At 40.8% G+C, this 144179-nt stretch overlaps 2 protein-coding genes across 5 annotated transcripts; one reads left to right on the top strand and one right to left on the bottom strand.

The window, feature by feature from the left end:
- The first annotated feature begins 43885 nt into the window (after window positions 1-43885).
- On the top strand, window positions 43886-103984 carry PRKCD (protein kinase C delta). 2 transcript variants are annotated; one of them, XM_021529129.3, is made up of 18 exons: window positions 43886-44025; window positions 78360-78494; window positions 82348-82547; window positions 83788-83848; window positions 92249-92405; window positions 93029-93060; window positions 93698-93783; window positions 94060-94189; window positions 94791-94891; window positions 96022-96118; window positions 96425-96552; window positions 97213-97386; window positions 97926-98017; window positions 99528-99590; window positions 100741-100879; window positions 101691-101879; window positions 102117-102245; window positions 103454-103984. In XM_021529129.3, exons 2-18 carry the CDS (start codon window positions 78380-78382, stop codon window positions 103610-103612), a joined length of 2052 nt encoding a protein of 683 aa, XP_021384804.1. In that variant the 5' UTR covers window positions 43886-44025; window positions 78360-78379; the 3' UTR covers window positions 103613-103984. The 2 variants fall into 2 exon arrangements, with proteins under 2 accessions (XP_021384804.1, XP_021384803.1); XM_021529128.3 differs by having other exon boundaries at window positions 96422-96552.
- Window positions 103985-106379: 2395 nt separating this feature from the next.
- LOC110469914 (6-phosphofructo-2-kinase/fructose-2,6-bisphosphatase 4) lies at window positions 106380-141709 on the bottom strand. Of its 3 annotated transcripts, XM_021529130.1 has the most exons (15): window positions 141557-141709; window positions 134292-134408; window positions 130571-130667; window positions 128163-128229; window positions 126960-127034; window positions 126052-126108; window positions 125594-125715; window positions 123743-123950; window positions 123068-123214; window positions 122363-122467; window positions 120691-120820; window positions 120271-120333; window positions 117130-117194; window positions 116614-116691; window positions 113725-113991 (listed from the first exon to the last, which is right to left on the bottom strand). In XM_021529130.1, exons 1-14 carry the CDS (start codon window positions 141660-141662, stop codon window positions 116629-116631), a joined length of 1422 nt encoding a protein of 473 aa, XP_021384805.1. In that variant the 5' UTR covers window positions 141663-141709; the 3' UTR covers window positions 113725-113991; window positions 116614-116628. The 3 variants fall into 3 exon arrangements, with proteins under 3 accessions (XP_021384807.1, XP_021384805.1, XP_021384808.1); XM_021529132.2 differs by lacking the exons at window positions 113725-113991; window positions 116614-116691 and adding an exon at window positions 106380-109171; XM_021529133.1 differs by lacking the exon at window positions 116614-116691.
- Window positions 141710-144179: the final 2470 nt, after the last annotated feature.

Below are 144179 nucleotides of genomic sequence, written 5' to 3'. Positions count from 1 at the left end.
AACCCCACTTCATGATGATTTCTGATGGAGACAATTTGTTATTACCATAAGAGCAAAGTAATGAAATCGTGAACCACTGCTCATACATTTACTGAATCCACTGCAAAAGCAAGGTGAGATATTAAGTGCAATTCTGTTGTGGGTTAGATTTTACAGAGACATTTAAATAATTAACAATTACAGCTGATAATATAAAACAGCAGGAACCATTAAAATCTATTTGTGTGAAAAGCAAGTTGGAGAATTCTTAAAATATAAACAAGATATTAAATTATTCCTCACAAATAATATGAAGCAAAATATAATAAGTCATGACATACCCAAAATGTTCAAAGGAAGGAAAGCAAAGAGACTAATTAAGGCTTGGGGGCAGTAGATGATGGTTATAAGCATATGAAGTGACAGCACAGTCCGAAAGAATTCATATACATAAAAATCAGTACTCCAACAGGAAATATCTTGCTTGATATAAAGGGAAAAGGATGAAAATCAGTTAACTAGATCGGGGTTTTTTCACACCTTCCTAGTTATTTTGCATCTTGCCATTAGACAGACAAATGTGATCACGTCACAAAAAAAGGCTGCTAATGAACAGCTAGTGAACTCTGGGGTTCTCAGATTAGTCAGGCGGAATGTTAGCAGACAGATTGGGTAGAAAGAGCTCCGATGCTACATTTTTTCAGGGGGAAAAAAGTGAAATGTGATTAAAAAAATTGGAGCAAATGATCACAAAAAACAAAGGAATGAATGGTCTTGTCCTTTGAATCTGCAACATCTGAGGAATTAGAAATGTGAAGAATAAACAGCAAGGAACTTTCTGGCACAGCTTAGTTATTATGCTGGAAAAAAGCAGGAAATAAACTAAAGCAGATGTAGCATTTTCTATTTAAAAATTCAAACCTGTTTTCCAACACTGTTGGAACTGTTTAGCTCTTTCTCTTCTGAGAAGAATATTCTTTAGACTGTATTTCACAAAGTCGTTTTTGAAATTGTAGGTGGTGATATAAAGCAAAGCAGAGTGAGCTTCTGAAATGAAGTGATAATTGGCCACTGTACTGAGGCAAACTCCTACCCAGTGCAGTGTGTTAGCTACCAGAACTTACCATCTCCATAAACACAATTTCAAGATTTAACAAAAGACACATTCAGTTGTTTTGCTGTCCTGTCAATGGAGCTAATGCAAGAAAAACTCTTACCAAGAAGTGATACCTGCAAAATGCAAAAAAAAAAAATACATTTCTGGAAAACAAAACAAGGGGGGGTGGGGGGGAAGTTAAAACTATGATTAAAAGGAAAGACAAAAAGTAGAAAAAGAGCTGTCTGGTTTTTCCACTTTCTTTGAGTTCTGTGCTGACACCAGAGGCACCAACCACGACATTGATCATTTACAGGATGAAGCACAGGATATTTTTGTCATGTCATTTTACACATAGTAAGGATTGTATGCTCATATGAAATGGGAAATGGTAACAGCTGAGAGTCCAGGCAGGGATTATTCATCCCTGTAGCCTTCCTCAGCATCAGCTGGAGGGACAACAGGCAGATGGACATTGGCTGGAGCAGTCAATACCCAGGGAACCCAAGTGAGTGCAGATCCTCTGGGTGGGTTCTGCCAATAGCTCCAAGAAGCTTCAATCAGCTGATCATGGTCATTGCCTGGGCTGCTCTAATCAATAAACATGATCCATAGCACAGGTGTTTGGTGTACTCCAGGGGTTCCCTACCCAAGACAGTTTGTCAAAGTGAAGTAGCTTTCTAGTGACAACTGCAGGAGATACAGGAATCAGTGCCTCCTGCCACAAGGGCTCCTTGGAAAACCTAGGAGTAACCTCTGTGGGGGTGATTTCAGTTATGAGTCCTTCCAGTGATAAATAATAATAACCATCTCTGCAGCTACACTGCTCTGCTTTCTTATTCATGTCAAGTAATAATGGACCACTGTAAAACATGGAGAGAAGCTCAACTACGTGAAATATGCACAAGTGTGAATTTAAAGAGGAAAACCTACAAAACAGTATGAATACCTGCCGTACTGCTGTAAGATCTCTGCTTAAATAAGGGCATGGTAAGTGCCTCTAAACATAAAAATTAACCAAGTGATCAAATTACTGAACATATATCTTATACAAAGTGCATATTCCTTCCCCACAGCCCCCACTCAAGAAGAGTTTCAAATTAAATTGCTACAAAAATTAAAATAATCATTCTGCTCACACCAAGGTCAAAATAGCAACTAACACATTTCATTTATAATGTGGCATTATCTGCTGGAGGCAGACTGACACAATCTGAAAGGGAATGATCTTAAGTTAGCATTCCTCATGTTCCTTTGCCACAGCCTGAGCTATCAGTGAAAGGATTCAGAGCTGACAAATTCCAGTGTTTCACTGAAAGGAGGTTTTCCATGTGAGCCATTGAGATCAGGCACCAGAGCTGGTCAGCTGCTGTGCTCCAAGGCTCAGCATGGGCCAAGAGGTATTAATGGGTGAGAAATATTACCCATGTGAGCAGATCACACACCACACTAACATTCATTAGAAATGTATTTCAGAAGTCCAAAGCTTTCAGTTTTGTAGCACCCATCACCCTGAGCTAGATTTTGCTCATGCCTGGTCCTCACCATGCTTAACATTTTAGATCACTGAAACAAATGTGAAACACTCTGTATGCCACAAGTCCTATTTTAGAACATTAAAACAAACCTGGGACACAATGTGCCTCAAGCACAAGGAGCAATGCCATGATTTTAATGGAAGAAAACATCACCATGGGTCCACCAAGTTATCCAGCAGTGTTAAATGCCTGTATTTGCAATGAAGCATGAATACAAAGCTGCTGCGTCTCCTTTGCGGCACTAAGCAGCACAGAAAGGGAATCTAATCCAAAGTGCTGAGGTAATGACCAAAACCAACTTAAAGTACCAGGGGAACTCCAAAGCTGCACACAATTGTTAGTTAAATTAACAGAGGTTAATTAAACAAGCAGGTTTCAACAGATGATCCAGTGTGGTACATTCACAAAGGATGGGAAAGAGCTGGACAATGAATACAGCAAGAGGAAAGCAACACTGCCTTTTAAAAGATTTAACTGCTCATACCATCAGCAAAAAGAAGCCATCAAAATTTGGCCACTCTCTCAGACACATTCCACTTCCTTTCATCTTGAGTGAGCTCTCCTCAGGCTCCCATGGAAAAACAGCTTTTTATTGGACAGGAATAAAAACAAATAAACTATGAAGCTAATATAAAATTCAGCTCCTCTTAAAATCTCAAAATAAGACCTGTTCCCTTCCTCCACCCGCTGAACCTTGCCAGACAAGAGCTAAGCAGTATTGGGTAATACCAAGCTTGAAGAATGAGCCTTTCAGAGGAGAATGTTTGTTCTTAATTCCCAAAACCATGTTAACAAGTTACTTTATCAAAATTAGAGAATAATAGATTAAAAAAAATAAACAGCCATCTCCTTGCAGCCAAATTGGGCCACACTCAAAAGTCGGTCTGGAGACTTCACACCTGAGTCACAAGCAAACTGGGAATTCACTTTATTTTTTTTATTGCACAATATGGAAATTATCTGTGCTGTACAGGTTAAATTATTCTCTCTCTTATTTTATACAACCGAGATTTAGAAATGAAAACTTGGGCTCAAAGTATACAGGATATGAGTGACTCTATTACAAACAGTACTTCATAGTAAAAAAAAAATGAGCTAAAGCAGCACCCATACACTCCTTGAAAAAAAAAATTAAAAATCAAGAGACAATATTATTCAGCATTGTTTGCTGCATATCACTACCCTCTGCAGAGATTTCTCTGTTCAGTCAGCCATCCACTTTCACAAGAGGACAACAGGTTATTCTCTTTCAGTTTCTCCAAAACAATAGCAGCAACAAATAAAGTTCTGTCCAAAGGATTTTAGAAATGCAGCAGTGCAGCTCTAAGGAAAAACCTGTCAGCAGCTAAGGATTACACACCTTTGCCCTGGGGATAGGAAAAAGTGCCAAAGCAACCCTTACAAAAAGAAAAAGATCCCCATTCTCAGATGTAGCTGTGCTTCCATTTGACAAATGGGCTGTAGGGGAGGGTGCTCCACCACTGATGTTTATTTCTAATTGTGGAAATGAAATGACTGACACCTGGTGAGGAATGAAGCCCAGAATGTCTCACTGCCCATCTGTGTTCATACTTACATCATGCTAAAAATCCTGAAGGACATGGCAGCCTTGTCCACATTGCTGTTATAATCCCCAAAATCCTGCAGTCAGCAAGGACAACCTAGCTGAGAAATTAATTCAGTCAAGTCAAATGCCTGTCCAAGCATAGATGCTGCCATATGGTTTTCCATGCGATACATCCATAGCTCAGAATTTCACCTGATGTACTTGAAGACACAAAGGAATAAACACAAGTATTTTCTCACTGATGCGCCTGCTGGATTCTGTCATTATAAGTGATATTATTGTCCTCAAACAACAACTCTTACCTTCTTATATAAACCTTTGCAAATGCATTTCTAACAGCAAAATCTGCCTCAGAGATCAAGCTCCCCATGAACTATTTCCTGTAAGGACACTCCCAGAAGCATCACTGGTCTGACTGCTCTGTGCATGGCACAGCAAGACTCTGGACCTGACCACTCCTTGCTGAGGATCTTTTCCGGCCCCTCAGGGCTCTGCAGCCTGTGCAGGTCACAACACTCTTTGTTCAAATCAGGCTAATGTCTCAGACCTCATTTACCACAGTTTCATGACTGCTTCTGTTATTTTTATATGATGATAAGGCAAAGTACACCTTTACACCCATCTAAGTGACAATCAGATGTGTATCTCCCGAAAATCAGATTCTAGTGTGAGTTGTTGAGCCGGAAGAAGAGAGCACACTGGAAACCATGGGGAAAGAATGATGACAGTGGGGTTTTCTTGGCTTTCAGGAAGCAAGGAGGATATTAGGAAGGAATGAAAACAGAAGTTGGGTAGAAAAACAATGCTGAGGGCACTCAATGGTGAAAAGAAGGTATTGGATATGTACTGTACTTTATAGTGAAAGTGTATTTAAAGCTGTGTTTACTCTGTAAAGAACATGGAAACTACCTAAGAGACAGATTCACATCTCATTTAAACCAACATCATTAAGACAGCTTCTGAAATGAACTGCAAAATATGTCAAGCTGGTACTAATGCAAAAATCCCCACATTCCAATAATCACTAAAACTCACAGTAGGTGATTTCATGAAGGATGAAGCAAGAGTACTTCATGTTGTCTAATCTCAGCTGCAGCCATCAAAAATTCTTCTCCTACAGTCGTGGTTTGCTGTGGGAGGATGTGGGGGCTGTAATTGTCCCACTGAGGGTTTCTGATGGATGATTGTATTTCAGATATCTGGACCTGTGATTCTGTAAGACTCACTTTGACTAATTATTACATTAAAAATAAAACAAAGCGTTCAGAAGCCTCTGGGGGGAAAAAATGAAAATGGCTGGTCCTAAAAAGATCTAAAAAGATGCACTCCAAAAAGAAGGCATAGTTTTTATTTTCTTCGTGTAATCTTAAATAAAATTAGATACCAAGTAAATACAGTGAATTTTACAGAAGTCCTGGATGCAGGGGCACTTACTATGACAATTAAGTGGAAAGTAGGTCCTCTATGATGGGAGGAATTCAGCAAGTTTGTTCCCTACATCACCTTTCTTACATGGATTTTCCGTAAGTTATTGAAGAATAACTGTCCCAAGACATTCACAGCAGCCCTTTGCCAGAGATTACAAACAAAGCAGCAAACCCAGACCCATACCTGCTGTGCAAAGTGTTTTACACAAACAGAAATGGGTTTGTTTTCACCTGAAGTTTTCAATGGGTTGGTCAGTACATGGTGAGGGGCAGAGCTCAGTTGCCAAGGGTTAAACAAACCCATCTACCAGAGCTCTTCTCTCTGAGCTCTTGGTCCAACTCAAGCACTTGGAGAAAAAACAGCAAATCCACAATAACCTAATCTTAATCTTGCTGTCATAATCTTTATTGCATTTAACTACCATATTTAACTACCATAAATTAAAAAAAAAAAACCAAAAAAAAAAAAAAAAAAAAAACCCAAACCATCTACCCAAATGACAGGACCAGAAACTGGTTTATGCTGTTAACTCCACAGACATCAATAAAGTTACTCCTCATTTTCAAGTAAAATCAGCCCCAAGCTGTTTAAAGTTGACACGATGTGCACAGCTGAGCACTTTGTGAAATAAACAGATCAATAACTGACCTGAAAATGATAATTAGGGGCAGAACTCTTACTTGCAGAGCTGTCCTATTGTCTCTTCCTTCAGTACCACAGAGCATGCTGACTACTTACTGTTTACACAAAACTTTCTACATTAAATGCTGAACTCTCAAATCCACCTACTTAACATATGCCATTTGTAGTATGCAAATACCAAGCTACTTAAGGTGCTGCTGTTTTTGCAGCAAGTGACATTTTCAAGGCATCCCCACAAGAGCAGAAAGATCACTTCAGCAGAACTTGGGGGTTACCACTGAGCAGATGAAAAAGCAGCAATGGTTTGCACTCAGAGACTGCTCTGTGCTTGTTGGGAATGGTATGTGAGACACAGGAAAATTTGTTGGTTTGAAAGAGTATTTAAAATACACACACCTGTGTTTTAAGGCTTCAAATGCTGATATTATACATTATACAGAACAGTGATAGGAATATTCTTAAAATCTAGGCCTCCACTCTACTGCTTCTCTTAACAGATGTTACCCTTACAAAACTGAAGCCAACAAGCTCTGGATTCAAATTCATACCAGTCAGTACCTGACCCATACACACACTGAGTTACTGGTTTGGTTTATTTTGTTCCAACTGCTTTCATAAGCATCAGGTAACTATTTGATGATGTTACATATGTCATACATATGTGTTCTTCCAAATTAAATCTGTAGAAATAAAAGCCAATTTTTTTTTTTTTTTTTTAGATTCAAGAGGAAATGAAGTTGCATTCTTGGCCTTCTTGGCTATAAGACTTGTCCTTTTTTGACATATTCATCAAGCAGTCAGTTAGCTCCAGATAATGCCATATGTTCAAAGTGAAAAAGTACTTCTTCCCCAAAGAGCAATGTTAGGACTACTGGGGCTGCAGAAGGCAGAAATATTTGACTCCCTGCCAGACTCTGAGCTCCCAGAACAGCACTAGTCATGGCTCTGAGAACTGAGCTCCACACCAGAGCAGCTCTTTATTTTTGTTAACTTGTTCACAGCTTCCCAGCTTTTCAAATCACACTATTATAAAATTTTAGCCTCCCCATCTTTCTTTGGCTACACCATTTCCCCTAGCAGAAGTGGCTTATAAATGATATTCATAGTTTTACTGCACATTTGTAGCATTCATTTAGTAGCATTAACTTGAGTATCAGCACCCAGGAACACTTATATTTAACAAATGAGCCAAGTTTTTACTTACAATTCATTAAGGCTTGGAGAAATTTCCATTTACATTTGCCATGAATTTAGGGATCCCAGACAGAAACCTTTAAACATATCTAATCTTTCAACCCAAGTTTGTGATCCATAAAGCTCCTTTTTAATCCAAAACATGTATTACCTTCAGCTGATATTCTGACATGTATTACCTTCAGCTGACATGCTAATTTCAGTCACCACAAGTACTTGAGGGGCATGGAATTGACTGAACAGCTCTAAATTGGGTAAGAATGTGGCTTTTTATCCTAAAGATAGAATATAGAATATTAGCTATAGAGAGAATATAGATATAGAGATAGAATATAACTCCTAAGTAGAAGCTCTGGTGTTGTAAAAAGATCCCAACATTGGTGGGCAAAAAAATTAAGGCTGATTTGCCTTGTCAACTAGGACTATCAATATGGCACTTGAGAGCTTTACCAAAGCACAGAATACACAAAATTACCCCCAGGCACACAGGAAACTCCTTTACTCTCAAGTTTCTCAAATGGCAAGGTGCCAGTAAATGGTACCATTGTGGAGCACTCTCTATTTGAGTGTTTTCTTGGTGTCATACACACACCCATCAAGCCTGGGATTAACTTTAATCCTGTTTAGGAGCAAAGATGAGACTCTTTTCAGTCTTGACTGGCAGTCTATGTACAGGCCACTGGACTGATGAACTCTAAATGCTCAGCACAGCTGATTCTATCACACTGCTCTCAAGTTACTCATCCTACCCCATAAAGCTTCTGTTTCCAGCTAAAAGCACATTTGTTATTAATTTTTCCAAGATGACTCCTGGTAGAAAACAACCTTTCTTTCTGTTTAGACTTTTAAATAAAAAACATCAAGCGAAAAATCCAAGACAGGAGATACAAATCTGATATTTTTGAGATATAAGTGAAACTGACACCTTCTAATTTAGTCCAAGGTAGAAAAATCTCCTAAATTCTATTAAATCACCTCAGCTCTATGCATCTTTAAATGTCTTTTGACATCCCTCATTTGATGGAATCCCATAAAACCCATGAAATTAGTACATCAGAAATAAAAAGGATGGCAAGAACTGTGGATAGGAATCTATTCCAAGAAAAATCTTTGGTGTTTAGATACTCTTGGCAGTGTCACAAAGATTAAAAACCCTGATACATACCCAGAAACCATTACAGCCTGTGGAAGTAGGGAAATTATACACAATCCACATCTCCGCTTGCCTGACCTCAAGGCTGCTGCTGCCATCTGGGTTTGACCTGAGGTTTGAGCCATGAAAAATCCCTTCAGCACCTTGCCTGCCTTCCTCAGAGCCTCTTAGAGTTCTTTTGGTATCCATGAAAAAGCATGGAAATCTTACATTTACTGTGGCAAGGAGTTTTTGGAGATGCTGAAAACATCCTTCCCTTTCTCTCCCTCATAACTGCTGATGATCTGTACAGATAAAGCCACACTGGAGAGCTGGCAAAAAAACTTCTCTTTGAGACTCAGCAAGGCCCCTCACCTGCATCAGTGCTTTGAGATGCTGCTTACAGTTCTACCTCTGCTTCATAGAAAATATTCTTCTTTTCCCTCCTAGGAACAATGTCAAAGGGCTTTGTGATAAACAAGTGTGGGTGGGAGCCTGAGGCTCTCCTCCTCACTCCCAAGATCCAGTCCAAACCAGAGCCAGCTCTCATGCAAAATTAAAAATATATTATTAAAATATTTTTGCAGGCTGCATCTGTTTTCAACACCCACAAACCTGCTCCTGCCCTGATACTGCTGCGTTTCATTTTTAGATAGAAATCACTCTAGGGAAGCAGGGCAGCAAGGTTAATGACAGCTTTGATTACTCAGGTTGAGTATGGATGGAATTAAGGAACTTTGTCTGCGTGTGATGGTGAGGTTTCTTTGTGTGTACTTTCACATCCAGCTTTAATTAACAAACAAGCTCAGCCTGTGGTAGTAGACACTACAAAGAGAAGTGTCACAGGAGCTTTAATGGCTCTTCCAAGACCTTGCAGCACCTTCAGAAAAAATTACTTGGTTTCTTGTTCTTACTGATGCTGTTGAATGTCTTTGGGAGGGCTGCAGGGTTTCTGTCCTGGGGTAACTTTGACATTAAACAGGCCTGGACTTCTAAATCTGTCCATGATCCAACTAAAACTTTGAAATTACAAATTTTGTTTCTGTAGCTCTACTTCTTAGACATGTTCCACTGAGTCTAAACATATCAGTCAATTTTTCCAGTTGCCCAGGCAGTGGTACAATTATTAGAAAGTTAATTTCAGAACACCATACTTAAATTATTTTTAAGAGTTATTGACCTATGCAAATGTACACTGCCAGCTTGGATTCCTTATGGGTATTGAATATAGTAAGTATTTTCTAAACCATGCTGACTGAATTTCATAGTCAGCCTGGACCTGGAAAAATGCCAAGAAGTGTTGTTAAAGTTGACAGGACATCAAAGTTTTCTATGACTTCTGCTATTTATGTAATTATGTGTCAGCCCTTTTGTTTTGGTGCTGCTCCTTTATTTACATAACAATTAAAATTGATGCTTCCTTAAGTGCAGTTTGAGAACATTGTAAAAAAAAAAAAAAAGTACATAAAATTCAGTCCAATAGTCCCTCTCACTAACAGTTCCTATGATTGCCGAAATAAAAAAGTTACAGCGGTCTGGACAGTTGTAATTAAAAAAATCTTTGATGTTTTTTGTCAAGAAAAGTAACAGAGTTTAAACAGGAGATGAAATGCAGCAGGAGGAAAACAGGATAAAGCTTATGTCATTATTCTAACAAAACATCCAAGTTTATGTATGCTTCCCACACAAACTCAGGAATGGGAAATTGATTTTTTCCTCCATCCTAGATATTTGAGACTGGCCTTTCTTCAGCTGGGAGGTTGGACTGGATCTCCCTACCAAGCTAATTATTCCTATTCTAGTCTCCTTCTCAGTGCACTCCAGAATGGCTGGAAACTGCAGGATAAGAAAGGATCTCATGACTAAAGCACCTTTCCCACAGTAAGGAGTCCTTTTGCCTATGATTCTGTAATCCAGCTTGGTTTATCACACCCAGATTCTACTACAGAAATGGGGTGAGAGCAGAAGCCACAGTGGCATAATTGTGCCATAGCAATTGTAGTGGGCAATCAACAGGGATCCTGCTTCCAGGGGTCATAAAACAAGGAATGTCAGCCTACAAAACCAGTCACAAGCTGGAAGTACTTGTGCCATGATTTAAACTGCTGCTTAAATTCCTAGACCAAGTTTCAGAGTGAAGATACACTTGCTGAGAAAAAGCTTCCTCTGCTCAGGATCAGGCTGTCAGAGAAATGGATGTGAGCAAACAGAGAGCAGGGGCCTGCCACAGGTAATGTGATTGAGTGGGTTTATCCATTTTGTTCATTAAGGGTGTTTTCCCACAGTGTTGAGGAATCTCAGCTCTGTCAACCCCCTTTTATAGTCTTTCCTTAAATTCTGAGGTCTTGATATTCACAAGGACCTCCAACACACATTCAGGATAACTACAGCTAAAGATAGAACAAAGCCAACAAGTAAGAGCAGTTTCACTGTTACCTAAATTAACAAAAGAAATACCTCACAGAAATACATTTCTTGTCTCTTTTTCCTCCTCATAGCAAGAGAAGGAAAAGTTTAGTTTATTCTCTTACTCTGGGTTTGCACAAGGGTAACTCCAGTAACATCAGTTGAGTTATTCTGGCATGAACCCAGCATAAGCAAAAGCAAAATTTAGTCCCTTGTTTGTTCTTTGTAAGGCGCCTGACCCTTAGAAGCATCAGCCTGTTTGGAAACAATCCCGTAGCCTTCAAGAGAGGAAGGCAAAAAAGATCTGACTTACATAAAAAATACAAGTATGCCAAGTAAAGTTGGTATTTCTTTTCATTTTACTGACTTAAAAAGATGCTGAAACAACACAAAAACCCCAAACCTATATATGGCCTAGCAAGAAAACACTCTTGGTCGTTGTATTCTACTGCTGAAAATGGTGCTCCATTACTTTGGGGCAAACTGCCTTTTTTTCTTTTTTCTTAAATAAAAACCATAGTTCTTGCCTGCTTCATTAAGGATTAAGAGTTTTGATAGCTATTTTAAATAGCTGGATTTTATGATAGGTAAGAAAACTTCTCTCTGAAATTTCTTGCAGCTTGGCTGTTGCAAGAATAGCAATGCCGTCATCTCAGTGTCATGGTAAGCCCAGCACAGACTGCATTACATATTTTGTAGTCTAAAAGTAGCACAAAGCTTGTTGGTTTTGAAGCAAGGACTCGAAGAAGGAGAGAGGGACAAGTGGACCTTCCTTTGTAAAGATTTCCCCCCATGGTGCCAATCTGCCTCAAATTCCTTTTCCAGTTTACTCTCTTGAGCAGATTTCTTTCTGAAACGAATAGGGAGAAGACAGTAATGGCACCAGTAATAGATGAAGCATAAATGATCCACAAAGCCTTCCTGTTTCTCCCTGGGGAGTGAGCTCATTGAAAAAGTTTGAATTTGCACTTACAGCCATAGTCCATTTGTGGGACTTGAGAACATCCGAGTTCAGTCACGCAGTGTAACACCAGAACTTTTTTCTTCCTCTTTTCTCAAAGAAAACAGGACTAATTTGGTCACTGTCATGGTTCTGACTGCAATCACTCATCTAACTGCTTATTTGAGCCTATTGAGTCATTTGGACCCAAACTTCCCAAGTTTCACAGTGTATGTGGGCTGTCTCTGGAATCCAGACACTGTCTCACATGTGGATCTCCAGTGGGAACTGAAACTGCAGAAATCAGTGACCTCAATTTAAAGAACAGTACCAGTTTCCTTCATCACCTCAACTGGTTTGTGTCTTTCTTTGTAGAGAAGAATTTACTGATATTTTGGCTAAAGTAATTCCTACAGAGACAGTAGAAACTCACTATTAGCAGAATCTAGGCTTTAAAAAATAGACATAAAAATTGATCTTTCAAAAAAGTGCAAGAAATACTTAGATTGAGAAAAACAGCACACTTGAACATATCAGACATCAGACATAGGCTTTAAAAAATAGACATAAAAATTGATCTTTCAAAAAAGTGCAAGAAATACTTAGATTGAGAAAAACAGCACACTTGAACATATCAGACACAGAGGAGAAAAAAGTGTTTTCTATTTTAATTTAGCTCACCACTATAAATTCTCCTCCTCAGACACTGACAAAGCTTTGTAGCTCCGGCTGCTCCATGGTTCAGAGATGCACAGAGCAGCCCTGGTACAGCACAGCATCTGCCACATTCCTGCCACACTGGAAATGCACCAACCTCGGGGGCCAGACAGCATCAACAAGCTTTTGGCAGAGAGTTATCCATACTGTGACAGTGACATCTCTATTGTGGACATCAAGGAACAAAGCTTTTGTAGAGTACTACTCAGTAAACACCAAAGTGCAGTCCAGCACTAATGAACTGGTTCTTGTCTCACTAGAGGGTTCTAAGCTACAATCACAAAAAAAAAAAAAAAGAAGTTAAGCTAATTTCTTCAAGGGAAGTTCATTAATGCTGTTACATTTCACTGACAAAAAGTCCCCAGCACTCTGCAGCACCATGGCTCTGCATTACACTTCATCTGTTATAATTTAATCAGAAAATGCAAAAGAAACAAGAAGATAATGGTCCATTTCAGTAGCTGCTCAAATGACTTGATAAACACTGGCATTTTTTATCAAGTTCCTCAGCACAGCTCTTGACTGCATTTATTGTGACCTTTCTCAGTTTTCTGCTGGCAGTATCTTCTAGCCTTGCAGTGACTCAAAAAAACTCACACCCTGATAAGGCATTCTTCCCTTATCCCACAACATCAATATTACTCAAGCCCCTGTAGCTGCCATATATGAGTGGTTTAGCATATGGTGATAAATTGAAGGCAATGAAACCAACAAGTCATTGTGTTTCTTCCTTTACAGTTATTTATGTGAGGTACTTTTAGATCCTTACAACAGTAAGCTCTACACAAACATGCTTTTTAATTATTGGAATTGAAGTATTTTTGAGACAGAAGTCTTAATTTTTTTCTCTGTCATACAACCTGAGCGTAGCACAAGATAGCCTCCCTCACGGAGGCAAAGCTGAGAGTAAGCAGATGAAACAAGTGTAAGATCATAACTGTGCTAGAAGAGGACCAGATACTTTATTAAATCAGCTGTCTCCTTCAGATTTGCACCTCTCCATGCTGCAGTTAAGGTTAGACTAGTCCATTTTCAGTCCTGAAAAATCCTATGTGCACACATGCTATTATGAAGGCAGAGACAGTCAACAGAAACACAGCTACATTAAAATATTAAATAGCTAAAAACATCCAAAGAAGCTGTAACTAAGTTACCAAACACAGGACATGTGCAGAGGCCACACCTCACCAAGATCAGACTGGGCCAGCTCAGTGCTCACACAGAAGTCAAATAGATGATTTTAAGGAGAGATGCATACTTGCTCCTAAAAAATCGTAGTCTTCCCAGTCTTTAGTCTTCCCAATTCTTTAGTTATGAATAAAATAAAGAAGTTACTGGAAGTTTTAACCAGCATTTGTACAGCCCCACAAGGATTGCTACAAAAACCATTATCTGAGAACAGCAACAACATGTAAAGCCTGTATGTTAAGGAAGGATGATTGTTCTCAGAAATAACTTATCTAGGGGCTAAACCAGATTATTTTCTGTGGCAGCAATTGGTGAAATCTTGCTAAAATGTTCCAATGTTCCAAAGTCTAACCAAAATAGACTAAGAACTATTGACAATACATCTAAAACTTGGTGATGCCACAGTCAAGCCACTACTCCTCACAGCATTAAAGAATGTGTAGTCTCACACAACCTTGCTCTAGTAAGACTATAAACCACTACATCTCTCAACCTTCTCTCTGCTTGGCTACACTTCTGTAGGGATTTTTTTGTTCCCTATCCTCCCCCCACTCCCCTATCAACCAAATGAAATATTTACTGTTGGAGGCATCAGAATAATTAATTAATATATTTGTGTAATTTCCAGAAACTGGAAGACTCACACAATGCTGCAGCAGAATTCATCAGAATTAGGTGTGACTGTAACCAAGCTGAAAGCTCAAAGCAGGTTGCAGATCCCCTCAGAAGTCTCCCCAAGTTGATGCTGGCTCTGTACAAAAAGGATCATTAAAATGAGGCTTTTACAAAGTTGATACAAAACTAAGCAAGAAAGAATAACATAAGAGCAGAATTAAATGCGCTTCTAAACAAGACCAACAGGTTTCTCCACACAATCCCCACACCCCCTGCCAGAAGGAGACAGAGACAAAAGACAATAAAAGCTTCAGGAAAGATTCTGATCTAAATTATTCCTGTATGCACAGCTTATAAGTTAATAGATCTATTTTTATACCTTTGAAAAGAGAAAAAACAGATGGAAGACTTAAACATTTTTACAAAATGCTAGGAGTAAATGGCTTTACTTTTCTTAATTGTATTTACATTATCTATATTTTTTTATCGCTCTCCAATCCTCAGAGATGTTAAATATAGGACTGAGTTAGTAGGTTCTAATTACAATTGTTTTGGATAATGTTTCACATTATCCAAACTTCACAGCATAAGAATTGTGCTTTCTGACTTCCAAGGCTTTACATGAGAAATGGGCAATATGCCATTGTTTTGTGTGCTTAAGTCCATTACAGTACAGGAAGAATTAGAATATGCAACTGAAAAGACAATGTGCATCTCTAATACATAGCTAAATAAAACTAGAGGTAACCCCACACTCAATGCCCACTTTCCAAAAACTGCTCTTTGCTCATCTGTTCTTGAAATCCAAGTCTTATTCACCAACTGGAGGAGAGATTTTGTTTTTCTCCACAGAACATAAACTCATGTAAAAAAGTTTTAATGCTTTAAACTTTTGTGCTGTGGCAATCCTAAAAATAAATAGTACATTTTGTAACAGCTTGTAGTCTTATGACAGAAGACGGAACTCACCAGGAGATTCAAAGCAGCATAATTTGAAATACTTTGCTTTTGTTCCAAACCAACACTTGTTCTTTTAAATCAATTCTTTGGGTTGTGAGGCTGAGTGTCATCCCTGCCAGCACCTTGGGTTGGAATATTCCAACATTCACAGGGGGTTCAAACTGGTGTTGGTGACTTTACCTCACCTTCACACACACTGATTTTCACAAGGCCTTGAATTAAAGTCAGGCCTTCTCTTTTCCCCTTGGCTGACAGAGAAAAACATTTCCTCATTCCAAGTAACCTTAGGGCAAGAGAGTAAAATTTGTCCTTCCTTTACCATGTGTGCTGTTCATGATGATCTAGAGATGTACAGTTGTCATTACACCATATATTGAGGGACCATGACAACTAATAGCACCTGAGAAAGCAGTTGCCTTTAAGGTTGGTATACTATCTAGCTCTTCAAGTCAAACTTGGTTTTTTTAATGTTTTACCATTACCAAACAGGCCACAATGTTTTTCCCCATGGATCTGTGATCCTCTCCTTCCCAGCTCTGCAGCAACTACTAACAGACCCTAACTTAAATGATGCTCTGGCATCTGCACTGGATCAGAAAGCAGAGATACAGATTTTCTGGCATTTTCTGGACATGGATGACTCCTCTGATTCAATTTAATTTCCATTAATTACTGTCTACTTCCCCACACTCATCTGCAGCTGAAACTGGAGAAGAAGCTTTCTACAATCTTTGAACAGCTGCATAACAATGCATTACCAATGGCTTATTCTCAGGCAGTTTATTTCACCAGTAACTTCATCAATACCTACTAAATGCACCTTACACCTACCCAGAACCTCTTTGGGCCTTGGACATTCTGTTTGTGTCCATCTGCCTTTTGTGAAACAATGAGCAGAGAGTGAAGCTGACACAAACAACCGATTGCCTCGAGACAAGGCAGCAGCCTGGCTTGGCCTGTAATTTGTATTCTTGCACTGTTACTGCAGGATGATTGCATAGCTATTTGCCATGCCATAAAAAGGTACAAGAGACCGAGCCCTGCCCTTCTTGGTCAGTGCTGAGCCTGTAATTTGTGGTGGAAACAATCCTGGGCCAGCAGGAGGGGTGTGATGGGCCGTGTTTAGGTGTTCCCCGTGTGCCAATAACGGGAGCGGATGGAAACGTCACCGTGCAGGGGACAAGAAGGAGAAGGGCTGCTGCCACAGCCTGGCTCTGGCAAATCTTCCAGCTCATTAATCCTGAGCTCTCAGCTCTGCTCTAAGGCTTGTTTTCTCCAGCTATTCTGCAGTTAAACACAGCCTTGCTGTGCCCTGCACCACAGCACCAGGGACTGTTCAATGTCACGGAGCCTGAGCTGCTCCAAGGGAAGGGAACTTCCAAGGCATTTAATTCAGCCTAACCATCAGCATAGTTATGAAACCTGTTCTTTAAGAAAAGTCTTTGTACTTGGCTGTCAGCTCTCTGAGTATTTCTAGGAACTAAGTCAAGAGGCTTCCCAAAGTAATAGAAAAGATAATGAAGCAATAGAAATAAGTAATGAGGAGCAATTTAAACATACCTAGAGATTATCCCTGTTTCAAGTAAATTAATGACCTTCCAATCACACATCTTTTTATTCATCCATGATTCTAACTTCTTTTTTTCTTTGCTATTCTATTTCTTCAAACCTGGAAAAATTAGTTGAAAGTGTTGGCAGCTGAAAGTAAATATAATTGCATGAAACTGCACATCAAGCCATCAAATATATGGGACAAATAGATATGTTAGTGCAGTTAAACCAAAGGTAAAAGAGTTCCATAAACTTCATTCTGTGTCTGTAGAGATCACTGAAGTAGATTTTACTCAGAAAATTGGGTTACAAGCTTTTTCCCAGCTCTCATATTAAACGCAACTATAACATGACCAAAAAATATTCAGAACTGAGGAGAGAGTATTTACTTTCTAATAAGTCCCTGTTTTCTATCATGTTATAATCAAAGGCATTGTCAGCAGTAACACAGGGCAGAATCCAGAAAACAGAACTTGGATTTTCTGTGCCCATAACCTTCATGGAAAATGGCTGATAGTCTCCGAGAGTCACAAGCCCTGTATTTTTGCTATGTTATTTCTTATTATCATCATTAGTGCATAAGGTCTGCTAAAGGAAAAAGAAAATTGCTGTGGAAGGAAGAGGGTGTCAGTACCATAAAGTGCAAGCAAGCAGTGTGTTTCAGGGCAGGAAAGGACAGGAGGGAGAGATGAGGGTAGTAAAGCTTATTCCATTTACATGGAAACACAAAACAAAATAAAGGGTGGGAAATTCTGGTCCATAGTGATCCCTTAAATGTTAGACTATGGTATATAAAGTACCAGTATAAATTCACATATGCTTATGGCCTAAATCAGAAGGTAAACTCTCCCAAAGTACTGGAGAGCAAAGTCAATACCCCAAGATGGGCTGATCAAGTTCCAAATGTTTGAGACTAGCTCTTCTGCTATGCAGGTGTTCAACTGTACTGAAGTTTGTTGCCTTTTTTTCAAAGAAGCACTTTGAACACAGCATTCACAATGTTCTCTTTGCTCCTTTTCAAAGTAAACTTTGTTTCCTCAGGCGGTTCACCTTTCAGGCTTTGTAGCCCTTAACTGCATTTTATGCAGAGACTGCTCTGTGATGCTCTCTGTGGTGAAACAACACGCATCACGACACGTTCTCACAATGTATAAAGAAATGCTGTGCTAATGCAACCCACTGATTAGTGCCTCCACAAACAGCAAGAGACTGTTCTCTAATGCTAAGGGGAAAGACAGGAAGAGAATAACTGTATGAGTGAACAACAGAGATCTTGCAGAAAGACATTAAGCCACTTCACAGTGCTCTTGAAATAGAAAATTCAGTCACAAAGACGACAAGACATGGCTTTTAGATACTCTGAAAACAAAAGGGATCTTTTGCTTGTGCACCTAGAGCTATTTGCTGTTCTACCTCCCTATCAGCTTCTCATCAAAGACTGCCTACACAAATGCTCTGATAACAATAGGATCACAGCAACAAGAGTATTCATTATTCCAGCTCAACAGGAAACCAAAGTATGATATTAAGCAGAAACTGCAGCCCAAGTTCTGCACTCAGAGTGTCTGGCTCAACACTGCAACAGCTTCAGGTACTCCTAGTTGACACCTTTGAAGGTGTACAAGTCAACCCATGTTCTCAAATTGGAATTTTTGCTAATAACTTGTATTTTATGGATCTGCATTGTCAGGCCAGCCAGGACAGGTCAGCTGGGAGACACAACCAGTAGAAAATATCTGTGTATGAAAAACACCACAGTGAAATAAATTGTGGCATACAAGAATTGAGTTAATCTGAAATCCCAAAACAACTTCATTTCCTATAGAAGGATCTTGGAAAGATTAGTCTGCAGAGAATAAGGAGTTAAGCCTTTATTAGTATTTCCAAAGTGGCCTTGGCAAGGGGCCTCCAGAAGAGGGTTTAATCTAGCCTCTGTCAATTAGCTTTTGCTCTGTCATAATAAACCACCTTCCACAACAAAAACTTTCCCTTCCTGACAACATAATACAGCTACAACTTATCCAGCAATAGATGAAATTATATTCACTACGAGCAGTTGAACTTTTCTCAGAATCCACTCCGCTGGGTGATTTAATTCCCTTAAATATTTATCTAATATTGAATGAGCAACACTTTGATTCTCCAGCAGCTCTGGAGATAGTTTTCCAGTGACTGCATGAAAATAAAGTAAAAGTCTTCTGTGTGAAATGGAAACTAAAACAATACTATAAAACCCTCAGTAAATTTTTGTGACATTAGCAGCAAAGTCCGTTTGAACTGGGTCACCTGTTGTGTCTGTGTATGGCAATGAAATAATACCAGAACTCCAGCTGTGCTGTAAAGCAGATCAGTAAAAAGATCAAGTGTTTGTTTTGCTTGGGTTTTTTTTTAAAGAAGCACACACAGTTTTTGTGGTGGTTTCAACAATCTGGGATACACCAACACCACACAAAGAACACAGGAATGGCTGCTGAACTGAGGGGAGGACAAGCAAGGGAACTGTCAGAGCAGCTCTGCCAACCAAACCAGTAGTTCATGAAACTACTCTTCTCAGCAAATCTGGTATTATTACATGAAATGTATAAATTAGATAATAACATTGTTCAAAATTATGAACATTAAATGTCGTCTCACTCAACATCTCCTTGGCTGTAGTAGGGAGCGTAAGTCTTTCCTTTTAGTTCCTAGAGAAGACTCTGAACTGGAATGGATTCTGCAGGTATGATGTCCTAGGTAATACAAAAAAGAGAAAATAAGGGGGGTTTTATTGTTTTTAACAGATAAAACCCCTTTCCAGCTGAAACTTTCTGATCTCGCCTCCACATCATTTGCCATGTGTAGAAATCTGATTTAAAGGGGTAAGAAGAACAAGCACAGCACAAAAAAAACCCTCATTTTATAATGCATCTTATGACCTCTGCTGCCCAAATCCACAGCCTCATCTGATCAGAAGGTAAACACCTTGCTATACCACATCTGAGTTTGTCAAAGTCAACATTCTCAGCAGAGAGTGGGATAAAAAGCACCAGCTCATTCCCACACTGTCACTAGACTTCTGGAAAAAACAGGCTCTGTCTTACACACCAACAAACCAGCCCCTGTGCACTTGGTATCATGGAAAGTTACCAACACTCCAGTAATTTCTTAATTCCTAGCTTTAAAATGCTCCAACTAACCATTGCACTAATTGTGTGGTCTGAGGGCCAAAAAGCATAATGCTTCCCCTTGGTTTTGCTTTTATCTCCATGTCTCCAGCTAATAGTGTTGTTGAATGTGGTTACTTACAATGGCACTTTATCTCAGAAAATTATAATTTAAAACCACAGTTGTGTTGTTCATGTTCTTCTCTCCTCTGGGATGGATTTCTGTGGAAAGCAGAACTGAAAACTGGTTTCATTTTGTTACTCAGAAAGGTTTGGAGCAAAGGAGAGTTTACAACACTCAAATAAAGACATTACTTTCTCTGAAAGTTGGGTTTGGCTCTGCTTGCATGTGTGTCCCTCAGATGAAACTAATTTCTATCCCTTCTTACTGTAGTAGGAGTTTTCAGTCTTGCCCTGCTCATATTTTGATAGCAAGAGGGTGCATTATTACAAAAGAATCTCTCAAAGAGATACAGGGTAGAGAAGAGGCCACCATGAATCCAAAAGATAATGATAGCACAGAAATATCTCTTCTAGGAAAGCTGAAATACAGGCCTTCAGCAGAGATTACAGGGAAAGTCTTCCTCTCACCTATAAAGAGCACGAAAAGTTTCAAATTTTTGTTGGAGCTACTTTGGAACAAGAGGAAAGGTAAGAGTAAGAGAGAAATTCTCGCACCCAGACTTAAGCTGTCAGAATGGAAATTAAGAGAAGAAATCAAAGAAAAAATACTCTGTGATAACATATGATTCACAAGCTTTAACAAACTCCCTCCAGAAATACTGTTAGGCAGAGTAAAAGCTCCCTTGTCTTCCTCTTTTCCATTTACACATCCCAAGATTTGCTGTGAAAGAAAACACCAATATTTTTCTCCAAATCTTTAGGGAGAAACAACCTCATGTTTTTACAGCTGCACTTGCCAGAATGCTGTTCCCACCAGTCCCTTGGCTCTTTCCTCAAATGTCCCATAGTTCAGATTCCTTCAAGAGTAACTGTCAAATCCTCATATTAGTCCCCAGGACACAGATACATAATCCCTGTCTTAAAAGACTTCAAAAGATTTTCCCATTTTGCAGTTGATAGAGCTCCTTCTGTATAACACTGCCAAAAAAGCCCAACACAGCACAGTGACCAAGCCAAAGCCATGAAGTTTTATCTGTTTGGTGGGTTTTTTGGTTTGTTTTTGGTTTTGTTTTGTTTTTTGTTTGGTTGGTTGGGTTGGGTTTTTTTTGTTTTTTGGTTTTTTCTATTTCAGGACCCAGAAGCTGTCAAAGGCATACACAGTGTGTTCAAAGCAGCAGTTGGGCACACGTGCCTCAAATTTAGAAGTTGCCCACCTGGATCTGTGTTGGGGGCTTTTAGAAGTTCCTTCACAAAGCCCAGAGCATCAGAACAAGGCTCAGCACCTGAGAGCTCTTTGTTCTCCTTGGCAACGTTAGCATGTTTGTCCTGTCAGTGCTCACAGAACAGCCTGTCAGTGTTCACCCCAGAAGACTGAACCTGACTGAAGAGACAAAACAGCCCAAGGCCAGGTATCTCCCTGTATCTTTTCCTTGATTCTGCCCACATAAGCAATCAAATCCAGTAAAAGGTTAAGAATAGGAATATAATGGGTAAAATTTAAGGGTGGGAGTAGGAATATTACAAGATGACAGCAAGTAAGACACATCTCTACTTCAGTTTTTTCCTCTTGTAGCTAACTCCAAAATTAAAGGATGGTGAAAAAATACCTGCTACCCCTGCACGTGAAGTTAACTAGGGTTAATCTATAATGCCTGCCTAACACACTGACACCTGTACAGACATGCTGACATCTAAAAAAGGCTTGTTCATTATGCTGACCTTCACTGTATAGATGTTGTGAAAAGTAATTAGTATTTTTCAGCAATTAGGACTACACACAATAATGCTATGCAAAAAACAATGAAGTTCTTCATCACAGGTCTGTTCTGTTGGTAATAAAAAACAGTTAAAAGCACTCAGCCTCCAGATCATGCTGAAGTCTTTTAGAAACTCTCACTGGCTAATATTTGACTTAGAAGTAAAAATTTAGGACTCAAAGCAGCCGTGTTTGCCTCTGCAGCATTGACCTGGACATGGGCATGGTTCAGTAGCACAGTGAACGGGATGTGCTGGCAGCCTCAAAGCAGGTGCCAGGCAGGAATACTGCTCCTGAGGCAGAGATCTTCCCTCAGTGCCCATCACAGGTACTGCAACCAAAATAGTGCCCTCGGTATTTATAGCCCCACAGAGCACAGAAGGGTTTAGTCGTCAGTGCGTGACATGGACACACCCCTCAAGGGCTGAAGGTGAAAAACTGTTCAGGACTCCTGACCCGGGTCTGCTGAGTGATGTACCTGCTCTGCACCTTTTATTAGCTCCAGGTTTGCCTGCAGTTATTTACCCAGTGACAGCTGAGCCTCCCCCTTAACAACATGCCTGGAGCAGAGCTAATGATTACATGATTAATCTGCATAACCCTTGACTCGAAACAACTCTTGTCAACTCTTGGCAAGAACAGTTGACTAAACTGCTTTTCCAGCCCCTCCAACACACAGCAAGTCACGCAAAATAAATTCTTAAGAGGCGGGAGGGCAAGGTCATTTGAGCCCTTTGTATCACTTGGTTCTAAGTGTATGTATATTCAAATCAACAGAAAATGCCTTTGCTTTCTTCAAAAAGAAAGTGAAACAAGCAAGTGATCTTTGCTTTAAATAAATGTCAGCAGGTAACATACCTGGCAAAACGCACCAAAATTAAACTTCAAATAGTAATGAAGCCTAAGTTTTATATGGAATCATTTACCAAACCAGATTTCAGCAGAATCAAAAGGCTTAAAAAATAAAAATAAAATCACCAGGAACCGAAAATCCCACCCAGTGGAATCCTTCAGCCCATTTTTAAGCTTTTCCATAAAACTCATGTGGGACTTCTCAGTTGACTGCATTCATCTGAGCTTTTCACTGTTCTTTTAAAGGGTACACCACAATAAGATTTCCAAGAAATCACAGCTGGTGTGTTCACAAATGAACAGTCAAAGCACACAAAGAGAAAGATTCCTTTTAATCCCCTGCATGAGATCTATTTCCTTCTTTGTTAGGGAAAAACACAGATCTCAGCTTTTGTAAAAATATACACACCATGCCTAAAAGTGATGGTATCAGAAATGCCACTGCTTAGCTGCAATTGACTGTGATTTCCAGTGCCCAAAAGCATCTTGAGCATAAGTACTCCACATCCCGTTTTGATTGCCTTGCCTGTTTCTGTACCCATGGATAAAGAACACTGAAGAGCAGCATAGGGAAAGGCAAGAAAAATTAAAAAAAAACTACAAATAAGAAAACAGAGTCATCACTTATTTCCCTAGAATAGTCACAATTTTCTTTTGCTTCTTATGCTGTAGAAAAAGTAGAACTACAGAAAGCAGCATGTAATTTGCAGCAATTACATTAGCAAAAAAACTTATTTCCAACCATCTCTTTACCCAACCTCTACTTCCACACAGTGGTACTGCAGAACAGCTTTAAACCAGGTCAGTAGAATGCAAAAGTACATGATACAACTGAGGATTGCCCCAAAACATGTTGATTACTTTCCTAAGCACTGCTTTCTTCAAAAGTCCCCAAGATAAAGATGTAGGATAGGGTGATACAACACTAGAAAGGCACATATTGGGTATAATAAATACATTTTCTGGCAATTCGCCTCATATGGAAAGAGAAACAGAGTAAGAATATAAATAGACAAAGCTCATTCTCTTCTGGAAATTAATTCTGATTTTATTTCTAAATGGCCAAACGGCTTAACTATGTGAATTTTTATTTTTACTGATGAGAGATGAAGCTGACACATCACTAACAAGGAAGGCTTAAAAATTCACTTTTAGGTGTTTATTTTCATAAATTATTTAGCCGGGTGGTTGTTGCACTGAATTTGCAAGAGTGCAGAAAGATAGAGACAATATTTAATTTTGAATCCCTTTATAGCCTGCACATACCAAAATTCATTCTATAAAAATTGATTAGTTTTAAACCAAGCATCTTCCTGATACTTAATTCTGATACACACATTTCAATTCTAGTTGCCATCCAAAAAAACCGAATTTTTATTTAGCAATGAACTCTCTTTGAACTCACAATGTCCAGAAAGATTTTCTGGCCATTGCTCCACTCAGAACAGTGTCAAAAGGGCACAGACTTAAAGAATCTTTTCCCACAAGGTGTGTCCCTTCCTGGGCTGTCATCTGACAGACACATGAAAAACACCCAGAGACCACAGAAGAGAATAGCTTAAGGGACAGAGGTGACAGCTGTACAAACATATTTTCAATGCCAGGTTTATGCAGGGCAGTGAAATTCTTAACCTCCTGAAACCATCATATATAAAGTCTCCCAAACTGTTTCCAAGAAAAATCAAAGGCATAGAGCTCCAAAATGTGACTTTACAGAAAAGTCAGACATCTTGTAAAACGAACAAGTCGGATTTTGCCTGTGGCAAATTTTACAGAAACCTCCCATCACTGCCTAAAAGTCTGGTTTGGTTTTGCTTTCTGAGTTTCTACCTCTTGGCTCTTGCTTGCAAATGCTCAGGCAGATCTCAGTTTTAGCCTTCAAATTACAAAGTGTCCATGGTGTGTTTGACACGGCTCCAGGACAGCGATGTCACACAGGCTGCCCCAAGCAGCACAATGTCCTGGCACCATCCTCTGCCAGGACACAGCCTGCCACTCCTCTCCTGCAGGGACTCAGAGCACAGAAAAGAAGAAAGATGTAACCTAGAGGGGTGAAGCTTTGCCTGGTGTACAAGGGAAAATCAATTCATTAGAATAAAACAGAAGGAATCAATTTAGTTCATAAATGGGGACTCCTTTTAGTACCTGGTACCTCCAAATAATAAAGAAATAGCTGAGGAGTTAGAACCAGGTGAGGCCAAAAAGGACCCTGATTTCCTTGTTTATCAGTGGTGTGTGTTACCATTTTGCCTACAGCAAGATTATTCTGGAAGCCAATTGCTTAAAGGGGTCATCAAGAAAGAGGAGGGATTTTTCACCCATCTGAATAGAAACCAACATCATCCTCTTTTATTTATTTTAGCTTAAAGAACTGCAGACTGTCTGTGAACTTGACTATAGGAACAGACCTGGAGCAAAAACTCCTGCTGCCTTCCACTGAAACCAGTCCAGGACAATCCACAGGTATTCAGTCAGTTTTACTGAGGGTGATGCAAACAAGAACATACAGAACAGCACTGAGCCACAACTCCGTGGCTCCACTGCTGGGTTTTCCTGATCTTGTTTTAAGCATTGCAATTCTTTTAGTGATGAAAAACATGAAGATTTGAACAGAAAGCAAGGTACACAGCTGAGCTTGTCAGGAATTCTTTGATGAAATAGCAAATAAGACTTTTAACCTGGTGTGGGAAAAAACTCTTCTGTCTGAATGATGGCCACTAGCGAGGGTCACTGCAGCACCACTGGGGTACCAACAGCAGCCTGAAACAGCCAGCAGCAGTGCCCAGAAAAGATATTTTCTTGTACAGTGCACAGGAAGCACAGGCATAAAGAAGCCTCACAGAGACCTGAGCAGTCTGAATTGCAAAGTTGTTTGGGCTGTGCCAGCCTGTGCTCAGGCACAAGGACGTGGCTGCAATGTGCACAGCCAGAGCACTCTGCACACAGGGGCAGCTGAGCAGCAGTGGGAGCAGAAACGCTGCAGGTGTGGAGCTGCTGCCCAGTGCCAGCATCCACCTGCACGACTTGTTCCTCACCTCAGGCCTCTGAATATTCCTCATTTCAGAACAAGCTCCATTAAATGTGGCATGACTGTTTCTCAGCTGAGAGGAAGCTTTAAGACTTGCAAGTTTTAACATTTGGCAAATCTTCCAGATTTCTCAGCTGGATGAATAAACAAAATGTAAATACCAACTTACCTGATATTAACAGGTGTTTTCCTGTAGTTGTCACATTGCTTGCATTGCTCCCGAGTCACAGTGTGAAAACCCCGTACCAGAAGAATCAGGTCAATGGGAGTATCCACATGAAACAAGGAACATTAATAAGAAAAAAAATATTTACATCTGAGTCAGCATTAACCAAACTGAACTACAGTTAGAAAAACAAGGAAGTTAGGAAACTCTCTCTGACAGGTATTTTGTTTGGGAATTTCCTCTTCCATATAACTTGAGATATTTTTAATCAGTTTTTGTTGCAGAAGCTGGTGAAAGAAACAATGATGGGAAATCAAATATTCCTCAAAATTAAGTATTATATTAATAGTATTAAATGACAGTGTCCTCTAAATCCAGTCTCTTGACTGTTGACATACAGAGTGATAAATTACTTTCACAATCATTTATTTGATACATAACAACGCCAGTATGCACATTATTATGTTATTTGCATGTTCACATTAATGCACTCTCAAGTTTATGGAAATTACAAAAAAAAATATTCTGCTGATTAAGAAAACTTACAGATAATATAAATTTAACTGCTCAAGTTATATTGACTTGCACCTTATAAGGTTTTCAATGTACTTTGAGGAAGACAGGGGCGTCTGTTTCACTCCTGCTGTAGAGGACAATTCATGGCCCTTTTAGCAGAAAAAATATAGCTGTAGAAATATTGAGGCTGGCAACAGAAGGATTCACCCCAGTCAAACCACAAGAAAGGAGAATCAGGACAGTAACACTGCTCAATTATCTGTGAGGAATGCTGGTATTTAACTTGCATGACTTTTATCCTATTTACTGTGAAACCATCAGAGGACTCTAATCCCAATTGCCATAACTGTATCTTTGCTTTAGTTGATGCTCATGCTTATCCTCTACACATTAGACTAAAATATGTGGTTTTTTCTCCACTCAGTGGTTCATTACTGTCTCAGAACTTGACCTCTTTACAGCCATAGTGGTTTTTAAAAGCAGTTGCTCTGCATTGTTGAAATCAAAGGATGGAACTGTCATAACACCACTAAAACTCCTCCATCACCTTCAGCACTTTAAATCTACATTTTGGTCTCTGCTGCACTGCACTGTACAGAGCTTTACCTCTACTTTCCTACATTAGGAAACCTCCATTTGGTCATGACATCTTGCTGCTAAGTTTTTATGGTAGTAATTAGAAGACATGTTCAATTTTATGACTGAGTTATTTTCATTAAAATTAAACATTTCTAACCAAATACGTTAATCCCTATTGAACAAGGGTGTCCATGCACAGGAACTGAAGAAAATGCAAAGCTTTCATGGCAATTTATCCAGATGGAATACAGAATATGTAGTTATTAAAATTAATCTGACTGAAGTTCACAGAGCATTCCTGCCAACCCTCAACACTGAAGGGAAGGAATAAATAATTTCCCTACTGACTTCTGTTTTAACAGGATATGGAAACCAGATGAAAACACTGCTTTTTACAATCACTGGGCTAATCAAACATTTCTGGCAGACTCTGTAGCAAGTGAAGGACTGTAAAAGAATATTTTAGTGTTCTTCAAAAAGTGTATGGTGAGAAGAAATGAGATTTTTCGTGACTCACTCACTAGATATTTGTATAACATTAAGCAAATTTTGTCTAGGCAACACTTAGGAAAAAGAAAGCTTTTGTTATTCCAAACCTTTATCTTTCAAATGGAAGTATGAGAAATATCCATCATTCACACTCAATTTATTCTTGAAGAATCCTAGAGCTGCATTTCCAGTAAAGTCTAAAGTAAGCACATGGACAAATCACAGGTAATGAAAAGAAAAAAGGAATTATAGATCCTTTTGAAAGCCTTTCCATGTAAAAGAGCCAATGATTTGCATTAGTGATGTCCAAGCCTGTGATGCTACAGCAGAATATTTGGAGTTTTAAAGAAAGAAAGAAATTACTGGAAGAAATTACTTCCTTGCCTGGAAGAAGCATTTCAAATATCCAGCCAGCAAAATCCATTAAAGAAGGGCCATAAAGGTACTCCCAGATAGTTCTGGCTTGAGCTGGATTTTCTCTGCCCTGGTCTGTAGATTTATCCCAAATATCTCTCTATACCATTATGAAGATATTGATGCAAACTTTACTTCTCACTTTCCTCCCTCACCCATTATGGTCAATCATCTGTTCTCTTATCAAAGGGCATCCTTCCCTTTTTATTTGTGTGAGCCTCTTCTAAGGAGATTTTCATCTCCAATTCCAGAAGCTGCAATATATTAACATGCCCACTCTGTGCCATTCATTATCTTCATTACTCAGCCACACATTCTACTTTCCTGCCCCCTTACAGTTGTCACATCTTTCCAAGTCACAGAATTTCAATTTACACAGGATTGGGTGAAAAGGGCTCCTTTCAGGCACAACTATAAGAAAGACAAAAAACAGCCAGAGATTTCTTCCTCCCAAAAACTTAGGTGTCAAATTCAAATGATCACAACAGAATGTCACAAAAACTTTCTAGCTAGCACATTTCAGGATAAATGTTGAGCCAAACACACTCCAAAAATTCAGAAAGTAAAGAACTCCGTGCTTTTCATACTTTTTTTTAGATAATTTTTTAATATTGATTTCTAATAATTTGAAAGGTAAAATTATCACCTGTGATGTTGTGCCTGTTTTGAGCAGAACTTTCAGTCACTTGACAAGAGCTAACTAGCACAGGGAAGAATCCCACAATAAAAACATGACCTGCCAAAAATCTGTAAAGCCTCACTAAGTTTGCATGTAACATCATTAAACATTCTGGGAGTTTTTCCCTTTGCTATTTCAAATGTATTTCTTTTGCTGACAGTAAGGCACAAACAGAAAATGAAAGAGTTGACATGCATGGTTGGGAAACTAAGTGCACTCTGCAAAGAACATAATAGGATTAGGAAAACAGTAGCATTTCTTGGTAAATAGGGAGCAAGGTGACTGTTTAGGAGGCTTGGGGTTACTTGATCTATTCAGGAAAGTGTCTTAGACAGCAGCAGCTGATCACAAGTGGAAGGCATGAGGCACAAGGGCACGTAAAACATGCCCAGAGTACAAGAAGGAACAATTCATTCCTTTCATCTCTTCTGTGCTCTACTCTAAGAGGAGATTAATATTCCAAAAACCATTGCAAACTGACTGAAGGAAAATATTTTATCCTATTCTCCGAAACTTTACTCAATAACTAAGGAAAAAAAATGGTAACAGAATCACCAAAAGTTCGGTAAAGAACACAGGACGAGGAAAGGAAGCACAATAATATGGATGCAAAAGGATTTTCACATTTAAATGAGATTCAGCCTCATGAATCATTAATATTTCCATCTCACAGGACAAGTTATCTCAACTACTTTGATGTACTTTAAATGGGAGATAAATACAATTCCTTCTATTACATTTTTGCTGTCAAAGACAATTTCTGTGACTGGTTTGGTTTTCTGTTGTTTGGGGTTTGGTGTTGTGTTGTTTGGGGGTTTTTTCCCCCCTGCAGTTACATTTTCAACAGCTACACAAAGCAGTTTTCCCTTCTCAGAAAACTGCAGAATTTTAAGCCTAATCAGTCCGTGAGACAAAGATAAGCATCTTCTGCTTCATGATGGAAATCAACCTGATTTTGCAATTGATGATTTGTAAAGCTGCACACCAAGTACAAACCTAACACCCTGGACAAGCACCAGCTCCTGACACAGTAAACAAACTTGGACAGTCATGGAACTGAACCATGTACTGTTTCCAATGGCCATACAACTTCCTTGTGGATAAAAGCACCAAATGGATTGCAATACATGCCTGAGCACTGTTGGTTTAGATAATTTTCCACAAAGCATCTCATTTTAGATGTTTGACTTATAATGCAAATAAACAACAACAGAAGGTCACTAAATGCAACCTTTTGCCTGAAAATGGTGCTTGCCCTTGTCAAGAACTACATTCCTTCAAATCCCCTGGGGACTCTCTGCATGAATGATTTTGCATCTGAAATTCCTTACCTGTATTCACCTACATCTGAGCTAACAAAACACTGAAGCTTAATAATTTACTCTAGATTCCAACACTTGGAAGTGAAGTTTGCAGCTGAGCTGGACGGTGACAGAGTGTACTGCTGCTCTTTATCCTGGTTTTCCCCAGTGCTGAAGGGATCTGTTCCTCACTGAGGAATGATGACCCTGAAAATTAAACCTAAGCACTAAATTTTAGCTCTTCACCCGAGTGCTCTGCAATGTTGTCAAAAATGGGGTTCAAACACTCTCATAGTGACGCTGACATCCCTTCCTTAAAGGTGTGCTTTCCAAACTCTCTCCTGTACCATGTAGCTGCTGGATTTCAAGCCTGGGAGCCCTGGTATTTTCAGGACCCCACCGAACAATGACTGAATTTCATCACAACTCTTTTTGGACCAGTAAGTGGTCCACGACATAGCTTGAAATTACCAAAGTTATAAGTGACAGATCATTTATTAGTAATAAGCTGAGGACAAAGCCATAGGAGTATAGAGATATGAGACCCCTGTCCATTCTCACACTCTACAGCACTTAACAAATTTCACTAAAAAAAAATTTCACATAAAAGCAGATTATAACAACTAAATCTATGCAATGCCTTTAATGAAAATATAAATCAGAAATGTTAAATTATTTTATGTTATATATGCAAATATTCGCCATATGTAGCAAGCTATTCTGAAAAGCAAGGTTATTGAAAACCAGACACAGCACATCCTGCATGCCTGGGCTCTATGGATGAACAGTTCCCAACAGCAACAGCCCCAAACTGGAGCAATTTCAGCCATCACAGAGCCAGGCATAGCTTCTTTATCTTTGCAGCTCATTCTGCTTGCCCTGCAGCTGAATTTAGCCTATTAATATATAACACTAAGGAAAGATTTCCTCTGGAGACAGCAATGCACTTAAAACAATAGGTAGCTGTATTATTTTCATCTTGCAGCAAAAGCAAGTGATCACATTACAGCTCTCCTGGTCTCCAAACACCTCATCCTTTAGAGCACATTCCATTTTAGTGGGATCACAGAGACAATTTCACTGAAATCAGGCACAATAGTGGTGCAAACCAGCACCTTCCTCATCTGCAGTGTTAAATAAAATATTAATCAGAATCTCAAAGAAAAACATGCTGCTTCTGAAAATATGAAGACCAGCTGGTAAGAAACCAGCACAAGAGTACCAGTTAAATTGTTACTTTGGTCAAGTTAATTAACAGTCTTAATGATCCTACCAAAGTCAGAATGTTGAGAAACATATATTCAGATCTATTTGTTTTAGACTGTGGGGAAAATATTCTTTTACAGAGAGGGTTGTGTCTTGATGAGGGTCTATTATGCACAACCAGTCCCCAGCGATTACAGTACAAACATTTCCTCTTAACATTTGAGCTGCACCATTATTCTGTCACTGATGTGACACTCTCCCTACAATCCCACCCCCCTCAACAATAAATAAAAGATAAAAACTCAGATAAAAACTCCCACCACCCTCACCAAACGGGACCACTTCCTCATTACTGTGGTAACGGCACGTTGAGCTGGAGAATCAAGATGAGATGAGCACAACCTTTTCAATCTATTCCCTGTGACAACTAAGAAAATCCTTTCTACCAGCTTATGCCAGGAAGATGACAATTAAACAGCAGCCACACACTTCAATCAGAATCATCAAGCAAAGCAAAGCAGTGCCCAGTTCAGAGATGCTCTGGCCTCAGGCAGGCAGCTTTCCTGCTTCTCTGGATCACACAAACTTTCAACACCTTGCAGAGTGAAAGTTGAAACTGGAGAAATGATGGACAGTTTTAAACACCCACACCTGAGAGTCATAACCATCATTCCTGCTCATTCACATGTACCAGGAAATAAGGCAGATTTTTAATAGAAATCTCCATAACATTGGGCTGCCTCTGTGCTGTAGGATATTAAGTTCTTAAAAATAATAATTTGAAGACTCTGGGAAGTAGATTTATTCATCTACATTAGTTTCTCTTCGCAGTAATACTATATTATAAATGTCACCTAAGTCTATCAGCTGTATTAACATTTACATCACGTATTTCAATATCATTTATTCATCCAGTTTCTGAGAAAAATGTACCTGCTACTGAAATTTGAGCCAAGACTTGTAGCCCACATGATATTCCCAAGATCTGAACAAAGCTCTGTATTCACAAAAAGCAAGAAATGCTAAATCATCTGGGATGACTCTTCATCATCACAAGACAAGTTAAGATGTAAAATTCTAATTGCATATTGTCAAGTGAAAAAAAAAAAAAAACCAAAAAAAACCAAGTTTTATCCCAGAGTTTCTTTAGGGGTTTTTTTGTTTGGTTTTTTTTTTTGTTTTGTTGGGGTTTTTTTTTGTTTTGTTGTTGGTTTTTTTTTTTGCTGTGGCCTTGGGGAGCTTTTGTTGAGCTTTTAAATATTTTTATTTTCCTGAACTATCTTCAGTGAAGTGTTTATAGAACCTGTCTTTCAATGAAGCTCGAAAGAAGAGCACATTTCCAGACAACAAATCCCTCTATCTGGAAGGACTCAATTTACTGAAGTTTTTTTAATTGCTTGAACTAAAATGCACATGAGTCACTTTGTCAAAACTAGAATTACTAGTATTAGAAAAGGGGATTAAAGTGATAATTATTCCTGATGCCCAAATAAGTGTCTCTCAATCTGCAGAGACATTTAAAAGCTGAAAGAGCTATCAGATTGTCCTGAGTAGAACAACACTGCACTAAAATTCCATTAATAATAGGAAATTTGTTCAAAGTGGCCCAAACCAACTGCTATTCATTAAAACCAACCCTGTCCTTTAATATGCCAATAACTTGGAATGTTTCTGGAATTTCTGCTTATCTATAATTGTAAAATAAACAGAAAAAAAGGAATTCTGAAAGCCTCTAACCATCACCACTGTTATTGGCTACAACAAACATGACTTCACCTCAAGAAGGACACGCAGCACTTCCTGCTCTGTGCAGACCCTGTGCTCTGAATTAAAACACACACAGGCTCAGTGCTCTGACAAATACAAATGTTTAAATGTGAACCACAAGTGCAACATATAGAGTCCACAGGGTACACCAGAATTCCCAAGAGCTACAGGCAGTGGCTTAGGCAAATACTTAGTCCCATGTTTTACAATAACATGCCAATTTTTTTATGTCTTGGCATTTGCTGCACATTGTCAGTCTTTTAAATTAATGTGAATTTAAGTAGGTGGAATATATAGTTCCAGGGAAATTCCATTATAACTTATCATAAATTAATCTTACCACCTACTACACCATCAAGTTCCTGTTGTGCCTACAGATTAGTTCACCCAAGTATTAAACTTGTTTCTTATTAAAGCATCTAAACTCTGAAATTGTACATTTTCCAGAACTTGAAAGGCACTCACAAGGAATGCACTTGACAAAAATCAGTCGTATTCTTGCGTTTTTAGCTCATGCTGACTGTACTCACATACATCTATTTTTATTAAGATATTTTGTCAGTTACTAATTATTTGTACATCTTCCCTGATTAAATAAAGAATTGATAATCCAAATCACAACTTTATGAAAAATAATTTAAATATAACAGTATTAGAAAATATGAAAAACAACTTGCATAAAGGATATATTTATATTCAAATAATATTCCCCAGAGCATACACAATTTCTTTTCTGAATATATTGACATTTCATCTTCAGTTTTGACACAGAGGGAAAAAAAAATAAACAAAAAAAAAAAAAAAAAAAAACCAACCTCCATAAACAAACCCAAAATCAAACAAACAGTGACAATCTGCATATGTTGAATAAAATTAAACTCACCCAGGCCTTGCTAGAGAGAACTCAGGATGGATTCCTTCATCCAGTTCAAAACAGTTCTCCCATTCTGGCACAATCTCAGACCTTTACTAACTGACTTCCAGACTAACATGGCAATGAAAATAATAAAAGCTTTTCTCTGCAGCCTTCACATCTCCTGACAGCTCGTAGGTGGAGGTTAAAGTAATGCAATGTGAAAAGGAGTCACACAGGCCCCTGGCCACCATTCTGGCAGCGTTCATCAGAGGCACTGTCTAGCAGGAATTCAGGAGTTAAATATTTTGGCTTTGACAGGAACATCTGTTTAAGCCATCTGCACATTTCCCTTGTGACCACTTGTCCACCACAAGCTGGGCTAAAGCTAAAGGTATTTTGTATGTCAAGAAATACCTGTCAAGAAGGAAAAAAGAAGAGCAAAAGGAAAAGACAAAGGAAAAAGATAAGAGGAACACAGAAGCATCCAAACAGTAACAGCAGAAGGAATGTCCAATAGAAGGATATTCTCAAGAAGACAAAACCAGCAGGAGAAGTCTCAGAGGAGAAAATGAGAAAGTAAAGAAGAGATTAATCCAAGCTGGAACATTTGGATCCATGTGCAAACACAGCCAGTTGAAAGCACATGACCCTGCCTGGGAGCAGACCCCAGGGTTTGAGTCTCCATTTGTTTGTTTTTTTCCTGGAAACTAAATAGGTTTCAATTCAGATTAGGATTACACTGAAGCTTTTTGCTGTGTTACTATAATTCCATAATTTACTGCAATATCACAAGGCCTATCAAAGTAGTCCTCCGTTTAAAAAGGGGAATTCTTGTTACACCCAATAAAAGAATTAGGATTCAAGTAATAAAATCTTTTCAATATGAGATACAAAGTAGATGTGATTGTTTCCTGATTTTTTTTTTTTTTTTAATTCAAGACTTAAATGTTTCTGAAAGGGAAGAGCATATCAAAATCCTTTCTTCCTCCAATCTCCACCCACAACTCAGTTCATCAGAAACACAAGCTGGAGCTGGATCCTGAAAACATTTACTAGCTAAGTCAAGTTTAGTGTTTACAGCTGGATCAATGAAATGCAGCAGTCAGTCCTTTGAGTAGCTCAGAGACCCACACACATTTAACTTCAAAGAAAGCACTGGAGGATATGTGAGTACATGCATGGCTCTAGTTTAGCACTCGCAAACATCAGACTTAAAACTCACATGTATTTGCAGGTGCTCAAAAAGTAATGGGCCAAATGCAACTTAACCTTTTGAGCTGCACGTGTGATTGAAACCCAGATTGATAAAATCATCATATGTTAGGCTCTTTCTTACACATCAGAACAATCATAACAGCTCCAGCTGCCTAAAAGAACAATTTTTGCTGCCCTCCTTTTGTGTTCTCCATTTATCCCATGTCTCTCAAGCACAGAAACCCATTATTAAGTCAGTGTTGTTCAATAAAAAGGCAGAAAATGGTCCATGGTTGTTTGGGGTTTGGATGTGTTTGTTTGATTTTTTTTTTCCCTGGAATACCTTGCTGATATTTCAAGAGTTAAATCAAAGCCTGAAGCATTCCAACAAGCATCAAAGCTGGCACAAGTGAGAACACGTAGGCAGGAAGACAGGAACAAGGAGATGCGGGTGATGTGGCTCCCTGTTTCAGCAGCTATAAGCTGTTAAGTCTGACCCCCCTGTGCTAAGAACCATGCAGATAGTGGGCAGATATTTAGCAGTTTTTCCTTTTGCTTTGCAGCCAACTAATTAAGTCTGACTTAAGATGGTAAAGTACCCACAACAGTAAACAGCACCTACACAAGGCAAGAATCGCCTCACCTTCACCTCCGAGTTCTGCCATACAGGAGACGTGCACACAGAAACAGCTCTGCTCAGACTTTGTCTGGTCTCAAATAAGTTGAATGGAACTTGTGATATGATAATCAAACTATTCAAGTCAATGTTGTAGTTAGAGGAATAAAATAGAGGGGATTTTTTCCACGCGAGACTTAAGGAGACATTCTAAGCATTTGCTTTAAGCAACAAATTTTTCCTGTAGTTAATGCAAAACAAAACCTCCATATGACGACTCAGAGCAGGAATCTAGATCAGGGGCTCCGAATTGCTGGTAGAAGAACCTTGCTTTCTGAAGAAGCCTAGGAAGGAACCATTTTAAAGACCTGTATGTTTAGGAAGTGTGTTCCCATAAATTCTGAAAAGGAAATTGCAAAATTACATTAGGTCTCTGATTCTGTGGTTTTTTTACAAAATACATAAAAAACTAAAACAGTACATCAAAACTTTGATCCCTAAAGGACAGTTGTAAATACAGGGATTTGACACAGACACATTCCTATTTAATTTTTTTTCTTTTTCACTACTATTAACACTACTTCTATAGAGTGTATTCATCTACATTTAAACAAAGTGTATAAAGCCCCCACTCAACCTGAGCTTGCCCTACTGCTATAAAGGACCTGCACAACAGGTATATTCTGAGGAGAAGGATATCATTAACAGAGAATAAACAATTGTTCTGAAGTCCTAAATTGCTCTACAATTTTTTCTGAACCTATACTTTTTCCTAAAAGCTTGAGCAGGTAAAAGACTTATTTAATGAGACCAAGAATGATTTCCCCTCTTCTACTCTGTGCCTACCTGGAAACAAAGTTTGGATAACCATAAGGGAACTATTACCTCTTCCTCCTCTGAATTATTTATATCACTGCTATCCTCTGCATTACCAGCTCATAAAAGCTTCCTCACAGTTCTAAACCTGCATGTAGAACACACTTTCCTACAGACAAAAGTGAAGAAATGTTAGAAATTTCCTCCAAACACAGTGTTAAAAATTTTGCTGAGTAAAAGTAGTTGGAAACATGGCAAACCTGTTCCTCTAAAAGTTTTTTTCTAATCTTCAAGCAAGTCAGAATCATTGGAAGAATGTGACCAATAAAAAAATACAGCATCTATTTGTCCTTAGCAATAGAATTTACTGTACTGACAGCATGAGAAAACAACTAGTTAATATTTGAACATCTGAATTGTTCTTCCATTTACCTTTCTGTCACAAAAAAAAAGAACCACAGGCACCTTTGTAATGATAAGAATGACGTGCAGTGAATCATATTTAATATAAGCCTGACTAAAAGAAACATTCTGTGGTGATCTCGAACACTAAGCCTATTAAAACTTCCTATACGTTCAGGTGTGTTGTAGATCATCCAGGCTTGAATGATCATATATATTCAGGTATGTTGTAGAATGTAAAATATGTAAACCATTAACTATCCAATTATATATAATGGCATATAAAGTTCATGAGATTTAATTATACGTTAAATAATTAGCTTACAAAAATAAAAGAGATCACAGACCAACTGGTTTACACTGCATGCATTTAAAAGTGGTTAAAAGACATATAGGGTCAGATCAATACTAACCAGAAATCTGGGTTTGACCCCATAAACAGTGTCCAAGTGTGGCAGAGCAAGGCGACACACTAGAATTCAGCAGACACAAGACACCATACCGGCATCAAGATCCAGCAACTCTACAGCCTCTTTTGAATAGAATTTTAACACCTTTAATTTTATTTTTTTTTAACAAGAAACATAACAAATTGCTGAGTAAAATTAATGTCCCAGTTGCAAAGAGGTAAAAACAGCTGAATTTACTCAAGAAATATGTCTGGCTCTAATATAGAGCCTTCAACAACATAACCCGTCTTCAAACATGTTTGCAATGTTCTGCTGCACATAGACTTTACAACTCTGTTAACACAGCTTTTTAGATTTATACTGCTAAGTCCTTGGGGAAATAACCAATTTTTAGCCTATTACTAAAAAGTAGAGTAAATATTCTCAGTGTCTTTATTATTTTACCAAATTTTAACAGCAACATCAAATCCTTCCTTCACCCTGCTACCAATAGCAGCAAACATGCACAAGAAATGGAAGTTTGGCTCACCCATTATTAGGCAAGGCCAAGGCAGAGCTATTTCCCACAAACACTATCTCTCATGCACTGCAGGGTGGGGAGGAGAGCTGTGTTGACATCTCTCCCTGAAGTCTCCTGACTCAACATCTGTTCCACAGCTCCAAACATCAACTTCACCAAACTCTCCCCTCGTGGTTCATCAGAACTGTGATGTGCCTGGGACAGGTGACCTCAGTCCTCCACCCTGCTCCTGTGCAAACACACACAGTCTGCAGTTTCATTATTGATGTTTGCTTTCATTTTAAATGTTTACTAGGATTGATTTTGAACACTATTTCATTTCACTGATACTGTGTTTGGCTTTAGATAGCAGCAATGCCTGTAGCAATAAAAACAAATCCTACTAAATGAGTATCATAACATAATAATGGTCTAAATAATATGTGCCCCAGTACAGGCAAGAAAATTGACTAAGATAGACAGCTTGCAAGACATGAAAACAAGCTTATTAATTATTACTTGAAGGGAAAATACCCAAGCCCACAGCCCAAGCAGAAAAGAATACATGACAATTAAATGGTAGTGGTACAAGGTGCCAAAAGTTGTTCATTTGCAGTGGCCAAACTGTTCTTTAAAATTATACAACTGGATTCAAATACTCCTCTATCCCCACACCAGATCACAATAGGAGATCTTTTTCTTTCTGCAAAGAAAGCCTTGTTCCAGTCACAGCATAGGACTGACCCATCTTATTGTTTGACAATATAAGCTGAAGCATTTTAAGACAAAAAAACACTCCATGTACCAATGCCATTGCAGTTTGCATTTTTGGATAAACATTTACCCTAATAAAAGGAACACCTTCTGACCATCTGGCAATATTCTGTAAAAATAGCACTGGCCCTTTGTCCTAGGGATGAGGTGGGTGGTGCATGTTCCTGCTCCTGCATCTGGCATATCCTGCTCCTTCACTGAGATGGGGATAAATCATGGCAGGGCAGAGAGTGAAGAACAGCCACACTCGCCTGCTCTCCCCCCACAGCCACACCTTGTGCCAGGTGAGTGACAGAGCAACAGCCTGAGCAGCAGGCCTTAACCTCCTCTTTTCATTCTTTAAAGGAGCACAGCAACTGTAGTCCCTGAAAATATCCACAAATGAGATAGGGTTAAAACCAAAACAAAGCCTGTGTGCATTATCTTAGCATCTTACCGTCTCATCAGACAACAGAATCTCTTCAACATCGGAGCTCTTGATACCTGACACCTTTGAGACATCACTCTTAAAGCAGGAGGCACCTGTGTTGCCTCAGGTGATTGCACTGTAGCTGAGGAAGTTCTTCATTCCTCCCAGGTGAGCAGCAAAAGCAGAAGGTACTACAAGCTGCTGTCATGTGATGGTCTAAATTCATTGACTTCACTGTCTCCAGCTTGTTCTTGTTGATTGATGAGACAACTTACAGCTGCAAATCAAAAGGGATTTAGGAAAAAAAAAGACAATGCCCCTGCTAGACTGAGAACACCACAGTGTGAATTGCGCCCTTCTATGCTGCCTCTATTCTTTGCACAGACAGAATATTAATCTCCTAAACCTTAAATTAAGACCAAAAATCATTTTTTTTTCAAAAGAGATGAAAAACCAACCAAGAAATCAGAAAACATTGCTTGTGTTCTTTCACAGCACGGTTTTCTCAGAGGAATATAAAACCAACTGTGAATAGGACTGTGGTGAGCAAGAAAATTGCTTCCTGCAATACATACACTTCCTTGTTCTCCCATCTATATTAACTAACAGCAAAAAAAAGCTGTCATAAGGGGAAGTAGAACACTTACATTGCTCAGAATCAACATTGGCAGCTGGCATGTTGAAACCAAATGTAAGGGGGTGTAGGCAGCAAACACCATAAAAACCTTTTTCTAATTTCAATTATTCTTAAAAACTAACTACAGTCTCCAATGTTCAAAATGCAGGGATCAGTCTCCTACCCTCAACAACAGAAGGCAGCATGGGGATATTTGTAAAACTTCAAGAGACTTTGTGTTCCTCTTATACGTAGCCCAGATTTTCAATCCTTTAGGAACTCCAAGATGACATGTGCATGTACCTTCTGGACAAACACAAAAAATAGGTTTTATTTAAGAAAGACAAAAAAAAAAATAAAAAGCCCAAGATTTTAATCCAATTACTTCCTCAAGGAAATAAGGCTTTAAAAGCACCAAACATAACAAGAATTGGCAATGCTCTAAGCAGGCATTTCAGCAAAACAGTCAGGAAACTATTCACTTGTCTGGTTTATAAATGAATCTTATATAAAAGTTCCTTCAAATGATCAGAACTTTGGAGTGGTCGGGATATAAGCATATCTCATTTTAATCTCAAATTCTTAAGGTTCTATTCTGATAACAAAAAAGCCTCTGCAGTAACTTAGTTACACAAACATGTTGAAATTCACATGATTGCATCTGACACCAGGATCTTCGCCAGCACAGCCACTAACTTCTACATCTCATACTCCAGGAAAAAAAAAAAAAAAAAAAATCATTCCACTTAAACTCTGCTAGGCACAGAATATTACTCATATTCAAGCTCTAAAACACAGCAAATGAAGCACAGAGATGATAATTTCTCCTAGGTGTAGTGCCTATCCACAGTCTCTCCCCTGCAGAGTGCTCTTGCCTGTTGCACAGGCACATGCAACATCCATACAAGCGAACCCTGACAAAGTAGGAAAAACACAACTCAGCTCCAAGTTTGAAAAAAATGGCAAGCAGACCAACTCAAAGAAAAAACTCTTCCTTAATCAGTATAAAAAACTGCAAAGATAAGCAGTAGAAATTAATGTATGTTGTTATCAAAAGAATCTTTAAAGTTACAAGGTCAGGAAAGGCAGCCTTATTCCTGTTTCACCTGGACATCAGCCCAAGTTTATGGCACCCAGGCCTTCACGTGACCAAATCAGTATCTGTCTCATTGCTAATCCATAAAGAGTTCATGCCCTTCACAGAGAAAAGCATGAAAACCTGGAGGAAAAGCCTGACAGAGAATACAAGCCTCTCATCTCAACCTTAAGGCAAAGCTGAAGACAATGAACAATGCTCAGAACACTTCAAAAAGTGAATCTACACAATAGACCACAGACCCGTGTAGAAGGTTATGGGTGGAAACTCCCACCACCACCAGACTCTTCACACCTCCCACCACTATCAGAAAAGAGGAAATGAGAGCCGGCATTTGGTGGTTAGGCTTGGGACTGAGAGACCAGTGAAGTCCTGCTACAAAGTGGGGCTGTGAAAAAAAAAATGGCAGCAACGGCCATGACTGTTTTCTGTTCTGAAATTACACTTTTGCAAAAGGCTTCATCTTTGCATAAATGAGGTATCTACCATCAGGATTAAAATCAGGTTTGTTTGCTGGAGGTAACAGATACTGTAGATATAGTCTTTCAGCTCACAATAGGTTATTACACACTTGTGAAAAGCAATTTTGCACCAGTCTGCCTCAGAAATCTTCAGAGAAGCAGTTCTTAACTTCCACTAGAAAATTTTTGTTTATATTTGCTGCAGAAAATTTTATCTCTAACTTTTGTTTCTAATGTGCATGTTCAAAGTCACATCACCCCTTACTGTCATCCTATCATATGGCAAAAATTAAGTGACCCCAGGTAAAGCAGGTTTTCTCTATGTGAAAATACAAGAGAAAATCCAGCTGTGGGAGGCCCTGGTAGTTCATCTTCTCCCCAGAGATCCCCTGGAACAAAGCAGTGATTTACCATGGGATTGGGAATTATTGGGATGTCTATCCAGCTACCAAAGAGATGACATGTTTTAACTCAGCTTGAGACTGTTTTCTTTTTTTGAAATATCCAAAGGCACATTTCAGGAAAATGGATCAGAGACAGTAATGCCCTTTTCCTTTCCAATAGTTACCCTGTAATCACTATGAAATCTAGTATTTCTTCCTATTTACTTAGAAGCTGACAGAGAGTACTGCTAAAGGATGTTCACTTAGAACTGATTTTCATCCCCCTCTCAAATCCACTGGACATAAAATGGCTTAATAAAGCCTTCTGAGCTGCATTAAAATCTATTCTGAGGAAAGACTCTCTCCAGCTGTAGGAGCATTTCCATGCATTAAGCACAGCTAAGTTGTATAGGAAAAATTACAGAAAATAGGCAGCAAGAAAGTCTCAGTACCAGGAAACACCTCAAATTTCTAAAGTCACATTAATAGCTGAGAAGACTCTCGCATTTCATTTCCTGTGGATCAAATTTTTACATCTTTACTCAGCCCTAATCCAACTTGAGCCCATTGTCTGAGCAAAGATGTGAGAGGCAAAGCTCTTTAGGTCTTGCAAAATTTTCCACAGTCCAAATGAGAAATGACTCTTTGTTTCAGAAAGACTTGGACAAAAGTAATGCTCTAAATAATTGAAATACAGCAGTAGTTAACTAATGGTCTGCTGCAACATTATATGGTCAGGTCACAAATGAAAATGGACTCTCTCTGACCATTTACATGCCATTAAATGCTCAAAGAGCATGAAGCTAAATAAAATAAATTTTAAAGCACTGTTTCCAAACTTCTCTGGACATATTGAAATGAGGAAAATTCCTCACTATAATTAGCTTCTGCTTTTTCTTCTCTCATTCAAACTAGTTTTAGTTTTGCTTTTATTACATGACATTCATTAACTGCTCAAGCATATAAAGCTTCTCCAGATTTCAGCATAACAGCAGCCTATATGATTTTAAATGAGGGTCCTCATACAATTTATTACAGCACTATAGCTAATCAGATTACATTCTCTCCCCAAACAGAGAAATATTATTAAATGTTCCAGCCAAAAACAACACCCCACACTTAATCATGCGTAAGAACATGTATCTGTACAAAATACTACATAGTTTAATTTGCAGCAGAAGTAGAAAGGAAATTACCTCAGATGACTCTGTTCCTTTGCTTTCACCCAAACTGTAATATATCTACTAGAGCTCTCAATTTTGAAAAATATTTCTTCAAATTAGACTCTTCAAGTATAAATTAACTATTGACTGATTTATATGCCTATTATAGCCTTTCCAAGATGATGTCAGACAGCACAAGCAAGGAACTTTGACATTACCTTATAACTGTCAAGTGAAATGTTCTGGAAAGAAGCTGGACATCACATGGGTGGAATTTGGCGTTTCAGAATGGACTCTGCAGCAATGTAACAGCTGGGTCACAGCCCCTGCAGTGGTGACATCCGCACTGCACACCAGGGGCTGGCACCTGCCCAGAGAAAAACCCAGTTACCACAGCACCACAGAAACACTGGGAATTTCATCACCGTTTTCAGCTAGAGCTGAATGAGGTCATTTAAGATGAAAACCTGAGAGCAATTCTACATGACCTGTGCGAGTTAAAAAGTGATGACAAAGGTCTGCCTTGAAGTATAAAGGTGTTTTCTCTGGTTCCTACACTTTACCCATTCCTGTGCTGCACCCCATCCCTAAAATACCTCATTTTAAAACAAACGCTTACAGCACTTGAAGAAACACCGAGCCCCATCACTCAGAGCAGAGCACGGACTGGGGTAGCCCCGGCTGGGACCCAAAATGACCCCGTGAAGGCCTCCAAGGCTGAGGTCTCTGAAGTGAGCTCGCTCAGGCGACGGCAGCGACCGCAGAGCTACGCGGTTCGGCCGTGGCTTCTAAGCCATTAAGGAATGTTTTAACCAAAACCGCAGTAAAGGCTGAGGACACCTGAGCACAGCTCAGCCCTGCAGACGGGCAGGGGCTCGCTCCGAGCTCCGGCACCTCAAACCCCGGTGCTTCCCCGAGTCCGGGTGACCAGCGGAACAACACCTCCCAAACCCCAACCACCACAAGAGCGCTGCCGCGGCCCCTCCCTCCCTCGGCACGGCACCGAGCCTCGGGCGGGGCTCCCCCTGAGGGCTCGGGCGCTGCCACACGCGGCCAGCGCCAGGGGAGAGGAGAGCAGGGGCAGCAGGGCGGGGACGAGCCGCGGGGAGCCCGGCAGGGACGGCCGGCGCCTGGCACGGCAGCTCGGGGCGGGGCGGCGGCAGGAGCAGGTGAGCGTGGCCGCAGCCGCGCCGGGGCGGGGCGGAGCGCGGGGCCGGGCCGGGCCGGGCCGTGCCGGGCACACTCTGCTGCCTCCCGCCCGCCGCTCCGCCCGCACTCCTTCGCTCTCGCTCTCTGTTTCCCGGGACAGCGCCCGAAACTCGGCGGTGGCCGCGGCTCCCGACGGCTCTCCGGACGCGGTGAGTGCCCGTACCTGCCCCCGGCGCGGCGCTGCCGCCGCCCGGCAGTTCCTGCCCCGCCTGGGGTGAAGGAGGAAGCGAGACGGGCTCCGGCTCCCTCCGGCCCGCCCGGCTTCCGTGGGGCGCCCGGCGCGCAGAGCGAGCGGGAGGAAGAGCGAGGGTGCCGGGGCTCAGCCGCCGTGCCCCGTGTGCCCCGGGCAGCGCCCCGGCGCCGGCTGGGGCGGGAGGCGGCGGGGCTGCGCCCCCGGCCCGGGGCTGCCTCCCCCGAGCCTCCATGCTGGGTGCGGGGATGGGGCTGCGCCCCCGGCCCGGGGCTGCCTCCCCCGAGCCTCCATGCTGGGTGCGGGGATGGGGCTGCGCCCCCGGCCCGGGGCTGCCTCCCCCGAGCCTCTATACTGGGTGTGGGGATGGGGCTGCGGCCCCGGCCCGCCCGAGCCCCCTCGGCCGCTGGGGAGCGGGGCGAGCCCGGGGGCTGCGGCGGGCACAGCGCTGTGCCCCGTGCGGGCGGGCGGCGAGACCCCGGGGTCCGTCCCTGACAGGAGCGTGGAGTCTCCTCCCGGCAGAAGTAACGACTTTGATACCACCAACTTTTTCTACCACCTGACTCTCTGTTCAGCCTCCGTGCTGCAGTGAGTTTGGGCAGATGAAATGCACAGTCTTTCGAATGGTCAGTTTCCAGCTGAATGGCGACAGACAGTAAGAAATGAAGGAGCAGGAATGCCTGATGCTTTTGTGTACGTACATGCCAGCCGTGCATCTATTAAAAAACAATTTTCAGTTCATTGCTAGAGAATTCCCCACTTGCATCAGAGCATGAAATATTAAAATAATTGGATTACAGCATTTTGTGGTTACATCTGACATTAGTTTACTTGCGGGCCCTGATTGTTGTTGCACCACTTCACTTCTAGATTGTCCAAGTAGCACTGAAGCAGAGAGCAGAGTGTAGATCTGGACCTAGGAGGTTTATGTGCAAGGATGACACTGCCCTGTATCCCATCCTTTCATATGTCCGAGGAGAGAACTGACTCTGCAGAGCAGATGGGTGTGGGAAAATCAGTTCTAGTACTAGATCTCTACCTAGTTTTAGAGACTTGTTTAAAGCCTGAACTGCCATGTTTAGTATCTCTACAAATAACCAGTATAAAAATCCTTGATACCCTTGCAGTGTGTTTTGTTCCTTTTAAATCTTTTTTGCTCCAGACTTGTACAGTCAACAGTCTATTAACAATGTAATAGCAACTTAACTCTTTAGCTTTCAGTCTGTCAAATAATGCCATGCAGCACTGTGCTAATCACATAGGAAGCTGTAAGCAACATAGATTTCTGAGCAGGAACACTATGAAGAACTGCTTCTTAAGTGGTTAAGCAGTAATTCATAAGCATTTTTTAAGTGTATATGCAGGGTTTCCTGTTTATTTTAGTTTTGAAAATGGCTGTGTTAAAAATGAGCTGTGTGTCTTTGGACTGATAGATTTCAGTCACCCCATGTCACTGCTGTGGAAACCTACAAATACTAAGGAAAGGAAACAAACCTGCAAAACATGGGTTTAGGGTTTTTTTTTTTAATGTTTCTGATCCTCATCTTAGATTTCATAATAAAATACAGGTGTGTGCTTTAATTTAAGAAATTATTAAATGCTGGCATTTTCAGTTTCTTTGACCCACACAGTTTTGCTATGTTTTGTAAAATTGAATACATCTAAGTTCTAAGGACATATGATTTTCAGAATGAAGTGCATTATTTTTGAAACTTCAGCTAAAAAATTCAAAGGTGCAATAGGATATTTCACTAGTTGTTATTATTTTCCTGCACTGCTAAACACAAAAGAACTTAGGGGCAGCGCAAAAGAATTTAGATTTGGGAATCCTTTGAGATTTTCATCCTGTATCTCATAATTCAGATTTAGGTATGAAGGAATTGCTGCCACTCAGTGGCTGACACAAACATACAGAAAAATATATTCAGTTACACAGATGTGATGTTCTCTGTGGGTAATGGGAAAGTTATAAGGTGATTCTACTCAGGCAATATGTGTGACATAATTAATCAGGAAGATGCTCGTATTGTTATCACCAGAAAAGAGCTCATTGTTAATTTCTTTGCCATTTTGTGCTTCATTAATTAAAACCCACCTTTTCATTAGACATAATCATACAGTAGGGTCCTGTTTTTTTAATTGAATGGAATAGTGAAATAGCATAATAATTTTTACTTTTTGGTCACACAACATAGATGAAAAGATACTCTGTACAGAAGGAATTATTTAGAAACTATTTCTAACTTATAACTTACATTTTCTAGGTACATTTCTTAAAAAGAAATCTTTAGAAGAATCCCTTAAAGATAACTTGGCTAATTGATGCTATATAGATCTAGGAAATAACAATAAATCTTGGAAAGATGCCGTCTGTTACTAAAGTAACTGATTTCCCAGGAAAAGCATAGAAGCTTTCAGGCTTCAGAGTTTATTTTGACGTCTAAAAGCCGCAGTCATTACAAGTAAAGTCCATTCAGAGTAAGTCCCATCCCTGGAAGTGTTCAGGGCCAGGCTGAACAGGACTTTAAGCAAGCTGCTCTAGTGGAAGGTGTCCCTGCCTGTGCCAAGGGGGTGGAACTGGGTGGTCTTTAAGGTCCCTACCAACCTTTACCAGCCCGTGATTCTGGTGAGTACTTTAGGGCCTAATAGCTTAAATTAACCGTCCATCCTTGTTCCCATTTGAAGGGCTGCACTGTCAGCCTGCCTCTGTGCCGAGGCACAAATCTGCCCTCTGCCCAGCCACAGCTGGAGCTCAGCTCTGCTGCTGCTCCCACAGAGAGGGGCCCCTTCCCCACCTCTCAGTGCCAGCTGTGCCTGGAGGTGGGGCTGTGGCCGGTGTGTGTGTGCCAAGGTGGCTCAGGGCAGCTGATCCCCAGGGAGCTGCAGTGGCCCAAGCCCCAGCATGGCCTGTGCACTGTAATTGCCTTACAGGGTTGGCCAGCACTGAGCTGAGAGGTGTGCCTGGACCCCAGCGTGGCCTGTGCACTGTAAATACCTTACAGGGTTGGCCAGCACTGAGCTGAGAGGTGTGCCTGGACCCCAGCGTGGCCTGTGCACTGTAAATACCTTACAGGGTTGGCCAGCACTGAGCTGAGAGGTGTGCCTGGACCGTGTTCATTGACACAGGTATTTCAGCTCCCCAGAGCTAACTCAGGTGTGTCTCTTCCTGATGCAGTCCCAGTGCATTGTGTGTCTGTAATCCACCATCTCCTTCACTGCATTTGCAAAGTATGTACTTCAAATACTGCAGAAAGAATGGAGGAGGAATGAATAGTCTGGGGATTGGACTGTTTGTTGCAGATGAGTCAGAGCTGAATGTGAAAGATGACAAGAAGGGATTTACCAGTGGAGTCTGGGGGCTGGCTGACCTCATTAGGAGCCAAATTCCTCTGTTAATCATCCACTGATGAGAAAGATTATGTGACTTTTTACTCTGAGGTTATCCTTGCATTTGAATGCATTATCTCCATTCTTATCAGGTTCTGTCCAACAGCTGCCTAAAAAGCAACAAAACAGTTTGTGTTCCAGTAGTTTTTTAACTACTGCTCTGTGACAGAACTCATCATCTTTCTCTGAGTGTGCCTTTATCTACATAATCCAAGTGCAGAATTTGTTTTCTGTAGAGCTCCATGTGGAACCAAAGGACAAGAAGCAGGAATAAGGAAAGGGGGAAAGCTGCACCCATTCAGAGCCACTTGGGTAGCACATTAAGAGTCATCATTCTGCATCCGCTTGGCTGCACTTTGCAAAGATGCAATTAACAGAAATGAGCCAGGGAAGGCTCTTTACAGCCTTGGTAAAATAATGCTGAAGTGCCCTTTTCTGTGTTCTCATTTCAAAGGCAGTTATTTCTACCCGAAAGAGTTTTTACACTTTCTTAAAGAGAAAGTGCCTCTTCAAGCCAGAGCTACCCGACAGGTTTTTACAGTATTTGAGTACTTTTGCAGAAACCTGCTCTGTAGGAAGCAATGGATTGCCTCTATCTCTGCAGGACCTCCTAGATGATCCATACTGCCTTTCTGCCTGGAAGCTGCACCAGTGTGCTGCTCCTGCACCAGGACACCAGGAAAGGTAGTGAAATGAGGGATCTGGCATGCAGGAGTGCTGGGAACTGCACAAATCTGACCTTGGGAGTCATGCAGGATTTATTTCTGGTCTGCTCTAGACTAGACTCTGTTATTACACATAACATTGCTACAGAGGAAAGAAATCTGACATGTATATCTGTGTGCTTCAAATAATTTTCTGTTGATTTTTTTTTTCTTCTGATTAAAATTTATGCAAGTGGGATATTATGTCTGATTTTTGGTGACAGCAAGGTGCCCTAACATCCATGAAGTTGTGTTTTGAACCTGTTGCTTTTTTCTAATTGGCAATAGACCTGACAGTTTGACTGAAAGATGGAAGTGATGCAGCATAGATTTATGTTGATAGCTGCAAATCCAAGAGGCAGGGCATAAAATAAATTCTTTGCAAATACTGCTCAAGACAAGAAAGTGCTTAAAACCACAGAATACTTTTTATGGTATCCTCTTACTGAAATTGATGTGTTTTCTGGCAATTGCTTTGCCATTGAGTGCAATGCTCTATCTGGAAATGTTTATTTAAGGATACTTAAGCATAGTTGGTATTCATGTGATAATAATCACCGTCCATAAAGTCTGGGAATGACTATCACAGATAACTTCATGGAACTGATCCATGTTAAGCTTTTAGCCTTGGATGATGCTTGCCTGACTTCTAAGGGAGGAGTGTGTGTACTTACCATCTCGTCACATTTAATCAGCCAACGATCAAAAAAATAAGCAGCAGTACCTCTCCATGCCTCAGAACAAGGTTATTCTGAATTCTGAGGTGCTACCTGCTTTTGAGAACAAAGCAGACAATTAATGTATGCACATACCCTGCTATTTCTGGTACTTCTGCTTAGAGCTGTGAGCAGGCTATGGTTGAGATGTAACCAAGTGGTTCCACTTTTACCCATTGGGAGTGGAGTCAGGAGAGCTCCTGGGAGACTAGATAACTGAATAATAGGGCAGGGTATCATTGCTGTGGACTCTGTGGCAGAGACCCTCCTGAAACAGGCTCTTCCCAGACCCCTTAGTGAGGGTGCCCTCTTGTCTGAAGAGGTACATGTGTGCTGACATCCTTTCCACCCCATAGGGCTCAGAGGAGTTATCTCAGTTAGCATCTTGTTTCTCACCTCCTGAATGGCTGAAAATCCCTAAAATGGGATGTACGTTTGCACATGAGTGGCTTTGATTTGTGTTTTGTTAATCCTTTGCAGCCTCATAAATTATTTAGGTATTTATGGACTTGGTTTAATCCTGGCTGCCTGCTATGGATACAACACATCTTAAAACATATGTCTTAAATCTAAACTTATTTTCCCACACCCCTGAGCTCTGATGTAATTCATGCTGCTGATCTGGAGCTGGAAGCCCAGACCTGTGTTGGTTTAGCTTTGCTGTTTATTTTGTGATAAATTTGTACTGATCAGATGACAGAGAAAACTGCATGGCTGTTTAGCACTCAAGTGTTGAGCTACTCTGAGTGTTTGATTTTATCTGCTCCTATCCCTATCAACACCTATTTAATAGAGATCTAATAAAATTCTGGTTTGTATACTTGACTCTATCATATTCTCTGGTTTCTCAAGGAAATGCAGTTTGAGCTTTGGCATGACTTTTCTGCCAAAGGAACTCTTCAAATCTGAGTGTTTGTCAGGATCACTTTGTTCATCATTTCAAGGATATTTAATTTACTTTAGTGCATTGAATGCATCAATATTCACTTTGAGGAACTATGAGGAACAGTTTAGAGGAAGAAGTTTTGGTTGTGATACCAGATTTTTCTTTCTGATAGTAAAACTTTTTTTTTTCAAGATTTAGATGCTTGAACATGTGGATGGATATTTGAAAATATGATCAAAACTGTCTTAAGAGCCAAACTTAAGGTTAAGCTTGTCTTCTGAAGTCTGCCTTTGTGTGGGAAATTCTGAGTACAAAGGTAGCTAAGCAATTGCTAACACATTGTTTGATGTGATTGTTTGAACTATGCTTTTCTAGGAGGCTGTATTTGATTCTTGCTTGAACAAAAGAGGGATCTTGTATTTCTTTCTTAAAAGAAACAGTCCCTGCTCTTCAAAAAGTCTTCTGTGCAGAAGTTTGGTAGGAAGATATGGTTCAGCCAGTAACAAGCAGTGCTCATCATGTGCTTTCAACTTCTATTCTCATGGAAAAGTAAGATAAATAGACATAGTGCAATAACATTGAAAGACTGTCATGTTTGAAATATGACACTGACTGCCCTGTACGTTTTATCTCAAGATGTTTATGATATGTTTTGGAATGCCTCCTGGTAACTGCATTTTGCTGGTGTGACTTTGTAACCAAAATGGGTACTTTGTACCTCACTGATTCCATTAAGGCCGGTTGAGAAACTACTTCACTTGCTGAGGAGCACAGTTGTATGTCTGAATATTTTACTGAAAAACTCTTGTGAAAGTAAGATTTATTCTTGCCTATTTAAAGAAAAGAAAAAGTATTTAATGTATATTTCTGTAAGAATGAGCACAGATGGCTGCCTTACAGCAAGCAGGTGCAGACAGATTCTATGATTTTGATAAGGAACGCTTTAACTAGACCTGAAACCCGTAGTCAAACAAGTATCTCTGCAGGTGAAGGAGTAGATTTGACTATAGATGCTTTCAGTATCGATGGATTTGGGTTTTTTAAAAGAATTTTTTTAATAGGCTGGTTCCTGCACTTGCTGATCAATGATGATGACATTTCTTCCCATGCAGCGTGCTGGTCTGTAATGCTGTGCTCACGCTGAGCTGTGAATTGCTCAACAAGAGTTCAGCTGTTTCCTTAAGTGTCTGATGACTGTGGCCTTTGCTGAACTCAGATAGTCTCACTAATGACTTGGGGGTGCTGATTGCCAAATATCCAGAGCAGATTAGTGTGTCAGGGAATTGTGAACCCTCTCAGGTTACATTTGCTTACATTCCTCAGTAGCTGACAGGAGCCCACAGTTGCGATTTCTGTTTGACAAGTTTACCTAAGAAACAGCATCCCAGGGGCAAGAGCTTCTTGCTGTGGACCTACACTTTCCCAGGTAACTTAAGAGCCAAAATTAATCCAGTTTTGCTATGGTCTGAATGCAGTGAGCTATTGGCACTGGAACATGTCTTCTCCCCTTCTCCCTGCACAAAAGGAGATGCCAACATCCCCATCTACCTCATTCCTTCAAACCTAGCATAAGTTAGGGAAGGACAGGTTAAACCAGGGGTCAGCAGACATCATCTGCCTAGGAAAAAAAATGTTGGGGAACTAGAGAGCAGGAGACACAGCTCAAAGCAGTATTACAGCTTTAGCAAGTATCATGGCCCCAGCTCTACCCAGTGAAAGAAGCAAGTCCAGTGATGTCATTGCACTGGGGATTCCTCACCTTTACATTAACAAAAGAGAATTGTCATGAGGGAACATTGCCAGGTATTTTTTTCCTGGTGGATTTTTTTTTTTTTTTTTTTTTTTTACATTAAGGCCATTTGAAGAAGCATATTATAATTGGACCAAGAATTTATAGATCTCTCTGTTAATTCCTGCCATGCTTGTATGAGGTTCTTGGGACTTCTTTTCTTCTCTGGTTTTCTTGGACCCTTACCATGAGGGAATCTGCAATCAATTTGTACCTCTCAGCTCATCTGTAATTGCAGGGGATGTATTCAGTTGCACATACACCTGAGAACATCTTAACTATTGAAGGCCCTCTGGAATCTGATTCTCCTGATTTTCCCCATGTATTTGGTCTCATTTCACCAGAGGCTGTTTTTTCTCTCCAGGAAGTCAGGGCGTGTCTGTCTCATTGCCTCAGTAGTCTCAGCTGTGATTTTTGCCTTTCCTGGCTGAGCCATGGCAGCCTGGGCACAGGTTTCCAGGGCTGCCTCTGCAGAGCAGTCAGTTCCAGGCAAGGGTGGGGTTTGTGGCACATGTGCAGCTGTTAAAGTGCTGGCACTGCACCTGCAGTGCAGGCTTGGTGTGCAAGCAACTCACATGGCTGACCTAGGGACACGCTGTAGGTGTATGTGTGGGTTCCTTTTATCCAAAATTAAAACCAGTTTTGTCCAAAGTAAGCTGCTCTGTTGCAGCCTGTATGGGTTTTTACTCAGCCTTTCCACATGGCTTCATTTCCCAAAAGATGAAGTTGTTGGATCTGCACCACAGACACCCCACGTCTCCATTGAAGGGAATGTGGGAGTTGCTGGCAAGGGAAAGCAAGAATGCTGAAACTGCCATTTGGGCAAGGAAGCTGATTGATTTCTGCTGTAAAGCAAGAGCAGGTGGGAAAGAGGAGAACCATGAGTGTGTAGATATGGACCTGGAGCATGGCAGGGGCAGCCCAGAGTGATGAGAAATGCCAGGCTCTGCAATGCTGCTCATCCATGTCACATCCTGGGCTGCCAGCCTTCCTTCTGCTCCAGCCTCAGGAACTCCTCCCCAAAACTTCTGTAATACAACCCAAATGCTCTCACCGGGTCAGGGTGGATAGAGGAAGTACAGCTCTAGTTCATTGCTGTATCCTGGTTTTTGTTTCAGTTTAATTTGCAAGCTTGCTGATTTCTTGCAGTGTCACTAAGAGTTTTCAAGGCAACCCCAGGGTTTTAATGTAATCTGTTCCAGTGTCTGTCAGATTGATTTTCTGACCTATTTTTGGTCTTGAAATTTGGAATTAATGTTGCTTTCCTTTTCCAGTGGGTGGCAGTTGAAGCATGGAGAAATGTTTATTTGCTTGAAAGTTTATATAGATATGGATTTAAGTGGAAGAAGCCAAAATAAGCCAGTTATTCCTTGTGTCTCCTTATGTTGAATTCTGTTCTTTTTGTCTTGCATCTTGTAGCTGGAGAAAAGAACAAAAACCTCTTGTGAGCAAAATCCGCTTTTAGTTTCAATCTCCTACTTTTTGTGTGTTGTTCTGAACTCATTTCCTTATTCTCTTACTGGTTAATAACTGTGAACCCAATCTTTCCATCTCTAGAACTCTGCATTGCATAAGCCTCCTTTCAAAACTTTGAAGCAGGGAGCTGCTGACTTCTTGCAGCAAAGTGTTCACCTTCCCAGAACTGTATTTTGATTCTGAATGTGACATGTAATAGCAGTTCTTTCTCCTGGTAAAAAGCTCGACTTGTCAAGAAGTCTTTAGTACTGATTATTTGAAATTTAATGTGTATTTTACCTTGTGGGGTAAAATACCTTGTCCTTGTGGGGCCAAATTTTAACTGGAAATTACTTTCATGCACATTTTTCATATGGAGTTAGTGCATATCTTATGGCTGAATTCAAGCATATGTTATTAAAATAAGTGGTGCTTGGAATCCAATGTGCTAGCTAAAATGCACATTAGTGCATGTAGTAAATAGTTCTGAGTAAAATATTAGTATGTCTTTATGGGAATATAATTTTTTTTTAATGTATAAAATACTGCAGTTCCAAGCACAGTAGAGGTTAAGTTTAATCTATTCATCTAAAATTGTAAGAAGTATTTATATCAGTGTTGAAATCAAATGTGAGGTTGGTATTTATTGTTGGATTGAGGAGCAGAATTTAATGTACTTTGCGAAGAACCAAATTTCTTTTTGTTTTCTCCAAAATACTCAAATCATGAAAGGACTTTTCCAGGATTTCCCAGTGCTTTATTTTGTGAATAACTACTTAATGTAGCATAAAAATCAGGGGAAGTCTTTTATTTTAGTGAGGTTTTTCCCCTAGGGATGAACTAGCTATTCATCTTCTACAATGTGTGATTAGAGCTAAATTAGCAATTATCTCCATCCTTTCCCTGAAGAAAATGAGCTCTTATATAGGTATTTAATGACTGAGTCAGCTTATCATAGCTAAGCCTTGTCTAAGCATATGTGCCAGTCCACTTGGAGTCTGCTCTTAAGTTGATGCAGTTAAATACAAAAGCTTGTGCAAACACAGTATTTCTAGATGTTTATAAACTCATTTGCCGCTTGTGGGGATACAAGTTCTGTTGCTTCTGTGGTTGATGGATGAAACTTGAAACTGATTTAGGACTCTAAATGGAAAAATATCCAGGAAGAAACCTTTGTTCCCCTTCTGGCCAAGTGAAATGATGAGGAATTAATTACCAGTGCAGCAACAAGTTGAGCTTTGTCTGGTTGATAACAAAACTGATTTTACTTAGCAGCAGTACTCTATGGCTGTATTACCCTAAAATGTAAAACTTCAAAGTAAAAAGTACTCTAAAAGTCATGACATAGCATGATCTCAGTTTTGTCAAAGGGACCCATTCAAACAGAAGATGACTCCATTGAAAGTCATGACTTGTTTTTGTTTTGGTTTGGTTTTTTGGTTTTTTTTGTTGTGTTTTTTTTTGTTTTTTTGGTTTTTTGTTACAAGACTATAATAACATCTGTGATTACTTCAATGCAAGTCATGTTTATTTTCAATTCCTTTATCTGTCGATTCCTGGAATATCATTTGCTGGAAAATAATGCTTCTGTAGATGGTGAGGAAAAGGCTCTAAATTATTTTAAAACTTTGATACACACATTGTGTGTGATGGCATGCTTGAAGTCTTTAAGACTTTATCCAACTGGCAGATCTTGTTCAGAGGGCTGTGGAACAGTTTTAGCATTATTCCTACTCTGGATTGCAAAAAACATCTACTTGTATTATGGTTTGGGTATTTTTTTTTCCTTTGCTTTTCATTTTTTTAAAATAAATCTGGTTTTCTTGCTGCTATTTCATTCTGCTTTCCAGTGAATAAGGCTGATCCTAATACTAAAAGAGTTTTGAGTGAGTCTCAAACAGAGGGATGTTTTCTTCCTTTGCTTTAAACAAACCATGTGGGTTACACGGCTCTGTTTTGAATTAACAGCTCTCTAAGCTGGGCTGACCACTTAAGGCTTCTCAGACACTGAGGATTCAAATACCTCAAAGGAAAGACAGCTATATCTAATGTTTCATCCTCTTAAAAGCACAAAAAAGGATGCCAGACTCATAGGTAAGGTGTCCCAGGCAGGGCAAGGTGGAAGAACCTATCCCTGTTCTGCTGTGTTTAGTTTTACTTTGGTTAGTAGGGGCACCCTGCTGCCTAATAAGAGTTAAAACTTTGCCTGTTTGTGTCTCTCTGATTTTGGTTTAATTCTTGTGGTCCTTTAGCTCTTATTTGGAGTTCTAGTGGGTGAAGTCAGAATAAATGGAGAGCAGCATGCATAGTGCTCTTCTGATCAGGGTCTTATTTTCCAAAGTCCACTTAATACCACTTTTTAATTGCTTAACCATTCAATATCCCACAGCAATTTGTTAGGAAAGTTACAAAAAAACCCCACTTTGCAGTCCATCAGTGTCTGCTGTGTAAGCCTTTTAAAGCCTGTGTATAAATACCCCAGTGTGGTTCCATCTGTTCTCTGTGCTCAAGGAGAGAGGCAATAGAGGGAAGCAGGGGCAGATGGGGGAAATGTTTGCAGCTGGATATGGGACTCTGCAGGAGTAAGACAGTGACAGTGCTGTTGTACTGGGGAGCAGAATTGTTCTGCTTCTGCTGGACCACTGGCAAGTTGAATAGTTTGGGTAATTGTTTGCTTGCTGCCTGCCCAGATCATGGGTAGTGAAACTTGTGTTCGTTCAGGGTTTTGGTTCTGGGGGTTTGGGTATTTGGTTGTGTGGTTTAGTTGTTTTTTTCAGGTTTTTTTTTTTGCCTGTTTTTCCTATTGCAGTAGCCCAAGAGTGGGTGCCTGGTTGGGACACCCCATCAAGTCCTGTCAGTGTCCTGTGGTTTGCTGCCTGCCCCGTCTCTTGACAGGCTGGGCACTGAGCTGTCCAGCTGGGACACAGCCCACAGCTCCCATCCAGCAGTGTAGGGCTGAGCTCAGCTGTGTGTGCTGCAAAGCAACGCCCACTGCTGTCCTTGCACAGCCCGAGCCCTTCCCTGGTGCAAACTGGAGAAATTTCCATCTAACTGACACTGCACAATATTGTATCAAAGCTGGAACAAAGATGAGGTTGATGTTCTGCCAGCATCCTAGGGAAAAGCAAGTACTCTTGAGACTTGTGAATTTTCCTGTGCATTCTTTGTGACTTTATGATTATAAAGTTTCCGAGAGATTTTTCTCCCTCAAAGTTAGGCTTTAAGTGTGTAAGTCACATATTTTGTGCCTGTGCAGGTGTGTTAATAAATGGGGGTAAAATAAATGGAGTAATTGAGAGGGTTTTGTCCTCTGGGAAAAGAAGCTGGAAAAGCTTTTTTGGTCCATTTCATCTTTCCAAAGATTCTGGCTGGACTCTCTCAGTATCACTTGGAGCTGTGTTCTGAAACTGACTGCTTCTCTCTGGAAACACTTGCACAAAACCGGGGTAGCAGTGTCATACTGTCCTCACATCTACCTGAGATTGCGGTTGGCTGGGCTTGAGAATCTTCACACTCAACTGTACAGAATTTCTCATTTTGAATCTTCTGAAAGCTTGATCTGATAAATTGCTGGAAGGACGTGTTCTGGGTATGAGTGAGCAGAATCTTTTCCTGTTGGAGACAAAGTGTGGTGAAATGGAAAACAGAAGCTATGGGAAGCCCCTGTTGTGTTTGATGCAGCCAGAAGCTGGAGTCTCAGGTTTTTGGTCAAAGTATGGGAGATGTCCTTTAAGCCTCTTGGGCTTTATGCAATGCAATGACTTCAAGTGTTACAGCATTTTTTTATTAAACTTTTCTCAATATTCCCATGCTATAGAGAATTAGCAGCCATGTAGTTTGTGTTCAGCTTGGCTTCGATAGTTGGAGGTGCAAAGGATTGGCTGAAGGACTTTGGCACCATTTTTCCACTAGTTGCATCTCCCCAGAAACTCAAACAGTAAAATTGCTCTTTTCTATTCAAATGTGTAGTGCTGTGTGACATCAGGTGCATATGGCATTCATCAATAATGAAAATGTTTAGCTGAGCAGTAATAGCATCTACAAATAAGTAGTAATGCAAATAAGTAATGAGTAATCCCTACCAAGCAACATATTAAGAGGAAGTAGGCTGCTTGCTTCTGTTCCTTTAATGTGGATCCTGGAATCCAGAGGTTGATTGTGTCTGACTGTGCATTTCATAAATACATTTCTAAGCTCATTCCCACATCATTTATACACTGAAGTTATCCAAGTTCTGAATTGGCCTTTTGGAGAACAGGGCTAGTGCTCTTTGTTTTCAGGCATTGCCAAATATTAAGAAAGAAATAAAAATGTGAGCTTTTACTTTGCAACAGTTTTCAGATGTTTGGTTGTGTGTTCTAATAGTGCAAATCAAAACTGCAATCTGTATGGGTGAGTAGAAAGGGCTGAAGTGGTAGCAGGGAGATGGCCATGGGCTGCTTGAGGTATCTCCACTGGTGGGAGATGCCCAGGGACCTGAGCAGGGACTGCAGATGAATTTGGTCCTGTTAGTCCTATCCAGTGTAACAGTGCTGGAGGAACCTGGCAGGGAAAGCAAAATGCTCATTTATTTACTTCAACCAGGAGCCAGAAACCTCTGTACTTCACCCTACCCAGAGCCTTGGCTTGCTGCAAAGACATCCAAGTTTATCTGTTGCTGTTAGACTTTGCTTTGCCTACACATCCTCAAATACTGCACAGCCCATCGTATCAGGAAGGAATCCCATAGTGACTGGAGTTACTTGGGCTCACCAGACTTTGAACAATGTCTGAGTAAAACCAGATTGGAAGCAGTACAACCAGTTTTCCTTTTGCTGTAGCTGTGTTTACAAAGATTTCAGTGTGGCCATAATTTACCTGGCTTGATAACACTATCATTGACAGAGAAATTAATGAATTCTTACATTCATACTTCATGCTTGCAAGATTGTGCTTCAAGAATGAAATTTCCCTGAGTTTAACCAGAAAACACATTTAATTAAAATGTTAATGAAGCTGATATATTTTTTCTTTCTGCTGCAATTGTTTTAACCAGTGCCATTGCGCCCATTAAGGGATGTGGGCTATGTGTGTCCTCCCCAAAACAAACACTGAAAAAAAGCCCTCATCCTTTGTTGATAAAGTGTGAAAATAGTAAAATGCAGTCTTAAGACTGCCTTAAGAAAGAGACAAATCAATTTCAGACCTCAAATGCAGTACTTTAAAACACATTTTGGCATTCTGGTGACATCAGTCTTAGTAGAGCATACTTCACAGAACTGAAACTCATCTTTCACTTTTCACTTTGTGTGCCTGTGCTCTACTTTCTTTTCCCCAACTTTTCTGTGCTTTGCTAAAAAGGCAGATCCAGTCCAATACTTTTTTTTCCTAAAAGGCGTGTTGTACAAAGAAGTTCTGCAGTGAAACCTTTTAAATCATGAAACTCCAACAGGATTTGATTTTCTGTTTCTCAGCTTGCTCTCTGCCTTGACCTTTGTTGTGTTTTAGGATACATAAGCAGCAGTCAAAAACTGATTTTAAGAAACTTTACTGGGTTACTTTGATTCTCTCTCTTAGTTTAATCCTTTCAGAGATGAATTGCAGTTCCCCTGGTGCTCCTAGGAAACGCTGAAGCGAGTCCATTTTTAAAACAAATAACAAATTCCAACAGTAATTCTAGCAGGAAGCAGTGGATGGCAATTTAATGAATTTCTGAGATCAGTCATTAAGCCATCTTTCTCTGTCCTTAATTTGTTATATGGAAACTGCTGGTTTTACATGTGTCCTGGTTTTGGAGAAAAAAAACAAATTTATGATCTCTGAAAATGTATACAGTGTTAGTGTCTAGTTTATTTAGAAATGGATGATAAAACTCCAGAGAAAAACATGTGATGTGGTAAAATGTATTTGCTCAAAATTAAGTGTCTCAGTCATCTTGTAAAGATATGGGAGTATTTGGAGCTTTTTCCCACTTTTTTTTTCTGAGCAAAATCCAGTGTGCTGCTGTCAAGTCCTCAGCAGTTTGCAATCAGATGTTCCCAGCATCTGTCAGATTAATTAGTGTGACTCTCTTCAACGCAGCAACTTGAAAGATTTTTTTTCCTTTTAATTGCTGAAGTTTGATACTAACCTTCCCAATGATTTGTTCAGTAGCAGGCAGTGCAGGGGAGTAGCACAGTGAGCTGGCATTCAGAAGTTGCTCATAGCTGCATGTTTTTCCCTTTCAAAATACTTTGTAAAGTCAACAGAAGGGTGAAAACTCTGTGAAATTCCGAGTAACTGTACAGTGATCAAACAATTCTGCAAATGTGTACTTTGAGTTTCTCCAAGTTCATGCTTGTTTTATTTGGTGAAATACTTTGAAAGAGTTGATATGACATTGGTGTGAAGTGTAAAGTTATACAAATAAAGTCATGTATTCCTATGAAACCCCACCTCTGGCAATGTATTAGGGCACAGAAGTTTTGGTTCTTTTACAGTAGCTGGTTTGTCCTTCCTAGTCAGATTTTCCCATGTTTGAAAGGGTCTTTGTTGCACTCTTTGGCTCCTCTTGCCATTGATACACAGGTCTGAGGTTTTCCTGTTCAGGGAGAATTTGGCTGCACTCACCGTGCTGCTTCTAGTAAAGCTCACAGAGCAGAGAGTTGTCTTGGAAAATGTAACAGATTGGGTTTTATTCAGCTGGTATATTTTGGACCTCTACCATGTTCTCATTTATCTCTCACTCACAGAAACACTCTAAAATGGCAACCATGTAATCTTTTTTAGATTATAAAGCCTTTGTTATGGCTCCAGACATTGATGCCTGACGCTTTACTGTGGGCTTTGATCCTGATTTTCTGGTTTGTGTTTTTGTTTGATTTGGAGATTTTTTTCCCCTGGTGCCTATAGAAACATTCAAAGTCCTGATTATTTTCAGGGACTAATATAACTTTTTATGGAATCATATTGAAAAAGGGCTTTGTTAGATTAGTGAAGCATTCATGTGCTTTTCTTCATTTGCAGAGTAGAGGTTTTTTTGCTAAACCCTAACTCTTCTCTATTAATATTTACTTTCTGCTTCCAAGCTAGCTCTTTGTGAACAAGGAAGAGATTCCTGGTGAAGCTTCATCTGGAGCATAAGGGTTCCTCTGTTGGCTGTTCCTTGACGTGGTTTTTGTCATTCATATTTGAGTTACTGTCTAAATTCAGGATATTTAGTTGTGATGAACTATAGCAGTTGCAAGAAGCTCTGTCTCCTTGTAGAGACCCACATGTAGTATTTTAAATAATTGTTCTTCATTCAGTGTTAGTGTTCAAGAGAGCAGGGATGAAGCAGTTCCATTTGGCTGATGCTCCATTTACAATGTGGAAAGCTTCTCTCTTGTGGCTCTGCCCAGTTTATCTGGAAAAGCAGAAGTTTTCAGGCTACAAGACTCATTTAGGTGGAGTCTTAGTTTTAGTGGTCAACTCTAATTTCCTGCCAGGTGCAAACACTTAGTCCTGGAGGACTTGGTCACTGTGGCTGAGATTTGCCATAGCCTGGGTCTTAAAAGTTGTAGGTTACCTAGAAGAAAACTCATCTGTCTAGGAAGTTACTACCAAAGAAAATTCAGGAAAAGGGGTTAATGGCAAGTATGCTAAGTATTTATTTTGTTCTTTATTATTTGAGTTAATAGAGTTTAACTCAGTACAGTGAAATTCTTGTGGTTAACTTTTAACTTGTACTAGAAACAGGTAGGAAGCACAGACTGGTGTGCTCGGCTTCCTAAGAAAGACAAACTTGGTGACTTTTTTGTGTGCATTACTCATCAACTAGCTTGTGTATTCAAGGAAAAATTCCAGATACTCCCCCAGTGATGTGACTGTTTCTGTCTTGCCTAAGTGTGGTTACGGCCCCTATCCAAGAGGTTTAGAAGGTAGAGTGAAATCTTTGCCAAGTATGAAACACAGGTATGACAGGCAAGTACTCTTGGCAGGCAATTTAGTTTATTATGCAGCTATTTGAAGGGGCAAGTTGCCAGCTTTCCACGTTAAAGGGAAGATAATTGCCTAACAAGGTCACTGGGAATAAGGAATACTGTGGGATAGAAATTTTGTCCTGTCCCTTGGTAGAACAGATAATTTTATTTCATTGCGTGCTGGAAGTACCCATGGGGCCTAAATCGTGCCAGTTCCAGACATTGTATGTCTACCATGTCTTCCACTGCCAGCCAGAAAAATGTGTTTATGAAATGTTGGAAAGTGCCCAAGTGAGGATTAATATGCAAACTAGAACTGAGGCTGGCTGTAGTAGTGTAGTACCTTCCCTAAATGTGTAAAGAGAGGAGGAAGTTGGGCTTTTTTTGTTTCTCTTTAATTTAGTAGGAATGGTGTCTTATTTTGGGGGGAGTTTTTCTGTTTATTAGCTTAATCTGCTCTGAAGATAGTGTCAGTAATTTTCTTGTTCACTGTGTTTGTGATTAGAATAAGTCTCATTTTTTGGGGGGTAATTTCACTGTGTCATTGAGGTGGAATTATTTGCATTTTAAAAGAGGGGAATTGTTATAGAAAAAGTTTCTTATCTGTTTAAAATACTAATCTCATATTTTAGAGATTGAGACAGCTATACCTGTGTCTTCAGAGTACATTCCAGGTGTTTTATAGCCATGTTCTAATAAAGAGCTGAAGGGTTTGTTTGGATGAAACTTAAAACTCCTCTGAGGCAGAAAACCTGCAATGTCTGTGAAACTTCAGTGTCATGATTAAAATTAGACATACTTGTAAGCAGCTTCAGAGGAGTTTGCTGGCAGTCATGACTGTAGTGCATGTCAGAGGCTGTTATTGCTGTTTGAGTGAGTCATTTGGGTAACAGAGGTCATAATTTAATTTGTAGTTGTGTACCTAAGTACACAGAGCACGGGAACCACCTGTTAACTACTGCATTTTAATATATTTTTACTGTCTATCATTCTAAAATGTATTTCCAAAGGGAGAGGAGCAATCTGAAAGAGGTATGTGCTTATAGAGGTTAAACTGTATTTATTTAGAGAGAGCTTTATCTTTCTGATGCCACACTGAAATATTTATATGATCCTCAAATAATGCATGTGAAACAGACACAATGAACTGTTGGTCAACTTCCAGAAAAGTTGCTCAGTGTTTTCTCAGAAGGCATCATCCTTCAACTTCCTGGTAAAAGAGTAACCATTGTTTGGAAATAATACAGTGATCCATCTAATGAGTATCCATAGCTCAGCACCTGATGGAGGATTTAAAATAAAAGTGAATAGCTGCTTTTCTGCTGTTGGTGCTTTGTACCTTCTGAAACAAAAAGTGCCTGCCTGCCCTCACAATTAGATGATGAGAAAAACAAAAACTAAAAAGACCTTGACCAAAGTCTTAAAATGTTCTGGGGACTCTGCCTGCCTCTGCAGCCCAGGACCAGCCCTCTCCTTCATCTCCCCCCATGCAGCAGGGATGGGCCATCACTCCAGTCCCCAAGCTTAGGGGTGATACTGATTGGTTTTGCTGGGCCTGCTGAGGAGCTGGAGTCCATCAAGGCTGGTTTATCCATCATTTCTGGTCCTGGCAGATGCCTTCTCCTAAGACACATACTGATTTAGGAGCTCAGCTGAACTTGTGGTCCCTGGAAAGCATGGGGACAAGGACATTGCCACCCAAAGGAGTGTGTTCCAAACACTCACACATGAGTGAGTTTATTCCCTTAAAATGTGGAGTGCTTCATTCCCAAGTTGCAGCACAAGTGGTTTTTTCCCCCAAGTACTTAATTCCTATTTTCAAGGTTCAGGAATTTCCAGTATCATAACAGTGCACCCATGGTGTTAATGCTTTTTGGGTTTTACTGTGTTTTTTAGTAAACTCTGTATTCCCATGTACTCTCCCATAGTTTGTTTGAGCAGGAATGTTTGTCTGTATACTATGCCAAAAAGAGGGGTTAAAATTCTCCAGAATTTATAGGAGCTAACTGAGGAATTATGAGAGGAAACACATTCTTCAAAATATACTTAATTAGGGGTTGTCACTTGAAAAAATTGTAAGCAGACTCAAATCTCTGATAATCCAGAACTATGTATCTATAATCTGTTTGTTTGCTTGAGAAGGAAAAATCGTTTCTATTGTATCCCAAAATCCATCAAAGTCTCCCCAGGATGATTAAAACACAGGTGAAAGCTAGCAACAAAAGTAAAAATGTTCAAGTTCCTCTCCATCTTTCCCTCCCACCTGTTGCCTATTTTTAATCCCATGCTAGATACAGTCGACAGGCAATGATCTAAACTCTCTTAACAATTTGGCTTTCAAACATGTTTGAGTTGCTTGTTCCAGATCTAGATCTCTCATTTTTGCTCTGCGGGTTGGCTCTTACTGACTTCTCTCTGCACACTGTGTGGTCCAGAACATTTATTTCACCTGCTGGATATCTATGGGAAAACAATCTTGAGTTCTTCAGGAGCTCTGGTTATCTCTATTTGTTCATCTTAAGTTATAGTTTGCATTGCTTGTACTGTTGGCTCTCAATGTCATGTGTGAGTCTCTCTCCTGTTAGATGCTTAAGCATTATTTATGGAGTGTTTGTAAACTTACCAGCAGAGTGTCTGGGAATGTTTGGTGTGTTCCCATGGAGCTGACTGTATTTTGACAGCTGGTAAATGCCACAAACAGTACCAACTTGGGACCTTGTCTGCTTTTATGGTTACTAACACCCCTCCCTGTAGCAGCAGAAGTTACCAATTGCTTCTCTGCAGTCTAATCTCTCCCTGTTGTTTATGTTTGGATGTGAAAATGAGGTTTCAGTCATTGTTTGTAGTGAGTCCAATGAATGCTGAAACCTGAAAGAATGCTGCTCTTTTCTACTTGAGAGGTGCCTCCTGAAACTGAGACCAGCTGGGCCTTGGCCCTAGGAGGAAGAACAAAGAACATGGACTGTAGTGTTCCTCGAGGTAAAGGATTTTTTGGTTTTGAAGTGTTGTGAGACTTTTGTCAAAATGATTCCTCACTTGTGCGTAAGGGAATGAATAAAAGAATGAGTATGTTGTAAGGCTGGTCTGGTCATTGGTCTGTCTTTGTGAGTACCCCCTAGTCAGGTGGGTGAGTAGATAACATTAAATTCTTGCTAATGATGGGTAAAAAACCAGAAAGAGAATCAAGTAGAACAAATTTAGTCTTTCTATTTTAAGTTCTCTTTTTTCACTTCCCTGGGCATTTCCATTCTCCATCATTCCTTGTATTCAGCTTAGTTTACTTATTATTTATTATAGGGGAAGCCAGGGGGTTTTCAGGGTAACAGTTTTGTAGGAAGAATAGGTTTCACTTAACACGGTGTAGGGGTATCAACTGAGAACTTGTAATTTAAGGTGCTGCTGACATCTACACCAAGCCTGGCTGGTAGTCTTCTTATCCCAAACTAAAATGCAGTTATGTTCCCCTGCCCTTCAGCTCTTTAATGGATTGTCCTTGAGGCTGATTCAAACATCCCACTTTTTCAAAGGCCCTTAAAAGGATAAAACTTTAGAAAAAAAAATTCTTACAATTTTAAAAAGGTATATCTCAGGTGGATAGATAGTGTGCAAACTTCTTGAGATAACCTTTGGTATTAAGTTTGGTAAATTTGTTTCAGATTGAAAAAAGGTTGTTGAAAGGGAGCTTTAGGAAGTGTAGTGCTTTCATGAGTATTTGTAATGGCAGATTACCTGTCTGTGCAGTTCTGAGCTGTGTCCTTACTCAGCATTCTGGCTCCTTGGTTTATGAGTAAGCACGGAAGTTGGGAGTTTCCACAAGAATTATTCATAGCAAGGAGGAATCCTAAGAGGCTCGTCCCTGTCTGATCATGGAAGCAAATTAATTAACCTGTTTGCATAATGTGTCTTTCCAAAATTACAGACAGACTCTTGATTCTCTTTGCTGTAGGAGATGGGAAGGAAAGTTCTGAATATAAATTCAGTCACTTGTTGCGTCAGAAATGTGTTGAATTGCTGTTAGGAGCCTGTAAGCGGCCATGCTGACACCTTGCTGAAAGTATAATATTGACTCTTCCTGTTGAGTGTTTTTGAAGGCAATGGTTAAAAGACTTTTGAGACTTTAGATGATAATCCTTAGCTATGATAAGGTAGCCAAGCCTGTCAGTAACTAATTTTACAGCATCACTTTCTGGTAGGTAGGTCATGATAGGAAAAGGGAACAGAGGAAGAGAAGTCAGCAGTAAATGGGTCACAAACCCAAACCTTGATTTTTGACTCTCTCATGCCAAGATCTAAAATGTAATGCTGTGTTCCACTGAGCTCCATACAACTGCCTGGAGTAACTTTTTCTCTGTGTAGCTCATGTAACTTCACTAGGAGATGCTGGAAGAGTTCAAACTGTGCCTTTTAAAGTTGTTACTGAAAATTGTTTAGAGATTCTAACCATTCTCTGTTTGGAGAACAGAAATTAATGTTTTCATTGTAGAGTATCCTGAAAGTTTGTTTGGAATTAAGCAAGAGCCACAAAATATTTACTGACAAGAAAAACCAAACTGAATGGTGTTTTCTCTTCTGTAGGCAGAGTTTATTGTACTTGCTTGTCCTAAAATTTAACATGGTGTTGGAAGGTAGTTACAAACAATGGAAACAGCTCTATCCCACTACTGTGTAAGTCTCCTAAACTGCTTTTGGATTATGCAATAGCACAGATTGATGCTTAAAGTGCTTCTGTTTTGATTTTGTGTTCAAAGATTGAAAGTAAAACTTTATAATTGCTCAGATCTGCATTTGGGAAGGGTGAAGAATCTATTTTTTGGTCAGGCCTACACTATGTATCGCTGTTCCAGAACTGTACTAAATACCTGTAGTATTTGTTACTTGTTATATCTGAGTTTTTCAGAGGTAGCAACATGAAATTTTTAACAGAATAACTGTAGAATTAAACTCTTGTAACTCCTAATGCCCCAATTTAAAAGTATTGTGATGTTTACCTACACTGCACTGAGCCTTGTAGCTCACACTAAGCATTTTGAAAGAGGTCGGTGTACAAATCCTCTTTGCTGTGATATCAATTCCATGCATTAAGGTAGGTTAATAAGAATATGATTAGCACATTTTTTTAAAAAGGAACTATTTTCAATTTGTCTTAATTCTCTATTCCAGATGGGTGTTTTCGGCCTTCCACTATAAATGAATGCTATTGCTAGAAAATTGTTACTTGCAATAACAGGAAAGAATCTATCTTCACCATTTTTTTTCTATTTATTCTTTGAGAAGCTCTTGTTTTATTTTCTAGGTACTCTTTTACCTTGTAAGTAATGGTAGGGCAGATGCAGGCCTTGCTCTGGAGGTTTCTGTGTAATTTTTGAGGGTCATGTCTGAAGTCAGCAACACACAGTTTCTTCTCCATTTTCCTTTGCAACTCTTCCTCTGGAAAAGAAAACGAAAGCAACTTGAATAGTTTTGTATTATTTACTTGAGATGTGTAAGTTGTTACTTAAAATACCGTATTTTTTTATACTCAGCTATAATCTGTAATCCTAACAAAATAAGGCAAATAGTTCTACCACTGAGCAAATACTGCATGTCATACACTATTTCCAGTAATACTGGAAACTTTCCTCAGTTTCACACAAGATATGGGAGTTAAATTTTGCCTTTTGATGAGCAAGCTGCTCTAAGTAGTTTTATATGGTAGTCAAGAGTGTATCAAACCTTACTATATTCAATTGACATATGTTGGAAATCAATATGGTTTTATGCAATATTTTCCTCTTAACATTTTAAAATTAAAAAAAGCCCTACTGCTTCGGTGGAACGAAATGTTAATGAGAGGAGATAATTATGAAAATTACTCTCCTTCCTCAGGATATCCGATCTTTGTGCGTGTGATCCATATTTGCACATCTCACCTGATGCAGTTCCTTAGTGCACATCTAAGATGAAGGTGGGGTGCTAACAGCTACAAGAGAATCATGAGGTTCTTTTCTCCTTTGATATCTCCTCAGATGAATTTTAAGTGATTTTCTGTCAGAAATAGGTTTCATAACCTCATTTTCAGAGGTGGATTTTGTTTTAGACCAGTTAAAATGTTTATGCTCTATTTGGAAAACTGCATTGGGGTCAAGGAGATACATCGTAGGAGCATAAAAATTATATTTACTAGACCACCTTTTAAATTAAGCATTTTCCAAAGACAAGCAAATACATTTCTCAATATAGCTGGTTTTCAGGTCTGAGTAAATATCTTAATTTTTAATAGTCCCACAGGAGCAGAGTGGGGTTGTCTATTCAAGACTGGAAAAGTAGCTGTCTGCAGCTCTTTCCCACAAAGCTGTCATTCATTGGGCTGAAGTTGATCTAACTTCTGTTTACACAGTATTGGGGACTCTCAAATTATCCAAGATGTGAACTAACTTATTGTAAGAAGTGGGTTATGGGCATCTTTTTACCTCTTCTTGATTGTGTGAATTGCTTCTCAGTCCTGGTCACAAAACGTGTCTGTGGGTTCAGCAGTAATTGCTAATATGGAAAAAACATCATTTACACCAGGATTTATGTACTTAGTGGTGTAGTAGAAGCAAATATCCAGATCTGTGGGGAAAAGCCATCATCCTGTGGCCTGGGGAGTGCTGAGTACTGTAAACCACAAGGCAGAAAGGAATCTTTTTGGGCTAATTTGTGTTGGGTTTGCTGTAAACATCAGGAGAGCTCCTGGCCAGCACTAACTATTCATTCTTTTGCTGCTTCGTGGAAGTGAAAGGTATTTCAGATAGACAAAATGCCAGGGTGATTATAATTAAGCAAGCTGCATAGTAAACAGCATGAAAGAGCCTCTTGGCATTGGAGAAGGGAAAGAATCAAGGCAGTGTGGATGGCACTAATTCACAGAGGAAAGATCTGGAGGCAGGACTGGGCAGACCATTAAGGGTTAGATCTACTCAAACAAATGACACCATGTGGAAAGAGAATTTCCCACTCAGCTGCCTGGGGATGAGCAATCTTTCCATGCCAGGAGCATTTGGAAGTTCTGGAAGGTTCCTGTGGGCCTCGCTCTGTGACCTCCCTGTCCCCTTTAAAGCACTGGAAGGGTTGGGAAGAGCATTGTGCCATGGTGTGTGCTACTGCCTCAGGAGCCGTGGGGCTTTACAGCCCTCTGGTTTTCCTCCTGAGTTCTTCTGTGCCAGTAGCACCTATGCCCCATCCCTTTTAACTGAATGATCTCACAGAAAAACTCCCCTGCCTGCTGTCACCCCCAGTATCCCAGCGTGGTTGGAAAGCAGACCATTAGGGCATGTCATTTCTATCAAAAAAGTTGCTATAAAAGTTATTGTAAAGAAGCATTTCTATGGCGGAAGAAACCTGTGCAGAAAAAAAAAAAAAAAAAAAACAAACAAACAAACAAACAAAAAAAACCACAAACAAACTCAGAAATAATTGGAAGGTGCAGGGAAAGTGACCAAGACTTTAACTCATTTATCCATTTAGTGATGGAGAAAGTGAAAGGCCATAATGAGCCAGGAAAGCTTGTCTGTAGGAAAATCATTGAACACTCTGTTGCTTTTGTGGATTAACTGGGACACGAGTACAACTGTAATCAAAGAGCTTGTCTTTAGTTGCCTTTTTTACCCTGGTAAGTCAGTTGCACAAATCTTCCTGAAAGTATTTTTTTAGACAAGTAATGAAGTCTGTGTCTTGTTTACCAACATGTTCATCAGTGCAACGACCCAATAAAGTAACAAAGTAGGTGCTGACTTGCAGTGTTGCGAAGTGAAGCCCTTGGGTATTTGGTTTGTGTTTCTCTCTGTGTGTAGGGCTTTGCATAGGAAAAGCAAAATGCTTCTTCTTAACTGTTTCTCCAGTTTTTAGCAGGATGAGCACTGGAGGGGCAGCTGGAATAAGCCACAGCAAACAATACACACTTAATAATTTGATTTGCACTGTCCAGAAATGGGAGTCCTTCAGGCAGTAGGAATAACATTTCTGGAAGGTGCCCAGAGGATGTTCCTGACAGCACCCAGTCCACACAACTCTTTATGCTCTCCAAACCTAAAATCGTTGAGCATGTCCTGACATGGTTGTCCATACAAACAAGGTTCTGGCATATCAGAAACTCCAGGGATTTTTGTTTAGCTTTTTCTTTCTTACTTACTGTCTTGTGTTCCAGACATTTCAATGCTTAAAGGTTTTCTTGCCCCATGATGGTACAAAAATGATATATTCTTTTCATTTACTGAAAAATCATTCAATATGGCTGTTAGCAGACATGAATCCTAAGTGTTTAGATCCATCAGAGTGTGGAGTTTATATGTTTTAACCACAAAATTCAGTAAAAGGTTAAAAAAATAAATGCTTGCTCTTAACATCTTATCAGGAGGATTAAAAAAAGAAAGAAAATTAAAACGGTATTAAATTGTATATCTCACCCTGAGTTTACAACTTGTTATGCAAACTTTGTGCTACCTTTAAGTAACCCAAATTTCTCTTAAGACCTCTTTACGCTTAAATTCAACTTGCTGTTAATGAGTTGTGTCTGATTTTCGTATGTTTGGGAATGCCAGGTCTGCTGTAGAGCTTTATATGCTCATTTCTTCCAGAAGGTGATTCAAAGGGGAGGGGACAGTTAAAAATAATTTGTGGTTGTATTTTCTTATTTCTTTTTGCAAGTTGGAAGGCTGAACCTTGAAATTACAGTAGGAGCAATGCTGTATTAATTAAAAATAAGTTTTGGTTATGTTTGCTTCTTTCCAGTTTCTCCTTATCAACCCCTATGGCTGTTTACTATTTAGCATCAAACTGTACATCCTCAGTGGAATAGAGCTGTGCTTATTTTCTCTCTTCATTGCAAAAGAGATCACAGAATCACAGGTAGTGATGCATGTATGTTTTCACTGTTTATTTTCAGTTTATAAACCATAGCAAAAGGCCTTGATTAAGTTGACTAAGATTGGTTATTTACATTTATTTTTTGGTTTTTTTGGCTTTCACATTCCCAGTAATGAAACAACCAGAACAAAAGAATAAAAGGATGATTTCTACCTGCCCTGAGCAGCCACTGAGTACCAGGAAATAGCAAGAAGAGTATTGTGCCCAGAAAGGCAGACCCAGTCCATCTTAGAAACACAGAATAGTATGGGTGGGAAGGGACCCTCAAGGTCATCTCAAAAAAAAACCAACCAAACAACCCAAATAATGCCAGATGCAGTCAGGAGGGTGGACTGGATCTATTCCTACAACTCCATACACAGTTAATGAACAAAATTTTTGGTTCATAACACTTGCACCCTTTTAGTTTAAAAGCCTTGATCATATCCATGGGCTGAATTGTGTTCCCCCTGATGAGGTTATCTGAGCAGCAGCTTTCCAGCGTGTATGAATGATGATACAGTTCTCTCAGCTAATGAATATTCTCGTTTTCCAGATACTTCGAGGATTAGGTCATAAGTGCTGGCAGTAGGATAAATTCTTGACTTGGAGGCTTGTACACTTGGAGAGGCACTTAGACTCCATAATCTGCTGGTGTTTTCAAAAGAGCAAACTAAAGTTGTTTTCTTAGTGCAGTGTTTTAGAAGGCATTTTTTATAATTCTGTTGAATGTCCCATTTCTTTATTTCCATTTTTTCCCTCTTCATGGTTCATGTATACTCATTAACCCAGTACATGTAAATTAAGACAGATTAAAAATTCCTTTTTATCTTAAACTGTAATTGACTTACTATCTTTATGGTATTTGGCTTTTTCAGTGTGAAAGGAATTCAGTGGAAAATACAAAAAAATCTACCCAAACATAAAACTCCCCAGTGTTTTGAAGAGAAAGGCAGTGTTTTCTGTTTGGTTTAAAAATATGTTGGCATTATCTATAATTCTTTCTGGGGAATACATTTCAATTTCCAGGAAGCTTATAATTGAGCAGAAGAATTACAACATTATGGAAGGGTTTGGGTTGGAAGGGACCTTAAAGCTCACGCAGTTCCACTCCCTGTCATGGCAGGGACACCTTCCACTATCCCAGGTTGCTCTGAGCCTTGTCCAGCCTGGCCCTGGACACTCCCAGGGATGGGACAGCCACAGTCTCCCTGGACAGCCTATGGCAGGGCCTCACCAGCCTCAGAGCTGAGAATTCCTTTCTAATATCCAAGCTAACCCTGCCCTCTGGCAGTGGGCAGCCATTCCCCCTGTCCTGTCCTTCCAGGCCCTTGTCCAAAGTCCCTCTTCAACTCTCTTAGAGTCCCTTTATGCACTGGAAGGGCAGAAAATCTTGGATGTTATAATGGATCCTAGATAAAAGTATTCATCAGGAATGAACTGGAGGATGGGCTTGGTGTCTGTCTCCTCTGTTAGGGGAGAAATACGCTGCTGGAGCATGGCTGAATGTGGGTCTCTGTCCACCTGATCATGGTGGTACCTGACCAGTTACTGTACACTGGATTTTCTTCAGCTATTTCCCTTTAGTTTGGTCCTTCTGAAAGCTGTGAGTAGCTCAGCTGTCCTCATGTACTGGTTGTTACAAAAAAGTCTATGAAGCCTTTTGCAGAATGGCTTGCTTCCTTTGGAGAACTCATATTCACATGATAAACTTGATGTGCAATTTTGCAATTCACTTGTGCTGGCTTATAAGCTGCTGGATTTCTATACCATTGTTGGGGAAGTGGGAGCTAATCGAGGGCTCAGATTCAGCTCCTTCAGTGCCCTCCTTAATGACACAGAGCCAGACCTGGTGTAGAGCTTGGCTACAGGCCATTATTATAGAAAAGTGTAACTTCATCCCTTTCACAGAATAGTTTTCCTCTCATGTGGAAGGGATTGTGTTACTTAATTGAAGGGAAAAAAACCTCAGCCTCTACTTATTCCCCTTGTCAAAGAAAAAAAAAAAGCTTCCTAATTAGACTTAAATTATGCATTGCATAGAGGAAAGCTATGGTTTGCCTCCTATCAAAATATTTTGGACATGCTCTCATTTCATAGTGTGAGGTGGTATTAATGAATGGTTCGTTCACCTGGAGCCTCATAAGGGTCTGTCCAGCCAGCCCCATTGTATTAATCCCTCCAAAATATTGTTTCAGCTGTACTCAACCAATGATACCAGCTTGTGCTATCAGAAATAATTAACAAAGTCTTTGGGCTTCAGGCAGCCTTTCCTCTCCTGTGTGTTTCCAATGTGTGATGTTTGGGTTTGAAATTCATGAATGGGATTCATTTGTACTTTTGGTTCAAGCCTGATTTTGGCAGTGGTGACAAGCAGAGGCCTATAGTGTTTCCTGGTTAGTCCTGTGTGTTCACAGAGGAAGGAGAACTCGGGACTCTAAAAAGAAATATTTAAATGACTATTTCTTATGCACTTATAAAGAATAAACAAATGACAGTACTTCCCTCTTCTCCCCACCAAGTGGTGGTTATGGAATATTGGAAAAGCCAGTTGTTGCTCCAAGTGTTCTCTGTTTCCAAAAAAAGGATACTTGGTGTAAAATGCTGGTTTTATCTTGCAGCATATGCTGCGTGACAGCCTGGCCTGCTGCCCATTTCAGAGTCCACAATTTCTTCCACTTTCTAATCTTTGAGTGTAAAATCCAGATTTTTCATCCTCAATGCACTTGAAACCACTTTAAGAACAGTCAGTTCTTGTTACTGAGCTTATCATGTTATCCTGTTCCCAAATAAACTGGGCTCTGTGTCTTCCTTAAAGCTCCCAAAACTGGGTCTGCTTTACCTCCTGCTTGCCTCCAATCTGCATCCCCCCTCAATCTGCATCCCCTTGAGCTTCCAGTTGTGCTGTCAAGATTGAAAGAGTTTCCCTGTTTAGACAAATATTTCTGGTGCTCATATTTTGAAAAGCTTCTTGTTGTAATGATAAGGGAATTTTTTTATTTTTGCCTTGAAGGGTGTTGAGGAAATACCAGCAATTTAGACAGCAGCCATAAATTTGGGCAGTTTGGGGACTGTCTGAGCAAAAGAAGTGTGGAAAGTTGGAAAAATCTGTGCTTCTGGCCAAGGGGGATGAAACCAAGGAACATCTCTTGCTACATGGCTTATCTGGATGGATTCTTCTCCAGACTCTTGTAACACAGTGATAGATTTTATTATGCAATGGTTTCTGTTTCTGGAACTTGGCCTAACCCAGCAAAAGCAGAAGTATCTGAAAGAAAATACACTTGGGGGAGGAGGGAAGGAAATGGTAACTACACTTCTTCCAAGTTAAGCTTAGGAACCTGAGCCACTCTACTTGTACTATTTAAAAAGGAAAAACAAAAGACCATATAAACCCCAAAACTTGCATCATTTACATTTGAATTCAATGTATGAACTGTCATTTTGAAATTGTAAACCAGAAAAAAAATCATTTGCAGTAAATTTAACAGAAAGTAAATAGAACTGTGAGTTAAATTTCTGTTCTCTTTTCTTTTCATAGAGTTGTGTAATTATTTTAAAACATTTTATGAAGATACACTGTTTTAGAACTATTACTACAGAAATTCTACTTGATTGAGTTGTTTGACTGTTTTAAAAGTGGTCTTTTTATCCTTGTCTTTCTGAAGATAACTGCAATTATTACATATTACCAGATGCATATATTTTGCTTTCATCACAATTCTAATTTCTAAATTAAACCATTCATAGGAGATAGCTGTACCTTAATGGCTAAACCTAAATGACAACTGGCTAAGCCTAAATAAAAGCATGAGTGATGCTGCTGCAGGAACAGTATTTTTGGAGAATTCTTTTTTTTTTTTGCAGGGACCTACATGCAGCATGTTAGTTTAGCTGTGTTTTGTGGAGAGCACTTCTGAGGCTGCTTCTCTGTGGATTTTAAGCTTTCAGAACAGCACCTGAGCATAATGGGTTTTTTGCTATCCCTGGTGGCTGTGGGAGTTCAGCATCATGATATAAAGTGATTTGAGGTTGGATATAAGAATGTTTTTTAGAGTTTATTTGGGTAGCAGTACTGCCTGGGGAAGTCCAGCTGATAAAAGTTGCTGCTATGTATCTTTTTGACAAGGTTCATAACGGCAAATATAATAAGCCTCTTGTAAACTGACTTCATTTTTAGCCTGACTTTACTGACAGAGCATCAAATAAAGGCCAGGTCTTGCAGAACAGAACCTGCAAAAATTCTCTCTAGACTAATCCTAGGTGTGCAGTGTAGACAGTAGTTAGCACCATATTCCTTTGGTTCAGTGAATTGTCCCACAGCACAGATACTGGTTTTCTCTCTTGGACCATCAGCTGAAAGCATCTAAGTGCAGAGAGTGTGAGTTGTCACACATGGGAACAATAAAAACAGGTGGAGGATGCTAATCCCTCTTTTAGCATCTTCATTTGCAGGCTGCCTTGTGTGATTGCCATGCATGCAGCACAGCCACCTTTGCAGGCTGTACACAAAGACCACAGAGAACCTTGTTCCTGTGCTTGGAAGTGCTGTAGGGACAATAAATTGGACAGTAATTTGGTGCTATCTTTCTTGTCCCTTGCTAGAATACAGGACAGGAACTCCTTGTGTAAAAAAAGTTGGATATAATCTATATTTTTACATCCTAAAGAAAAAGTTACTGCTTCATCTTTTCAGGGAAGAATGACATTGGTTATATCTGAGTGGTGCTGTTGGTGGTTCCCAGAGCAGCCGTGTGGCCCTGGAAGCAACCTCAGCAAGGATCTAAGCAGGAATCAGGCATTTCATGGCACCCAGAGCATTTCTGTGAGACAGCATGGAACAGCTGTGATGCCTTGCAGCTTTACATCTATCTGCAAAATGTTTCACAGAGTAAAACAAGGAAATCAGAAGCACAAACCTGCAGGGGAGTTTTCTCAGTTGTATTTCTCTTGGATCCATGGTCCTTATCAGTGATGGAACAGCCTGGCTTTGTTTGGGCCCATTGGCTTTCAGTCTCTTCAGTGCTCTGTTGTCAGCCAGTGTCAGCATTTCCTCCAGATCATCCACTGCTTTTCCTCCAGATCATCCACTGCTTTGATGTGCCTTCCCGCTTTGTGTAAAAGTTACAACCATGTCTTTGTTTCTGGGCTGTGTTAGGGCTGGCTTGTCCTCACTGTTTATAACAAGACAGAATTACAGCAACAAAGGAACCCTGGCAAGCGCTGCCTTCCCCCCAGCCCCTGAGAACAGGGCACTGTTGGAAGGAGAAACACTGCAGATTTGTCCCTTTGGTCTCTGTGAACAAGGTTTTTAATCTAATGTGGATTTTGTGCCAGCAAATCTTGATAAAGTTCTCCTTGAAATATTTTAATATTTTAATTCGCTTTGAAGACTTTTTTAAAACTGCATGTTACAAACACATCAGTGGGAAAATTGAGCACTTGTTCATCTGGCAGGTGTTGACATTGATGATGTGAAGATGTTTCCAGCTTCTTCCTTTCTCTCTGTAGTTGATAATAACATTGTTGATTTTCTTTCCATATTAAATAATCAAAACCAGTGAATTTTAAAGCTCAGTGGAAAGTACAGTGTATTTTGCAGAATCTGTCCCTGATAGCATAGGACATAGGTTTAGTTTGGATTAGAGAAGGTCAGGGATGCTTGACAAAATGAATGTTGTGCAAGACAGCATCTGATGGTGTGCTATAAACCACTGTGGCCACCACCAGGTATTTCATATAGAGTAATGTTACTGGGATGTTTTTCCCTTAGTTTTTTGTTTTGTTTTGTTTTTTCAGATTGTACTTTGAAACTGTTTGAGATATTAAACCTGTCATTTAGACTGGGAGTATTCTTGGAGCTCACATCTCAGTTTTTCCACCATTTGGTTTGGATAAAATCTTGCCCTTCAGGGAAAAGAGTTTGGCTTTAACACTTCATAGCTGCAATGCAGATTATATGAGTAGATTTTACAGTCTCCCTCAATTCAAAGCTGGTGTTTTGCAGCAGTTTCAGTTCTTGACAGCCTTTAAAACAGGAGTCAGCACTTGTGCTGTCACTTCTGTGACAGACACAGAGACTGGAGGTGGACTCTTGTCTAAACTGCAACAAGCAAAGCCTGTGTGCTGCTTTCAGTGTCTTTCCTTCTCAAATGTGTTCTCACATGAGTGTGTACTCAGTAGGGATTTGAGAAACTTTGTTGATTTAAAATTAGTCTCTTTCACTGAGTTTCACTGCCAAAAGCAGTTTTAGTGGGGTATGGTTTTGTTTACAGCAGTGCAGCTGATCCTTGTCAGCTATCTCACAGTACATCTCGGCATAGGAAAGGATCCGAAAGTGTATATGAGGAACAAATCCAAACCCTCCTTTCTCACTTAACCTCTCTCTGTCACAATATACTCTACAATGTATAGTGAAGAGTTTGCATGCAGGCATTTATGATCTCTACATCTGTGAAAAAATCATATAATGTGTAGGAGTGGAGAAACTTGGCAAGGGCAGGCAGCTGCTGAGTTTGTTTGGGTTCTTTTTAAGCTCTTGTTATATGTAAAAGCAAACAGTTATCTTCTGGTTTCCACTGTGACCTTGGACTTTGAACATCATCAGAAACTCTGGGATATTGATGTATTCTTCTAACTGCTTAATTGCTTGTGTATGGCATTTCTGTGTGAGAAGTGAGCAGTGGAGATGCACTGAAGCTGAGTACAACAAATAACCACAACCAAAACTATGAAGCAGAGGTGAAAATATGGCATCCAAATGTATTTGGTCATTGGAAATGAGAAAGGTTGTGGGATTACTCAAAATGTGTATGCATTGTACCTGTTTTTATTGTATCTGATAACTTGGAGATAAAAAACTACGTTGTAAATCTTTGTATTCTGTCTCGGGACTAACATTGGCCTGAGTCATGTGGGCTGAGTAAAATCAGTGCAATTGTTAGTTTGGCTTTGTCAGTGCTTTCCAATTTTTTTTTCATATAGTAACAAGCTTACTGGAAATTGTGACTTCTTGCTGGGCTGTCCCTTAGAGCAGAATTCTCCTGTGATTCTGTTAAAGAAACCTTCCAGTGGGAGCTGTATGTTAACCTGCCCAGATTGTTTCTACCTGTGGCCTCACTGAGTCTTTGGGCTGTTTCCCAGAGGTGAACAAGGCTGAAATCTGGTTTCTTTTACATCCATGTAGTGTAGTAATGATATGTGATCTGCTGCTGGCAAGTCCTGTAGCTGATCATTGGGGTGTAGTTCTGAACAGAGTGAGCACAGGGTCTCCTGAGCAGCTAAAATATGTTCCTCATTAAAACTCTTGATAAGCACTGTGCTTAAGTTGTGTTTGTGAAAGTGAGCTGTCAGATGGTATTTGTTAATTTTTACAAAAGCTGTCTATTTTTCTTTCTTTATGAGGTCACCTCAGTCTCCACTCTCATTAAATGGTGCCCCAAGCTGCAATAAGCAGTGGAGTAGTGTGGGAGGGTTATTGCTTTATTGTGAGTCTGTGTGAATGAGAATTATAGTAGTGGCTTTCTGTTCTTCAGGGGGATAAGCAGTGGAGCCAAGTAGTCCTAAACTTGCTTTCTAACTCTTGTTTTACTCCACAGAAAGAAAGTGAGGAAACAGTTTAAAAAAAAAAAAAAAAAAAAAAAAAAACACCAAAAAACTAGCTCAATAAAAGATAGTCATAAAATTTTTCCACTTATTGAAAATGGTCCCCACATGGGTAGAGTGTGAGATGTGCAAATGATGCTAAATGCTGTCTTGCTGCAGAGACTTGATTTCAGTCTTTTCTCTAAATGACTGTAAGGGCCTTTTTGGAGATAGAAGAGAAATGTTAATTGTTTCTCAGATCGATGTCTTTACATGAAAAAATGCCAGCATGTGCAAGATTGCTTGAAATGTTCTTCCTAGTGCTGCTTGAGTAAGCTGGTTGACAATCTACAGTCAAAAGGCCAGCTCAGCCCATTTTCAAGTCTTAATTTCTTTTCTACCATCTCTTCCTGTTACCTTGTTACCTCTTTCCTCCTAATCCCTCCTTCCTTGCATCACTCATTCTCCAAATGCACTAGCATTGCTTTTCTCTCAAATGACTCTTTTCTCTTAGCCTTTGAAGAAATCCTTTTTGTGTCACAAAACAATGTGACATACAGGACAAACTCCATGGCTAAAAGTGCTGTGAGTCATAAATTGAAATCTGCTCTAAATTCAAGAACTCTTAAGAATGGGGGAAGACTGTATTGAAACACCTGTTTGCTGACTTAGAAATCACAGGTGTTTTGAATTCTTGTAATTAACTCCTGACACTTTAAAACAGGTGACACAGTAGCTCTGGAGCTCTCCCTGCCTGTCCCTGTTCTCTTTGCCTGGCATGATGTGCAGGTTTGGAGGCTCACAGGTTGGGTCACTAGCTCTGGATGCTTCCTAGGATTTGTGAACTGCCACCTGAAAGCAGTACAGGAATAGAAGCCGTGTGATTGTAGCTTCAATAGAAGCTCTGATGTCTGTTGAGAAATGTCACTTCATTACATGTCTCAGAGCAGGTGTTTTACTCTGTGATTTTTATTTCTTTCTTTCCACCTAGGTTGTGTATCACCCTGAGCAATGGCCCCCTTCCTACGGATATCTTTCAACTCCTTTGAGCTGGGACCTGTGCAGAACCAAGGAGAGCAAGTGCAGCCTTTCTGTGCTATCAAGATGAAGGAATCTCTGACTACAGGTGAGCTTACAAATGGGGATGCTTTTCTGAATATCAGTAAGTTTTTGAGCAATACTGTCATCCTCCTTAATATGTAGTATTGCAGTGAGTCCTTCCCTTCCTGTCATGCCAAGCACTTCAGTGTGAGCTTTTCCTTTGGAATGGAAGAAATGATGGCTGTTTTCTCTACCCCCACCTTAAAGCAAGGTTTCTTTGTTAGTACTCAGGACTGGAAGCTGGACTGCAGCAGGTTTGAGGGAGCTATCCTCAAGTACAGAGCAGCAAATGCTCCTTGTTGGCTTGGAGGACGAGAGATGCAGTTTGTTACTGTTGTAGTAACTGAGGTACTTCGGTTGAATTGTTTGCTTGAAATGACTCCCACCAAAGGTCCTCTTAGCACAGAAACACAGAATGAGCTGTGCTGGAAGGGATCCTCAATGATCACTGAGTCCAGCTCCTGGCCCTGCACGGGATCATCCCCAAAAGTCCCACACTGTGCCTGAGAGCTCTGTCCAAACACTCCTGGGGCTCTGTCACCCTTGGGGCTGTTCCCCTTCCCTGGGGAACCTCTTCAGTGCCCCACCACCCTCTGGGAGGAACCTTTTTCTAATAGGCAACCTGAACCTGCCCTGACACAACTTCAGGCCATTCCCTCGGGTCCTGTCACTGTCACCTAAGAGCAGAGATCAGTGTCTGCCCCTCACAAGGAAGTTGTAACTGCACTGAGGTCTCCTCTCAGTCTTCAACTCAACAGACCAAGTGACTCAGCAGGCTCTTAGCCTTCAGAGACCTTATCTTTACAGAAACTGGTCCAAAGGTTTATAATATCTTGTGACATTTGGCTAGAATACACCACTGCAGCCAAACAGGATGAGAGGGAATTGCTGTATTGGGTAGACTGCAGCTCTAATTCTGTACTATGGCTGTAGAGATTCACAAAACATCAAAGAATGCAGAAAAGGGTGAAGTTCTTCTTCCTTACAACATGATTGGTCTTTTCCCTTACAGCTGAGGGTAAAAGTTGTATTTAAACTTGAAATACTAAGCATGGTGTCTTTTCCACAAAGTGTTGTCATCCAGCAAATGTATTAATCTCCAAAGAAGCAGTTTCCTAATCTGGGAGAATGAAATGGTGTTGAAGGTGTAGCAGTTGCCAGAATATGTGGAGAAATAAAAGTAATTTAAATAAATCACTGGGTTTTTTCCAGCCATTTGCTTTTGAAAAATAGAATTGTCCCAATATTTCCCAGTCTTTGCTTGGGTGTGTCTAAAAAAAGAGAGAAGAGAGGCAACTGCTTGGAGAGGTGAGTAGTTGGAGTAATCAGGAAAATAATCTGATGCTCCTGTTGTCAGTTTGACAAGATCTGGAACAGCTTTTTGTTGGATTTGAATGCTGAAATACAATTGGGAAAAAAGTTATTGTAAAGGAAGAAGAAAATCATAGGGCTTAATGATTAGGCATGGAGCCAGTTTGCAAACATGGGATGTGTTTTGAAGTCAGGAGTGTGAGCAGAGAAGCCAAGGAGGCCTGAACACAGCAGAGGCAGGAACAGTGTTCTTGAAGTCCTTTGCTGACCCTTCAGTGTTCATTTGCAGACAGGGATTATGACCCATGACAAACTTTGAATAGCATGATTTTAATTAGAGAAGCAGCGTGGCCAGGCTGGAAGCCGTTTCCAGTAACTGAGACACCTTCTCTATGTTTGGTGTAGGGTAAAAATATATAGAGGTGACTGATCAAAGCAGATATGAATTGGGACATAGGACTAAGGAGGAGAGAGGCTGTGGACAGACTGCAATCATTCTTTCCCCTTTTAAGAATCTTGCAAAGAGCATTACCAACTCTTTACAAACTGCTGCTGTTTCTGCAAACCCTGAATTACTGTCAAAGGTTCTGCAAATATGCAGTGTCTCCTGTTGCCAAGGATGCCTCCTGAATTGTGCCTTTTTGATGAAGGGGTCTGGCTTTAGCAATCCAAAAAGCAGGCCAGTGTAAAAGCCTTGCTGTGCAGACAGCCTGGTTCCTATCCCCCTCCCCACCTTTATTGTCTGTCCTAATAATCTCTATATAAATGTGTAGATGTGGCACTTGGGGACATGGTGTAATGATGGCCTTGGTGGTGCTGGGTTAATGGTTGGACTTGAGATTTTAAAGGTCTTTTTCAACCTAAACAATTCAGTGATTCTGTGACAATATTTTCAAGTTTTTTTCATAGAACTAGGCTCTGGAAGTAGGTTTGCACTGTGAAGGGCTTGAGCCTTCTGTCTACACAGTTCCTCAAATTCCAGATAAAAGCTTTTGACTGAGTAGAGGAGGAACGCTCAAGTTTGCTTTGCAATGGAGAGGTCCTCAGGTGGCTGTTTCTGAGCATTTTGGAATCCCCTTTGGCAAGTGGCTTAGGGCTGTGTCTGAGCTGTGACACCCAGTGCTGCTGCTGGCAGGCATTCCCTAATAAAGCAGTGCAAGGACACCATTCCCTGTGCTTGTCTGCAGATCTCAGCACAGCTGAGTGGAGTGTCCAGCAAGCTCTTCATGAATGAACACTGACTTTGCCTTGAGATTCCAGCAGGATTTTAAAATATAAAGCATCTAAGAGACCACACTGCAGCTTCCTGGGGAAGGGTCCAACTAATCTGCTTTACTACTGCCTTGATATCATAACAGCAAATGGATCATTCAGAGCTGGAGAGGCACTTGAAAAGCACTTCTATTGAAAAAAAAAAATTATAAGTAACAGAAATTGTGTAGAATGTAGAAAATTGTATTCCATTTCCTGGGCACAAATGGAGAATAATTGACTTGACAGCAAATCAGAAGGAAACTGGAAGGTGGCTCTGTGTGCCAGAGTCACAGTGAAGAGCTGGATGTGGTTTCTCAGGAGGCATCATCACTTTGGATATGTTGGTGAGACTTAGAAACTCAGATCTAGAAATATGCTAATGCTTGTGATAGATTGTGCAGTTACTGGCTATTTTCTGTGCCTGAGATATGGACAGGAGGAAATCCATTTAATGGGTAGCAGGAGAGACTGAAGCTGTGTATTAGGTTCATAGAATACCAGGCTGGAAGGGACTTCAAGGAGCATCCAGCCTTTCTTGGCAAAAAGGAAAAAAAATCCATCTAATAAGAATAGTACAGCAATGTAAAACTCCTAACAAAGGAGTGTGCTGAGATGATTTTAATGGAAACCAAAAAAAATTTTAAAAAAAAGAAGGGGACAAAAGGACATTTTTTGAGGTAATTTTAGCTTTTTTGTTATTCCTTACCTACACAAGGTCTTCATGGACTGCAGAGGACAGATAAGCCATGAAATCTCCTTTAAAAAGCAGCAGCCATGGTAGAGTACAATGCCAAGGAGAGTGACTTATGAATACAAGTGAAATGTTGGGATAACTTGGAAGTAGATTAATGAAATGTGAAGCCTTTCATCTCTCAGACTCTGGTTTCAATTTAAACTGGGTCAATGTGAGGTTTATCTTAATTTATCTTATAGCAGTAGGTATTCATGATGATCACATGGCACTTCATGGAGATTTATACTAGGATGGAGCCGTGCAGGTGTTCCCTGGCACGTTGTGACTGACTAACCCAGCTCAAGTTCCACATCAGGGTTTGTCCCTCCTGCTCTCTAGCTCCGTGTTAACCCCTTCACTGCCTCTGCATGTTCATCAGGGTGGGCTTTGCCTTCCATGTCATGAACTTTGAACTGAATATTTAAACCTGGGTGCAACAACAGTAAAAGAAGCAGTAAGTCTGCTAGTAGTTTCAGTACAAGTATAGTATTCCCTCTTTTATTTTGTTGAGTTTCAATGCTAGATCTATATACATTTTACAATTTCTGTTCTTTCTTTTTTTTGTGTACGTGGCTTTCAGAGAGAGGAAAAACTCTGGTTCAGAAGAAACCCACCATGTACCCCGAATGGAAATCGACTTTTGACGCCCACATTTACGAGGGCCGGGTGATCCAGATTGTGCTGATGAAAGCAGCAGAAGAGCCACTGTCTGAGGTGACTGTGGGTGTGTCAGTGCTGGCAGAACGGTGCAAGAAAGGCAATGGCAAAGCAGAGTTCTGGGTAAGGAAAAAGATTAATTCCTCTAAATTGCTGACCTAGTTTTGTTTCTTTCAAGCTGAATGAATGCCTTGTGCCTTTTAGGCTTACAGATTTTCCTAGGTCAGTAGAATCGCTCCAGTTTGTATTCACCTGTTACACTTGGGGCTTTTTTTTCACTTTGATTTCTAAGACAAGAAAATGATTCAAAAGAGTAGAAGCTAATAGTGATCAGTTTTAGCCAGTTCAGTGGTCTCAAACCCTCTGCTTATTATCCACAGAACAGGTACCACATTGATATAATCAGTGTTAAACTTCTCTACAGCCTGTCATGGCTTGGACAGAGCATCATGGCCAGCAAAGAGACCACTTAGCATAGCCTGTAAGTTTATTTTTGTGTGTGGAGAGACAGACTGGCATTAGGAGCTGTAACTGAGGTCTTGGCCTTCTGTAAACTTTGCTGGGCAAATGTTCTGAGTGTCACACACTGCCTTAGAGATGAACTCACTCATTATCCCAGTAGGATGATGGGATTTCTTGGGATATGTTCATCTAATGTAACTGTGGTTTGGTTTTGTCTGGGGCCTGGATTTCTCATCCCAAGTTGTATTTAGTGTAACCCAGGGGTACTTTGCTCTGTGCTGAAGTGAAGATTAAGTCACTCTTACATGGTTAAGTGTTTCTTATCTTTTATGAAGGGAGCAGTTTAAGAATTAGTGGCTACACTCTTAGCACAGGAACTGACCTCAGCTGTTGCCTTAAAAGGCACTTATTTTTTTGCTGGTCTGTAGCATTTGCCACAGAAACCATGTGTAACAGTTTTGAGGAGCAAAGGAAAATAAATTTTGATTATATCACTTTTTTTCATTGCCAGCAACAGCATTTGATAATACTATGGTTTGTACTCTCAATAAACACATAAAGGATTGTATAGACTTCTTTTAAAACAGTGTTCCTGTGCAGATTGCGTTTACTCACAGTAATAACAGAAGCCAACAAAGTTCTTGGGAGAAGTGGGAAAGGGATGTGGACAGTGTGAACTCTGACCATGCTGAACTCCTGGGGACACATCAAAGCAATGCAGCACATGAGGAAAAGCAGGAGCATAAAAGCCCCTGACTCAGCTGCAATAGTGAGATATGGGAGAGGACTGCAATCAAATAGTTATTGAATAGTCTGTTTTGATACACTAGAAAGAGCTGTTTAAATTCCTGAGAGATGCAGTCAGCCACACACTTCACTGTTGCTATCTTTCTTTCCACAGCTAGACCTTCAGCCTCAGGGGAAGGTGCTGATGGCTGTGCAGTATTTCCTGGAAGATGCAGGTATTGTCATTGTTTATTTTCAGTCAGTTATGTGAAAAAAGGGTTTGGTTTTTTGGGTGGGTTTTTTTGCAGCACACAGGATGTAGATTCCAGAAAAAAATCACATGGTGTACTGAGTAGAATCTTATTAATTAATTGTATTAATTTGCTTTCCAGGTGTTTGTTTGGGTTGTTTTTTTTTGTTGTTCTATGCACTCATGGCAGGATTTGTTAATTTCTAAATGCTATTGCATTTAGGCACTTTCAGATCTTTAATATGTCTAGTCTCATGTTTTGATGTGATAGAAAATATATTATCTGTTCCTTTTTGGGTGCAAAAAAAGTTAAATCTCTTGCTCTAGCTTATGTGGGAAAATTTTTTATGGATTGGAGCATTGGGTGTGAGTTTCCTGGGATTCAGACATCCTATTCACTAATTACAGAAACTGATTGTAGGAATGAGTGAATGGTTTTGTATAAAAATGCAAATCCAATCAATGATCTGATGTACCAGTTTAAAAAGTGCACAGCCTGTCTGTTTCAGAAACCTACACAGGCTCTTTGGAAATGAACTAGGAGGGAAGCTTCAAGTACAGTAATAAACCCAAGATAAGCCCAAATTTTGGCATGGATTTGTGTATCTGGGAGTCCTTTTCTAAAGAAAATGCCATAAACCTCACAATGTGCTCAGCTTGTAGTTAAGACTTTGCCATACTAGAAGTCATGAAGTCTTATTTTTTGGAATAATATTGTAATTATAATTTACCTGGTCTGCCAGATTAGCCTACCAGTCTTATAAGTTTTAATAGTATGTGTTAATAAATGACTGAAAATACTAAACAGGAAAATTTGAAGCATGGGTGGTTTTTTCCCCCCACAGATTTATAGAAAGAGCACAATTCTCTCTAGAATAAGTTTATTGAGAAGGTACCATACTTTTTTGTACCTTCTGTGCAGAAGATACTGAAGATAGAATGTGATGTGCATAGGTTACATTTCAGAGGTGATGTTTTATCTTTGTGATGACAAAAACCCCAGTCTATATGCTTGTTGCTTTAGTGTCTATGGAAAGCCAACACTTTAAATCAAAATTTAAAAAAAAATACTGGGACTTTAAAGAGTCTCTGAGTGGGAGCTTTTCTCAGGTTTGCATTTAAACTGGTATGAGCAAAGGCTCATATTAGGAAATATTTATCTTGGGCTTTGTCATAGTTCCCTGTGCAAGGCTGTTTCATGGGGCAATGGTACTCTGATCAGACATATTTAATGTGATATACAGAAATCCATTTCTCCGGGACACCCAGAAGTTTCTCAAGCAAACCTGTACAAACCCAGTTTCTGTATTTTCAGTTGTTTATTTAATGAGGCTGAAGCATATTTCCTCCTCTCCACGCAGACATATGGAAAAGCAGAGATGGCATAAGTGAAACCCTTCCATAATTTATTATTAGCTGTTAGCAGGAAGGTAATACTTGTGTGCTGAAAGTACTATATTCATTTTACTCAGTAATCAAAATAACTTAAAAATAGATTCAATGTTCTTGCAATTCTTTTCATTGCCTGTGTTAGGGATTGCAGATGGTGGTGGATGAAGCCTAAATACCAAACAGATCAATAAGTCATGCATTTATATTCTAATTGGCAAGTTAATATTCACATCTTACTGCACTTTTTTGACCTTCTACTTTGCAATGAGTTCCTATTTACCTTCTCCTGTATATGAAATTAGTCACCAATACATTTTTGGTAACTGAACCACAGAGGTGGTGGAAGTCACCTTTCAAGACTTTTATGCATCTACATTTTGTGAAGGAAAGTCACTCAATCTGATATTTTAATGTGAATATCAATACATTTTGACAAACTACTCCTCCTCAAGGTTGCAAACCTCCCTTATGTCAGTGTGTAATGCTGTTAAATAGGCAAACACTGATTTTTGGCTCATCACTGCACTGCTGTAAATGTTCTCTTCTGTTAAATCAGCATTGCCAGTGTGAGAGCAGAGAGGTTTGCTGGTGCATTGCAAGGATGTTTGTGTCAGCCTGCATTCCTCACCCTGCTGAACCCCTCAGTCAATAGCTGAAGCTCAGGACAGTTCACATTCCTTTCTATGCACTTGTCACTTTGTTCTCCCTCTGACCTGCCTTTGCATACTGAACTCTATGGTAGCTAAAATACTAAAAAAGGCTTGCTCTGAAACTGGTATTTCAGTTGTTCCTTGGTTTATTCAAAGTATTCCCTGGTTTATTCTGTTGCTGCCATTTGTATCTTTGAGTTATAGGTGCTACCTTATGTTTGAAAACCTCCAAGCAGTTCACAAAAGTGACTGATTCTTTCTTTGGTTTGTTTTGCAAACTGAAGCTGCTGTTTTTCAAACCTTTCTTCTAAGTAGCAAACGTTCTGCTACCTTTAGAGGAAACTGCCTTCCTCTGCTGCAGTGGTGCAGAGCAGGGAATGTTATTGCTACATTAACAGATATATTCCTAGAAAAAAAGAAATCACAAAATAAGCTGGTATTAATGGTTCTTCCATGGTAGACTACACTGAGACTTTTCATGTGCATATTCTTTTTCCAGATTGAGGCCTGACCAGTTAATTTAGGGCTGCATATGAAAAGTCTTAGCAATCTTAAAGGCTTTTTTCTTCCTATACCCTATAAAATGGGGACTGCAGAGCCCTGACTTAGAGCTGTCAAAGAACTTATTTGTCTTCTGTCTTGTGATTTGAATATGAGCTTGTGCTGGAAATTCAAAAGCTTTTCTTCTGGTGTGTGAAATGTGAGAACAGGGTGTTAACCTCAATTTTAATTTTGAAATTTGTTTTCTTTCTACCACTTCTTCTCTTGTTGTAGTATTGAAACTAGGCTATAATTCTGCAAAGCAGCTTTCGTTTTAATAGGTGGGAGTTGAACTAAGTTTAATGCTTTGCTTGATCTTTGTTTATTCAAATGTGGTTAATGACCTCCTCGAGTAAGAAAACGCAGAGCCTCACTCTCCTGTGTCTTGTGCAGCATTAGCAGCTTTGGGCTTGTGTCTTGGGCTTGAATTCTGAATTGCTCTTTTGCTGACTACAGCTTCCTGCAGAAAGGGGCAGTGAATTTTTTTCTTAAAATGCCATTAGAAGTATCAGAAGGTGAGTAATTTACATGCAGACTTTTGATATCTCAATTCTATGAATGCTGGGAGAGAGAGCTGAAGATTTTGAATCTGTTGCTCTCTGTGTGTTGAGTGTTGGGGAAGCATAAGACCTTCAGCATTTTTCTGAGTTATCTGTGAAAAATTTCCCATTTGCCATTTCAGTCTGGATATTGTATGGGCCTAAAGTAAGAGTTGAAGAAAGTATCTCTACAAATGAGGTGCGTTGTGGAAGGATGGTCACATTTTTAATAAATAATAGTGTTGAGGGCTGAAGAGCCAGAACTGAACCTTATAGTTGTACATGGGGATGTTGGTATGATTTAATCATTTAACTGAGAAAAAGCCATTTCTAGAAATTTGACTAATGTGGAGGTTATTCAGTGGCACCTCACATCCCCTTTAATCTGCACCAGAAGTGCAATAGCATGAATTGAACAAAAAACATCTGCAGGCTTTACCTTCTGATATTCATTCCGCTCAGAGAATCAGACAGTTGCAGATGTAGTGATTTCATGGATAGCAGGTTGGTGTGTCCGTGGTTCCTAAGGTAGCTAACATGTTGTGTGGAGCACAGAAAATCTGATATAGTTTGTACCTTCAGTAGAAGTTTGAGATGCTTGAGATCTGTAGCTGTATATTGAGATGCTGTATCTGTTGGTTTGACTGTGTAATTTGAAAAAGAGAGAAGACCCATTTTCCAGTTTAGTCCAGTTTATTCCGGTTTTATTATCACAAATGAGATACCAGAGGTCTCTGCAGAAGCATTTAGCAAAACACTGAACTGTAAAACAAGAGCTCTGTACACTGAGCATGGGCTGTGTTCACACTGCAGCTCTGTGTGGGTGGGAGCACCACAAAGGCTGGAGTGTGTTTGGTTTTGGGGATTTTTAAGCCTGGATTGAAAAGCAGGGCTTGTTACAGCTGGTGTTTTGTTTTACACTTCTCTGCCTAGGAAAGGTTACACTCACACACTGAAGTAGCTTCAGAGCAGCAGCAGCAGCTCAGGGCCATGGCAGGACTTCATCCTGGATTTGTCCAAGGCCAGGCTGGATGGGGCTCTGAGCAACCTGGTCTAGTGCAAGTTACCTCTGCCTGTGGCAGCCATTGCAACTGAATGCTCCAACCCAAACCTCTGATCCTCTTTGGAGGGGTAGCAGAAAAATCAGAGTGATTTGACATAGCAAGTTCATCTCACAGAACTGTGGGCTTTGGGGAAACTTCTACTTCTGTAAATGGTTTCTTGGGATTTTTGGGTTTGGTTGGGTTGGGGTTTTTTTAACAGGTGATCTTTAAATCAATCTTCTCTAGGACCAGGTTAAAGAGCAGTTTGCCTCTGAGAAAGTCCATACTGGGAAAGTCTCTTAGTCAGGAACAAGCTTTCCCTTTTAATGATTGCTCTGAGAGATTAATATTTTTCTTGACCTGAAGGTGCGCTTAAGTTTCAAACAAAGCCAAGTGCAAGACTGCAGAACAGCAGAAGGAGACAGACACTGAACAGAAATGTTAGTGGGATTTGTAATTAATTATAAAGTTTCAGACAAATCTCAGCCTGAGCAACCAGCTCAGAAAATTCCTTTCCTGTCCCTGTTTGAAGTCCTGGTTCCCAGACTCTGACAGTAGCACTGTTCACTTTCCTCTTCACAAACAGCACCGTGAAATAAGCAGGCTAAAATGAAACATGAACTCTGAAGAGGGTAAATATTTCTTTCAATTCCTTCTTTTAAGAAAAATGAGGAGGGTTATCCTGAGGTTGTTTTCCTTTGTCGTTGGACTTTTGAGGTTCAGTTGAGAAAATGTGACATCTCACCTTGAGGTTTGTTACAGCTCAGCAGAGCCCCAGCACTGTTATTGTAGTAAATGTTTTCCAGGCTTGTTGGGTGTTGTGTTAGTGGCTGTGGGGACTGTGAAATGTTCAGCAGGACAGGCACTGCAGCTGAACAGAAAGTGCAGGGGGTGTTTCCAGCACTCTGTGGGGCTGCACTCCCAATTCCCAGCCCTGCCTTGTGGCTTCTTTGTGAATGTTCAGCACAGAGGAGTTCTGGGCGTGTCAGATCAGCTGCAAGTTTTGAGAAGGGACCTTGGAATACATGAACCTGTCAGTGATAAATATTAACCACAGCTCTCAACAGAGGAAATAGATTATGTTTAATGGTGTATGCTGTGTGCAGAATGATTCATGTCAATCCAGGCTGCAGAGGTCACCTGGGTTGCTGATTCAGCTGTTCTGTACCTGCTCTTTTTGACCATGTGCTGGTTCATAATAAGCATTTCATTTATGGAAATGGTTTGCTTGGAGGGGGAAGCAAAGTTTTTCCCTTCGTGTTTCTCCATCCCCCTCATCTCCACCCCGCATCCATATAGTTGTTGTGAAAGTTACTTCCCTGCAACTGTTGATTGTCTCTGCATCTCTGAAATTAGGCCTTTATTCTCCAGTTAACTCCATGTTTGGCTGAGCTGCTTAAAACTTTTCTGGAGCAATACTCATTAAAGGCAATTTACACATTAAAGATAACTTGTTAAACATGCCCATAGTAAATCCAAATTATGCCATAATTTCAGAGCTACCTCAAATCCTGATGAACCTTACTCACAGCTGCTCTACAAACCCCTCAGCTGCTTCTGAGCCAGACAATGTCTTCAGCTATTCTTTGTTATATTGGTTGGTTTTGACAAATGTATCTAACAAGGCAGCTGGTTGTAAAGTCTGTGTGTCCTCACATGCAGATTTTGAGGTTTTGCTGTACTAAGGATTCTTCCCCATTAAAGTACACCTAGGGAAAATGTGCAAAATAAAAATAAAAAAAAAAAGAGGAAGAAAACCCCAAAGTGATTAGTTTAGATAATTACCCTCTCAAAGAAATAAGCGTCAGTCTCACGTATTTCTTTTAAGTTTGATGTCAGGGCTTCAGACAGAGAGGAAACACTGGTGTTTCCCATAAATTAATCAAGTTTTGTCAGAGACTTCTGCACACAGTATCAGCAATACTAAATTTCTCCAAGTATTTTGTCATGAGGTGTTTGTTCCTCACTAAACACTTGGTTTGCTTGTTATGGACTTTAGAAAGGCTTTTGTCTGGTAATTTGCTGCATCACAGGTGATCTCCTCAGAAAACTGCCATAAAGCAAAAGGCCTTTCTCTGCTTCCTCCCTGTTACTGATTAAATCTCCCTTACCAAGACACCCTTTACTGCACCAGACAATGTGCAGTACTGCTGCCTCTCAAGCACCTTGTTTCCCTTGCACCACACCAGTGTGGTTTCCCTGAAGCATTTTTGCAGCAGTGGGTGAGGTCTGTGTGTTTGCTCAGCAGGATTAAACAGAGATAGCAGTTTGCAGACTGCCACAAGCTGAAGTGCAGCAGCTGATGAGTTTGTGTTGGGTGAATTCAGCAGCCTCTTTGAACAAGGCAAGGAATCCTGTTCCTGTAGGGGCAGGGGTGACTCAGGGACTGTCACAGTGCACACTGGACAGTCCTTTCAGGGGCTGTCAGGATGGGTATTTCTCTGAACCAGGTGGCAAATTTGTCAGAAAAGTACATTAATACCTAGTGGCAAACCTGGAGACCTTTTTTAAACTTTCTTTTCTCTAATATGCTTAACCTTTCCTCAATAGCTGAGTTGATGATGCCGTTTCTTTTCTAAGACAGCAGATGCTGCTGCAGTGTGGCTGCTGCTGGCTGTGACAGGTAAATTAGTTTAGGACACTCAGAAAGGTGTCACATGTCAGATTGTATTCCAGGTTCAGCAGTCTGTTGGAATAGCAGTGGTGGCAGCCAGCTAAAACAAATGACAAAAACCAAGTGCATCTAGCAGCCAGAAAAACAGAGCTCCTGGGTAACTTTGTAGTAAGCTCAGGCATTGCAGTGAGTGTGACTTGGCAAAGGACACAAATCTGCTTCTGTCAGTGCTGAAAGAAAGGCTCCCCCTGATAGTGATAAAAGGCAGCAATGCAACAAAGCTAATTTGGAAAGCCATTATATTGATGATGGGAGAAATGCTCCTCTGGCTTTTCCCTTACTCCATGGCTGTGGAAATTCCCAGCCTGCAAACAGCAAGATGCTGTTGCCCTCAGCTTTACAGCACTTTGGACATGTGAATTATGTCCACATTTCTTCAGCTGGGACCCACAAACTGGTGGCTACAGCTGATGGAATTAGCAGTTGATCAGCTCTTCGTTTCCAGCTCAAGCCTTTATCTTTTCCTGCTGGATGGGATTGTCCCTCAACAGCTCCTTTTGGTTGACAAGAAATGTGTTCTCAGGTTAAATCAGTTACCCAGTCTCTTGATATACCTGCATTAGGTTACCTCTGCTCCAAACCCCAATGACTTCAAAAATGCCTAATTAAATAATTAAATGTCTCATTAACTAGTTAAATAGTCTGAGTTTGTGTCTCAGTCTTACAGCCATAAATTGCATTTTTGTAAAAGAAACTGATAAGCTTCCTTGGAAATAAGTGAAAATAACCATAACCACCAGTGAGGACCTGTATGAGCCAGCTGGAATTAGAGCCTGAGAATTTGTTTGGTTTTATTTCTTGGCTTAATGCTGCATGTGATTTCTATGTGATCCAGTATTAGATGCTACAGTAGATGGGAGCAGGTAATATTGTTATAATACTGAATAATTTGATTCCATGGGGGCTAGAAGGGGAAAGGAATGAGACTGGGATTCGTGGAAAGATAAAACATGAATGTTATAAGACATCAAAATGTAAATGTCTGACTGAAAATCTCATTTGTCCTTGCTGCCTAATGATCCTGGAGGCTGGAAGAAAGTCGTCTTCCAGTAGGATGGTCCTGTGGTCACCCAGAAGGTCCTGCAGCAACTCATCTGAATTTCTGCTGTAGTCCTGATTCAGGAGGGCATGTGGAGCAGAGCATGGAAAGGCTTCTGATGACCTTCCTGCTTCTAATAAAATACTTACTCATATTAAACTTAAATCATAGAACAGAAGTCATAGATTTATTTTTTTTTTTTCAAGGAACAACAGTGGTTGCCACTTCTCTTTCAAAACTGTGCTCCATCCCTGCTCTGTGCTCTAGTTCTTCAGCTGAAAGCTTTTTCTGTGTGGGCAGGAGTGGGAAGCACTTGCACAGAACACAGGGACACGTGGAAACAGTGTGTGCACCTGTACCACCCCTGATGGACTGAAAGGATGCAGGTGTCAAATGAACAGAAACACGAGTCAGAAACAGGAAAACAAACTCAACATTTGGGAGAAGCAAATATTAACCTTTCTAATACCTGGAAGTATTAAAAGTGTGTCTTTTTGTGTCCCCCTCAGACTGCAGACAGTCGATGAGGGAAGAGGAGGGGACAGTAACTATCAACAGGAGAGGAGCTATCAAGCAAGCCAAAATCCACTACATCAAAAGTCATGAATTTATTGCCACCTTCTTTGGACAACCTACATTTTGCTCTGTCTGCAGAGACTTTGTATGGTAAGAAAGAAAATCTAAGCTTCTTCCAGCTCCAAGGGCCAAATTACTGCAAAATTTGCTTCAGATATACGCAGATAAAGCATGACAAATAAATTTGTGTTGGGAAATTGAAGTTACATACTCAATAAGGGCATTTTTATACCTAAGAACCATAGTTGTCTTTCACACTGAGAAGTAGAGCTTGAACATTTTTGCCACTGAAATAATAGGCAGAAACTCCATTAGCATCAAGTGATATCTGGCCATGGTCATCAGCAGCTCTGCCACAGGAGAACAAGAGGGGTGGGTCTGAGAAAACAATGGCCAGACTGAGATGTGAAGTGACTGATGGCAGCCTAGAGACCCACAGAGAAGTTGGATTCCTTTCATAGTAAGGCTGGTTTTGTCCTACGTTAGGTTGGGTGGATTTTCCATGTGATTGAAAATTTGTTGTTTCTGGGTTTTCCTCCTCATTTGCTGGTCTATCAAATACAGGACTTTATCTTCTAAACAATGACAGAGGATTCGATTACCAGAATTTAGACCAATTTATTAATTGGTTGTTTGACATGATGAAAATAAAAACCAGACATCTTTTATGCCAGAAAATGTACTGATTTCCTTTTTTATAATTTGTTTTTCAGGGGACTCAACAAGCAGGGATACAAATGTAGACGTGAGTTGTTTTTTTTGGTTTTTTTTAATCTTATACTGCTTTCCACATGAATCTGGAGATCTTGAAAAAATTCTGTAAATATGCATGGTACAATGCATCATCACTATGGGTAGTAGTAGAAGTTAAATATCAATTTTGCACAAGAACCAGAGGAACCTGTGATTCCTACCTGGGGTTTCAGATCAAGATTTAGACTTAGCTATTCTACTGGGAAGTGTGTAATGCAATTGAAAAGTTGCACTCATTAATGACAGCAGTTTTTTGTGGAACCTCTTCTAAAGTGAATTACAGCTATTGAGGGGCTTTACAAGCTGGATTGAAAATCACCTTTGACTTGGCATACATCTGTGCATTGCTCCAAGCAGGGAGGAGCTATCAAAGGGCAAAACTCAAAAGCATTATATTGTCCTTCTGTTATCAAATGCTGGGGGCATTACTGATTTCATTTAGAAATAAAGTTTAACCTTCTATCAAGGTTAAAAAATATTATTATCTTGATAGAAAATAAACTTTTGGTACATATAGTATGATGTAAAAAGAGTGTGATTTTCACATTCTGCCATTAAATGCAAACACCTCATCCCATGTATTTATTATCTGAATGAATCCTTTTTTTTCTCTTGTGCATGTCTTGAAGAATGCAATGCTGCTATTCATAAGAAATGCATTGATAAAATTATTGGGAGGTGTACTGGTACTGCAGCCAACAGCAGGGACACAATGGTAAGAGCCGAAGCAATATATTTAGAGTGTAATTATGTAATTAAACATTGCTGAACTAAGAAAACCTTGTACAGAAACTGACAGCTCCACTTGGGAGATGCTTGCCTGTACAAACCAAGGTTCTGTCTTTGCTTAAAGCTGTGTAAAGTTCTGTAAGGGGCAGGGGGCAAAGCTTCCAAGGAAGCAAAGCAGCTGAAAGCTCGGTGAGGGTGGGTGCTGTGTGAGGCCAGAGGCAGGTCCCTGCGGGGAGGGAGCTGAGGTTGTCCCTGTGCTCAGTTCCAGAAGGAGCGCTTCAACATCGACATGCCCCACCGCTTCCGCGTCTACAACTACATGAGCCCCACCTTCTGCGACCACTGTGGCAGCCTGCTCTGGGGGCTGGTCAAGCAAGGGCTCAAGTGTGAAGGTGAGGAGGAGGAGGGAGCTGGCAGCTCTCAGTGCTTTTCCAGTGTTCCCCCACTGGGACTGCTGGTGGTGCACACTGTGCCTTTCCACGCGAGTCGTGTAGGGTGGATTCGTCTCGTCCATATGGGGTTAAAAAGCTTTTGTACAAAGGAGACAGAAGCACTGGGCTCGTGGGACAGCTTAGCCTAGGTGAGCTGCTGAAGGAGTCAGGAAACACTGCAGAGGTGTAATCTTGAGCATTATCAAAATTACTGCTTTGGGAATAGCTGAAATTTGGAGACTGACTCAACGTAGCATCTCAAAGTGCATTCAAAGCGTTTACTGCAAATACTGCTTTTATAATTCTCCCACAAAAAAGCAGTATTATCCTTATTGTCACAGGTTTTGAGAATAAAGTAATGATGATTAGAGGCTTTTCCCTTGTGAAACCTTTTTTTAGCCTTCATTGTGTTAAAGGATAGAAACTGCAATTTTGGTAGCAATGGCAGGTCCATGTCCAGTCTAGTCTTAAAAAAAGGTTTCTGAACTGCACAGAACAGCCCTGTTTGTTGTAATGTCAGTATTTTCCTGATGCTTGATAACAATCCTTACATTTCTTCTAGAATGTGGGATGAACGTGCATCATAAGTGCCAGAAGAAGGTGGCAAACTTATGTGGAATAAACCAGAAGTTGCTAGCTGAAGCTTTAAATCAAGTTAGCCAGGTAAGCTTTATTGCCATTTCTCAGGTAATTACTTGTTTTCAGAGCATTTGGGGGTTTCCACATCGTCTTTTATTGGAAACTGTATTTGGAAAAAACACCTTTGTCTTTTTTAATTTGACACTTACAGAGACTAACAAAGATATCAATAGCCTGAAACTGAAATAGGGAAGGGGTATGCTACTCTAAACAATTTTTTAAAAGGTGTGTGGCTCCCTGAAATCCAATTTTGTTCTTCTGCAGTGCCAAGATTATTCTGTTCCTTTCTGTTCAATGGGTTAATCAGTGGAATGCTGAAAATCTGTTTTTACACACTTCAACTTTAAAATTCCACTTGAATGATAAAATTAAATGAATAAGGAGAACTGTACCAGATAGTCTCATTTTTAATTCATATATATATATACAAACAGAAAAACACTGAATTAATGCTGGCCCCATAGCTTGCATCATTCATCTCCTGCTGCAGCACAATTCTTTTGTGGCCAGCTTCTGCAAATAAAGATTCAGACACAAGCTCTGAAATAAAACAGGAAAATATATCACAAAAGCCAACAGTGCTTCCTTTGAGATGTGTATTCCTAAGCTTTCCCAGGATATTTACTTTGAAAACAGTGAAAGCTGTTGTGGCAGCGCTCTCATGACACAGGAGCTCAATCTTTTCATTACTGAAATTTGATCTCAGGGATCTCCCATATGTAAACGTTGTTTCCCTGTGCTAAGGACAGATGTCACATCCAGAAAGGACTTCAGCAGGTCAGTAAAACAGTGATTCCCTTCTCCTCTTTCACATGAACAGACATCCAAGGGGACATTTTCCCACAGTTCACATCCTTTCCACTGTGGTTGAAACCATTATACCTTGAATAATTTCACAATGAAAATGGAACATAGACTGTTCAGGAATTTCAGTGACTTATTTTCTTGCAGTGAAGGAAATAAAGCAAATGACTGATGTGAAGCTGCATAGGAGGTGACTAAATAGTCTGTGAACCAAACTTCTTGAAAAAAGATTCTGGGAGTTAATAATTAAAAAGAAATGTTTATGCTGCCATCATGTTACATTTAAAGCTATTACTCTATTTTTAAAGTAACAGTGCTAATATAAATTCAAATGTTCCCCTTCTCCCCAGAAATCTACACGAAGGTCTGATTCTGGATCTGTAGAAAGTGTTGGTATTTATCAAGATTTTGATAAGAAACATAAAGCTCCTGGAGGAGACACAACAGGTAAGGGAACAAACAATGTTTCAATACAGCCACTTACCTACCAGATAGTTTAAGAAGTTATTAATTAATTGTGTTAGACAATTTTTTTAATAAGTCCTGTTAAGAAAAGCAGCATGTCTTCCTTCTTCTTTTCTCTTGGCCACATGAAAAGCTTACACAGGACTTGTCCCTTATGTTTGGGTTCACCTGTAATTCCAGCAGCAGATGCATTGAAATGCTGTGTCAGTACCTCATTCTTACCCAGGGCTCTGAGTCCTGCAGGGTTCCTGCATCCCCTGAATTTTCCCTCCCTGTTTTGCTCAGCAGATAACAGCGAGTACGATAAGCTCTGGGAGGTAAACACAACCAAACCAGTGCCAAGAGCTGCAAGGAGAAAATTCAACATAGACAGCTTTGTCTTCCACAAGGTGCTGGGGAAAGGAAGCTTTGGAAAGGTAAGTGACAAACTGAGAGTTCAGGTGTCTGCCTGGCTTGATCTGCAATGTGACTTTTTTTTTTCCTTTAACCAGACAGGTCTCACAGCTTTTTGGGTCAGTAATCTTCTAAAAGAATTGTATGTAGACATCTTTGTCAAAGACACTGGAAATTCATCAGCTGCATCTTGTGTAAACCCCAAAGTGATTCATTGTGCCCAGCAGTTTGTCAGTGTTTAGTACTGAGGCAGAGGAATTGCCCTTTAATGCACATACCCAGTGCAAATGGATGTTTTAGTTCTGTTCCCTCCACATAGAAACAGCCTCACAACGCCCCAGTGCAGTGGCAGGGGATGTGTGGGAGAGCAGTGTGACCTCCACGGGCTCTGCCCTGCTGCCTCTGAAACTGCAGCTCTAGTGACAGACCAGGCTTGCATGGCTGCTGCTCACACACTCCCAAGGCATTGACAGAAAAACTGCCTGTGGTACATGGTCCTTGAACCCCATCTCCTCATCTGTGTCCAGCAGCTGCAGCTTCCCAAACCTCCCTCATCTTTCCCATGCAAATGCGTTTTATAATTGTCAGTGCACCTGCTATGAACACCTTTGGCTTTCCCTCACTGATAAATCAGCACCAGTCTTTCCTACACGTGCTGTACTCTCATCTTTTATCTTTTGTAGGTTCTGCTTGCAGAGCTGAAAGGGAAGAACGAATTCTTTGCTATCAAAGCTCTGAAAAAGGACGTGGTGCTAATTGATGATGATGTGGAATGTACTATGGTGGAAAAGAGGGTCCTGGCCCTTGCCTGGGAAAATCCATTTCTCACACATCTTTACTGCACATTTCAGACAAAGGTAAGAAAAATTTAAATGGTGACAGCAGCACAACAGATTGAACCTTTAATGGATGCTGATACCAGCAGTCAAATTAAAGTAATTTAGTAATGCAAGAATTAAACATCCTTTTCCTGCACTCTGTGCAATTCATGGGCCTAGTGGAAAGTAAATATGAGTATGCCCAAACATACCTTGATGAAGACAGAATAAAATCAGAAAAACATCTATGCAGTCTGGAATAAGGAGTTTAATTTAAGTCCTTAATCTGAGCTTTACCCTTGGTGAGGGGAAAAGGATGACTGTCACAGATTGAAATCAGTAGGTCTGTTTCAGTGAGTATTAAGCCTAGAGACCCACAGAATACAGGATCAGGTATTTATATTTACTACAAGACCAGGCCACTCAACTCTGTTGGAGCCTCACAGGGATGCATGAAACTAAAAATCCTTCAGGAGAAGAGGGAGGTGGCTGCTTGGTCCCCTGGAGAGGTACATTTCTACTTCATTTATGGTTGGATAGCATCAGTAATTGTTCCATTCCCTGGTTATCTGCTAAAGGATCATTTGTTCTTCGTGATGGAGTTCCTGAATGGGGGAGACCTGATGTTCCACATCCAAGACAAGGGGCGGTTCGACCTCTACAGAGCAACGTGAGTCCTCAGCCCTTCCTTCCCCACCTCCCTTCATTCCTCACCCCATTTCATCTCTGGGTTTATGGCTTCTGGTTCTGTGCCCCCCCCCACTTACCTGCAGTCAAGTTTCAGTGGCTGATGTTTGAAAATATGTTTCTAGGCACTGGTTGAATACAATGAAGTTCACTTAATGATGTGTGGAGTTGGGCTTTTTGAATTTACAGTGTGATCTTGTACTTTATGGGGTGCTTGTTCCTGAAGGTGCAAAATAAATTGCAACATGAGCCAACATGAAAAGCAAAAGGCACAGCTTCAGTGTACTTTAGGACAGTATTCTGATGGAAAAAATTGGAAAACAGCATAGGGAGAAAAGTTAAACACTTATTTACTGCTGTTGCTAAATTGAGAGGATAATACAATAAAACCCATATATTCCATGAGATGCTGATTAAATGGGTAAGCACTTTGTTTAATAAGTGCACTTGTGTTAGTTATCTATGACTTAAGTTTTCAGCTCCAGTGATCTTTAAAGGATGCAAAAATACTGTATTATTGTTACCTCAGCTATCATTTTTAGATTGAGGTTGGTTTCTGCTTCTGTCATCCAAACCCATGGGTGTTGTAATGCCATCATTGAAGGGGTGGCATGTAAGCCTTAAAAAGTAACAGTGCAGAGTACTGGACCTGTCTGTAAGCTCCAGGAAAATTACTTCTGTTACTGGCACTGTGCTAAGAATTGCTGAGTGGATGGGATCACAAGAAGTCTGGGATCAACAGCAGCCAGTGGTACAGGTCAGCTCCCTTCCCACTCTCCCCAGCAAAAATGTGGACAAAGTCCCTCCATCTTACCTGCATGCCAGGAAACATCTGTGCATCTGGCATTCTCTCTGGTTATATTCTGTGCTCTTTGTTTTGGACCAACATTCATCTGCTATACAGAAATTGAAATAGTTTTGTATTTTTCCAATTTAAAAAAAAGTGTGCTTTTAGGGGCAGAGGGAAGCATTCTTTCAGATCTTCCTTCATGTCCCTTAGATATCACTCTTTCCTTTGAGGAGAGTGCCCCTGAAGTGATGGCATTTTCAGTGTGTCTGTTGTGGCCAGGCAGGTGCAGAGGGAGACGGGTGAGGCCCAATTCTAACCTTGCCATTGGTGCCCAGTCCCTCCTGCAGCAATCCTGGAGGGCTGAGCTCCCAGTAGCTTTTCAAAAGACACGTGCCTATCCCTAAAACCACACAAAGAGTTATCAAGGAGGAGGACAGGGACGGTGTTCCCTGAGGAAGTGGGATGAAGCCTCACAGCAATTGCTGCTGTCCCCTCTGCTGTTTGGTGTTGGACACTGCCGATGTGTGGTGAAGGGATCACCTTGCAGGTTACAGCATCTGGCTGCAGAAACACACAGACACTGGCATTTAAAGATGTGTACAGTGCTTCTCACTCCATGAAAAGATGCCCACAGCATTATTTTGGCTACCTGCACTGACTGTTTTAACCGAGCAAAGATTAAAGTATGTTTTGGTCTTTTCAGGTTTTATGGAGCTGAAATTTTATGTGGGCTCCAGTTTCTTCACAGCAAAGGCATTATTTACAGGTGAGTACCAGCGAGCTCCAGGCTGGGACCTGGGAATTGTCCTAGCACTTCACGCATCTTTGAATTCCTGACTGATGTAACAAACACAAGCTGTCTGTCAGAGATCTGATGTAGTTCCAAGGCCATTAACATGCCTGAGATTAATCTTTATTTGTGTGGTTTTTTCCTCGGCAACTGGAATGATGGCATGGGATTTTTGTTACACAAAAGGAGTTTTGTTTCAGTTATTTTCAAACACTGCCTTCAAATCATGAGTCCATTTAGTGTGGAGGTGAGGGAGGGGCTCCTTGAGCAAACCACCAAGGTGAAAGTTCCCTGCTTGTGACTTCTTGTGAAACCACAACATTGATGCTTCTGCCTCACCAGGTTGAAGCATCAAGGGCCAAATCCTGATCTACTGCTGGTACTGGGAACTTCAGTTACCCGGGAGAAAAGACTGCCCTGTTCTTATGTGAAATTCCCTGCTCTATTTCAGGGAGGGAGAGGGCTGTTCAGTTCTCTTCAGCCTGCCCTCCTTGGTATGTGCATTTGCAGCCAGATGGACAAAAATGCAGCATGGTCAAAGGGAGGGAATGTAGCTTTTGGAAACTGCTGGGAAAAAAAGCTCGCTCTTGGTTGAATAGTGTTGTTCTGAGAAAAGACATGAATTGGACCCTGCACAGGCACTGCCACAACCCATGAGCGTGTGCTGTAACCAGAAGCAAGTCACAGGTAGTGTTAAGAGTTGGGCAGGTTTCAAACAATCAAATTTCTGCCAAAGGCTCTCAGAATCCAGCACAATCCTCCTTTTGAGCCCTGGAGCAGCACTGCTGTGTCAGCTGCTGGGGCATTAACTCTCACCATCTTCCAGCATCAGCAGAAGCTCTGGTTGTGCTTCTGTATCTGAAAGCAAATGTGGAGGATTATACAGTCACATTCTATATCTGCACCTCAGCCTCTTCTTTTCTTTGACAAGAGAGAATTCTTCCCTTGTCCCTCATGCCTTTAAAGCACAGAAGTACCATTCTGGATGGATTGTGTTGATGGATGATTATTTTTCTGGAAAAGCTTTTGTGTGTGCAGTTAGAGAGGTATTTACCAGTGAACAAACTGTGTGCATCTGATTACAAAAACTACTTAAAGTACAACATTTTAAAAACACTTTTTGCAGAGACCTAAAACTGGACAATGTGATGCTTGATAAAGAAGGCCACATCAAAATAGCTGATTTTGGAATGTGCAAAGAAAACGTTGTTGGTGACAACAAGGCGAGCACTTTCTGTGGGACACCTGACTACATCGCTCCCGAGGTCAGTATGGCACAGACACTGCTGGATTAGTGCCCTGATGGCACAAGAGCTGCTGGGATTCACCACGTTTGTGAAAAGAAAAGGTCCAAGTCTAATTAGAGGCAAAAATTAGAGCAAAAAATTGTATCTGTTTTTTTTTATAGAAGCTACTTGAGATTTTAAAATATTCTGTAGCTGTAGTTTAAAAAAAATGTGGGTTTGGAAAGTTAAACTGCTCAGGTCAAGAGATGGGAGTTAGGTGTAGCCAGCACATCCATGAGGCTCCTGCAGAATGAATCTATATGTGCACTGCAGATGGAGAAGAGAATTGAGCCTGTGCAAACAACCAAAATTCAAAACAAAAGGAGCTTTTAAGGGGACTCTCAGAGAGTTTAATTCTCTGGATTTTTTTTTTAAAAACCTCATTTGTGAAGCAGCTCAACTAAGGTATTTTGCTTTTAAAGCTATAAATTATGTCAAAGACTTCTGTAGGAATCTACTTTGCATCACTATTTGCTTCTCCCTTCATCTTGTAAAGAAACTAGAGAGGATGTTTTTTTAAGTCTGTGGTTATTTAAAGTTAAGGGAGAAAATTTCTGAATGAGAGTAAAGACCTGTCTGTGGAGCTGGCCACATTCCCACAAACAGCAGCCTAGGGTAAAACCACAGCTCAGCATCACTGTCCACAATTTCCCAGAGAGATGGATTTTTATTTTTCCCTGAAGTGCTCTAGTCATTAAAGATTGTCTCTTGAAATACCTCTTGAAAAATCTGGGTTTTGGGATATATTGCTGCTTCTTGCCCCTTACCTGCACTCTCCTGTGGGCCCAAGATCCTGCAGGGTTTGCGGTACACGTTCTCTGTGGACTGGTGGTCCTTTGGGGTGCTGCTGTACGAGATGCTGATCGGCCAGTCCCCCTTCCATGGGGACGATGAAGATGAGCTGTTCGAGTCGATCCGAGTGGACACCCCTCACTACCCACGCTGGATCACCAAGGAATCAAAGGATATCTTAGAAAAGGTAGGACTGATGATCCTTGGGGTCCTGGTACTGTCTCTGTGCAGGCAGAGACAAATCTCCTATTAAGAGAGTTGTTATCAACAAATTGCTCTTACAAAGGGAAAGCCAGGGCAGATTAATTCCTAATGCTCTGTTTGCTGTCAGCACCCTTAGTTGTTTGAGCACCATACCTGTAACTCTTCCATTGCCATGTACCTTTGGAGCAGCTCTTTACTGGGTGTCTGTCTTCTCCTGCAGCTCTTTGAAAGGGATCCAGCAAAACGACTTGGGGTCACTGGGAATATCAGAGACCATCCTTTCTTCAAAACAATCAACTGGACAGCACTAGAGAAGAGGGAGGTGGACCCTCCCTTCAGGCCAAAAGTGGTAAGTGGGCTGTTCTTTGTTCTTAGTAAACAGCAGCCCAGGGGTAAGGGGTGAATTCTGTACCTGCACAAAGGATCCCACTGTCATCTCCTCCTCACATCTTACAAATGAGAAAGTTATGTATCTGTAAGCCTGCTGTTCTTGGATGGTTCAGTTATACACAGGTGCACTGTACTCCTCTGACTGCCCTGAGATCTTCCTGTTAAGACTGTCTTCCTATTGCTCCCAAGGAGCTTTATGGATGAAATATTCAGGAAAACCAATAGTTTGATCTCCATTCCTCCCCTGCACTGGAATGTTTACAGCTCCTCACAGCACTTTGCTTTTCTAAAATACAACATGGGAGGAGCAGCAGTAGCTCCAGGCTGCTCAGCTGCTACCTACTGCAGGCACTCTGTGGAAGAATTAAAACTCTGCTGCTTCAAATTCACTCAGCATCTCCAAGGGGGCAAGAAGCAGCATTCTCTAAGCTACTGAACTTGGAATTTATGTACATGTCTGATGTGACCTGAAAAAGCACCTCCAGAACAGACTGTAACTCAATCTGTATCACAGTGGGATGAGGCTGCTTCAGCTCATATGGTTAAAAACCCAAACCAGTGTTTCTCCAGCCTGTTCCTAGAACAGGCAGCAGTGTCTTTAAAACAGTGTCTCCTCTATGGAGGACAGCTGTCCCCTTCAAACACACAAGGTTTTGTGTTGCTTGTTCCCCGAGAAGGGGGAAATCTTTGGTGATTAAGAGTGTAGAACAGTTTGTAGTTACATGAATATTTATTAAACACAAAACAGCTGCTACAGGGCATTGCTTTATTCTCTGAACAAGTACAGCCTGTATAATGTTCTCAGGAATTTAAACATTTTGGTTAAGGGCAAGAAATGTTGATCAGATGTGTAAGTTAACGCTGCATTGCTTTTGTCAACAGATAATCTTTGGATAATAACCCAGTGTTATCCCAAATCCAGGTTTCTTCTGCAAAGCAACCTGGGATTTGGGTTTTCTGTTGGTTTCCAATGAACAATAAGAAAGTGCCCAGTTACAGTCTTAATAGTCTTGTTAAAATAGGTTAAAATGAGATTTTTTTTCTCTAAAGCAGGGGAAGGAGGGAGGGAGCTAAAAGACTTTTAACTTCACAACATTTTGTATTTAATTAATTTCTTCTTGAAGAAATATAAAGTTTGTCTCAAACTGTCTTCCCTCTCTAATACAGAAATCAGCAAATGACTACAACAACTTTGACAGAGAATTTCTGAGTGAGAAGCCAAAATTGTCTTACAGTGACAAAAACCTGATTGAATCCATGGATCAGTCTGCATTTGATGGATTTTCTTTTATTAACCCAAAATTTGAACAGATCTTGAACAAGTAAGTCTCTGAACAGCTGGACTTTAAAGCAGGGTTACAGACTCCCAAGTGTTAATGCATTCCAACGACGTCGATACTTCAGAATAATACACAGTAGTGTGATGAATTATGTTCAACTCCTGATTTATTGGCAGTGTTTTTATGCATGGTTGGGTTTAAGGTATGTGAATCATGTGCATTATTTTCTCTGTTTGGGAAAATGTAAATTCTATTTGGTACTTGAATATAGTTATGTTATATATATATATATATATACACATGTGTGCTGTATATTTTGCTCGAGAGAAAACATTGGGGGACAGAAGATGTCTTTTTAAAATGTGTTTGAGCCCTTGGTTCTTTTATTCGTCTTCAATTAAAAGAAAATTTAATCTAACTTTCGCTCATGGCTCTTATGATTTTTAACAATATACAACTTAACTCCAGTGGTCTTTAAAGCACAGTGAAAAAATAATGCTTGGTCATCCCTGATCACTTACGTAAAATATTTGTTCTTGTGAATTAAACAAAAGGAAGTGTCAGGAGAAAGCAGATATTCCTAGTGTAACACCAGCTGCTGTGGTAAGCAGCTCAGGGCTGCTTTTGCTGAATAAATAAATCTATTCCAAGGCAGTCCAAGCATGAGACAAAAAGGCCTCAGCACCCCAGAGCAGCCCCATCCTGCCTGGAAATGTGGGGTTCTGTCACTAAATGCCACTTTCCTGCTAGCAGCCACAACATTCACAGCAGGACAGAACCCAGGTAATGACTGTAGAGTTACTTGCCTGCTCCGCTTGAGGAATTATTCTGTTTAACTGCCAAACACAAATTCTTCTTCCAGTTTTATTTGCTTGTTTGTAACACAGCAGCTGTGGCTCCTCCTGCTTGCTGTTAGAAGGGCACAAAACCAGATCCTGCTGTCTTGCAACACCTACTTCTGAATTTTTATTTTTAGCCCTTAGAGAGAAAGAAAATCTAATATAATTACTTGCAAAGCTCCTTCCAAATGCTTTACCTTGCAGTCAGCTCATAAAATTCAGGCTGAAGGTTTCTTTCTTTCTCAGGAGCTTTCTGTATCTTTTAAAACTATTGCAAATGATTTGATTTTTCTCAACACTAAGCAGGCAGAAAAAATGTAGCTGTGTCAGTTCATCCAAGAGTTATGGAATGCTACAGAACTCTTAGGAGCACCCTGGAGCTTCTGGGTAATTTCAGACTGTTAATCCTGCTGAAAGAGCAGCAGAAAGCTGTAATACTTTGTAGAGATTAAAAAAAAATACACTACTGCCTTTGTTCAGCTCCTGAAGAACAGCTCTAGCTTATTGTTACAACTCAAGTAATGCCAGCATGACTTGGATGCCATCTGAGCCTGCAGCAGATCGAGGCTGGAAGGGGCAGAACACAGCTGGCACTTCCAAACAGCCAGGGCTGGCCTGCATAACAACCCCAGTCCAAGGGGAACCAGCACTGCCCTGCAAGGTGCTGCAGGGAGAGCAGGAACCTGGGCTTTTCCCCTTCACATAACCTACAGAGGCACTCCTGCTTTGCCATTTGTCACCAGAAAGTGACTCTGCTTTCCAAGGTGAGTGCTGTGCTGTTACACCTGAGCAGGAACGCATTTCTAGGTAAGGAGTTCCAAATGTGGGTGTCAGCAGCAGTGGGCATCTGCACACAAAGAGACTGTTATGAACTATAAGTAGTAGTAAATATTCCTTGTGGGAATGCTGGCTCCCTGTACTCACCTGCTTTGCTCTGGAGTAACGAGTGCCAGATCTGCTCAGGAGGCTTCACACAGCCAACTCTTCCAGCTGGCATCCGCCTGATGTACCAGGAGCATCTCCTGCTGCCACAGCTGTGCCCGACTGCACTCGTGCCATGGGGGCACACATCCCTTTCCTCTGCACAGCAGCTACTCCACCCCTCCTCCAGCCCCTGTCCTGCACCACTGTTACAGCACAGGCACAAAAGCTCCACAGCCTGGGGAGCTTCTCCACCTCCCCTGCAGAACTGCTGCAGCCCAGGGCCACCTGTGAGCACCATCTGGCTTCACTCACCCATCGGCTCTGGGTCATCCTCATACTACAGAAGTTTCAGCTATTCAAGGATTTTGTCCAGAAAACAGCCTAAAAGCTCTAAAACAAAGAAAGAAGTTACCTGCTCCCCAAACAGAAATACACAGTGGAGTTAAAAAGCAATTAATACACTCCTCCCACCTAGCAGAGAGACAAGTGGTTACCACCTGGGGGGCTGCAATCAGCAAGACATGAAAATGTGAGTACATCATTCTAAAAGCACAAAGCAGTAATTAATTTTGTTCCTGTCATTTTGAAGGATAAGTACCCCTGCAAATGTAATGCCCTCCAGCTCCCCTCTGCATACATACTTGTACTGACAGGCAGCATTTGGCTGTTGGGTTTCAGCTTTCTCAAAACACCAGCAGCATGTTCAAGACAATGTAAGAACAGTGTAGCTCTGAGAGGGTGGAGCAGATCTTAATCCCAGTGACCAGGTAAAGCTAATAAAGTCTTACCTTTCCTCTCCATCATGTGCAAATCCTGGCATGCATTTATTTAACCAGTTCTTCCAACTTCTTCTCTATTATTGAGCTTCCTACTTAAATCATAGTTACTTGTCACAGTAAAGCAACCACAAGGTGAATTAATGTAATCCTTAAATTTCTATCTAAACTCCCTAAACCCAGCTTGTGGGAGCTGTGGAACCCTGCTGAGGCTCAGGAACACTCACCTGGCACTTCAGCCACTGGGAGGGGACATGGAAAGAAACACACATCATTGCCCCTGGTAGCATTTGATCTTTATTACTGGGATAAAAGGTCAAATGATTACATTTGTCTGAAAGATCACAACGAAGGCCAACGATGTAAGAAAGGACAGTTTAATCCCAGTCAAGAGACTGCATCTGAGCCAGGCACACACGGAACAGAGGCAGTCAAATAGTACAAACACAGAAGGTCAGGACAAGGGTTTTCCCCTCCCCATCAGTGACTGTTCTGTCAGGAGTGGGGACACACGCTTACAGAAAGTGACAATTAACTGCAACTCTTAACTGTGCCTTCCCAGAGCAGCAGTTAGGGTTACACCCTGGGGGAACCCACCACTCCAAATCTACATTCAGCTCAAATCTACATTCATCATCTACACCTGCTCTCTCCAGTCGGTCAGATGCAGTCACTGATTTAGTACCTTCCTACTGTAGAACCAACAACTTCATTTTTTTTTTCTCTTCAAGTATCAGCACAATAGTTTATTTACACTTCTATACAACTCTTTTTACTGAACACCCATTGTAGTAAAACACTCATCACAGTATATTTGAAAGCAGGCTATAAAAATACCTACTCTACATAGAACATGTAGCCTGGAGGATGTTACAGCACCTCTGACAGATCAGAGAGGTAAAACAAAGGGGGGGAGGAGACACTTCAAGCTGTGCTCACCAGCAAAAAGAAGCAACTCTGGGCTCAGCTCTCACTGGGGAAAACATTTCTACCCAAAATTCTTCAGACAGGTCTGAGCTCGTAATCTGCCAGTAAAATCCCACTTTTCTAATGCAGCCTTCTGGGATTTTTACAGATAAATCCTGACATTCTCAGTGTAAAAACTGCTTAACCACCCCTCCTGTCCCAGCAGAGGAGCGAGGGCTGCCTGGGGCACAGCCTGGCTTTCTCACACCACAGTGGGAGGGGGAATTGCTCCTTCAGTTGTGCCACAAAGGTGGCCTTGTTAACCACACATCAATGAATTCACTCCTCTGAGCAGTGCCAGGCAGGCTCTCTCCTCACCCCAAACTACGGGCACAGCTGAATTAATAAAGGTCTGAAATGGCATTACCATAACACACACACACAAAGCTTTAGACAGCAGCGCCTGAAGCAAGTGTTCTGGTCATTCTGCACCCTACACATTCCTCCTCTGAAACAGAACCCAGCAATGCACTATGGCTTACTTCCAAGAGCTGAATATATTGCTGAATTTAGCTTATTTAAAAGAAAAAGTAATCACAACAGCAGCACATTATTTTATAAACCCTGCACAAACAAAAGACAATTTAGCCCTTGCCCGCAAAACTATGTTACCAGGGCCTGGTATTTCACACAGGAATTCAGGAAAGAAAAAAAATCAAAACAACAAAACAACCCCACCAATTCACATGGTAAAAGCTCAATTAATTGGAGAGAATCCTTAGGAAAAACACAGTTCATCTACCAAAGAATAGTTCTCCTCATTGCAGAGCTAGAGCCAGCAGCAGTGCTGGCAGCTCATTTCAGTTGTCTGGTAACATACATACAAAATACACTTTGATTTAGTACAGTTAAAAGGTTGTGACCTTGACACAGAAAATTCCATTTTTAGCACTGGAGTTTCACTAGGCATAAAAGAGCAACGAAGAATTGGGATGATGGAAGGTGCTTAAAAAACAATACAAAAAACTCCAAGGCAGGTGTGCCCTGTTAAAATTATTTCAGAATTTACCTGGTGTTTTTGTTGCATGAGTTGTTAGAATGGTTAAACTCACCTAACCTTTCTGTACTGTTTCCTGATGTACGTATTAAATGTGGCTATAAAAGAGAAACATATACTTTTATGTTGAAATTCATTCCAAAAATACTCTAAAAATATAAAGACAACACTAACAAGACAAGCAGCTTTTCCAGCCCTTGACTGGGCTCAATCCTTTTCCCCTCCCTTCCTGACTCAGAAAAGCTGCTCATCCCCTCCTGTAATTGCAGTAGAAAGGATGTGTCTCTCTCCATCTCTCTCCATTCATTCCCCAGCTGTCACTCACACCCATGTCCCCACTGCCCTCCAAAATACACCTGGTCTCAGGAAAGTGTTAAAATCTTGCTAAAACAGCAGAATTTCCCAGGTAGAAAATTCAGCTTTAATGCTTTGATTTTACAAAGGGAACATCTCTTTTGTGAACTTCAGAAAAACTTTAAGTTGTGGCTGGCAAACCAAAGTTCAATTTAAAACACAGGATCAAAGTTCAATTTAAGACATAGGACCAAAGTTCAATTTAAAACAGAGCTGATGGGCATCCCCATTTAAAGCAGCTTTGCAATATGAAGCCTCCAGTGCTCAAAATGTAGAATTTTGCCCATGTTAAATACGTCATCAAAAACCTCCATGTAATTCTAGGCAATCATTCACAGTAAAAATAAGAGAACTCTTAGAAAAAACACTTAAAAAAGAAAATAAAATCTAGTTAAAAACTGACAGTAAAATCAACATGGGCAATTAACCACTTCGCATTATCCACAAACAGTAAAAACCCACTGAAACTGCACAAATTTACATGAGAAAAATCTAAAACTCTGCTCTGCTCCCCACAATCTTTTTCACTGATACCTTCTGAGTTATCCACGAGCACAGGTTTTGTCCAAAGGAGCAGAATCACATTCGAAATGTCTCCAAGGGAAGGGGAGGCGCGTCCATCCCGCCCTGCTCCGACACCACCGGGCCCTGAGCTGCTGGAGGAAGGGCTGCTGCCCCAGGAGCTGCAGCTATAGGTGGGTGGGGACTGTCCTCAAAGCTTCTTCTCTCGACCTATTCACACCTACATTCTGCAAATTTAAAGACAGAAAAAAAACCAAATATTTAAAGCAGAGGTCTGATAGGCAGCCAAGGTTTTCACTCAGCACGCAGCAGTTACACGACACAAAAGGTGAGCAAGTTGTAATGCTTGTTTTCCTCAAAATGCTCTGGAAAACACAAGGAAAGGTCCCAGCCCCGGGCAGGAGTCAGAACCAGGCTTGGACCTCGTCCCAGTGCCAGGAGCTTTACCGAGCCCCCTAGACATCCAAAAGCAGGATCTCTGCTGCCAGTGAAATGCAGACTTGTATCACACCGGCTCTGGCAGGACAATTGCTCCCTGTACACCATATGCAGGTCTCACTGTTACAGCTTTTAAAACCTTTTTTCCTTTAATCACTGTTTTAACCCCATTTTTCTAACCCACTGTCTCTCCAGTCCTTATGCATGTAGTGTAAGGAAAACCAGAACCCTGTAAAGGCCATAAACAACACAGGAATCAATAAAATCTTGAGGGAGGGAAGCTCTCCCCTCCTTGTTCCAAGCACACTCCAGGAAATAATTCCTTAACACCAAGAGCCATAAAGCCAATCCTGATCCTCTCTGCGAGCAGCCAAATCACTGGAAGAACTCCGAGTAACTCCCTGAAGAGCTGGTAACATCAAGTGTTCCCTGAAGAGCTGGTAACATAAAGTTTAAATGCACTTTGGGGTACACGTGGCATGTGGCAGATGTCACACTGACATCAGGGAATGCTCCAGTGGTTTTATATCCACTTTTATTAGGGTTTACATTCAAAACAAGTCTCTCCAGTTGAACTGTGGGGAAAGGAGAGCCCCACGAGCACACAGCAAGGGGCCCTCTCAGCACATGCAAACACACAACTCCATCAGTCAAAACTCATCCACTCAAAAAGCAATTCAATCCCAGTTTCTAGATTTTCAGCCATTTCTTATGAAAGCAGGCTATAAACAATCAGCACCAGATTCATTTTGGACGCTGAACTCTGCCAACATTGCTCTGCCCTCACCAGTTCTACATCTGCAACAGCCCTTTCAAGGGCTGACCCCTCTGTCATCAGCCTTCAAGCCCTTGGGTAAATCCTCATTTTCCACCATGAATACCACACCAAGGTTTCTGGGAACACACACAGCAAATGCTGCTGGACAGAGTTGTCCAGGTACTGGAAATCTCTGCACCCACCAGCACACAGCCTGACCCACTCACATCTTTTTGACAGAAAACAAAGCAACAACCCTATCTAAAAAAAGCAGCTTCTACAAGAAGCATCTCTTCTGCAGCAAGGGGAAAACATCAGTATCTGCTAAGAACTAACTAAGGAATTAGCGAAACAAGTCATACTCTGCATGGTTATAGGGAAAGAAAAACAACAAACCAACAGAACGTGATGGCATTTGGTGTGTTTGTGTTTTTCTTAGCAACTGATGAAACATACCCAGGATTACCCTGGGATGGCTGAGAGGTCTCCACAGGCACTCACAGAATACTGGCTGAAATCTCTTAAGTTGAACATCTGATGTTGATTCAAAGAACATTAAATGGAGCATGAAATGGAGCATCAAAATGCAGGAGTCCAGAGGTACTGGAAATTAGTCCACAAGCAGCAAGAGGTAGACAGCTCAAACATGAAGCTAGAAGGAAATGAGGTGATTAAGGCAAAGCAGAAGATACAGCTTATTTCAGTGAATGAGAGAATTGGATAAAAGCAGCATTCTAACAACTAAGACAGACCCAAAGGGAATATTGACAAGCAAGCAAGAAAGCTGAAAGCAAAAAAAAAAGCTTGCATTTGAGTAAATACAGCCTGTGGAAGCAAAGTGTGCTGAACTGACACACTGAAGGAAGAAAACTGGGATAAACCCTGATAAACACCCCCAAGGATTTATTAAACAAACACAACAGCCAGCAGAGAGAGCACAGATGAACAGGGGCTTAGAAAGGAACCAATATCCTCATTAACTGTAAGTGGATTCCTACTCTTAGGAATCCCATTAGATGAGATGATGGCAACTGAGATTGTACCCACTTTCAGAGCAGCCATGGGCACTGTGAGAGAAAAGCCATGCAACAAGGACAGTGCTGCTGCTTAGAAAGGGGACAGAGGTTTCAGCCTTATTTTTGGGACCAGAAGGTGTCCCTGCAACTGTCTGGCACCAAAGCACACCTGGACAAGTGACCATGCTGAGAACAGCCCCACACCAGCAGCAACACTGTCTGGAGAGCCCAGAAAACACAGGAGAAGGAATAAAAACCACACACCTGTCCCAAATACTGTTTCTACGCAGCCATTCACCCTCTTCTCTGGCCAGCCCCAGCAGGAGCTGGCTGTTTGCAGAGCCTGCTCCCCCAGGCAGGAGCAGTCTGACCCTGCCTTGCACAAGAGTCCATCTCACCCAGTCCTTCCTGGAAAGACTGAAAGTACACAGATTAACTCAAATACCCTCCTATACCCTCTTGCTGTTCTCATTATGCCCTGGCCTTTGGACATTTTTGTCCTACAGGACAGAGCCTCCCCCAGCAAAGTGCTGTGGGTCTCCAACAGGACAGGCCTTGTTTTCAGCTTTGCTTTGACTCAGCTACATGTGATCTCACAGCAGAACGGGAAGAACTTGCAGAAAGGCTCCTGCAAGCAAAAGGAGGAACCTCTGGTGAAAAGGGCCAGCACAGCCATCAATATAGAAATAAACAGCACAATATAAACATCCAGAACTCTATCAGCCAGCTTCACCTCAGCAAGCCTCCCATCCGGAATCAGGCCTTCCTTTTACTGACAGAGCACGGGCTGCTAAGCAATCCTGCTGTAAGAGGAGACCCCTTAGAGCAGTCTGCTTTTAAATATCCACTTCACTCTGTGGCACTCATCAGCACAGTGAGTGCTGTGCTCAGCAAAGTACAACATGCAGACATAGCTCCAGGAAATGTGGCTGGCAGCAGCTGGCAGAAATGGAGGGTCCTGGCTGCTCCTGCTGCTTCCCTTCCCTCTGCAACCTCCACCAGCCACAGAGCCAGGCAAACTTTGCTTTCCTCTCTGGCCAAGCTTCTGCTCCTGTCATCCTCCCCCTCAATTTTCTCTGACAGCCCAAACCATCCTTTTTCAAGCAGCAAAACTCAGTTTTTCCGCAGCAGATGCCAGCACAGGTTTGGGCTCCATAAGAAATACAATGCATTTAATTTCATTTGGATGGTGTTTCCTGAGCTGTGGCCTGAGGTGACAGCACTCCAAGCTGTCTCCATGTGGCTCCTCAATACCTGGCTATGGCCAGCATCCCTGTGATCCCTTAGGATGTCACCTCAGCTGTCAGGTAAGAGCAACCAGACCCACTGTTGTGTGCAAGGAGGTAGAGCAGGCTCAGGTGCTCCTCTGGGCCACCTTTCACAGCAAAGGTCATGCCCAGACCATGGAGCAATTAAACATGGAAAGTGACCAACCACTCCTACATCACACCAGGATCACACCACCACAGCAGGAGGTTCCCTGGCCAGAAGGTCGTCTGGTTATGACAACATTCCCAATTGCTACAAACTTATGAAGACTTCAGTACCATTTTAGAAGTGTAAATATTTAACTTTTCTTTTTTTTTTTCCAAAATCCTGGTTTTGGAGAAACATACCACCTGAGAAACCTAACAGCTAAAAACTTACCACAGTCCTGCTTACTTTCACTACTTAAAGTCCCCCTCAGAAGACAGTTGTGAGGCTCAGTGCTTTTCTGCCTTTCCTTGCCTCAATGACACATGTTCCATGGCACAGGCACATCCCACAGCCTTGTGGAGCCCATGGAACACGGTGGCAAAGGCACCAAGGCACCACATCTCCCACAGCCTGCAGTCTCCTCCCTCCTGCAAGGAGCTTTCCTATCATCCAGTTTGGGATTCATGCCCTGTTGGTTTGAGATCTGTGTCTGCTGGAGCCAGTACCCAGCTACAAAATGCTCTGGCTGACTCTGCTTCCCCGCTCTGGAATGGTCAGCACTGCTATTTGGAGCCCACATAAAATCTGGGTACACAGCAGCTGGGGTAGAGCTGTACATGCTCCAGCACCCACATCCACACAAAGCAGGAAAAGAGGGAATTTTAAATCCCTTCTCTAGGCAAACCCTAGAGCCTCATTAATGCAAAACAGCTGTTAAAGTTGTATATTAAGAACATTTATACACATTCCTGTTCTTTGAATAATTGTCCTGGAACTAAGTGAAAACTTGCTAACCTGCTCCAACAGCACATCCTTAATTAGCACATGTAGAGCACTAGTGCTGTGGATCAGTGGGATTAGAGATTTACAGTAATTATGGGTTGTTATTTTATACTACATGGCAGTCCAATCACTCCCAAGGGCCTTGAAACAGATAATACTGGTGCTCTGCTGGGCAAAACAAATTCTGACCTTCTTATCTCACACAGGATGTTGTGTTTCATGGCTTTCATAAATACACTGCAGCTAACACTAAATGATTGCTGGCTATTACAATAAAGCTTAATGCTGCAGGATATTTAAATTACAGCAATTTACAAAACCAGCATTCCACTGAGAGCCGATCAAGGTTTGATAACTCATCCACAATAAATTAGCCAGTGCAACAATTTTATTGTGATTTGATAATTTTTTTCAAGTCATGTGCTGTACAAACATTTGGTTTGAGTTATGAGTTTGGTTTGGGTGTGGCTATTTTTTTTTTTATTTCAAAGCAATTGGAATGATTAGTTTTTGAATTTATTTTGAAGTAGCAGGACGAAACAGCACCCAAGTTCGAAAGTTGGTCAGGACACAGGATTCACTGATGAGCAGGGACTGTTACAAGAGCCTCCTCGGTAGGTCTGGAAATGTCTACATTCTGTATAATAATAAAAATACAGAGAATATTTATCATGCAGCAGGTAAGACCAACAAAAACCACCAATCAGGTCGCTTCACAAGTACACAGCTGGGTTGATTGAGAAGCAGAGATGGTTTCAGCCCCCCACACCCCAAGAATGCAGCAGACTGAGAGCTAGTCCCTGTCCCAGAATGAGACAGCAGAGAAATGTATTTACAGTAAACAAAAATAAAAGCTTTTGACATTTTCACAGTCCTTTGAGGAGCAGTTAAATACAGCTCGATTGCTGACAACACTACCCAAAGCTCGAGTCAGTCACGTTTAGGAGGAAGTCTTTTACAGGCCCAAGCAGGAAACCACCTTACCATGTGCTTCAGCACATACACATCTCACTGAGCAATGTTCACTGTTTCACTGAATATGCCATGTGCTTCTGTGCCAAGAGAAAGCTTTTAACATGTGCCTGCATTATAGGCAATGTAACACCTCTAACAAAATGAAATATATGTTCTCAGACACCTTAACCATTCAAGGCTGATCACACAAACTAGATCTCACCTCCTTTTGCAGAGGCTGCAGAAAAACGATGATATTCAGTGCAGCACTCAATTATTCAAAACTGAACGAAAACAAGACCCCAGTGCAGCCAAACAGGAATCATATCTGCTATGGCATCATCTCCTGCAAGTCCCAAAGCCTGTGCAATTGGTGTTCTCCCTCCTACCAAGAGAGCAGACCGTGATAAATGGCTCTGAAGTTCCTTACAAGATCCATTTTAGGCCAAATCATTGCCAATTCTTCAAACTTCACGCTGATGGGATTCATTAGTCCTGCTTGTTCTGCACTGTGGTAAGCCAGCTCACCTTGCACTAACATCTCCCTCCCCTGTGTTCCCTCAACAAAATAAAAAAGGAGATGTGGTATGACTAATCCCCTCTCTGTCATTCACTGACTAAGCCAGAGGTGCCCAGCACTTTCTGGGTTCCTTCTCTGGGCCAGAAAACAACAGCTAAAGCAACTCCCCTGAATTATTTTCTGTAAAAGACTATAGACTCCTTCATTAGAAAAGGTCAGAACTTCAGCCACTACAAGGCTGACCAAACACAAGGTTTCATTCTGCTCCAGGCAAATCACCATGGTACTTTGAGGTTCACACATACCACAAACAAACACCCCAAAGCTTTGCCTGCATTTATGCCATGTGAAAATAGACATTTTCAGCTGAGCCAAAAGGAGGGCACTGTTCTGGAGCACAGACTACAAGTGACTGGTGGGTCACAGAACAGCACACTGGGCAATTCTCAGTCCAATAGCTTCATTGTTTAACAATGCTGTTGTGTGACACTGTACTTAATTAAATGCTTTCACTTCAACAGACTACTTGAAAACTTAATTTTACAGAAGTAATTAACATTTTCATAGGTGATTTAAATGAAAGCTTTTGAAATGTTCACAGACCTCTGAGCAGCAATTAAATGCAGACAGGACCAGCTTAGGTCCTTAATTCAGACCCACTACCTGAACAGTGTAACATCATCCATAATCCACCAGCCTGGGTTTCCTTTGGAGCAAAGGGAGAAGAGGATTTGAGGGGTTTTTAGGAAAATGCTAATATTCCTTTTTTTCTTCTTATAAAATTCATGCACTCAATTTATTTGTGTTCCAATCAGTCTTTGTGTCTTTGAGCCCACTGCAATGGAAGGGTCTTCCTGATCCTCCATGTGCACCCGAATAGAGCCACCCCACAGCAGTGCCAGCATGGCCACATCACTTGCCAGACATGGAAAGTCACTTGGCGATTCAGGCAGAGCTTTTCTCCTTGAAACAAACCCCTTCAGTTAGAGGACTGGCATCTTCAGCAACATTTTAGCAAGCTGTAAATTCAGCACCAATATTTTGATCTGCCGAGCTAAAGATGTTCATCTACCTTATTTAACACAGCCTACTACTCTAAGATACCCTCATGGATTTTTCAATATGCTTCTCCAGCTTTATGGACTGTGAAAACACAGACTTGATTTCCTAAACATGATAAATCAAACTAAGATACAAAACAGCAAAGCAGAATGACAAAGCAGGAAAAGGAGAAAAGAGATAATGCAGTGCAGTTGTTGAAGAGATAATGTCCAAAAGTCAGTATTTTCAGAACTTGGAATACCCAGGTCAATGAAACAAAGCTTCTTTGCAGAAGAATTCAGCAAAGAATTCCAGCATGAATTCTGTACAAAAGTGAACCCTCGGTTACAAAAGGCACTTTATGTCCTGTGCCTTGTGGAACACACAGATAAAACCTCATTTCTCACTATATTCTTTTTCACTATGAACTGTTGCTCTGAAAACCACCAAACACAGTCCTTTTTTCTCATGTTATCAAACTGACTTCCAAGTCAACAGCAAGCACTGCTCCTAACCTCAGCAGGGAATCAGTGCCATGCCTGGTGGCACGAGCCTGAGGATCTGCAAGGGAACCAGAGAGCTTTAACCATGACACATTTCACACAACTTGGATGCTAAAGCAAAGGAAGAGCTTGGCACAAGCAGCAGAGTGAGCCTGAGCTCAGGTGGACACTGAGGAGCACAGAGAGCCTGACGCAGGCAGGGCACAGAGCTGCCATGGGCTGACATCTTCTCTGCACTTACATGTCACAAACACGCTCAATTTCCTTCCCCCGGGTGTCCTGCTGTTTCCCGAGATCTAGTCTTCCTCTCCAGCTTTGGCTTAAAACACAGGTGACATCATCAATTCCTCTTTTTCATACAGCAATGACAGCAGGGATGAAAAAGCTGATTGATTTCTCTCCCCAGAATAGGTGTGGCATTCATAACACAACTGTGGGCTACACCTACTTCTGCTGAGGGACAAAGCCTGGCAGAACTTTATACAGTTTTTAGCCTGACACCACATCTTCAAATTCTCATTTCTCAAAGATAAACCATTCCACTAGAACTCACATATAAGATAAATTCAGACAATGAGAGATTTGCTCCCCCCTCACAGTAAACCAGTAGCAAAGTATGTAAAATGTATGTAAAATGTAATAAAATATGTAAAATAAAATACACTCAGCTGAGCTATCGATTCTAGCCACAAGGACAATGGAAATCAGCTCAGAATATACATTACATCAAGTTCTCCAATTTGAGAAATAGTCTTACCTCAGGTTTATCTCTGTGTGTGTTTACAGCTTCAACATTCAGAAATATAGATTCTACTTTACATCCTGTTGATAGAAAACACATTTTTAGACACATCTGCTTTGAAAGTGAAGTTATAATAAAGATACAATCTAATTTTGAGATGGTGAAGGTTAATCACTTTCCCCTTCTGATTTATACCAGCACTTCCTGAATTCTGAGGAGCTAAAGCTACGGAAATTAATTTGTTCCCCGTGGATAAATCTTATTGTCAATCTGATAATCAATCTCCTCAGCCTAGCTTTATCATTATTTTCTTGGAAAAAAAAAATATGTTTTTTTTTAAACATACATGAACATTCAATCAGAATGTTTGTATTTGTAACTTTCTGTGTTTTAAACATCCAGGACTTTTGTACTACAGTAAAATACTAAGAAGATACATGCTGCTCTCATTCCTTAAACATAAAAACAACTACAAGGTACAGTGTGTTGTCAGCAACCCCCATCCCTCTATATGTGAAAAATGGTTTTAACCCCAAGCTAACAGAACTTCAAAGCTGATTCCTGAAAAGGAACTTCTGCTTTACATTCAGAAATTCAAAACGCCAGTAAGGCAAGAAAAATTAAAGCAGTGAGAAGAAACAACTAGGTAGTATAAATAATAAGGTAGTATAAACTGATCTACTTAAGAGAATTATATAATTACTCCATCCACCATGGCCACAGCACTTCAAACAATCTCTGATTGTCAAATCCTGGCTTATCTCGGACAAATGTGACTTTTATAAGCTACCACTACTCTACAGAACATCATTAATTGTCACTTCCTCTGACACACCAGAGTCTATCCTCTATCACAAGCAGCTTTCCAGATTTTTATCCTCATTTATTCCCTAACGTTGCACCACACTCCATCAAGTTGCTACATGACAGAAAAAAGGGGATTTCCTTAGAAAGCCACAGCACTTTAAAAAAATAATAAGAAATTAGTAAGGCCAGTATTTGCCTTCCCTTTGGGAAGCCTGTCCTTTTAAAGCCCATTTGTCAGGAAAACTGTGAGCAAACACTGCGGGAAGGCCAGAACTCAGAAACAGTGAACCATAAAACAGATTTTAAGGAGGAAAAGCACATCATCTCCCACTGGAGCAGGATCTTTACTCATCCTTCTGTCCACAGATCCACTGTGACCCCGGAGACCAAGCCAAGACAAGCTCTGAGCCCTGCTGCTGGCCATTCCCCAGGACTGTTACACAGCAGACACTTCAGAGCCCTCTCAGTCCTTGTCACAAGTGGAGTTTAAGATCCAAAGAGAGCATCGTGTGGAAAACTTTAAAAACAAAACAAAAGGACATGCCTTGCTGCACAGCAATTACCACCTGCATACTCCCAGCTCAGTTTTAATTACTGATGAGCAAGTTCGTACCTACAGCAAGCTGCACTTTCTCTTTCCATAGACCACCACTGCCCTGGACTACTGGGTAAAGGTCTCACCCACCCTGATCCAGCTGTCTGGCTGTAACAGATGTTCCTCCACTGCAGATCAGACTCTTACAGTGGCAATGATGCTCCCCTCCAACACCAGGAAGGTCAAAGCCCCAGGAGAGGCATTTCCCCAGAACAGGCTTAGCTGGGAGGTATCCAACACACCAGCTCTGATGCTGCATCCTGCCTGGAGCCAAGTGACACATCAGTGCCATCGACCAGCACTGCATCAATCATTTACACAGCCCTCGTGTTTCCAGATGGCTGAATTCCATAGAACAGGTTGCCTGAAATGTGCTCGTCAGACATACATAGCAAACACCTTAAAAAAGGACAATGGCATTTCTTTCCCTCTAGTCAGAAGGGCAAGGACAGCATTTTGTACCACTTTGTTTCCTTCCTGCGTGAGCAAACACTGCAAACATCCACACCCTCTTAAAATTTATGAACAGTCACCCAACTTCCCACCCCCCCACAAAGAAGAATGAAAAAGCAACAACAAAACAAAAATCACCAGAGATTTTTTTCACCCAAAAATCCAAAGAGTACCCCAAAACAAAGCCTTGCTGTGGAAAACAGGCATAGACTAGCAGGTCAGAAGAATCTAGTTTTAAAAAGCCCAAGTTTTAACTGCAGTGAATCTATTTTCAAAACCCCAGCTTGTCATGCAAGGCTGGGAGCACCAGATGTCACCACAGCACAGGCTTTCCTTCCTGCAAGAGGAAACTCAACCAAATTACAAAAATCTCACACAGATTTCCCAGTGCAGCAGCTACTTTGTTTCACAATATTCTTTGCTTCAACTTCATTTGGAACTTAACAAAAAACAAAGGACAGACCTGGACCGCTATTTTTCAGAGCTGATAAGACAAAGACAGCTTCCAATTAATGACTGAGCCAACATTTTTGGGCAATACATTTTTCCTAATAAGCCATGCAGATAATTTTCTGCCTGAGATGATCTTCTGAAGAGGGCTATCAGCAGATACGACCCAGCCATAACTGAACAAAAATGAAGGCACACACTAAGCTAAGGTGGGAACACACACAAAACTCCTTCAGCAATCAGCCTAAAGCCCAAGCAGGGCACCCTCAGCCCACACTGCCCACAGAGCCCAGGGAAAGCACCTGAGCCAAGCACCAGAACAGCTGCTGACAAACAAATGCCAGCACCAACAAACAAGGTGAGTTCCTGGCCTACTCTCATAGTCCATGGAAAAAAAAGTTCAGGAAAAGAGAACAAATTTATTTAAGGCTACGGGAACACATTTGGCAAGATGATAAACCTACACAAATGCAAATTTGTCTTCTGAAAAGCAATGCCTTCCAATACATCAAAAAAACCTCAGATCTTGCTGTAGCAGACGTGTAAATGCATGGGTTTGCCAGAAGAATTAGTGAAACAGAGTATGAACTGAGCACAAAAATGTCCCCTGCAGCAGTTACAGCCACTGGTGGTTTCAGGCCTTCAGCACACATGTGTTTCCTGGCACAAGGCAAAGCCAGGGTAATCCAGAGGATTCAATTATTCCAGCAAAGCTCTGCAGGCATACATGCAATGTCAAACCTGACTACTTTAAAGCAACATAAAGAGTGTTTTAAACACTCCACCACCTTTCCTGATGACAGAGACAGTATAGCCAAAATTGTATAATAAATATACAGAATTGCACCTACCATAAGCCACGGGGGTTAGCTTTAAGACGGTATGCAGTGGGCACTTCAGGTAGGGCAGTTGTTCTGAAAAATCAAACCACAAATTACACATGAAATACAGGTTACAACTGACTTTTCTGCTATGTTTCAGGTCAACTATTTGAATGACTTTTTACCTAACAGGATATCTCTTTTCCTAGCATGCAACAGAGATGCTAATCAGAGGTAAAAACAACTATCACAGTATTTCAGGTGAGGAGCAGCTCAGTAACATCAACTACCGAGTTTCATGTGGGGGTCAAATGCAAAAAAAATACACTTGGGTACTTGCCTAGCAAAACCAGACTCTGATGATACAGCAAATTGTTAGAATTTACTGTTTGAAACCTTAAGCAGTAAACTTTCAAAAAAACAGACTGTAACATATCATGGAAGACTTACCTGCGGGCTTGTCAAGGAAATATGCGAGCAAACAGCGCATGACAGCTTGGTGACAAATGACAAGCACATTTTCCTGCCTTTCGAGTTCCATAATTACTGGCTCCAGCCTTTGAACAAGATCTTCATAGGACTGGGTGGGGAGGAGAAGCACATTAAAAAGGGAAAACTCTTTGAACAAGTATATGTATACAGAGGGGATCTTACTTTCATATTAGTCATCGTCTAAATATTATTTATGCACAGACAAATACTGCAGTAATAATTGTCATTCAACTAAGAACACAGTTCAGACCTAAGCACATACATAACACATTTTATTATACACATAACAAAACAAATCTCCCTCATGGAAAAGCTTTATTAAATTAGCCACTTTGATCAAGAATTTCCACAAAATCCCTAGGATTTAATTCACATCTGCAAATAGGAGTCTTGCACGTTATTTTCCATAGCTCATCTTCGAAAGCATCTCTTCTCCAAACCCAAATCTAGGAAGTTCAGCCAACAATCAGCATGCAAGGAGTTCACAAAGCCTGACTTGTTCAGGCTGCCCTTTCAAAACAAGCTATGGGCATGTTGGACTGGCCTGGTGACAGCAGCCACCATCCCACCAAGAGCCAGCAGAAGGACTTGCTGGTGACCTGTCCTGCCTCATCGTGCACAGGGAATTGCTGCTGCAGGGGAGCAGCAGGACTCCTGCATGGGCACAACTGAGCTCAATTTCACATGCATGGTAAAGACTCTGCTTCCAAAATGTGCCAGGTACTTCCAAACTGTGTCATGTACCACACGTGGAGAGCTCAGCACACTGCCCAGCAGGGCAGGGACCAAGCACAGCAGAAAACCTTCACCTTGGTCCCCAAGAAGGACCAAGTGGCACTGCTGACTGAGCCCTGGACAACAGAATGCCCCCAGTCCCCCAAGAGCTGTGCACCCCTGACACTATTACCAGACACAAAACTGTCTTGGATAAATGAGACCAACTCATCCCCACAAGGCACTGAGGGAGTTTGACATGCCAGTCACCATCCCCAGGACTGCACTGGTTTGAAAAACAAACACTCCTTGTTCAAATGCATGAGGAGAACTTGCAGCTTAATGACTGCCTCATTAGCAGGACCCGGGTCACACTGCCAGGGACATTGCTCTTGTCACAGTGTTTGCTCTTGAGGAAGAAGGCAGAGCTCTGCTCCCTCACAGCTCAAGCACGAGTTGCTGGGCCAACCCCTCTTCCCAGACCCTCAGCAATGGCCCTGTGACCATCTGGCCAGCACTGCACTGCACTAGGGCTGCTTTAGAAAAAACATCAGCAAATTTTCCCAGAGAAAAGGAGTTTAATAACATGGCTGCAGATTTCCCCAGCATCACAGCCAGAGCTGCCTGCAAAACAGCCACCACCAAGAGCAGGGATGAATAGAAACAGGCATCTTAGCAGCATGTTTGCATATGCAACAGCTGAAGCCCTGCAATAATTCCTCCTGCTTTATCACTGCAGGACCAGCACAGATAAGTGGTCTGGGCTCAATCTTTGCAAGATCCTATGTGCTTTTCCACAGAGAAAGGAACAACCTTTTCATTAATTTAAAAATTTATTTTTCCTTCCTAAAGCCAGCATGGATGTATGCAAGAAGACAAGGAAGCACTTCAACTTGAGAGATTAAAAATAGCATACCTCTCCTTTAGGGTATCTGTATCTGTATTTGTCTTGGTCTCTCAGTGCAAATTCAAGAGGATAATTTTCCTGTATTTCTTCGTATGTCATTTCTTCACACACTCCCTGTCGGTAATGAAAACAATTAAAAAACATGTATTCCCAGTAATGCAAAAAGCAGATATCACTCTTAAACAAAACCATATACAACTAACCTTTAACAGTTTTATTTTGCTACTCTGACATTTAAAATTGTCACACATGATAAACAGGGCACTCAGCTTGTCTCAGAGGTGGTTAGTAGGAATCATTACCTCCCTGTACAGGTGAAGTTACATCTATGGACAAAGCAAGGCCATGTCTTATCTATTGCACCTCTTATTATATCTTACAGCTGCAGCTGGGAATTGCCAGCTAGCAAAACTCCCCCACCACACACTTCTTTCCAAGCCAAACTAACCAAAGCTTCATAACATCACTGCTTCTACAGAGGAATGTTTTACTGGGAATGTCAAGAAAAGAACAAATTAACAATGGAAAAATTCAATTAAATGTTTATTTAGCCTTGTTTAATGTTTGTTAAGTAACGACAATTATTTCCAGCCTCTAGAAGCAGCTTCAATGACTTTCTACCCCATAAAAGACATATTATTAAAAAACTAAGTCCTCTCTTTCACCCCTAACAATCAAAGCAACTTATTAGGCATTTAAAAGAGAAGAACTTACTGCATCAATCTCATTCAAAACCTTCCACTGTTCATAAGGCACTCCCAAGGCTTCAGCAGTCTGAATTGTCCTTTTCATCTGGCTGGTCCAAACTTTCAGATCTTTGATATTTTGCTCATTAATAAACTGTGCCAAGCTTTTGGCAAACTGGAAGAAAAACCAAGCGACACTGGGTGAAGGCTCAGAGCCAACACATGGCTTTCACTTTAGAATACACGGGTACCAGCCTCTGTAAGCTCACTGTAGCTTTTCCAAAAGACTGTCAAAGTTTTTGCTAAGAAATACAACCTACTCCATTAGCCAAGAGGGACAGGAGAAAGAAGTACAAGAAAAATATTTGTATTTTCAGCATTTCCTAGCTTTCCTTTCAGCTTTAAATTGTGTACACTTTCCCAATTACCCAACAAGTCAGGATTCCACAAAAATATAGTTAAAAAATAAAGCACTCTTGCCAACTGATTTGTGGTGTGGGCTAAAAAGGAATTTCAGCCAACAGAAAGGCAAACAGATGTAAGAGTACAAACCACAATGTGCAAAGTGCCCGTCCTGTTTCCACTACCCGAACACACAACTAAAGAAGTCCTTTAAACTCATTAAGAGGGAAAGGCTGCAGAGGAGGAAAGCTGCAAGTGCCCAGCACAAAGAGCAGAGTTCCACCTGGCTGGAGGTACGTACTTCCTTCCCCCTGACAGACAGCCCGGGATCGCCTCCTATCCTCCCCTTCAGGTTGAGCTCGCTCTCTCCGTGGCGGCAGAGGTAGATGGACCGAGGAGTCACATGGATATTCATGAGGTAGTAGACAATCCGGCTCTGGATGTGATCCATCACTCTGTTCACCAGGTAACTCCTTCCGACATCCATGATTTTAATGTAAGAAAGATCCCTTTCATGAGCAAGTTAAAAAAAAAAAAGTAAGGTTCCACATTGTTGCTATTAGTACATACCACAATCTTTCCACCCTCTCTGTCCACCCTCTGTCCTTATAAAACAAAGGGGCAACAAGCCAAAGAAATTTAAACATCCTCAATTAGCCACAGAATATGCATTAGTCCTAAGAAATAACACAGTGCTCCAAAGGTACAGGATGAACTCTATTCCTTTCACGTGGAGCTGCTCACATCACTTTCCTTTCTGCCTCCTTTACTTGCACTTCATCCAAATCTACATCCTACTCTTGGAAAAATACAGCCCATACACTGAAAGGGAGATTCAGTGGAGTCACTTAAGTTACCATAGCTGAATAAGATACACAGCTATTTTACAATACCATTTGGGTTTTTTTTCCCCAGGTTACAAACACTTTCCATCACCAAGTGTTTGTCTGATTGCACCCAGGGGCCAAAAGGAATGGTCACTAATTACCCATCTCATTTAATCCCTCCAGAAAAAGTAGGGCACCAGAAGAGCCTAGGAGCAGTCTGAAGCAAGACATTTTCTCAACTGCACTGTGAGCAACCCTTTGTTAACTGTACTGTAATCTACCCCACCACTACCTTCTCTCAGCATCAGACAGCTTACAATTTCAATTTTCACTGCTTATCCTTTACCATCTGAGCTATAAATCTAGAGCAGCTTCTCATTCACACAAGGAAAGATGTAAGATGAAAATAACCACTATTGGTTTCCAGCTATGTGTTTGAGACACCACACTACAATAAAACAAGAAAACTGATAATAAAACCAAACAGAGGTAGTGAGAAACAGGCATCAGCACCCTCATTCCTGCCCGTGTTCCTTGGAGTTAATGATTACTATTCCAGCCAGGCAGAGCCATTAGGTCCATCATGGGAATTACATGCATGAACTGAGCCGATTGAACCGGCTTCACACTGTTCACGCTCAATTACATTAAAATGCAGCTCAGCCTTCTCTGCAGCTCTGGCCTGGAACAAACCAGGAGCACCTGGTAAGGCTGCAACTCCAAACCCTACTCTGAAATCCTGGGCTGTAGCACACATGATTCATCCCTACCTTATTCTCAAGAGTTCAAAGTTAATAAAAACCAGAAGAATGTTTTGGGGTGAGGATAAATAATGTAGCCAAGACAGTTTCTCAGAGGCCTGCATCTGCAGGATAATTTTGCAAGCACAAAGGAATTTATTCAGAAGTCACATTTTTAAAACTGATGTGCTCATAATTAACCTTAACTATGCCAAACAATTAAGTTATGCTTACAAATCACTCATGTCTCCTCTATGTACCAAAAAAACAAGTACCACCCAACCACTGTAGAAAATCTGGAATAATTGCTAAATGCTGGTTCTATCCCAGAAGAATAAATACCATTCTCCAAGTGGGAAAATCAAGAAGAATATTGTCCCAGACTAGACTCACTAGCCAATTTTCCTCAAACAAGGAAGTTTCCATGCTACACCCCCAGAGTCACCTCTCTCTAATTTGCCAAAGGAGAGAGAGAGATCAAGCCACTAAAATAATGACTTTGAAGCCCTAATCCCCAATACAGGATGCCCCAATCCCTACAGAAATAAACACTGGCTGTAATAGCAGTGTTGCTCCATCACTTACTTGTCCAGAGTTTCATCTAAGGTCTCATACGAGTTCTTGTAGCACTCTATTCTTTTCATGAAGTCTTCTGTTGCTTCATCATTACTACAATCAACATAGTCAGGACTACCCAGCTTCACTTGCTGTTTAAAATAAAACCAGGAGAACAGTATTTAAGTTTCCTTCCATTCTTCATGGATGTTTAAAGAAAGCGGGAATGGGAGAACACAACAAAAAATTTTGTCTGCAACTTCATTAAAATACATGGAAAGCTAAAAAAAAAACCTACTCCTCAGAAAATTAAACTTCTGTGCTAGTAACATTCACATGGATGGGGAAAAAAAAAGAATTTTTTTCTATTAATGAGATCTGAAGTGGGATTTTTGCTATTGGAAATTCTTATAATGTACTTCTAAAAATACTGAGCTACTTTAAACCTCCCAATGTCAAGCTGTTAAAGCAAACTTTCCTTTACTCACCACAATATTTGCAGCAATGACCTCTGGATCCACACATACAGACTCCACAAAAAAAGTCTTCAGTCCAAATGGGAGGAAGAAGGAACAGAAGGGAGGAAGAAGGAAGATGCATGAAAACACCTCTGGATACTAACACACATGAGCAGCATGTCACCCACTTCCATGCCAAGGTCTTTTTCCCCTCCATTTAGTCAGAAAGCATCTCCAGACCCTCTCATGAGAAATTCCTGGCTCCCCATTCCATGACACATCATGCTCTGTGCTCTTTTCCCCAACAATGCTTGGAAGTGGAAAATTCTTGCCATAGAAAAACCTTAGGATGGAAGAGGAAGAAACAAATGCAGAGGATGCTGGTCCAGCCCCACAAACAGTAACTAACATTTATGAAGTAACATTTTAGAAGCCTCCCAGCTAATGGAGTAACCTCACTTATAGAGAGGCTTGTGTTCTGCTGTGCCAAAGGCTTACAGAGATTAAGTTTAAAGGAAATGAAAGATGACTGGAGAACTGCTAAACGTAAAACCAGAAGGCAGAAAACCACTGAGCTTTTGGTTTGTACAGAACTAACACAGGACCCCCTTTGTGTTCCTGCAGCAACGACCTCAACTGCATGAAGAACAATACTTTAAATGCTCTTTCTGACACTGCATTCATGACCACAGGTCCAGGAAGACAAAATTGAAGCTGTAGCACAAAATAGCTTAGCTCCAAACAGTACAAACACTAAAGATGAGGAAAACAAGGACTGAATGACTTCCAATCACAAACAATGCTTAGGAACACAAAACATTATTGATTAAATATCCAAGAAGAATGTGGGTCGTGCTAGTGCACTTACAGATAAGGGTGAAACTACCACTGGCTTACCTGGCCATGCAATAGCTCAGAACTGCTTTGCTTTGACTCACCTTATATCCGTTTTCTTCACCAAATTTATAAATAGTTTCTCTACGTTCTCGAGTTGTGTTTGTAGCATCAAAGACCTAGGAACAATTAAAGGGAGAGAAAAAGGAATTAAGAAAGCAGCACAGCATTGGAAAGCACTGTGTTAGTTGTTAAAGTCCCTTGATGTGAAGGAAAGCAGTGGAAACTCTTCCCCTTCCCTCTACCCTACTATTTGAACAAGAAAACAAAGACATTACTACTTTACACATATTATTCTCTAAATACAAAATTTAGTAATATTTTGAAAGCAATTCTAGCAGAACTATGGATTTGGAAAAGGAAATCAGAATTTAAGCCTAGCACATAGTGGAGGAGAGACTCTTCCTCCTTGCCCATTATCAGTACAAAATAGTAACACACAAGTTTTAGTGAACTTAGCTACAAAAAAACAATGCTGCAGTTCAATGGGCTGTTCAAAACGCAAGTGTAAAATCTGCAAGACTTGTAAATCCTGTCCATTAATAACACCACCAATGCAGCCATTTTTGTAGGAACTCAGTTAACTCTGAACACAGTATTTTACTAAAGTATAAAGTTTGCCAAAGCATAACATTTACCTCATGTATCCACCAGAACTTATAGTTCATGGTTTTCCCTGATTAGTTAATAAAAACCCCAGAGTTGTGTTTTAAAAATTAGTCTCAACCTGCAATGTCAATAGTCGAGGAACTGATGTTTTGCATTCTATTATTAAATACTCAGGTATGCAGCAACTTATAATAAATTTCTCCTGGTCTCTTCAGACATTTCTAATGCCAGTAACAAGTGCCAAGAAATACAGAGGATACCTTTTGTTCAGCAAATCTTTACCTTCCACTTGGAACACTGAACTATCACATAGACATGTAAGCAAAATGGCAGATATGTTTAATGGTACATTGTGGAGCAATGTCCTATAGTGATGGGGAGGGAAGGTGGACTTTTTTCTTGGTGTTATCCTCTTCTCAGCTAACCCTTCAAATCAAAGCTAGTTGCTCAACATGGCATCATCACCCTGAAATTCAGTATTCACTTCACTGCAGCAGCAAGGCAGACCTAACTGCCAAGGAAAAGAAAGCTGGTATACTGGACAGCTGTTGTTATCCCTCAGGCTGTGGATAATCCAGCAGACACACAGTGTTTAGTGCAGGGGCATCTCAAGAAGGTGTCTCCAACAAGAAACTTACAGCCACGTGCCCGTTCTCTTCGCTGAGGTACTGCCGGACGTCGTTCAGCGCTGCTAAGGCACACTGCCTTCAGAAGGAAAGAATCACAGTCAAATGCTAGATAAAGGCATTTTGTTAATGCACTTGGGAGCAAAGGGCCCTGAAAATGGTAAGATAATTTATCTCAAAAACACAAGACCTCCCTCCAAACACGGGAAAAAGCCAACAGAGGTCAGCCAAGATACACTAAGGAAATGTGGTCATGTCCCCTTGCTCCTCTGTTGTCACTGACACAGCACCACATGTCAGTGACACAGAACACCCATCAACTTTGCAGACCAGGATACACTTCCACTGATCTAAAATAACATCACTGAAACATCCCTGCAACTGTATGCTTTTCCCAATTACCTATTCATACATAACTGCTTCTTAATTTGACTTGCAAAATAATAAACAAAATGAACCAACTTAAGGCCTTTATCTTGTGGCACTAAGTTGAAGTGAAGAGACAACTGTCTTTCAGTAATCTACTTACTCTCTTTTGAGCTATTGAAAACTGCTTATGTAAAAAAAAAAACAAAAAACAGTTAAAGCAGAGAGCAAAACAAAGTTAGCATCAAGTATTAGTGACTGAGGTGAAGGATCATCCCACTGCAGTCACCAACCCCATGTAATTAGTACTGGAGACAGCTGAGGATACAAACACCAAAAATCCCCACCCTGACATACTTTACACTTGTGTTAAATCTGGACAAGAATACATGAATATGCAACTTTCCTATGTCCCCAGCATTAGCATTATCTTCAAAGTCCATTATGATTCCTAACACATCAGTAATGCTGCAGGGGAACATTGTACACAATTTACTTGTTACCAGAATAAAGCCCCATTTATTCCCAGTAAGTACAGCCTCTCTGCAGTACCAACATAAAAGCCTGCCCATTCCAACAGCCCTTCCCTACATTTCTGCTGAATTTTGACTTCCAGACTGAAATAAATAATTCCTCTATTTACCATCTTCTGGAAGCACAGTTTTATCTTGAAAGAGAAATGAAAGCTTTTGGATCCTGACAGTATTTCCACATTAGCACAGTTAACAGATGTCAGGGCCTGAGATTCATCACCCAGGTCTTCACTGAATAAATACAAACCCTCTTTACTCATTGCTAACCAGGCAGATTATTTCACACAGCCCATTTCATGCTACATCCCTCACCCCTTAGCCTAATAGGTAGCACAGAGGCACATTAAAAGGTTTGGCTCTACCTGTAAGCATAAGGTAGTGGCTTGCAAAGCTAATGCACCTTATAACTGCTCTTTATTCCCAAGGATTCCTTTGGCTTTAGCAACACTCAGTGCTGCTGAGAGGGAGAAAGGGAAGCAAGAGGAGAGACAAGACAATGGACAGCCACAAAAGAAAGTCCAGATATTTTTGATGTCTGAAGCTGAATTAAGAATAAGACAGCCCATACTTTAAGTAGCCTGAATAAATATGATTTCCATCCACCTCAAATTTCTCATTTCCTTCTCATTTCACACTGCACACTCTAAGTGCTTTCCTGAACACACTAAAAAGCACAGTGAATGTCCAAGAAAATCTAAAGGCCTTGTTGTTTGGTCTCCTCTAGGAAAGAAGCAGATCTCTCTTGCTCTGCCCTTTCTCATCATCCACCCTTTCTTCTCAAGGTCTGTCCCCACATTAAAGCACAGCCTCTTTCCAGGCAAGAGCAGGAACTCAGCTGCTTCATCTGGACACAGAACTCTGGTTCCCTCCTTGCTTTGCACAGCATTAGCAAAACATGGCAATTTTTGAGGCTGTGCATTGATGGACTGAATGAGGCACCTGCATGGTGGCCAAAACCACAATTTCAGGGAGAAAATTATCACATTTGATTCTCACTCATTTAAACAGATAATGATGAATACATTCAAAGTGCTACAGATGAACAATTTCATTACACAAACCAAAAAGAAAAGCAGTTATGTGTTTTTTTTCCTTTATGAAGCAAACAAAAGCTCTAAAATGGGATTTTAGGAATTATGCAGCAGAAAGAGTCACATTTATTAGCTGGTACTTTACAAGAAGGTAGAAAAAGTTATAACTATCTGTTAAAACAGTTTTTGAGTGAAAATATTCTAGAGTATCTACAGGAGTAACAGTAGTCACATCCTAATGAAAAGGAATCAAGAAGGACTTCTCTCCATATCTGATGCTTGAGATGAAACAATCAAGAAAAAAAGACCCCCAATTTTTAATGAGCCTAAAGAAATCACTATTCCATCTTCTCTAGAATGTCTTTTCCTGCAGTCTCCCTAAGGGTCTTGATCATACAAAAATGCAACTTCACGCAATCTCTAAGAGAAGTAACACAGGATACATTTTTAATATGATTAGCATGGTGTTCCAAGCACAATCAAAACTTACTTCCTGATTTTCAAGCCTTCTTCATTGTCAGGCAGGAAGAATTCAAAGGATTTATACTTTTTCACCAAATCTCGACGATACTGACCAACATTAAATTCTGCCAAGAGAAACCAGCATTAGCAAGAGCCAACAACAGGCACATGAAAAGGACAAAAGTTAGGATAACTTTGAAACCAAACTTCCTGCAAAGATAAAATAACTTGGCCTGTAAGTTATCATACTTCTTATGAAGCAAGATAACTTACTTCATACTTCTTTTTGTGTTTTGTGAGGTTTAAAATAGCGAAACAGCAATAAATCTTGGAAATAGCTAAAGAACATTTGGGCTGTAGTCACTCTACTTCAGTGGCCACACTGTAGTGCCTTTGTCTGCCAGTTTGCCTGGACAACAAAAAAAAAATTATTTTCCTCCTTTTCAGGAGTAACTCAAAGTCTATGAAGGACTAGTAATTATTATTGGTATTAATAATAATTATTATTATTAGCTTTTTCTTCTATGTATATGTACAGTGAAACAGTGTTCAGATAGCACCTCCCAAAACTTAAAACCCTTAAGTACAAGGCAGAGCTCTAAACAGAACTAAACAATCTTGCTTTAAATAAATAAAATTTTAAATTCCAGTAGCGAAAACATTTTTTCAGAGTCCTGCTCTAATATTCCTACTCTTTAAGAATTAGTATTTCACAACCCTTGCTCCACTTACTGGGGAAAAAAAAAGATAAATTACTAAAACAAAACAAAAAAAAAATTAAAAATCATCCTATGTATGAAACAATCTCACTGTGATCTCATTTCAGTGATCAAAAAACACCTACTCCATATCTGGACAAAGGTGTAAAAGGTCCATGGGCAAACACAGTATCAGGTCACCATGTCAGGTATGGGATTAGGGCAAGACAGCTCTGCTTTGGCTCAGAGCAGAATGACATTGAACCCTAATTAATTTCATTCAGTGGCTGTGAAAGTAGGCCTCTGAAATGAAATTAAACATTAAGTTGTTTCAGAACTACAGGTTTTGTCTGCAGAACTGCAAAGCTTTGTTTTTGGGGTTTTTTTTAAGATTAAACCACACTGAAATATTCTGTTTAAAATGCTGCCAAGGTACAACTCTATTTGCCAGACTTCATTTCTGGAAAAAGAAGCAGTAGACACAATTACAAGGTCATAGTTAAGGAAGAGGATACAGAATAAAAGAGCTCATGAACCACATGCTGTATACAGATTGCTGTTGGGATTGGAGGCAGAAGATAATGATATAGAAATTATTTTTCTCCCCCAAAAGTCAAGTTTTGTTTGAGCTCAGCAGTGCTGATGAAATTCATCATGACATGGATTACAGAACAATCCAGGTGATTCTGTGATGGTTTTAATAAGCACTAGCCACAGTGGCTACATGAAAAGGTTTACCTTCCCTTTTAAAATAAATGGAAGGTGCAAGAAGTTCAGATGGCCAGTGTTGTAAGTCAAAAGCATTTTAACAGTCAAAAATCATTAATTTCATGAGAAGGAATAGTTACTGCCAGAGGGCCATGCAAAGCAGAGGAAAAAGTGTTATCCAGTGGGACAATCTCCAGCCTTTATTCTTGGCAGCCATACCTATGGAAAAGTTTCCCAAAGCTCACTGGTATCACAACCACAACTATTGAATAAAGCTTCCAAGGCTCAGTATCTCAAAACCACATTGCAACACAATTCTATTCAGACATCTAATTGACCTCATTTCCTTCAAAAAGCACAGACAAAAGTCCCCTGTACTTTTAACCATTTCACATTCTATACAAGAGAGGATTTTGGAAGAAAGAAAACACAAATATCATGACTGATTTAACCATCAGCAAAAGCCTGGGTTATTTACCTCCACCTTCTGTTCTTGAACTCTCCAGCTTGCTTAATGTTACATGAAAAGATGGCATTTATCTTTTCTCTGGTTTACATAACCTCATAATTTGAACCATCTGTCTCAGAGAACAAGAACTCCTGCTAAATTAAGCACACACTAATTTTAAGATATTAAGAGCCATAGGGTAGCAGATGTTAGGGCTACTTGATACTGATCCTGTATCAGTTCAGTCCCATTAAGTGGAAGAATTAGGGAAAATGTCATCTATTCCCTCAAACAGGCAGTGAGATGTTTTACATGGACTTCAGTAAAATTGCATCACTGAAGACACAAACAGAAAGGCCTTGTGGTTTTCTGAGAAAATCTCAGTCACCCTTTCTAACAAAGACAAACAATACTCAGCAACGAAGGACAGAAACTCATATGGCAACTTTATATTGAATATTTTTGTAAAATCAGGCAGCAATGCTCCACCTGTTTTTTCATCAAGTACTACTGTGTGTGTGTTTTCTGATGTGATGCTCACAGTACCCCACAGAATTTCTCCTACCAGTTGAGCCAAACTCCACCTACAGTAAAATTAGTATTTGGGATACATTCAACCAAGCATGAGCCAGATGTGGATAATATCTTTCGTGGTGTCCAGTACTGGACTTCTGCTTGTCAAAGATCACACAGTGAAGTGCTCAAACTCAATTACATTTATACATAATATATCTCATGAATTTAAGTTACATGTGTATCTATCATACAAACATTTTCTCACCTTGGATATAGGTTAAACTACTTCGATTGTTATTTCATTTCAGCCTAATGGATAAAACTAAACTCTGAACTAGCTGATACTGGTCATCAGAAGGGTTAAACCATGTGAAAACAGTCAAAATCAAGTGATAATTTAAATCCTATAAACTCTTACACTTAAACAATATATCCCCCATGTCTCTTCTAAATAAAGCACATTATACAAGTTCCTAAAAACTTAAGGAAACACCCACACAAAAAGCTTTACCCTAGAAGCAAAAGGCAGTTTAAATATAGGCCAGAATTTTTCATCTTGACTTTTTAGAGTGACTAGGAAATACATCTCTGAACAGCCAGCCAAAACTCCACACTTTATTATGACCTCATGTGTTTAATATCATTTAAATTATTAAATAGGCATAGAGCTACTATTACTGCACTGGACACAGAATGAGAGCACACCAAATGTGTCTTGCTCTTCTGCAGAGAAAGAGGAGAAAGAAGGGGAGGTGGCTTCTCAGAAACTCAAATGTACTTAGGTCCTGTTTACTGGGCCCACAAGAGACCACAGGAGCCCAGACAGGTCCTTGGCACAGCCAATCTGAGCCATTTCCTGCTCAAAACACACAGAAATCTTTAAGGAATTGATAACAAGTGGCAACTGGCTTCCTCAGTCTTTGGCTCTTAGTATTTAGACAAAGAACTGCAAGTCATTCCACAAACATAAAGAAGTAAAGAACTGCAAGTAGCACAAAGTTCACAGAAAAAAAAAGATGGAGGAGTTGAGAGTTTAACCCAGAAGTGCCGACTGCTCAACTGCTTGTAAACAACATTCCTTTTCACCCACATGTAGAAAGGAAAACAAGGAAAAAATAAACAAAAAAGGGCAGTGTTTCACAATAAGGGAAAAAGGTTGATTTAGGCAGAACAAGAAGGTAAAGGGACAGTCAACATAATTGGATTCATTAACACATAAACAGTAACATGCCTGTGTATATAATTGCTTAAAATTACATTAACAAAGCAGGAGGATTTTAAGTAGTCAAACTTGGTAACAAAATTACTGAAAATCAGGTTTATAAAGCACCTAAGGTTGCGCCCTGTCCTTCTGATGTAAACAACAGTAAACCCATCACCTTTTGTAGGCACTCCAATCCAATTTAAGTAGCGTGTCAGCTTCTTGGAGATGTAGGTTTTTCCTCTTGCTGGGAGACCCACCATGACAATCAGAGTAGGGCAATTGGTCATACATACTGCAAGAGAAACAGGAAACCAGGATTTACCAACAGCATTCCCACAAGCAAAGGCTGCTCTGTGAGCTCCCCAGGAAGGTCCCACCCACCCAAGCAGCTCATGCACTGTGGGGAACCATTTGGAGCTCCACAGCAGGACAGGGAGCCTCACCACCCTTCTTACGCTGAATTGTGGAAGGGTAAGTCAGTGGTAGTGCAGTGATGGACGTGTGAGGTGTAAACAGGCAGAAAAGAAGAAATCTGGGTATTTGCACACAGTAATAATAGCAAAATAAAGGCAACTGACATCTTATGCCCCTGCGTACCTCAGTTTAGTGCTTGCATTGAAAGGAAATAGCAAGGTGTACAGTTTTAAAATATTTTTTATATTTTTAAGACCTAAACATCAGTCAATTTTTTCTTGATTTTGAGCAAAACAAGCATGACAAACACATCTTAATACATTATAGTAAGACATGCTACTCACTACTGATTACTCCTTTAAGTATAATTAACACTAAAATCTCTCCTGAGCAGAGCTCATTTGGCTATTACTAAGAATAAGACAAGTATTCTACACAATCAAGTACAATAATCTGATACAGATATATGTACACACTCTTAATCAAAGCCAGAACATTTAACTTAATAAAAACCCTCAACACTGTAGGAGGCTGAAAGAATTGTATGTACGACCTGAAAACTCTGGAGGCATTTCCTTTCAAATTACAAGTTTTTGAACATTTTAACAGCACAAAACTAAGGATACCTTGCATTAATCTATCACAGCTACAAGGGACTTCCTAAAAAGAAAGAAAATATTAAAGTGATGCAGATACCGCCAAACTCCCTCCACCTTCTATTTTTAAGGAAATTCATTTCTATACAATCCACATGTGTATCAATTTCCTCAGTGCCTTGACAGAGGAGACGTCAAGTCACTCCAAAAGACCAAATCTCAGTGATTAGCTGTAAGGCATAACTGAACTGTTGTACAGAGGGCTGTGATTGCTCACTGCCATCCCACAAAGCCACTTGCATAAATCTAGTGCAGATAGTTCACATAACAGATTAAAAAAAAAAAAAACAAAAAAAAAAAAAAAACCAAGCAGATTAGCAAAGGCAGACGTGCCATTTTAAAATGCACATTTTAAGACACAAAACAAAAAACATTAAAAATACACCACTTTTCATGAGGGAGAGGAGGTGAAATGGCACCCAACCTAAAATTCATGAAACAGTCAACTACTCCCTGTAATGACAGCTACAGGGAACTCAATGCAAAGCAAAACAGATCCATCCAAACATGACCAAGTCTCTGGAAGGACACTGAAAAAGCCCTCAGAGTAAGTTCCCCTGTGCAGAAGCCTATAAACAAGCAAGGTAATAATTTCTTTTCCTTTTTATCATAAGTTCAGGCTGTGAACCCCCTCTCCAAGAGGGTGAAGGAAGTCTCTAGGGAAACGACAAAGCCTATGGAGTGCCAAGTGCTTATTAAGCTTAATAGCCTTGCTTCCAGCTTTAAGGGCATAAAATAAAACACTGAGACAAGAGAAACCCCTGGGCCCCAAGACATTTTAAGAGAAGACATTTTTCTTCAAAGCCTGTTCAAAAGGTCCTTCACCTGAAACATCTAGCTCAAGTTTTGAACAATTTTTCAGAACAAGCAGTGAAGTAAGAGCTGTAAAAGACAAACCAGGATCTCTACAGAAAGGCTCCATGCACAGCCTGAACTCCTCCAGCTCTGCAAAGAACTGTGGTGCAATAGGCTTTTATACCTATTCCAAACAGAATTTACCAACCTTTTATTCTTAGAGCACCTCTTTTCTTTTTTTTTTTTTTTTTCCCCCTTTTTCTGCTGCTGGGGTCAACCATACAAATTTCACCTTCTCACAGAATATCTGTCTTCTGGAAATGCAACAATAAACCTATACTGGAATAAAACTGAAGTCTGGGAAGCTTCCATGAAGAGACCTTCAAACCACTTAAATTAAATGGCTGCTTCACAGATTATATCAACAGCTAAATTTCTAAATTAAGTCCTACTGCCTGCATGGTTTTCTAACCAAGCAGCAAACTAGATCAACACCACTACAACATGCATAAGGGACATTGAGTGTGCCAGTCTGCTACCACCCCTATTTTTACACATATTTCCTCAAAGAAAGTACAAAACCAGCAAAGCTGCCTTTGTTAGAACCCCGCGTGTCCAGTTTAACAGGCACACCTCACCTGTTATTCCAATCACTCTGGTGAGTAACCACAGAGCAGAAACCAAGAGAAATATCCCAGTCAAACAAGTGGCAATCCTACTCTCATTAGGTGCCAGGCTGAACAAGAGTGCTTTTTCTCTGCAGACAGATGCCCCTGTCTTTGTAAGGAGAACACCACTGATGCCAATGATCCCAAATCTGCTTTTACAAAATGCCACAGCCCTGTAAGCAACACTACACAGGACATGATGCTACAGTGATGTGCCACTCCTCAGTGCTTGTCTTTAACAAGAGGGTGGCAGTTCATAGTCTAAAATTCAGGGCATCTAAAGACGTGTTTGGTGTTCTGGATTAGATGGCCACCAATGGCTGCAGCATCATACCACCTGCACAGGTGGCACTTAGTGACAAACACACCTGTGCACTGACAAGTAGAAGCCAAAGGCACCTGTGCTGGCCAAAACAGCCCATTCACAGCTAAGTGGTAGGACTAAAAATTAAAGCACACAAAAAGCTATTTAATTTCTTCTGTATCTCAGTGTAGCATTCTTAATACACAAAGACTTAGCACAGCAGACTTTATTTCCTCCCTTATGATCCCGTGTAATTAACAGGGCTTAATTTTGTTCAATTAGCTGAGTAAAAAAGTTAAGACCAGAACAGAATGCCAAGTTCTGAGGATGTATCATATACTCCAAATAAATTAATTATCTTTCACTTTATCTAAACCACAGCTTTCTCAACACTTACTGTAAGCAGGGAGAAACAGTCATTCCCATGGAGGTATTTTCAATATCAGTGTCTCATGGTTTACATTTTCCCTTGAAGAAATGTAAGCAAGTTTGACATGAGGAAGTAGGCTGATAAAAATAGCCAATACCACAGTTACATATACGTAATTCCTGGTTTCCCAGTGGCACAGTGTTCAACCCCCGTTTTCACAGCACCTCACCATCACTCAAATTTATATTTAAAAAACTTCAGTGTGAGCTACAGGTGTGTGAGTTAGAGCCAAGGCAAACTCCTAAGGGTGGCTTTCTCACCACTTCTTACCACTGCATTGTCTGGTTTATCTTCAGAAATAGCTCGACAGAGTCTAGTCTCCAGAAACATCCCACTTTTCACTGCTGCTTCGCATATGTAACTCCTAAGGGTTTCTGACAGCCCCAACCTGTGGATATGTCATCAACACTAATTTTGTTAGATGAACACAAGCACTCAGAACAGTAAAACAGAACTTGCATCTTGTACACCATCATTTGCTAAAGATGCTCTAAGACTTTAGTCGGTTTTTTCTTTGAAACAGATGCTTGTGATATATGCATTTAAGAGTGCATGTTTATAAACAGCATCACCAAAGGAGAAGGAAAACACACCCAAAATACCAATCAGTGAGGGAAAATGGCCAAATGATGAAATGCTGCAACTGAAGCAAAGTCATTATCCCAGTTTAATATTTCTTAAACATTAGAACAACACAGCAAGCTGCAGCTCAAGAGTAAAATTATGACTGCCTACCCTTCTAAAGTTTAAGACTTAACAGTCAAGGAAAAAGAAATTACATGTTTATTTCTTGCCTCTTAGACTCTGTTGTGAAATAATGCAAACGCAAAAGAAAATTGTGAAACCAAACTGGGACACAGAACAATCTAGATGAGTTGTGCTGCAATTCATCAGCCTTCAACTCTTTTGGATCTTGTGAAATCCAAGTCAAGAGCTGATATTTTCCAAGTTCACTTACTACCGAACAAATTATCAGCTGTCCTTTCCTTTGACCCAGAATCAGATTTTGTTTTTTTCTTATATGTGTTAAGGACAGATGTTTTTTGTATCATGCTGTTATGGTTAGAGATTTGAAGTTTACCAAGTGTTCTTGCAGTTTCTATGGCCTTCAATTCAAGACCTGCTCTCCAAAAATCCTGTACTATTTAGAGGCTCATACACAAATACCTCTGACTTTAAGCCAACATAAGCACCCTTCCAAATAAGGTTAGCCCTACATGTTTTATTCATTACTTATCCAAGTTAACCATTGTTAATCCATCATATCCTTTTGATTAATAATGACAACCAGTCTCTCTTCTTCGCATCCCACAGGGATGAGTTCCTCATCCTGCTGTTCTTCCTGAAAAGCATCTGCTCCTAGACCTGAAGAAGTCCATTATCTTCTAATTTGTATCTCCTCTTTCTGTCCAAACCAACAGTTTTTATCATCACCTTGGCCCAAGGGATTCAGAATTCACATTTGTCCCCTGGCCAGCCTTGTGCCACCAGCTGCTCCAAACCACTCTGTCATTCACTTCCTCAGGGTCACCCTTTGCTTCTTACAGCTTTGATGCCAAGAGCAAGGATCCCATCTCACATCCTGCTCCTCAGGCACCATCCTCACCTCATTCGCTCTCCTATTTTCAGTTCCTAGGATTAGGAGCATAAATACACACAAGCAGCATGTGCTCAAAGGGTAGAGTTCTTCAGAGCAGAGATAATAATTTGATACTTTTTTTTTTTTATGTACATTTCTACTGCTGTATCATCAGCAAATGATAATTATTAGACTGACCAAATTTTAGCAGTTGTAGGGAAACAAAGCATTTAATTGTACTGGGGAGGAATGTTTAACCACAGGAAGTTCATTATTTATCTCTCACTATAAACATCCTCTGCTGGAACAACTTTCACTAGGGCCTACTCAGCTATTTGTTTTTTATGTCCATGTTTACAGCCCTCTGCTTGATTCAGAGGTTACAGCAATCTGAACATTCAATGTCAAGAACAGTTTTAATTCAACCTATTCACAGACAAAACTCTTCACAAGTGACCACAAAAGGCAAGCCACAGCTATTAACAACAATATGCACTCCCAGTGCCTTCAGGTGTGACTCTGGAAGGTCACCAGAACAGTTACCTTGGCTGCACCTGTGTCACCAGCTGTACAAGCTGCCTGCTCAGTAGGCTGTATATGGACACAACTCCTCCTCAAAGACCTTGTACTGACAGGTTGAAAGAACTGGCTCTTCAAAGCCCTGTGACAGCTAAACCCAGGCACAGCTCAACAGATTTCTTCTTCTCAAGACAACAGTAGCTGCTACAACTCTTAGAAAATCACACTAAAAAAGGCTAACACTGATAAGTCCTTTAGTAGACAAACCTGCCGAGTCCTCAACTGGAAGTGTGTACAGTTCTGCTCATCCAGCTTCTAGAAGGATAAAGACTAAAGGTAGAGCAAAGGTCAGCAGCATAAAGCAAAAAATAAAAAAAATTTAAAAAAAAGCCAACCAAAAGAGGCTGAAAGAGTTCATCTTGTTTAGCCAAGAAACTCAGAACACAGAGTGACTTACTTCACTTTTCCCACTGCAGAACTTGAGGACAAGAAAACCACTTCCACCTTGAGCTGGTATTTTTGGAACAGTATCATCTGACACAGTTACCTGAAGCAGCAAAGAACTGGAACTGGTCAGCCCAACACAGCCCCAAGTCACCCATCTGGGCAGTCCATCCTGAGCTGCCACAGCTACAGCACCCACAGTCACACTGCCCCACCAGAACACAGGGCAACAGAGGATGCATGGAAATCTTGGGGAAAAGGAGTCTGCAACACCCCTGCATGGGAAAAATTATGAAGTGTCCTCAGTTTGCTGACACAAAATAGATGGCTTCATCAAGGAAGAGTAACTTCTGCTCTTCTGCAGGCTGATTGTAATTCTTACATATCACAAATGACTGCAGATTTTTTACGAGTAGGGATGCAAAAGGATTAAAAAAAAAAAAGGGCAATCTCTTTTTGTAGCAAAAGGTTTTTTTTCATTTATAAGGGGTCTTAGGAATTAAATTTACAGAGTCCTACCAAAAAACCCACAGGCATGTGAAATATTTTTTAATTTATAGTCAAGTGAAACTAAATAATTCTGCCAAGAAGACAATGTACATTGTCAAATTACACATGACTCACATGCAATTTTGTTCTTGGGTTTGGGGGATTCTTTTGCAAAGCAGTATCTGTGTCAGAGCTATAACAGATATTAGTCTGTTTGGAAAAGAGATGCCACATTAAGGCTAAAACGAAGCAGTCTTCTTAGCATGTTTATAAAGCACTTATACACATTTTCTGACTCTCTTCCTATTTCAGCATTCATCTCAGTCTACCATGGTTCCGATGCTGCAGTTCCCACAGAAATACAATCCTGCCTGCTTGCCCAGCACACCACAAAAGAGTTAGGGGTGGTTTGGGGTTTTTTTGGGGGGAGGGGGTTTGGTTTTCTCTTTCAGCAAGGGCTGGACCAAAGCAAGAGCAGAGAGAGCCAAGGCTGCAGCCCATGGACTGCTGCCACACCGGCAGAGCCTCAGCTCTGTCAGCACAGCCTCTTTGCATGACAAATACAAACAATTCTACACGACAAAGCCCCTTTTGTCTGCAAAACTGCCGTGTACCGGACCTCAGTTACTTAAGTAAGGGGGGAAAATGAAAGGAAGAGGGGGGAAAAGCAACCTGTGAGGCAAAGTTTGTTAATGAACTATGGTTTACAAACGCTACAGCCAAAGTCGCAGGAGGCTGATGACTTGGTTGGCTGCACCTCAAAATATGGGAAGTCATTAACTCATGGAACAGATGGGCTGATACAGCATTGGCCTTAAAGGAAAAAAAAAATAAATAAAGGAACATAACAACCAAAACAACACTGTGACATTTTTAGGCCTCTCTCCAAGACGAATATACCGAACATAAACGCTCCCTGACACCAGAACGTCTCACAAATAAAAAACCCAAACACACCCGCAGAACACCAACAAAAGCACGCAGAAAACACATTCATCCCAGCTGAGCTCCCCTGCCTTCCGCTGGGCACCGAGCCAGCAGCTCCGGGGCTCGACCCTCGGGGGGACCCGCGCCCGCCGCCCGCGCAGCGACCGGCCCGGGGCTCGGTCCGTGCCCGCCCCCGGGCCCGAGGGAGCCCTCACCGCCGCGCTGCGCGCTGTGCCCCGCGGGCAGCCCGTTGTCGTAGGGCTCCCACGTCTTCTGCAGCGGGTTCTGCGTGAGCTCCCGCGCCGCCGGAGCCGCCGCCATCCTCGGCCGCTCCCGGCTCCCACCGCAGCGGGGCGGGCGGGGCGCGCCGGGGCCGCCCCCGGGGCAGGGCCGGCGGCGGAGGCCGCAGCCCCGCCGCGCCCGGCACCGGCGGAGCCCCGCGGGACGGGCCCGGCCGAGGGTCGTGCTGCGAGCGGCCGGCTCCGCTCCGTGCAGCAGCACGCTGCTTCTGAAACGCCTTAAAAAAAACACACAGCCAGCCCAAAATCTAAATACAGGACGCCCAGGGAGCGTGCGGTGTGTTTTAAGTCATGCATCGAGTGAGACATTTTTCCAATTAAATTCTGTTTTGGCCTAAAGGCTAAATTAATAAACATAAACAAACCATAGGTTTCCTACATCCTATTTGGCTCCCCGCAAAAAAAGCTGTTAACAAATGGCCCTGGGAAGCTGCAGTGGTTTGACTAAACGCAACACCCAGCTGTCGCCTTTCCACATCACCTTTATCAGCTTTACAGCTTGGGGAAACCCACCTCCTTAACCGCCCTCAGCAAAGCCCTAAGAAAGCTCAATATTTCACATATATACACCTCTCTATATATTTTACAGAAAATAAATGCAACACAGTGGAAATACGGTAGTGAAGTGGAATACACACTTTCATTATTAATCACTCCAGTATTATGACACTGGCCTAAACACAAGTGAAGCTCGGTACATACTTTCTTTTTTAATATTAACCAGGCTCTGATCACCTGAGGATTATTTTTAGTCTTTCTGTTGTACTACAAGCTAAAATGTACCTTTCTAAACAACAAAAAAATCAGTTCTCAGCCATGTGGCAAGATACCTCTCGGAGGGTCAATATTGTTTTTCCAGAACCATGTTTGCTTGACTTGTTTTTCCCACTGTTCCATTTCCTTCTCTCCAAGACCAATGACAGTTTTCCTCTGTAGGTACCCTACACTATATTTTTATCCAAGATTTTCTTCATGATTTCGTTTTGGGTCAATAGCTGACTTGGGGAGGGGCAGAGGGGCTACAAGAGTTTCATTGCAAGGGTCAGAAAACTAGGAGCAGAGAGAGGGAAGTTCTGAATTCTTGAAAGCTTCCTGGTTTCTTCTGTCAACTGTGTTTACTTCCAACAGTTGTCCAAAGAGCTGTGAGCAGGAACAACTCAATCTGTGTCCCAGGTTTATCCCAGAAGCCTGTCTCCTATGCACACATGGAATGCTGCAACACACAGGACACAGACTCCAGAGTAGAGTCCAGCACCAGGACATCCCCACCTCACCCTCCTGTGATCACAGCAAGGCCAACACCAAAATGCTCCAGCTTTGCTAACAATGCCTCCAGTAAAGCCAGGGGAGCCCACCACAGATGTGATATTAACAGATACAAGAGATTAATAGGAAGGCATGTATAAACCACACTTCTCAGGTTTGTTTTACATACATTAAGTAGAAAACCGACTAAATCCTTCCAGCCTCTAGAAACAAAGTTTGTACTTCCTTTCTGCAAATCCACACCCTGCACAAGAACTGGAAGCCCGGTCACACCACTACCTCATACCAAGAACACTGACCTGATGTTATTCATATAAAAATAGCATTTTTCAAAAGCGGTGAATGGCCACATTTCTAAGTCTCATCCTCAAAGCACCACACAGGTCCAGTTAATTAATTCTTTTCTGCTCGGGCAGATTCAAACCAGAGGCACCTGCACAAAACTTCAGCTAAGGGTTTGTCCAGGTGTCTCTAATAACATCAGAGGTGTTCAGAGACACCTGCTAGCCTTTGTTCTTGTGAGGCACAGAGTTTAGCTTGGTTGACAACAAGCTTATGCAATTATGTTGTATTCAAGGGTTAGTTGATTTGTTTTTAAAACTCAGTGCAGTAATGAGGCATTAGATCAAGGACACAGAGAAAGCAAATACAGGTATCTTGTGCTACTCCTGAGGTCTCCTTTCAAAACACGGTTTACAAGGGCACTACATTCACTTACTGGGAAAGGACAGAACAAGTGTTGCCTGTTAGATTCTCAATAAATGACAGAGATCACCTGCTGCACAATCTCATTGTCATCAGCAGCTGCCTTAATGCAAAGGCTGGAGGAGCAGAGCTGATGCCTGCAGGTGAAGAGCTTTGTTTGCTACAGGGAAACCATGAACAAGCCTTTAGTCCCGGGAAGGCTTTTACACAAAGCATCTGCTCTCAGGGCCATGGTGGGCAGAGAGCTTACCTGAGAAACCACCTCTGTCCAGGGGCAAAACATAAGGAGAAGGCAGTCCTGGAAACTGAGCTGCAGCATGGAAATAACGTGCTTGAGCCAAGTGACAAAGTTACACTCACTCTCTGGAAACAACTGACTGACAAGACAGGAAATGTAGGGGTTTAATGCCTACAGCAAATGGTAATTATTTAGAGACAGGGAGAAATAAAAGAGACTGAACCAAGGTTTCAGCTTGATCCTACAGAAACCCAACTTGTATCTGTGAACAGGCTGGATCATATGGCAGCCACATAACCCAAGTTTCACAATATGTGTGAGTAACTTCCA

The sequence above is a fragment of the Lonchura striata genome, chromosome 12, assembly GCF_046129695.1.
Source record: "Lonchura striata isolate bLonStr1 chromosome 12, bLonStr1.mat, whole genome shotgun sequence".
Lineage (NCBI taxonomy): Eukaryota > Metazoa > Chordata > Aves > Passeriformes > Estrildidae > Lonchura > Lonchura striata.
Note: the sequence above shows the minus strand (reverse complement) of the source record. Positions and strands in the feature narration are given on the sequence as shown.

What these genes read in the sequence shown, in the direction of transcription:
- PRKCD (XM_021529128.3), top strand. Translation starts at nt 78,380, where the DNA reads ATGGCCCCCTTCCTACGGATATCTTTCAACTCCTTTGAGCTGGGACCT. An exon ending in CCAACAGCAGGGACACAATG is followed by an intron (nt 93,784 to 94,059) that starts GTAAGAGCCGAA and finishes CCCTGTGCTCAG; the next exon opens with TTCCAGAAGGAGCGCTTCAA. An exon ending in CAAAGGATATCTTAGAAAAG is followed by an intron (nt 101,880 to 102,116) that starts GTAGGACTGATG and finishes CTTCTCCTGCAG; the next exon opens with CTCTTTGAAAGGGATCCAGC.
- LOC110469914 (XM_021529130.1), bottom strand. Translation starts at nt 141,662, where the DNA reads ATGGCGGCGGCTCCGGCGGCGCGGGAGCTCACGCAGAACCCGCTGCAG. An exon ending in TGTCTGTCAGGGGGAAGGAA is followed by an intron (nt 123,215 to 123,742) that starts GTACGTACCTCC and finishes TTTTTCTTCCAG; the next exon opens with TTTGCCAAAAGCTTGGCACA. An exon ending in CACACAGAGATAAACCTGAG is followed by an intron (nt 116,692 to 117,129) that starts GTAAGACTATTT and finishes CTGTGTTTTAAG; the next exon opens with CCAAAGCTGGAGAGGAAGAC.